Source organism: Mesoplodon densirostris, unplaced genomic scaffold (assembly GCF_025265405.1).
Source record: "Mesoplodon densirostris isolate mMesDen1 unplaced genomic scaffold, mMesDen1 primary haplotype scaffold_41, whole genome shotgun sequence".
Classification (NCBI taxonomy): Eukaryota; Metazoa; Chordata; class Mammalia; order Artiodactyla; family Ziphiidae; genus Mesoplodon; species Mesoplodon densirostris.
Genome location: NW_026778197.1, coordinates 4,762,022 through 4,906,200, shown reverse-complemented (window position 1 = coordinate 4,906,200; position 144,179 = coordinate 4,762,022).

The window sequence follows — 144,179 nt, the reverse complement described above, 5'->3', positions numbered from 1 at the left end:
GTCATCACAATGCTTCAAGACCCCCGTAATCACAATGCTCCATGCCCCTTTTCATAAGAATGCTCCATTAGACTTGTCATCACAAGTCTCCATGGTCATCTCATCACAATGCTCCAAGACCTTGTCATCAACATGCTCCATTCCCTTGTCATCACAATGCTCCATGACCCCTGTCATCACAATACTCCATGCACATTTTCAGCCCAATGCTCCATGACCCTTGGCATCACAATGCTCCATGTCTTTGTCATCACAATGCTCCATGAACCCTCTCATCACATTGCTCCATGTCCTTGTCATCACAAAGCTCCATGACACTTGTCATCACAATGCTAGATGCCATTCTCATCACAATGCTCCATGACCTTGTCATTATAATCCTCCATGACCCATGTATCACAGTGTACCGTGCCCTAGTCATGACAAACCGCCATGCCCACTCTCATCACAGTAATCCATGAAACATTTCAGATCAATGCTCAATGCCCTTCTCATCACAATGCTCCATTACCTCTGTCGTAACAATGCTCCATGACACCTGCCATCATAATATTCCACGGCCTTGTCATCACAAGGCTCCATGAACCTTGTCATCACAATGCTCCAAGATCCATGTAATCACAATGCTCCATGCCCTTGTCATCACAAAGCTCCATGACGCATGTCATCAGAATGTTCCTTGGTCTTCTCAAAATGCTCCATGCCCTTGTCATCACAATGCTCGAAGACTCCAGTAATCACAATGTTCCATTCCCTTTTTCATCAGAATGCTCCATTAGATTTGTCATCACAAGTCTCCATGGTCATCTCCTCACAATGCTCCAAGACCTTGTCATCACCATGCTCCATTCCCTTGTCATCACAATGCTCCATGACCCCTGTCATCACAATACTCCATGAACATTTTCAGCCCAATTCTCTATGACCTTCTCATCACAATGCTCCATGACCAATATCATCACAATGCTCCATGACCACTGTCATCACAACACTCCATGACACCTGACAACATAATGATCCGGGACTCTTGTCATCACAATGCTCCAAGACCCCTGTAATCACAGTGCTCCATGACCCCTGTCATCACAATACTCCATGAACATTTTCAGCCCAATGCTCCATGACCATTGTCATCACAATGATCCATGCCCTTGTCATCCCAATGTTCCATGACACTTGTTTTCACAAGGCTCTGTGACGCTTGTCACCACAGTGCTCCATGACAACTGTCATCACAATGCTCCATTCCTTTGTCAGCAAAATGCTAAATGGCCTTGTCATTACAATGCGCTAGGCGCTTGTCATCACAATACTCCATTACTGTTGTCATCACAATTTCCCATGAACCTTGGGATCACATTGCTTCATGCCCTTGTCATCACAATGCTCCATGCTCCTTGAAATCAAAATGATCCATGACCTCTCTCATCACAATGCTCAAAACCCTTGTGATCACAATGTTCCATAACACTTGTCCTCACAACGCTCCATGATGCCTGTCATCACAATACTCCATGCCCTTTTCATCACAATGTTCCATGACCATTGTCATCACAATTCTCAATACACTTGTCATCACAATGCTCCCTGACACTTGTCGTCAGCATGCTCCTTGAAACCTGTCACCAAAAGGCTACACGCCTTTTTCATCACAAAGCCCCATGCCGTTTTCATCCCAATGCTCCATGTCATTGTCATCAAAATATTCCACAAGCTTGACATCAGAAAGCTCCATGACCCTTGTCATCACAATGCTCCATGCACTTGTCAGAACAATGCTCCCTGACCCTTGTCATCACAATGCTCCAAGCCATTGTCATTCACAATGCTCCATTACCTTTGTCATCAGAATCCTCCATGACACTTGGCATCACAATGCTCCATGACATTGCCATCACAATGGGCCATTACATATGTCATCACAATGCTCCCTGAAACCTATCTTCACAATACTGCATGACCTTTGTCATCACAAAGCTCCATGACCCTTGGCATCACAATGCTCCATGTCATTGTCATCACAATGCTCCATGAACCCTCTCATCACATTGCTCCATGCCCTTGTCATCACAAAGCTCCATGGCACTTGTCATCACAATGCTCGATGCCCTTCTCATCACAATGCTCCATGCCCTTGTCATTACAATCCTCCATGACCCATGTATCACAGTGTACCGTGCCCTTGTCATCACAATGCGCCATGCCCACTCTCATCACAATAATCCATGAAATATTTCAGACCAATGCTCAATGCACTTCTCATCACAATGCTCCATTACCTCTGTCATAACAAGCTCCATGACCCCTGCCATCACAAGGTTCCACGGCCTTGTCATCACAAGGCTCCAGGCCCCTTGTCAGCACAATGCTCCAAGACCCATGTAATCACAATGCTCCATGCCCTTGTCATCACAAAGCTCCATGACGCATGTCATCACAATGTTCCATGGCCTTCGCCTCACAATGCTCCATGCCCTTGTCATCACAATGCTTCAAGACCCCCGTAATCACAATGCTCCATGCCCCTTTTCATAAGAATGCTCCATTAGACTTGTCATCACAAGTCTCCATGGTCATCTCATCACAATGCTCCAAGACCTTGTCATCAACATGCTCCATTCCCTTGTCATCACAATGCTCCATGACCCCTGTCATCACAATCCTCCATGCACATTTTTAGCCCAATGCTCCATGACCCTTGTCATCACAATGATCCATGCCCTTGTCATCACAAAGCTCCATGCACATGTCAGCACAATGCTCCCTGATCATTGTCATCACAATGCTCCAAACCATTGTCACCACAATGCTCCATTACCTTTGTCATCAGAATCCTCCATGACACTTGGCATCACAATGCTCCATGCCATTGTCATCACAATGCTCCATGACCCCTGTCATCACAATGCTCCGTGACTACAGTCATCACAATGCTTCATAACGTTTGTCATCGCAACAATCCATGCCCGCGTCATCACAAGGCTCTGTGACCTTTGTAACCACAATGCTCCGTGACCCTTGTCATCACAATGCTCCATGCCTTTGTCAGAACAATGCTCCATGACCCTTGTCATCAAATTGTGCCATGCGCTTTTCACCACAATGATCCACAACCTTGTCATCGCTATGCTCCATAAACCTTGTAATCACAATGCTCCATGCACTTCTCATCCAAATACTCTCTCACATGAGATATCACAATGTTCCATCACTAGTCATCACAATCCTCCCTCACCCCTGTTATCACAATGTTCCATGACCCCTGTCATCACAATGCTACATCCCCTTATCAGCACAATGTTCCATGACCCCTGACATCACAATGTTCCATAACCCCTGTCATCAAAATGCTCCATGACCCTTTTCATCCCAAAGCTCCATGACCCCTGGCATCACAATGTTCTATAACCCCTGGCATCAAAATGTTCCATTACACTTTTCATCAAATTGCTGCATGACCCTGTCATCAAAATGCTCCCTGCCCTTCTCATCACAATGCACCACACACTTGTCATCAAAATGCTCCATGACCTTTGTCATCACAAAGCTCCATGACCCTTGGCATCACAATGCTCCATGTCATTGTCATCACAATGCTCCATGAACCCTCTCATCACACTGCTCCATGTCCTTGTCATCACAAAGCTCCATGACACTTGTCATCACAATGCTCGATGCCATTCTCATCACAATGCTCCATGACCTTGTCATTGCAATCCTCAATGACCCATGTATCACAGTGTACCGTGCCCTTGTCATGACAAACCGCCATGCCCACTCTCATCACAGTAATCCATGAAACATTTCAGATCAATGCTCAATGCCCTTCTCATCACAATGCTCCGTTACCTCTGTCGTAACAATGCTCCATGACACCTGCCATCATAATATTCCACGGACTTGTCATCACAAGGCTCCATGACCCTTGTCAGCACAATGCTCCAAGATCCATGTAATCACAATGCTCCATGCCCTTGTCATCACAAAGCTCCATGACGCATGTCATCAGAATGTTCCATGGTTTTCTCCTCACTATGCTCCATGCCCTTGTCATCACAATGCTCGAAGACTCCAGTAATCACAATGTTCCATTCCCTTTTTCATCAGAATGCTCCATTAGATTTGTCATCACAAGTCTCCATGGTCATCTCCTCACAATGCTCCAAGACCTTGTCATCACCATGCTCCATTCCCTTGTCATCACAATGCTCCATGACCCCTGTCATCACAATACTCCATGAACATTTTCAGCCCAATTCTCTATGACCTTCTCATCACAATGCTCCATGACCAATATCATCACAATGCTCCATGACCACTGTCATCACAACACTCCATGACACCTGACAACACAATGATCCGGGACTCTTGTCATCACAATGCTCCAAGACCCCTGTAATCACAATGCACCATGACCCCTGTCATCACAATACTCCATGAACATTTTCAGCCCAATGCTCCATGACCCTTGTCATCACAATGATCCATGCCCATGTTATCCCAATGTTCCATGACCCATGTATTCACAATGCTCCATGACGCTTGTCATCACAGTGCTCCATGACACCTGTCATCACAATGCTCCATGACCACTGTCATCACAACACTCCATGACACCTGACAACATAATGATCCGGGACTCTTGTCACCACAGTGCTCCATGACACCTGTCATCACAATGCTCCATTCCTTTGTCAGCAAAATGCTAAATGGCCTTGTCATTACAATGCGCTAGGCGCTTGTCATCACAATACTCCATTACTGTTTTCATCACAATTTCCCATGAACCTTGGGATCACATTGCTGCATGCCCTTGTCATCAAAATGCTCCATGCTCCTTGAAATCAAAATGATCCATGACCTCTGTCATCACAATGCTCAAAACCCTTGTGATCACAATGTTCCATAACACTTGTCCTCACAACGCTCCATGATGCCTGTCATCACAATACTCCATGCCCTTTTCATCACAATGTTCCATGACCATTGTCATCACAATTCTCAATACACTTGTCATCACAATGCTCCCTGACACTTGTCTTCAGCATGCTCCTTGAAACCTGTCACCAAAAGGCTACAAGCCTTTTTCATCACAAAGCCCCATGCCGTTTTCATCCCAATGCTCCATGCCATTGTCATCAAAATATTCCACAAGCTTGTCATCAGAAAGCTCCATGACCCTTGTCATCACAATGCTCCATGCACTTGTCAGAACAATGCTCCCTGACCCTTGTCATCACAATGCTCCAAGCCATTGTCATTCACAATGCTCCATTACCTTTGTCATCAGAATCCTCCATGACACTTGGCATCACAATGCTCCATGACATTGCCATCACAATGGGCCATTACATATGTCATCACAATGCTCCCTGACACCTATCTTCACAATACTGCATGACCTTTGTCATCACAAAGCTCCATGACCCTTGGCATCACAATGCTCCATGTCATTGTCATCACAATGCTCCATGAACCCTCTCATCACATTGCTCCATGCCCTTGTCATCACAAAGCTCCATGGCACTTGTCATCACAATGCTCGATGCCCTTCTCATCACAATGCTCCATGCCCTTGTCATTACAATCCTCCATGACCCATGTATCACAGTGTACCGTGCCCTTGTCATCACAATGCGCCATGCCCACTCTCATCACAATAATCCATGAAATATTTCAGACCAATGCTCAATGCACTTCTCATCACAATGCTCCATTACCTCTGTCATAACAAGCTCCATGACCCCTGCCATCACAATGTTCCACGGCCTTGTCATCACAAGGCTCCAGGACCCTTGTCAGCACAATGCTCCAAGACCCATGTAATCACAATGCTCCATGCCCTTGTCATCACAAAGCTCCATGACGCATGTCATCACAATGTTCCATGGCCTTTGCCTCACAATGCTCCATGCCCTTGTCATCACAATGCTTCAAGACCCCCGTAATCACAATGCTCCATGCCCCTTTTCATAAGAATGCTCCATTAGACTTGTCATCACAAGTCTCCATGGTCATCTCATCACAATGCTCCAAGACCTTGTCATCAACATGCTCCATTCCCTTGTCATCACAATGCTCCATAACCCCTGTCATCACAATACTCCATGCACATTTTTAGCCCAATGCTCCATGACCCTTGTCATCACAATGATCCATGCCCTTGTCATCACAAAGCTCCATGCACTTGTCAGCACAATGCTCCCTGATCCTTGTCATCACAATGCTCCAAACCATTGTCACCACAATGCTCCATTACCTTTGTCATCAGAATCCTCCATGACACTTGGCATCACAAGTCTCCATGGTCATCTCATCACAATGCTCCAAGACCTTGTCATCAACATGCTCCATTCCCTTGTCATCACAATGCTCCATGACCCCTGTCATCACAATACTCCATGCACATTTTCAGCCCAATGCTCCATGACCCTTTGCATCACAATGCTCCATGTCTTTGTCATCACAATGCTCCATGAACCCTCTCATCACATTGCTCCATGTCCTTGTCATCACAAAGCTCCATGACACTTGTCATCACAATGCTCGATGCCATTCTCATCACAATGCTCCATGACCTTGTCATTATAATCCTCCATGACCCATGTATCACAGTGTACCGTGCCCTTGTCATGACAAACCGCCATGCCCACTCTCATCACAGTAATCCATGAAACATTTCAGATCAATGCTCAATGCCCTTCTCATCACAATGCTCCGTTACCTCTGTCGTAACAATGCTCCATGACACCTGCCATCATAATATTCCACGGCCTTGTCATCACAAGGCTCCATGACCCTTGTCATCACAATGCTCCAAGATCCATGTAATCACAATGCTCCATGCCCTTGTCATCACAAAGCTCCATGACACATGTCATCAGAATGTTCCTTGGTCTTCTCAAAATGCTCCATGCCCTTGTCATCACAATGCTCGAAGACTCCAGTAATCACAATGTTCCATTCCCTTTTTCATCAGAATGCTCCATTAGATTTGTCATCACAAGTCTCCATGGTCATCTCCTCACAATGCTCCAAGACCTTGTCATCACCATGCTCCATTCCCTTGTCATCACAATGCTCCATGACCCCTGTCATCACAATACTCCATGAATATTTTCAGCCCAATTCTCTATGACCTTCTCATCACAATGCTCCATGACCAATATCATCACAATGCTCCATGACCACTGTCATCACAACACTCCATGACACCTGACAACATAATGATCCGGGACTCTTGTCATCACAATGCTCCAAGACCCCTGTAATCACAATGCTCCATGACCCCTGTCATCACAATACTCCATGAACATTTTCAGCCCAATGCTCCATGACCATTGTCATCACAATGATCCATGCCCTTGTCATCCCAATGTTCCATGACACTTGTTTTCACAAGGCTCTGTGACGCTTGTCACCACAGTGCTCCATGACAACTGTCATCACAATGCTCCATTCCTTTGTCAGCAAAATGCTAAATGGCCTTGTCATTACAATGTGCTAGGCGCTTGTCATCACAATACTCCATTACTGTTGTCATCACAATTTCCCATGAACCTTGGGATCACATTGCTGCATGCCCTTGTCATCAAAATGCTCCATGCTCCTTGAAATCAAAATGATCCATGACCTCTGTCATCACAATGCTCAAAACCCTTGTGATCACAATGTTCCATAACACTTGTCCTCACAACGCTCCATGATGCCTGTCATCACAATACTCCATGCCCTTTTCATCACAATGTTCCATGACCATTGTCATCACAATTCTCAATACACTTGTCATCACAATGCTCCCTGACACTTGTCTTCAGCATGCTCCTTGAAACCTGTCACCAAAAGGCTACACGCCTTTTTCATCACAAAGCCCCATGCCGTTTTCATCCCAATGCTCCATGCCATTGTCATCAAAATATTCCACAAGCTTGTCATCAGAAAGCTCCATGACCCTTGTCATCACAATGCTCCATGCACTTGTCAGAACAATGCTCCCTGACCCTTGTCATCACAATGCTCCAAGCCATTGTCATTCACAATGCTCCATTACCTTTGTCATCAGAATCCTCCATGACACTTGGCATCACAATGCTCCATGACATTGCCATCACAATGGGCCATTACATATGTCATCACAATGCTCCCTGACACCTATCTTCACAATACTGCATGACCTTTGTCATCACAAAGCTCCATGACCCTTGGCATCACAATGCTCCATGTCATTGTCATCACAATGCTCCATGAACCCTCTCATCACATTGCTCCATGCCCTTGTCATCACAAAGCTCCATGGCACTTGTCATCACAATGCTCGATGCCCTTCTCATCACAATGCTCCATGCCCTTGTCATTACAATCCTCCATGACCCATGTATCACAGTGTACCGTGCCCTTGTCATCACAATGCGCCATGCCCACTCTCATCACAATAATCCATGAAATATTTCAGACCAATGCTCAATGCACTTCTCATCACAATGCTCCATTACCTCTGTCATAACAAGCTCCATGACCCCTGCCATCACAATGTTCCACGGCCTTGTCATCACAAGGCTCCAGGACCCTTGTCAGCACAATGCTCCAAGACCCATGTAATCACAATGCTCCATGCCCTTGTCATCACAAAGCTCCATGACGCATGTCATCACAATGTTCCATGGCCTTCGCCTCACAATGCTCCATGCCCTTGTCATCACAATGCTTCAAGACCCCCGTAATCACAATGTTCCATGCCCCTTTTCATAAGAATGCTCCATTAGACTTGTCATCACAAGTCTCCATGGTCATCTCATCACAATGCTCCAAGACCTTGTCATCAACATGCTCCATTCCCTTGTCATCACAATGCTCCATGACCCCTGTCATCACAATACTCCATGCACATTTTTAGCCCAATGCTCCATGACCCTTGTCATCACAATGATCCATGCCCTTGTCATCACAAAGCTCCATGCACTTGTCAGCACAATGCTCCCTGATCCTTGTCATCACAATGCTCCAAACCATTGTCACCACAATGCTCCATTACCTTTGTCATCAGAATCCTCCATGACACTTGGCATCACAATGCTCCATGCCATTGTCATCACAATGCTCCATGACCCCTGTCATCACAATGCTCCGTGACTACAGTCATCACAATGCTTCATAACGTTTGTCATCACAACAATCCATGCCCGCGTCATCACAAGGCTCTGTGACCTTTGTAACCACAATGCTCCGTGACCCTTGTCATCACAATGCTCCATGCCTTTGTCAGAACAATGCTCCATGACCCTTGTCATCAAATTGTGCCATGCGCTTTTCACCACAATGATCCACAACCTTGTCATCGCTATGCTCCATAAACCTTGTAATCACAATGCTCCATGCACTTCTCATCCAAATACTCTCTCACATGAGATATCACAATGTTCCATCACTAGTCATCACAATCCTCCCTCACCCCTGTTATCACAATGTTCCATGACCCCTGTCATCACAATGCTACATCCCCTTATCAGCACAATGTTCCATGACCCCTGACATCACAATGTTCCATAACCCCTGTCATCAAAATGCTCCATGACCCTTTTCATCCCAAAGCTCCATGACCCCTGGCATCACAATGTTCTATAACCCCTGGCATCAAAATGTTCCATTACACTTTTCATCAAATTGCTGCATGACCCTGTCATCAAAATGCTCCCTGCCCTTCTCATCACAATGCACCACACACTTGTCATCAAAATGCTCCATGACCTTTGTCATCACAAAGCTCCATGACCCTTGGCATCACAATGCTCCATGTCATTGTCATCACAATGCTCCATGAACCCTCTCATCACACTGCTCCATGTCCTTGTCATCACAAAGCTCCATGACACTTGTCATCACAATGCTCGATGCCATTCTCATCACAATGCTCCATGACATTGTCATTACAATCCTCCATGACCCATGTATCACAGTGTACCGTGCCCTTGTCATGACAAACCGCCATGCCCACTCTCATCACAGTAATCCATGAAACATTTCAGATCAATGCTCAATGCCCTTCTCATCACAATGCTCCGTTACCTCTGTCGTAACAATGCTCCATGACACCTGCCATCATAATATTCCACGGACTTGTCATCACAAGGCTCCATGACCCTTGTCATCACAATGCTCCAAGTTCCATGTAATCACAATGCTCCATGCCCTTGTCATCACAAAGCTCCATGACGCATGTCATCAGAATGTTCCATGGTCTTCTCCTCACAATGCTCCATGCCCTTGTCATCACAATGCTCGAAGACTCCAGTAATCACAATGTTCCATTCCCTTTTTCATCAGAATGCTCCATTAGATTTGTCATCACAAGTCTCCATGGTCATCTCCTCACAATGCTCCAAGACCTTGTCATCACCATGCTCCATTCCCTTGTCATCACAATGCTCCATGACCCCTGTCATCACAATACTCCATGAACATTTTCAGCCCAATTCTCTATGACCTTCTCATCACAATGCTCCATGACCAATATCATCACAATGCTCCATGACCACTGTCATCACAACACTCCATGACACCTGACAACATAATGATCCGGGACTCTTGTCATCACAATGCTCCAAGACCCCTGTAATCACAATGCTCCATGACCCCTGTCATCACAATACTCCATGAACATTTTCAGCCCAATGCTCCATGACCATTGTCATCACAATGATCCATGCCCTTGTCATCCCAATGTTCCATGACACTTGTTTTCACAAGGCTCTGTGACGCTTGTCACCACAGTGCTCCATGACAACTGTCATCACAATGCTCCATTCCTTTGTCAGCAAAATGCTAAATGGCCTTGTCATTACAATGCGCTAGGTGATTGTCATCACAATACTCCATTACTGTTGTCATCACAATTTCCCATGAACCTTGGGATCACATTGCTTCATGCCCTTGTCATCACAATGCTCCATGCTCCTTGAAATCAAAATGATCCATGACCTCTGTCATCACAATGCTCAAAACCCTTGTGATCACAATGTTCCATAACACTTGTCCTCACAACGCTCCATGATGCCTGTCATCACAATACTCCATGCCCTTTTCATCACAATGTTCCATGACCATTGTCATCACAATTCTCAATACACTTGTCATCACAATGCTCCCTGACACTTGTCGTCAGCATGCTCCTTGAAACCTGTCACCAAAAGGCTACACGCCTTTTTCATCACAAAGCCCCATGCCGTTTTCATCCCAATGCTCCATGCCATTGTCATCAAAATATTCCACAAGCTTGTCATCAGAAAGCTCCATGACCCTTGTCATCACAATGCTCCATGCACTTGTCAGAACAATGCTCCCTGACCCTTGTCATCACAATGCTCCAAGCCATTGTCATTCACAATGCTCCATTACCTTTGTCATCAGAATCCTCCATGACACTTGGCATCACAATGCTCCATGACATTGCCATCACAATGGGCCATTACATATGTCATCACAATGCTCCCTGACACCTATCTTCACAATACTGCATGACCTTTGTCATCACAAAGCTCCATGACCCTTGGCATCACAATGCTCCATGTCATTGTCATCACAATGCTCCATGAACCCTCGCATCACATTGCTCCATGCCCTTGTCATCACAAAGCTCCATGGCACTTGTCATCACAATGCTCGATGCCCTTCTCATCACAATGCTCCATGCCCTTGTCATTACAATCCTCCATGACCCATGTATCACAGTGTACCGTGCCCTTGTCATCACAATGCGCCATGCCCACTCTCATCACAATAATCCATGAAATATTTCAGACCAATGCTCAATGCACTTCTCATCACAATGCTCCATTACCTCTGTCATAACAAGCTCCATGACCCCTGCCATCACAATGTTCCACGGCCTTGTCATCACAAGGCTCCAGGACCCTTGTCAGCACAATGCTCCAAGACCCATGTAATCACAATGCTCCATGCCCTTGTCATCACAAAGCTCCATGACGCATGTCATCACAATGTTCCATGGCCTTCGCCTCACAATGCTCCATGCCCTTGTCATCACAATGCTTCAAGACCCCCGTAATCACAATGCTCCATGCCCCTTTTCATAAGAATGCTCCATTAGACTTGTCATCACAAGTCTCCATGGTCATCTCATCACAATGCTCCAAGACCTTGTCATCAACATGCTCCATTCCCTTGTCATCACAATGCTCCATGACCCCTGTCATCACAATACTCCATGCACATTTTTAGCCCAATGCTCCATGACCCTTGTCATCACAATGATCCATGCCCTTGTCATCACAATGCTCCATGCACTTGTCAGCACAATGCTCCCTGATCCTTGTCATCACAATGCTCCAAACCATTGTCACCACAATGCTCCATTACCTTTGTCATCAGAATCCTCCATGACACTTGGCATCACAATGCTCCATGCCATTGTCATCACAATGCTCCATGACCCCTGTCATCACAATGCTCCGTGACTACAGTCATCACAATGCTTCATAACGTTTGTCATCACAACAATCCATGCCCGCGTCATCACAAGGCTCTGTGACCTTTGTAACCACAATGCTCCGTGACCCTTGTCATCACAATGCTCCATGCCTTTGTCAGAACAATGCTCCATGACCCTTGTCATCAAATTGTGCCATGCGCTTTTCACCACAATGATCCACAACCTTGTCATCGCTATGCTCCATAAACCTTGTAATCACAATGCTCCATGCACTTCTCATCCAAATACTCTCTCACATGAGATATCACAATGTTCCATCACTAGTCATCACAATCCTCCCTCACCCCTGTTATCACAATGTTCCATGACCCCTGTCATCACAATGCTACATCCCCTTATCAGCACAATGTTCCATGACCCCTGACATCACAATGTTCCATAACCCCTGTCATCAAAATGCTCCATGACCCTTTTCATCCCAAAGCTCCATGACCCCTGGCATCACAATGTTCTATAACCCCTGGCATCAAAATGTTCCATTACACTTTTCATCAAATTGCTGCATGACCCTGTCATCAAAATGCTCCCTGCCCTTCTCATCACAATGCACCACACACTTGTCATCAAAATGCTCCATGACCTTTGTCATCACAAAGCTCCATGACCCTTGGCATCACAATGCTCCATGTCATTGTCATCACAATGCTCCATGAACCCTCTCATCACACTGCTCCATGTCCTTGTCATCACAAAGCTCCATGACACTTGTCATCACAATGCTCGATGCCATTCTCATCACAATGCTCCATGACATTGTCATTACAATCCTCCATGACCCATGTATCACAGTGTACCGTGCCCTTGTCATGACAAACCGCCATGCCCACTCTCATCACAGTAATCCATGAAACATTTCAGATCAATGCTCAATGCCCTTCTCATCACAATGCTCCGTTACCTCTGTCGTAACAATGCTCCATGACACCTGCCATCATAATATTCCACGGCCTTGTCATCACAAGGCTCCATGACCCTTGTCATCACAATGCTCCAAGTTCCATGTAATCACAATGCTCCATGCCCTTGTCATCACAAAGCTCCATGACGTATGTCATCAGAATGTTCCATGGTCTTCTCAAAATGCTCCATGCCCTTGTCATCACAATGCTCGAAGACTCCAGTAATCACAATGTTCCATTCCCTTTTTCATCAGAATGCTCCATTAGATTTGTCATCACAAGTCTCCATGGTCATCTCCTCACAATGCTCCAAGACCTTGTCATCACCATGCTCCATTCCCTTGTCATCACAATGCTCCATGACCCCTGTCATCACAATACTCCATGAACATTTTCAGCCCAATTCTCTATGACCTTCTCATCACAATGCTCCATGACCAATATCATCACAATGCTCCATGACCACTGTCATCACAACACTCCATGACACCTGACAACATAATGATCCGGGACTCTTGTCACCACAGTGCTCCATGACACCTGTCATCACAATGCTCCATTCCTTTGTCAGCAAAATGCTAAATGGCCTTGTCATTACAATGCGCTAGGCGCTTGTCATCACAATACTCCATTACTGTTGTCATCACAATTTCCCATGAACCTTGGGATCACATTGCTGCATGCCCTTGTCATCAAAATGCTCCATGCTCCTTGAAATCAAAATGATCCATGACCTCTGTCATCACAATGCTCAAAACCCTTGTGATCACAATGTTCCATAACACTTGTCCTCACAACGCTCCATGATGCCTGTCATCACAATACTCCATGCCCTTTTCATCACAATGTTCCATGACCATTGTCATCACAATTCTCAATACACTTGTCATCACAATGCTCCCTGACACTTGTCGTCAGCATGCTCCTTGAAACCTGTCACCAAAAGGCTACACGCCTTTTTCATCACAAAGCCCCATGCCGTTTTCATCCCAATGCTCCATGCATTGTCATCAAAATATTCCACAAGCTTGTCATCAGAAAGCTCCATGACCCTTGTCATCACAATGCTCCATGCACTTGTCAGAACAATGCTCCCTGACCCTTGTCATCACAATGCTCCAAGCCATTGCCATTCACAATGCTCCATTACCTTTGTCATCAGAATCCTCCATGACACTTGGCATCACAATGCTCCATGACATTGCCATCACAATGGGCCATTACATATGTCATCACAATGCTCCCTGACACCTATCTTCACAATACTGCATGACCTTTGTCATCACAAAGCTCCATGACCCTTGGCATCACAATGCTCCATGTCATTGTCATCACAATGCTCCATGAACCCTCGCATCACATTGCTCCATGCCCTTGTCATCACAAAGCTCCATGGCACTTGTCATCACAATGCTCGATGCCCTTCTCATCACAATGCTCCATGCCCTTGTCATTACAATCCTCCATGACCCATGTATCACAGTGTACCGTGCCCTTGTCATCACAATGTGCCATGCCCACTCTCATCACAATAATCCATGAAATATTTCAGACCAATGCTCAATGCACTTCTCATCACAATGCTCCATTACCTCTGTTATAACAAGCTCCATGACCCCTGCCATCACAATGTTCCACGGCCTTGTCATCACAAGGCTCCAGGACCCTTGTCAGCACAATGCTCCAAGACCCATGTAATCACAATGCTCCATGCCCTTGTCATCACAAAGCTCCATGACGCATGTCATCACAATGTTCCATGGCCTTCGCCTCACAATGCTCCATGCCCTTGTCATCACAATGCTTCAAGACCCCCGTAATCACAATGCTCCATGCCCCTTTTCATAAGAATGCTCCATTAGACTTGTCATCACAAGTCTCCATGGTCATCTCATCACAATGCTCCAAGACCTTGTCATCAACATGCTCCATTCCCTTGTCATCACAATGCTCCATGACCCCTGTCATCACAATCCTCCATGCACATTTTCAGCCCAATGCTCCATGACCCTTGGCATCACAATGCTCCAAGTCTTTGTCATCACAATGCTCCATGAACCCTCTCATCACATTGCTCCATGTCCTTGTCATCACAAAGCTCCATGACACTTGTCATCACAATGCTCGATGCCATTCTCATCACAATGCTCCATGACCTTTTCATTATAATCCTCCATGACCCATGTATCACAGTGTACCGTGCCCTTGTCATGACAAACCGCCATGCCCACTCTCATCACAGTAATCCATGAAACATTTCAGATCAATGCTCAATGCCCTTCTCATCACAATGCTCCGTTACCTCTGTCGTAACAATGCTCCATGACACCTGCCATCATAATATTCCACGGCCTTGTCATCACAAGGCTCCATGACCCTTGTCATCACAATGCTCCAAGATCCATGTAATCACAATGCTCCATGCCCTTGTCATCACAAAGCTCCATGACGCATGTCATCAGAATGTTCCTTGGTCTTCTCAAAATGCTCCATGCCCTTGTCATCACAATGCTCGAAGACTCCAGTAATCACAATGTTCCATTCCCTTTTTCATCAGAATGCTCCATTAGATTTGTCATCACAAGTCTCCATGGTCATCTCCTCACAATGCTCCAAGACCTTGTCATCACCATGCTCCATTCCCTTGTCATCACAATGCTCCATGACCCCTGTCATCACAATACTCCATGAACATTTTCAGCCCAATTCTCTATGACCTTCTCATCACAATGCTCCATGACCAATATCATCACAATGCTCCATGACCACTGTCATCACAACACTCCATGACACCTGACAACATAATGATCCGGGACTCTTGTCATCACAATGCTCCAAGACCCCTGTAATCACAATGCTCCATGACCCCTGTCATCACAATACTCCATGAACATTTTCAGCCCAATGCTCCATGACCATTGTCATCACAATGATCCATGCCCTTGTCATCCCAATGTTCCATGACACTTGTTTTCACAAGGCTCTGTGACGCTTGTCACCACAGTGCTCCATGACAACTGTCATCACAATGCTCCATTCCTTTGTCAGCAAAATGCTAAATGGCCTTGTCATTACAATGCGCTAGGCGCTTGTCATCACAATACTCCATTACTGTTGTCATCAAAATTTCCCATGAACCTTGGGATCACATTGCTTCATGCCCTTGTCATCACAATGCTCCATGCTCCTTGAAATCAAAATGATCCATGACCTCTCTCATCACAATGCTCAAAACCCTTGTGATCACAATGTTCCATAAAACTTGTCCTCACAACGCTCCATGATGCCTGTCATCACAATACTCCATGCCCTTTTCATCACAATGTTCCATGACCATTGTCATCACAATTCTCAATACACTGGTCATCACAATGCTCCCTGACACTTGTCGTCAGCATGCTCCTTGAAACCTGTCACCAAAAGGCTACACGCCTTTTTCATCACAAAGCCCCATGCCGTTTTCTTCCCAATGCTCCATGTCATTGTCATCAAAATATTCCACAAGCTTGTCATCAGAAAGCTCCATGACCCTTGTCATCACAATGCTCCATGCACTTGTCAGAACAATGCTCCCTGACCCTTGTCATCACAATGCTCCAAGCCATTGTCATTCACAATGCTCCATTACCTTTGTCATCAGAATCCTCCATGACACTTGGCATCACAATGCTCCATGACATTGCCATCACAATGGGCCATTACATATGTCATCACAATGCTCCCTGACACCTATCTTCACAATACTGCATGACCTTTGTCATCACAAAGCTCCATGACCCTTGGCATCACAATGCTCCATGTCATTGTCATCACAATGCTCCATGAACCCTCTCATCACATTGCTCCATGCCCTTGTCATCACAAAGCTCCATGGCACTTGTCATCACAATGCTCGATGCCCTTCTCATCACAATGCTCCATGCCCTTGTCATTACAATCCTCCATGACCCATGTATCACAGTGTACCGTGCCCTTGTCATCACAATGCGCCATGCCCACTCTCATCACAATAATCCATGAAATATTTCAGACCAATGCTCAATGCACTTCTCATCACAATGCTCCATTACCTCTGTCATAACAAGCTCCATGACCCCTGCCATCACAATGTTCCACGGCCTTGTCATCACAAGGCTCCAGGACCCTTGTCAGCACAATGCTCCAAGACCCATGTAATCACAATGCTCCATGCCCTTGTCATCACAAAGCTCCATGACGCATGTCATCACAATGTTCCATGGCCTTCGCCTCACAATGCTCCATGCCCTTGTCATCACAATGCTTCAAGACCCCCGTAATCACAATGCTCCATGCCCCTTTTCATAAGAATGCTCCATTAGACTTGTCATCACAAGTCTCCATGGTCATCTCATCACAATGCTCCAAGACCTTGTCATCAACATGCTCCATTCCCTTGTCATCACAATGCTCCATGACCCCTGTCATCACAATACTCCATGCAAATTTTTAGCCCAATGCTCCATGACCCTTGTCATCACAATGATCCATGCCCTTGTCATCACAAAGCTCCATGCACTTGTCAGCACAATGCTCCCTGATCCTTGTCATCACAATGCTCCAAACCATTGTCACCACAATGCTCCATTACCTTTGTCATCAGAATCCTCCATGACACTTGGCATCACAATGCTCCATGCCATTGTCATCACAATGCTCCATGACCCCTGTCATCACAATGCTCCGTGACTACAGTCATCACAATGCTTCATAACGTTTGTCATCGCAACAATCCATGCCCGCGTCATCACAAGGCTCTGTGACCTTTGTAACCACAATGCTCCGTGACCCTTGTCATCACAATGCTCCATGCCTTTGTCAGAACAATGCTCCATGACCCTTGTCATCAAATTGTGCCATGCGCTTTTCACCACAATGATCCACAACCTTGTCATCGCTATGCTCCATAAACCTTGTAATCACAATGCTCCATGCACTTCTCATCCAAATACTCTCTCACATGAGATATCACAATGTTCCATCACTAGTCATCACAATCCTCCCTCACCCCTGTTATCACAATGTTCCATGACCCCTGTCATCACAATGCTACATCCCCTTATCAGCACAATGTTCCATGACCCCTGACATCACAATGTTCCATAACCCCTGTCATCAAAATGCTCCATGACCCTTTTCATCCCAAAGCTCCATGACCCCTGGCATCACAATGTTCTATAACCCCTGGCATCAAAATGTTCCATTACACTTTTCATCAAATTGCTGCATGACCCTGTCATCAAAATGCTCCCTGCCCTTCTCATCACAATGCACCACACACTTGTCATCAAAATGCTCCATGACCTTTGTCATCACAAAGCTCCATGACCCTTGGCATCACAATGCTCCATGTCATTGTCATCACAATGCTCCATGAACCCTCTCATCACACTGCTCCATGTCCTTGTCATCACAAAGCTCCATGACACTTGTCATCACAATGCTCGATGCCATTCTGATCACAATGCTCCATGACCTTGTCATTGCAATCCTCAATGACCCATGTATCACAGTGTACCGTGCCCTTGTCATGACAAACCGCCATGCCCACTCTCATCACAGTAATCCATGAAACATTTCAGATCAATGCTCAATGCCCTTCTCATCACAATGCTCCGTTACCTCTGTCGTAACAATGCTCCATGACACCTGCCATCATAATATTCCACGGCCTTGTCATCACAAGGCTCCATGACCCTTGTCATCACAATGCTCCAAGATCCATGTAATCACAATGCCCCATGCCCTTGTCATCACAAAGCTCCATGACGCATGTCATCAGAATGTTCCATGGTTTTCTCCTCACTATGCTCCATGCCCTTGTCATCACAATGCTCGAAGACTCCAGTAATCACAATGTTCCATTCCCTTTTTCATCAGAATGCTCCATTAGATTTGTCATCACAAGTCTCCATGGTCATCTCCTCACAATGCTCCAAGACCTTGTCATCACCATGCTCCATTCCCTTGTCATCACAATGCTCCATGACCCCTGTAATCACAATACTCCATGAACATTTTCAGCCCAATTCTCTATGACCTTCTCATCACAATGCTCCATGACCAATATCATCACAATGCTCCATGACCACTGTCATCACAACACTCCATGACACCTGACAACACAATGATCCGGGACTCTTGTCATCACAATGCTCCAAGACCCCTGTAATCACAATGCACCATGACCCCTGTCATCACAATACTCCATGAACATTTTCAGCCCAATGCTCCATGACCCTTGTCATCACAATGATCCATGCCCATGTTATCCCAATGTTCTATGACCCATGTATTCACAATGCTCCATGACGCTTGTCATCACAGTGCTCCATGACACCTGTCATCACAATGCTCCATGACCACTGTCATCACAACACTCCATGACACCTGACAACATAATGATCCGGGACTCTTGTCACCACAGTGCTCCATGACACCTGTCATCACAATGCTCCATTCCTTTGTCAGCAAAATGCTAAATGGCCTTGTCATTACAATGCGCTAGGCCCTTGTCATCACAATACTCCATTACTGTTGTCATCACAATTTCCCATGAACCTTGGGATCACATTGCTGCATGCCCTTGTCATCAAAATGCTCCATGCTCCTTGAAATCAAAATGATCCATGACCTCTGTCATCACAATGCTCAAAACCCTTGTGATCACAATGTTCCATAACACTTGTCCTCACAACGCTCCATGATGCCTGTCATCACAATACTCCATGCCCTTTTCATCACAATGTTCCATGACCATTGTCATCACAATTCTCAATACACTTGTCATCACAATGCTCCCTGACACTTGTCTTCAGCATGCTCCTTGAAACCTGTCACCAAAAGGCTACACGCCTTTTTCATCACAAAGCCCCATGCCGTTTTCATCCCAATGCTCCATGCCATTGTCATCAAAATATTCCACAAGCTTGTCATCAGAAAGCTCCATGACCCTTGTCATCACAATGCTCCATGCACTTGTCAGAACAATGCTCCCTGACCCTTGTCATCACAATGCTCCAAGCCATTGTCATTCACAATGCTCCATTACCTTTGTCATCAGAATCCTCCATGACACTTGGCATCACAATGCTCCATGACATTGCCATCACAATGGGCCATTACATATGTCATCACAATGCTCCCTGACACCTATCTTCACAATACTGCATGACCTTTGTCATCACAAAGCTCCATGACCCTTGGCATCACAATGCACCATGTCATTGTCATCACAATGCTCCATGAACCCTCTCATCACATTGCTCCATGCCCTTGTCATCACAAAGCTCCATGGCACTTGTCATCACAATGCTCGATGCCCTTCTCATCACAATGCTCCATGCCCTTGTCATTACAATCCTCCATGACCCATGTATCACAGTGTACCGTGCCCTTGTCATCACAATGCGCCATGCCCACTCTCATCACAATAATCCATGAAATATTTCAGACCAATGCTCAATGCACTTCTCATCACAATGCTCCATTACCTCTGTCATAACAAGCTCCATGACCCCTGCCATCACAATGTTCCACGGCCTTGTCATCACAAGGCTCCAGGACCCTTGTCAGCACAATGCTCCAAGACCCATGTAATCACAATGCTCCATGCCCTTGTCATCACAAAGCTCCATGACGCATGTCATCACAATGTTCCATGGCCTTCGCCTCACAATGCTCCATGCCCTTGTCATCACAATGCTTCAAGACCCCCGTAATCACAATGCTCCATGCCCCTTTTCATAAGAATGCTCCATTAGACTTGTCATCACAAGTCTCCATGGTCATCTCATCACAATGCTCCAAGACCTTGTCATCAACATGCTCCATTCCCTTGTCATCACAATGCTCCATGACCCCTGTCATCACAATACTCCATGCACATTTTTAGCCCAATGCTCCATGACCCTTGTCATCACAATGATCCATGCCCTTGTCATCACAAAGCTCCATGCACTTGTCAGCACAATGCTCCCTGATCCTTGTCATCACAATGCTCCAAACCATTGTCACCACAATGCTCCATTACCTTTGTCATCAGAATCCTCCATGACACTTGGCATCACAATGCTCCATGCCATTGTCATCACAATGCTCCATGACCCCTGTCATCACAATGCTCCGTGACTACAGTCATCACAATGCTTCATAACGTTTGTCATCACAACAATCCATGCCCGCATCATCACAAGGCTCTGTGACCTTTGTAACCACAATGCTCCGTGACCCTTGTCATCACAATGCTCCATGCCTTTGTCAGAACAATGCTCCATGACCCTTGTCATCAAATTGTGCCATGCGCTTTTCACCACAATGATCCACAACCTTGTCATCGCTATGCTCCATAAACCTTGTAATCACAATGCTCCATGCACTTCTCATCCAAATACTCTCTCACATGAGATATCACAATGTTCCATCACTAGTCATCACAATCCTCCCTCACCCCTGTTATCACAATGTTCCATGACCCCTGTCATCACAGTGCTACATCCCCTTATCAGCACAATGTTCCATGACCCCTGACATCACAATGTTCCATAACCCCTGTCATCAAAATGCTCCATGACCCTTTTCATCCCAAAGCTCCATGACCCCTGGCATCACAATGTTCTATAACCCCTGGCATCAAAATGTTCCATTACACTTTTCATCAAATTGCTGCATGACCCTGTCATCAAAATGCTCCCTGCCCTTCTCATCACAATGCACCACACACTTGTCATCAAAATGCTCCATGACCTTTGTCATCACAAAGCTCCATGACCCTTGGCATCACAATGCTCCATGTCATTGTCATCACAATGCTCCATGAACCCTCTCATCACACTGCTCCATGTCCTTGTCATCACAAAGCTCCATGACACTTGTCATCACAATGCTCGATGCCATTCTCATCACAATGCTCCATGACATTGTCATTACAATCCTCCATGACCCATGTATCACAGTGTACCGTGCCCTTGTCATGACAAACCGCCATGCCCACTCTCATCACAGTAATCCATGAAACATTTCAGATCAATGCTCAATGCCCTTCTCATCACAATGCTCCGTTACCTCTGTCGTAACAATGCTCCATGACACCTGCCATCATAATATTCCACGGCCTTGTCATCACAAGGCTCCATGACCCTTGTCATCACAATGCTCCAAGTTCCATGTAATCACAATGCTCCATGCCCTTGTCATCACAAAGCTCCATGACGCATGTCATCAGAATGTTCCATGGTCTTCTCAAAATGCTCCATGCCCTTGTCATCACAATGCTCGAAGACTCCAGTAATCACAATGTTCCATTCCCTTTTTCATCAGAATGCTCCATTAGATTTGTCATCACAAGTCTCCATGGTCATCTCCTCACAATGCTCCAAGACCTTGTCATCACCATGCTCCATTCCCTTGTCATCACAATGCTCCATGACCCCTGTCATCACAATACTCCATGAACATTTTCAGCCCAATTCTCTATGACCTTCTCATCACAATGCTCCATGACCAATATCATCACAATGCTCCATGACCACTGTCATCACAACACTCCATGACACCTGACAACATAATGATCCGGGACTCTTGTCACCACAGTGCTCCATGACACCTGTCATCACAATGCTCCATTCCTTTGTCAGCAAAATGCTAAATGGCCTTGTCATTACAATGCGCTAGGCGCTTGTCATCACAATACTCCATTACTGTTGTCATCACAATTTCCCATGAACCTTGGGATCACATTGCTGCATGCCCTTGTCATCAAAATGCTCCATGCTCCTTGAAATCAAAATGATCCATGACCTCTGTCATCACAATGCTCAAAACCCTTGTGATCACAATGTTCCATAACACTTGTCCTCACAACGCTCCATGATGCCTGTCATCACAATACTCCATGCCCTTTTCATCACAATGTTCCATGACCATTGTCATCACAATTCTCAATACACTTGTCATCACAATGCTCCCTGACACTTGTCGTCAGCATGCTCCTTGAAACCTGTCACCAAAAGGCTACACGCCTTTTTCATCACAAAGCCCCATGCCGTTTTCATCCCAATGCTCCATGCCATTGTCATCAAAATATTCCACAAGCTTGTCATCAGAAAGCTCCATGACCCTTGTCATCACAATGCTCCATGCACTTGTCAGAACAATGCTCCCTGACCCTTGTCATCACAATGCTCCAAGCCATTGTCATTCACAATGCTCCATTACCTTTGTCATCAGAATCCTCCATGACACTTGGCATCACAATGCTCCATGACATTGCCATCACAATGGGCCATTACATATGTCATCACAATGCTCCCTGACACCTATCTTCACAATACTGCATGACCTTTGTCATCACAAAGCTCCATGACCCTTGGCATCACAGTGCTCCATGTCATTGTCATCACAATGCTCCATGAACCCTCTCATCACATTGCTCCATGCCCTTGTCATCACAAAGCTCCATGGCACTTGTCATCACAATGCTCGATGCCCTTCTCATCACAATGCTCCATGCCCTTGTCATTACAATCCTCCATGACCCATGTATCACAGTGTACCGTGCCCTTGTCATCACAATGCGCCATGCCCACTCTCATCACAATAATCCATGAAATATTTCAGACCAATGCTCAATGCACTTCTCATCACAATGCTCCATTACCTCTGTCATAACAAGCTCCATGACCCCTGCCATCACAATGTTCCACGGCCTTGTCATCACAAGGCTCCAGGACCCTTGTCAGCACAATGCTCCAAGACCCATGTAATCACAATGCTCCATGCCCTTGTCATCACAAAGCTCCATGACGCATGTCATCACAATGTTCCATGGCCTTCGCCTCACAATGCTCCATGCCCTTGTCATCACAATGCTTCAAGACCCCCGTAATCACAATGCTCCATGCCCCTTTTCATAAGAATGCTCCTTTAGACTTGTCATCACAAGTCTCCATGGTCATCTCATCACAATGCTCCAAGACCTTGTCATCAACATGCTCCATTCCCTTGTCATCACAATGCTCCATGACCCCTGTCATCACAATGCTCCGTGACTACAGTCATCACAATGCTTCATAACGTTTGTCATCACAACAATCCATGCCCGCGTCATCACAAGGCTCTGTGACCTTTGTAACCACAATGCTCCGTGACCCTTGTCATCACAATGCTCCATGCCTTTGTCAGAACAATGCTCCATGACCCTTGTCATCAAATTGTGCCATGCGCTTTTCACCACAATGATCCACAACCTTGTCATCGCTATGCTCCATAAACCTTGTAATCACAATGCTCCATGCACTTCTCATCCAAATACTCTCTCACATGAGATATCACAATGTTCCATCACTAGTCATCACAATCCTCCCTCACCCCTGTTATCACAATGTTCCATGACCCCTGTCATCACAATGCTACATCCCCTTATCAGCACAATGTTCCATGACCCCTGACCTCACAATGTTCCATAACCCCTGTCATCAAAATGCTCCATGACCCTTTTCATCCCAAAGCTCCATGACCCCTGGCATCACAATGTTCTATAATCCCTGGCATCAAAATGTTCCATTACACTTTTCATCAAATTGCTGCATGACCCTGTCATCAAAATGCTCCCTGCCCTTCTCATCACAATGCACCACACACTTGTCATCAAAATGCTCCATGACATTTGTCATCACAAAGCTCCATGACCCTTGGCATCACAATGCTCCATGTCATTGTCATCACAATGCTCCATGAACCCTCTCATCACACTGCTCCATGTCCTTGTCATCACAAAGCTCCATGACACTTGTCATCACAATGCTCGATGCCATTCTCATCACAATGCTCCATGCTCTTGTCATTACAATCCTCCATGACCCATGTATCACAGTGTACCGTTCCCTCGTCATGACAAACCGCCATGCCCACTCTCATCAGAGTAATCCATGAAACATTTCAGATCAGTGCTCAATGCCCTTCTCATCACAATGCTCCGTTACCTCTGTCGTAACAATGCTCCATGACACCTGCCATCATAATATTCCACGGCCTTGTCATCACAAGGCTCCATGACCCTTGTCATCACAATGCTCCAAGTTCCATGTAATCACAATGCTCCATGCCCTTGTCATCACAAAGCTCCATGACGCATGTCATCAGAATGTTCCATGGTCTTCTCAAAATGCTGCATGCCCTTGTCATCACAATGCTCGAAGACTCCAGTAATCACAATGTTCCATTCCCTTTTTCATCAGAATGCTCCATTAGATTTGTCATCACAAGTCTCCATGGTCATCTCCTCACAATGCTCCAAGACCTTGTCATCACCATGCTCCATTCCCTTGTCATCACAATGCTCCATGACCCCTGTCATCACAATACTCCATGAACATTTTCAGCCCAATTCTCTATGACCTTCTCATCACAATGCTCCATGACCAATATCATCACAATGCTCCATGACCACTGTCATCACAACACTCCATGACACCTGACAACATAATGATCCGGGACTCTTGTCACCACAGTGCTCCATGACACCTGTCATCACAATGCTCCATTCCTTTGTCAGCAAAATGCTAAATGGCCTTGTCATTACAATGCGCTAGGCGCTTGTCATCACAATACTCCATTACTGTTGTCATCACAATTTCCCATGAACCTTGGGATCACATTGCTGCATGCCCTTGTCATCAAAATGCTCCATGCTCCTTGAAATCAAAATGATCCATGACCTCTGTCATCACAATGCTCAAAACCCTTGTGATCACCATGTTCCATAACACTTGTCCTCACAACGCTCCATGATGCCTGTCATCACAATACTCCATGCCCTTTTCATCACAATGTTCCATGACCATTGTCATCACAATTCTCAATACACTTGTCATCACAATGCTCCCTGACACTTGTCGTCAGCATGCTCCTTGAAACCTGTCACCAAAAGGCTACACGCCTTTTTCATCACAAAGCCCCATGCCGTTTTCATCCCAATGCTCCATGCCATTGTCATCAAAATATTCCACAAGCTTGTCATCAGAAAGCTCCATGACCCTTGTCATCACAATGCTCCATGCACTTGTCAGAACAATGCTCCCTGACCCTTGTCATCACAATGCTCCAAGCCATTGTCATTCACAATGCTCCATTACCTTTGTCATCAGAATCCTCCATGACACTTGGCATCACAATGCTCCATGACATTGCCATCACAATGGGCCATTACATATGTCATCACAATGCTCCCTGACACCTATCTTCACAATACTGCATGACCTTTGTCATCACAAAGCTCCATGACCCTTGGCATCACAATGCTCCATGTCATTGTCATCACAATGCTCCATGAACCCTCGCATCACATTGCTCCATGCCCTTGTCATCACAAAGCTCCATGGCACTTGTCATCACAATGCTCGATGCCCTTCTCATCACAATGCTCCATGCCCTTGTCATTACAATCCTCCATGACCCATGTATCACAGTGTACCGTGCCCTTGTCATCACAATGCGCCATGCCCACTCTCATCACAATAATCCATGAAATATTTCAGACCAATGCTCAATGCACTTCTCATCACAATGCTCCATTACCTCTGTCATAACAAGCTCCATGACCCCTGCCATCACAATGTTCCACGGCCTTGTCATCACAAGGCTCCAGGACCCTTGTCAGCACAATGCTCCAAGACCCATGTAATCACAATGCTCCATGCCCTTGTCATCACAAAGCTCCATGACGCATGTCATCACAATATTCCATGGCCTTCGCCTCACAATGCTCCATGCCCTTGTCATCATAATGCTTCAAGACCCCCGTAATCACAATGCTCCATGCCCCTTTTCATAAGAATGCTCCATTAGACTTGTCATCACAAGTCTCCATGGTCATCTCATCACAATGCTCCAAGACCTTGTCATCAACATGCTCCATTCCCTTGTCATCACAATGCTCCATGACCCCTGTCATCACAATACTCCATGCACATTTTTAGCCCAATGCTCCATGACCCTTGTCATCACAATGATCCATGCCCTTGTCATCACAATGCTCCATGCACTTGTCAGCACAATGCTCCCTGATCCTTGTCATCACAATGCTCCAAACCATTGTCACCACAATGCTCCATTACCTTTGTCATCAGAATCCTCCATGACACTTGGCATCACAATGCTCCATGCCATTGTCATCACAATGCTCCATGACCCCTGTCATCACAATGCTCCGTGACTACAGTCATCACAATGCTTCATAACGTTTGTCATCACAACAATCCATGCCCGCGTCATCACAAGGCTCTGTGACCTTTGTAACCGCAATGCTCCGTGACCCTTGTCATCACAGTGCTCCATGCCTTTGTCAGAACAATGCTCCATGACCCTTGTCATCAAATTGTGCCATGTGCTTTTCACCACAATGATCCACAACCTTGTCATCGCTATGCTCCATAAACCTTGTAATCACAATGCTCCATGCACTTCTCATCCAAATACTCTCTCACATGAGATATCACAATGTTCCATCACTAGTCATCACAATCCTCCCTCACCCCTGTTATCACAATGTTCCATGACCCCTGTCATCACAATGCTACATCCCCTTATCAGCACAATGTTCCATGACCCCTGACATCACAATGTTCCATAACCCCTGTCATCAAAATGCTCCATGACCCTTTTCATCCCAAAGCTCCATGACCCCTGGCATCACAATGTTCTATAACCCCTGGCATCAAAATGTTCCATTACACTTTTCATCAAATTGCTGCATGACCCTGTCATCAAAATGCTCCCTGCCCTTCTCATCACAATGCACCACACACTTGTCATCAAAATGCTCCATGACCTTTGTCATCACAAAGCTCCATGACCCTTGGCATCACAATGCTCCATGTCATTGTCATCACAATGCTCCATGAACCCTCTCATCACACTGCTCCATGTCCTTGTCATCACAAAGCTCCATGACACTTGTCGTCACAATGCTCGATGCCATTCTCATCACAATGCTCCATGACATTGTCATTACAATCCTCCATGACCCATGTATCACAGTGTACCGTGCCCTTGTCATGACAAACCGCCATGCCCACTCTCATCACAGTAATCCATGAAACATTTCAGATCAATGCTCAATGCCCTTCTCATCACAATGCTCCGTTACCTCTGTCGTAACAATGCTCCATGACACCTGCCATCATAATATTCCACGGCCTTGTCATCACAAGGCTCCATGACCCTTGTCATCACAATGCTCCAAGTTCCATGTAATCACAATGCTCCATGCCCTTGTCATCACAAAGCTCCATGACGCATGTCATCAGAATGTTCCATGGTCTTCTCCTCACAATGCTCCATGCCCTTGTCATCACAATGCTCGAAGACTCCAGTAATCACAATGTTCCATTCCCTTTTTCATCAGAATGCTCCATTAGATTTGTCATCACAAGTCTCCATGGTCATCTCCTCACAATGCTCCAAGACCTTGTCATCACCATGCTCCATTCCCTTGTCATCACAATGCTCCATGACCCCTGTCATCACAATACTCCATGAACATTTTCAGCCCAATTCTCTATGACCTCCTCATCACAATGCTCCATGACCAATATCATCACAATGCTCCATGACCACTGTCATCACAACACTCCATGACACCTGACAACATAATGATCCGGGACTCTTGTCATCACAATGCTCCAAGACCCCTGTAATCACAATGCTCCATGACCCCTGTCATCACAATACTCCATGAACATTTTCAGCCCAATGCTCCATGACCATTGTCATCACAATGATCCATGCCCTTGTCATCCCAATGATCCATGACACTTGTTTTCACAAGGCTCTGTGACGCTTGTCACCACAGTGCTCCATGACACCTGTCATCACAATGCTCCATTCCTTTGTCAGCAAAATGCTAAATGGCCTTGTCATTACAATGCGCTAGGCGCTTGTCATCACAATACTCCATTACTGTTGTCATCACAATCCTCCATGAACTTTGGGATCACATTGCTTCATGCCCTTGTCATCACAATGCTCCATGCTCCTTGAAATCTAAATGATCCATGACCTCTGTCATCACAATGCTCAAAACCCTTGTGATCACAATGTTCCATAACACTTGTCCTCACAACGCTCCGTGATGACTGTCATCACAATAATCCATGCCCTTTTCATCACAATGCTCCACGACCTTTGTCATCACAATTCTCAATACACTTGTCATCACAATGCTCCCTGACACTTGTCATCAGAATGCTCCTTGAACCCTGTCACGAAAAGGCTCCATGCCTTTTTCATCACAAAGCCCCATGCCCTTTTCATCCCAATGCTCCATGCCATTGTCATCAATATACTACACAAGCTTGTCATCAGAATGCTCCATGACCCTTGTCATCACAATTCTCCATGCACTTGTCAGCACAATGCTCCCTGACACTTGTCATCACAATGCTCCAAGCCATTGTCATCACAAAGCTCCATTACCTTTGTGATCAGAATCCTCAATGGAAGTTTGCATCACAATGCTCCATGCCATTGTCATCACAATGGGCCATTACATATGTCATCACAATGCTCCCTGACACCTCTCTTTACAATACTGCATTACCTGGTCATCACAATGCTCCCTGCCGTTCTCATCACAATGCACCACACCCTTGTCATCAAAATGCTCCATGACCTTTGTCATCACAAAGCTCCATGACCCTTGGCATCACAATGCTCCATGTCATTGTCATCACAATGCTCCATGAACCTCGCATCACATTGCTCCATGCCCTTGTCATCACAAAGCTCCATGGCACTTGTCATCACAATGCTCGATGCCCTTCTCATCACAATGCTCCATGCCCTTGTCATTACAATCCTCCATGACCCATGTATCACAGTGTACCGTGCCCTTGTCATCACAATGCGCCATGCCCACTCTCATCACAATAATCCATGAAATATTTCAGACCAATGCTCAATGCACTTCTCATCACAATGCTCCATTACCTCTGTCATAACAAGCTCCATGACCCCTGCCATCACAATGTTCCACGGCCTTGTCATCACAAGGCTCCAGGACCCTTGTCAGCACAATGCTCCAAGACCCATGTAATCACAATGCTCCATGCCCTTGTCATCACAAAGCTCCATGACGCATGTCATCACAATGTTCCATGGCCTTCGCCTCACAATGCTCCATGCCCTTGTCATCACAATGCTTCAAGACCCCCGTAATCACAATGCTCCATGCCCCTTTTCATAAGAATGCTCCATTAGACTTGTCATCACAAGTCTCCATGGTCATCTCATCACAATGCTCCAAGACCTTGTCATCAACATGCTCCATTCCCTTGTCATCACAATGCTCCATGACCCCTGTCATCACAATACTCCATGCACATTTTCAGCCCAATGCTCCATGACCCTTGTCATCACAATGATCCATGCCCTTGTCATCACAATGCTCCATGCACTTGTCAGCACAATGCTCCCTGATCCTTGTCATCACAATGCTCCAAACCATTGTCACCACAATGCTCCATTACCTTTGTCATCAGAATCCTCCATGACACTTGGCATCACAATGCTCCATGCCATTGTCATCACAATGCTCCATGACCCCTGTCATCACAATGCTCCGTGACTACAGTCATCACAATGCTTCATAACGTTTGTCATCACAACAATCCATGCCCGCGTCATCACAAGGCTCTGTGACCTTTGTAACCACAATGCTCCGTGACCCTTGTCATCACAATGCTCCATGCCTTTGTCAGAACAATGCTCCATGACCCTTGTCATCAAATTGTGCCATGCGCTTTTCACCACAATGATCCACAACCTTGTCATCGCTATGCTCCATAAACCTTGTAATCACAATGCTCCATGCACTTCTCATCCAAATACTCTCTCACATGAGATATCACAATGTTCCATCACTAGTCATCACAATCCTCCCTCACCCCTGTTATCACAATGTTCCATGACCCCTGTCATCACAATGCTACATCCCCTTATCAGCACAATGTTCCATGACCCCTGACATCACAATGTTCCATAACCCCTGTCATCAAAATGCTCCATGACCCTTTTCATCCCAAAGCTCCATGACCCCTGGCATCACAATGTTCTATAACCCCTGGCATCAAAATGTTCCATTACACTTTTCATCAAATTGCTGCATGACACTGTCATCAAAATGCTCCCTGCCCTTCTCATCACAATGCACCACACACTTGTCATCAAAATGCTCCATGACCTTTGTCATCACAAAGCTCCATGACCCTTGGCATCACAATGCTCCATGTCATTGTCATCACAATGCTCCATGAACCCTCTCATCACAATGTTCCACGGCCTTGTCATCACAAAGCTCCATGACACTTGTCATCACAATGCTCGATGCCATTCTCATCACAATGCTCCATGCTCTTGTCATTACAATCCTCCATGACCCATGTATCACAGTGTACCGTTCCCTTGTCATGACAAACCGCCATGCCCACTCTCATCAGAGTAATCCATGAAACATTTCAGATCAATGCTCAATGCCCTTCTCATCACAATGCTCCGTTACCTCTGTCGTAACAATGCTCCATGACACCTGCCATCATAATATTCCACGGCCTTGTCATCACAAGGCTCCATGACCCTTGTCATCACAATGCTCCAAGATCCATGTAATCACAATGCTCCATGCCCTTGTCATCACAAAGCTCCATTACGCACGTCATCAGAATGTTCCATGGTCTTCTCAAAATGCTGCATGCCCTTGTCATCACAATGCTCGAAGACTCCAGTAATCACAATGTTCCATTCCCTTTTTCATCAGAATGCTCCATTAGATTTGTCATCACAAGTCTCCATGGTCATCTCCTCACAATGCTCCAAGACCTTGTCATCACCATGCTCCATTCCCTTGTCATCACAATGCTCCATGACCCCTGTCATCACAATACTCCATGAACATTTTCAGCCCAATTCTCTATGACCTTCTCATCACAATGCTCCATGACCAATATCATCACAATGCTCCATGACCACTGTCATCACAACACTCCATGACACCTGACAACATAATGATCAGGGACTCTTGTCACCACAGTGCTCCATGACACCTGTCATCACAATGCTCCATTCCTTTGTCAGCAAAATGCTAAATGGCCTTGTCATTACAATGCGCTAGGCGCTTGTCATCACAATACTCCATTACTGTTGTCATCACAATTTCCCATGAACCTTGGGATCACATTGCTGCATGCCCTTGTCATCAAAATGCTCCATGCTCCTTGAAATCAAAATGATCCATGACCTCTGTCATCACAATGCTCAAAACCCTTGTGATCACAATGTTCCATAACACTTGTCCTCACAACGCTCCATGATGCCTGTCATCACAATACTCCATGCCCTTTTCATCACAATGTTCCATGACCATTGTCATCACAATTCTCAATACACTTGTCATCACAATGCTCCCTGACACTTGTCTTCAGCATGCTCCTTGAAACCTGTCACCAAAAGGCTACACGCCTTTTTCATCACAAAGCCCCATGCCGTTTTCATCCCAATGCTCCATGCCATTGTCATCAAAATATTCCACAAGCTTGTCATCAGAAAGCTCCATGACCCTTGTCATCACAATGCTCCATGCACTTGTCAGAACAATGCTCCCTGACCCTTGTCATCACAATGCTCCAAGCCATTGTCATTCACAATGCTCCATTACCTTTGTCATCAGAATCCTCCATGACACTTGGCATCACAATGCTCCATGACATTGCCATCACAATGGGCCATTACATATGTCATCACAATGCTCCCTGACACCTATCTTCACAATACTGCATGACCTTTGTCATCACAAAGCTCCATGACCCTTGGCATCACAATGCTCCATGTCATTGTCATCACAATGCTCCATGAACCCTCTCATCACATTGCTCCATGCCCTTGTCATCACAAAGCTCCATGGCACTTGTCATCACAATGCTCGATGCCCTTCTCATCACAATGCTCCATGCCCTTGTCATTACAATCCTCCATGACCCATGTATCACAGTGTACCGTGCCCTTGTCATCACAATGCGCCATGCCCACTCTCATCACAATAATCCATGAAATATTTCAGACCAATGCTCAATGCACTTCTCATCACAATGCTCCATTACCTATGTCATAACAAGCTCCATGACCCCTGCCATCACAATGTTCCACGGCCTTGTCATCACAAGGCTCCAGGACCCTTGTCAGCACAATGCTCCAAGACCCATGTAATCACAATGCTCCATGCCCTTGTCATCACAAAGCTCCATGACGCATGTCATCACAATGTTCCATGGCCTTCGCCTCACAATGCTCCATGCCCTTGTCATCACAATGCTTCAAGACCCCCGTAATCACAATGCTCCATGCCCCTTTTCATAAGAATGCTCCATTAGACTTGTCATCACAAGTCTCCATGGTCATCTCATCACAATGCTCCAAGACCTTGTCATCAACATGCTCCATTCCCTTGTCATCACAATGCTCCATGACCCCTGTCATCACAATACTCCATGCACATTTTCAGCCCAATGCTCCATGACCCTTGTCATCACAATGATCCATGCCCTTGTCATCACAATGCTCCATGCACTTGTCAGCACAATGCTCCCTGATCCTTGTCATCACAATGCTCCAAACCATTGTCACCACAATGCTCCATTACCTTTGTCATCAGAATCCTCCATGACACTTGGCATCACAATGCTCCATGCCATTGTCATCACAATGCTCCATGACCCCTGTCATCACAATGCTCCGTGACTACAGTCATCACAATGCTTCATAACGTTTGTCATCACAACAATCCATGCCCGCGTCATCACAAGGCTCTGTGACCTTTGTAACCACAATGCTCCGTGACCCTTGTCATCACAATGCTCCATGCCTTTGTCAGAACAATGCTCCATGACCCTTGTCATCAAATTGTGCCATGCGCTTTTCACCACAATGATCCACAACCTTGTCATCGCTATGCTCCATAAACCTTGTAATCACAATGCTCCATGCACTTCTCATCCAAATACTCTCTCACATGAGATATCACAATGTTCCATCACTAGTCATCACAATCCTCCCTCACCCCTGTTATCACAATGTTCCATGACCCCTGTCATCACAATGCTACATCCCCTTATCAGCACAATGTTCCATGACCCCTGACATCACAATGTTCCATAACCCCTGTCATCAAAATGCTCCATGACCCTTTTCATCCCAAAGCTCCATGACCCCTGGCATCACAATGTTCTATAACCCCTGGCATCAAAATGTTCCATTACACTTTTCATCAAATTGCTGCATGACCCTGTCATCAAAATGCTCCCTGCCCTTCTCATCACAATGCACCACACACTTGTCATCAAAATGCTCCATGACCTTTGTCATCACAAAGCTCCATGACCCTTGGCATCACAATGCTCCATGTCATTGTCATCACAATGCTCCATGAACCCTCTCATCACACTGCTCCATGTCCTTGTCATCACAAAGCTCCATGACACTTGTCATCACAATGCTCGATGCCATTCTCATCACAATGCTCCATGACATTGTCATTACAATCCTCCATGACCCATGTATCACAGTGTACCGTGCCCTTGTCATGACAAACCGCCATGCCCACTCTCATCACAGTAATCCATGAAACATTTCAGATCAATGCTCAATGCCCTTCTCATCACAATGCTCCGTTACCTCTGTCGTAACAATGCTCCATGACACCTGCCATCATAATATTCCACGGCCTTGTCATCACAAGGCTCCATGACCCTTGTCATCACAATGCTCCAAGTTCCATGTAATCACAATGCTCCATGCCCTTGTCATCACAAAGCTCCATGACGCATGTCATCAGAATGTTCCATGGTCTTCTCAAAATGCTCCATGCCCTTGTCATCACAATGCTCGAAGACTCCAGTAATCACAATGTTCCATTCCCTTTTTCATCAGAATGCTCCATTAGATTTGTCATCACAAGTCTCCATGGTCATCTCCTCACAATGCTCCAAGACCTTGTCATCACCATGCTCCATTCCCTTGTCATCACAATGCTCCATGACCCCTGTCATCACAATACTCCATGAACATTTTCAGCCCAATTCTCTATGACCTTCTCATCACAATGCTCCATGACCAATATCATCACAATGCTCCATGACCACTGTCATCACAACACTCCATGACACCTGACAACATAATGATCAGGGACTCTTGTCACCACAGTGCTCCATGACACCTGTCATCACAATGCTCCATTCCTTTGTCAGCAAAATGCTAAATGGCCTTGTCATTACAATGCGCTAGGCGCTTGTCATCACAATACTCCATTACTGTTGTCATCACAATTTCCCATGAACCTTGGGATCACATTGCTGCATGCCCTTGTCATCAAAATGCTCCATGCTCCTTGAAATCAAAATGATCCATGACCTCTGTCATCACAATGCTCAAAACCCTTGTGATCACAATGTTCCATAACACTTGTCCTCACAACGCTCCATGATGCCTGTCATCACAATACTCCATGCCCTTTTCATCACAATGTTCCATGACCATTGTCATCACAATTCTCAATACACTTGTCATCACAATGCTCCCTGACACTTGTCGTCAGCATGCTCCTTGAAACCTGTCACCAAAAGGCTACACGCCTTTTTCATCACAAAGCCCCATGCCGTTTTCATCCCAATGCTCCATGCCATTGTCATCAAAATATTCCACAAGCTTGTCATCAGAAAGCTCCATGACCCTTGTCATCACAATGCTCCATGCACTTGTCAGAACAATGCTCCCTGACCCTTGTCATCACAATGCTCCAAGCCATTGTCATTCACAATGCTCCATTACCTTTGTCATCAGAATCCTCCATGACACTTGGCATCACAATGCTCCATGACATTGCCATCACAATGGGCCATTACATATGTCATCACAATGCTCCCTGACACCTATCTTCACAATACTGCATGACCTTTGTCATCACAAAGCTCCATGACCCTTGGCATCACAATGCTCCATGTCATTGTCATCACAATGCTCCATGAACCCTCTCATCACATTGCTCCATGCCCTTGTCATCACAAAGCTCCATGGCACTTGTCATCACAATGCTCGATGCCCTTCTCATCACAATGCTCCATGCCCTTGTCATTACAATCCTCCATGAGCCATGTATCACAGTGTACCGTGCCCTTGTCATCACAATGCGCCATGCCCACTCTCATCACAATAATCCATGAAATATTTCAGACCAATGCTCAATGCACTTCTCATCACAATGCTCCATTACCTCTGTCATAACAAGCTCCATGACCCCTGCCATCACAATGTTCCACGGCCTTGTCATCACAAGGCTCCAGGACCCTTGTCAGCACAATGCTCCAAGACCCATGTAATCACAATGCTCCATGCCCTTGTCATCACAAAGCTCCATGACGCATGTCATCACAATGTTCCATGGCCTTCGCCTCACAATGCTCCATGCCCTTGTCATCACAATGCTTCAAGACCCCCGTAATCACAATGCTCCATGCCCCTTTTCATAAGAATGCTCCATTAGACTTGTCATCACAAGTCTCCATGGTCATCTCATCACAATGCTCCAAGACCTTGTCATCAACATGCTCCATTCCCTTGTCATCACAATGCTCCATGACCCCTGTCATCACAATACTCCATGCACATTTTTAGCCCAATGCTCCATGACCCTTGTCATCACAATGATCCATGCCCTTGTCATCACAAAGCTCCATGCACTTGTCAGCACAATGCTCCCTGATCCTTGTCATCACAATGCTCCAAACCATTGTCACCACAATGCTCCATTACCTTTGTCATCAGAATCCTCCATGACACTTGGCATCACAATGCTCCATGCCATTGTCATCACAATGCTCCATGACCCCTGTCATCACAATGCTCCGTGACTACAGTCATCACAATGCTTCATAACGTTTGTCATCGCAACAATCCATGCCCGCATCATCACAAGGCTCTGTGACCTTTGTAACCACAATGTTCCGTGACCCTTGTCATCACAATGCTCCATGCCTTTGTCAGAACAATGCTCCATGACCCTTGTCATCAAATTGTGCCATGCGCTTTTCACCACAATGATCCACAACCTTGTCATCGCTATGCTCCATAAACCTTGTAATCACAATGCTCCATGCACTTCTCATCCAAATACTCTCTCACATGAGATATCACAATGTTCCATCACTAGTCATCACAATCCTCCCTCACCCCTGTTATCACAATGTTCCATGACCCCTGTCATCACAATGCTACATCCCCTTATCAGCACAATGTTCCATGACCCCTGACATCACAATGTTCCATAACCCCTGTCATCAAAATGCTCCATGACCCTTTTCATCCCAAAGCTCCATGACCCCTGGCATCACAATGTTCTATAACCCCTGGCATCAAAATGTTCCATTACACTTTTCATCAAATTGCTGCATGACCCTGTCATCAAAATGCTCCCTGCCCTTCTCATCACAATGCACCACACACTTGTCATCAAAATGCTCCATGACCTTTGTCATCACAAAGCTCCATGACCCTTGGCATCACAATGCTCCATGTCATTGTCATCACAATGCTCCATGAACCCTCTCATCACATTGCTCCATGTCCTTGTCATCACAAAGCTCCATGACACTTGTCATCACAATGCTCGATGCCATTCTCATCACAATGCTCCATGACCTTGTCATTGCAATCCTCAATGACCCATGTATCACAGTGTACCGTGCACTTGTCATGACAAACCGCCATGCCCACTCTCATCACAGTAATCCATGAAACATTTCAGATCAATGCTCAATGCCCTTCTCATCACAATGCTCCTTTACCTCTGTCGTAACAATGCTCCATGACACCTGCCATCATAATATTCCACGGCCTTGTCATCACAAGGCTCCATGACCCTTGTCATCACAATGCTCCAAGTTCCATGTAATCACAATGCTCCATGCCCTTGTCATCACAAAGCTCCATGACGCATGTCATCAGAATGTTCCATGGTCTTCTCAAAATGCTCCATGCCCTTGTCATCACAATGCTCGAAGACTCCAGTAATCACAATGTTCCATTCCCTTTTTCATCAGAATGCTCCATTAGATTTGTCATCACAAGTCTCCATGGTCATCTCCTCACAATGCTCCAAGACCTTGTCATCACCATGCTCCATTCCCTTGTCATCACAATGCTCCATGACCCCTGTCATCACAATACTCCATGAACATTTTCAGCCCAATTCTCTATGACCTTCTCATCACAATGCTCCATGACTAATATCATCACAATGCTCCATGACCACTGTCATCACAACACTCCATGACACCTGACAACATAATGATCAGGGACTCTTGTCACCACAGTGCTCCATGACACCTGTCATCACAATGCTCCATTCCTTTGTCAGCAAAATGCTAAATGGCCTTGTCATTACAATGCGCTAGGCGCTTGTCATCACAATACTCCATTACTGTTGTCATCACAATTTCCCATGAACCTTGGGATCACATTGCTGCATGCCCTTGTCATCAAAATGCTCCATGCTCCTTGAAATCAAAATGATCCATGACCTCTGTCATCACAATGCTCAAAACCCTTGTGATCACAATGTTCCATAACACTTGTCCTCACAACGCTCCATGATGCCTGTCATCACAATACTCCATGCCCTTTTCATCACAATGTTCCATGACCATTGTCATCACAATTCTCAATACACTTGTCATCACAATGCTCCCTGACACTTGTCGTCAGCATGCTCCTTGAAACCTGTCACCAAAAGGCTACACGCCTTTTTCATCACAAAGCCCCATGCCGTTTTCATCCCAATGCTCCATGCCATTGTCATCAAAATATTCCACAAGCTTGTCATCAGAAAGCTCCATGACCCTTGTCATCACAATGCTCCATGCACTTGTCAGAACAATGCTCCCTGACCCTTGTCATCACAATGCTCCAAGCCATTGTCATTCACAATGCTCCATTACCTTTGTCATCAGAATCCTCCATGACACTTGGCATCACAATGCTCCATGACATTGCCATCACAATGGGCCATTACATATGTCATCACAATGCTCCCTGACACCTATCTTCACAATACTGCATGACCTTTGTCATCACAAAGCTCCATGACCCTTGGCATCACAATGCTCCATGTCATTGTCATCACAATGCTCCATGAACCCTCTCATCACATTGCTCCATGCCCTTGTCATCACAAAGCTCCATGGCACTTGTCATCACAATGCTCGATGCCCTTCTCATCACAATGCTCCATGCCCTTGTCATTACAATCCTCCATGACCCATGTATCACAGTGTACCGTGCCCTTGTCATCACAATGCGCCATGCCCACTCTCATCACAATAATCCATGAAATATTTCAGACCAGTGCTCAATGCACTTCTCATCACAATGCTCCATTACCTCTGTCATAACAAGCTCCATGACCCCTGCCATCACAATGTTCCACGGCCTTGTCATCACAAGGCTCCAGGACCCTTGTCAGCACAATGCTCCAAGACCCATGTAATCACAATGCTCCATGCCCTTGTCATCACAAAGCTCCATGACGCATGTCATCACAATGTTCCATGGCCTTCGCCTCACAATGCTCCATGCCCTTGTCATCACAATGCTTCAAGACCCCCGTAATCACAATGCTCCATGCCCCTTTTCATAAGAATGCTCCATTAGACTTGTCATCACAAGTCTCCATGGTCATCTCATCACAATGCTCCAAGACCTTGTCATCAACATGCTCCATTCCCTTGTCATCACAATGCTGTCTGACCCCTGTCATCACAATACTCCATGCACATTTTCAGCCCAATGCTCCATGACCCTTGGCATCACAATGCTCCATGTCTTTGTCATCACAATGCTCCATGAACCCTCTCATCACATTGCTCCATGTCCTTGTCATCACAAAGCTCCATGACACTTGTCATCACAATGCTCGATGCCATTCTCATCACAATGCTCCATGACCTTGTCATTATAATCCTCCATGACCCATGTATCACAGTGTACCGTGCCCTTGTCATGACAAACCGCCATGCCCACTCTCATCACAGTAATCCATGAAACATTTCAGATCAATGCTCAATGCCCTTCTCATCACAATGCTCCGTTACCTCTGTCGTAACAATGCTCCATGACACCTGCCATCATAATATTCCACGGCCTTGTCATCACAAGGCTCCATGACCCTTGTCATCACAATGCTCCAAGATCCATGTAATCACAATGCTCCATGCCCTTGTCATCACAAAGCTCCATGACGCATGTCATCAGAATGTTCCTTGGTCTTCTCAAAATGCTCCATGCCCTTGTCATCACAATGCTCGAAGACTCCAGTAATCACAATGTTCCATTCCCTTTTTCATCAGAATGCTCCATTAGATTTGTCATCACAAGTCTCCATGGTCATCTCATCACAATGCTCCAAGACCTTGTCATCAACATGCTCCATTCCCTTGTCATCACAATGCTCTATGACCCCTGTCATCACAATACTCCATGCACATTTTCAGCCCAATGCTCCATGACCCTTGGCATCACAATGCTCCATGTCTTTGTCATCACAATGCTCCATGAACCCTCTCATCACATTGCTCCATGTCCTTGTCATCACAAAGCTCCATGACACTTGTCATCACAATGCTCGATGCCATTCTCATCACAATGCTCCATGACCTTGTCATTATAATCCTCCATGACCCATGTATCACAGTGTACCGTGCCCTTGTCATGACAAACCGCCATGCCCACTCTCATCACAGTAATCCATGAAACATTTCAGATCAATGCTCAATGCCCTTCTCATCACAATGCTCCGTTACCTCTGTCGTAACAATGCTCCATGACACCTGCCATCATAATATTCCACGGCCTTGTCATCACAAGGCTCCATGACCCTTGTCATCACAATGCTCCAAGATCCATGTAATCACAATGCTCCATGCCCTTGTCATCACAAAGCTCCATGACGCATGTCATCAGAATGTTCCTTGGTCTTCTCAAAATGCTCCATGCCCTTGTCATCACAATGCTCGAAGACTCCAGTAATCACAATGTTCCATTCCCTTTTTCTTCAGAATGCTCCATTAGATTTGTCATCACAAGTCTCCATGGTCATCTCCTCACAATGCTCCAAGACCTTGTCATCACCATGCTCCATTCCCTTGTCATCACAATGCTCCATGACCCCTGTCATCACAATACTCCATGAACATTTTCAGCCCAATTCTCTATGACCTTCTCATCACAATGCTCCATGACCAATATCATCACAATGCTCCATGACCACTGTCATCACAACACTCCATGACACCTGACAACATAATGATCCGGGACTCTTGTCATCACAATGCTCCAAGACCCCTGTAATCACAATGCTCCATGACCCCTGTCATCACAATACTCCATGAACATTTTCAGCCCAATGCTCCATGACCATTGTCATCACAATGATCCATGCCCTTGTCATCCCAATGTTCCATGACACTTGTTTTCACAAGGCTCTGTGACGCTTGTCACCACAGTGCTCCATGACAACTGTCATCACAATGCTCCATTCCTTTGTCAGCAAAATGCTAAATGGCCTTGTCATTACAATGCGCTAGGCGCTTGTCATCACAATACTCCATTACTGTTGTCATCACAATTTCCCATGAACCTTGGGATCACATTGCTTCATGCCCTTGTCATCACAATGCTCCATGCTCCTTGAAATCAAAATGATCCATGACCTCTCTCATCACAATGCTCAAAACCCTTGTGATCACAATGTTCCATAACACTTGTCCTCACAACGCTCCATGATGCCTGTCATCACAATACTCCATGCCCTTTTCATCACAATGTTCCATGACCATTGTCATCACAATTCTCAATACACTTGTCATCACAATGCTCCCTGACACTTGTCGTCAGCATGCTCCTTGAAACCTGTCACCAAAAGGCTACACGCCTTTTTCATCAAAAAGCCCCATGCCGTTTTCATCCCAATGCTCCATGTCATTGTCATCAAAATATTCCACAAGCTTGTCATCAGAAAGCTCCATGACCCTTGTCATCACAATGCTCCATGCACTTGTCAGAACAATGCTCCCTGACCCTTGTCATCACAATGCTCCAAGCCATTGTCATTCACAATGCTCCATTACCTTTGTCATCAGAATCCTCCATGACACTTGGCATCACAATGCTCCATGACATTGCCATCACAATGGGCCATTACATATGTCATCACAATGCTCCCTGACACCTATCTTCACAATACTGCATGACCTTTGTCATCACAAAGCTCCATGACCCTTGGCATCACAATGCTCCATGTCATTGTCATCACAATGCTCCATGAACCCTCTCATCACATTGCTCCATGCCCTTGTCATCACAAAGCTCCATGGCACTTGTCATCACAATGCTCGATGCCCTTCTCATCACAATGCTCCATGCCCTTGTCATTACAATCCTCCATGACCCATGTATCACAGTGTACCGTGCCCTTGTCATCACAATGCGCCATGCCCACTCTCATCACAATAATCCATGAAATATTTCAGACCAATGCTCAATGCACTTCTCATCACAATGCTCCATTACCTCTGTCATAACAAGCTCCATGACCCCTGCCATCACAATGTTCCACGGCCTTGTCATCACAAGGCTCCAGGACCCTTGTCAGCACAATGCTCCAAGACCCATGTAATCACAATGCTCCATGCCCTTGTCATCACAAAGCTCCATGACGCATGTCATCACAATGTTCCATGGCCTTCGCCTCACAATGCTCCATGCCCTTGTCATCACAATGCTTCAAGACCCCCGTAATCACAATGCTCCATGCCCCTTTTCATAAGAATGCTCCATTAGACTTGTCATCACAAGTCTCCATGGTCATCTCATCACAATGCTCCAAGACCTTGTCATCAACATGCTCCATTCCCTTGTCATCACAATGCTCCATGACCCCTGTCATCACAATACTCCATGCACATTTTTAGCCCAATGCTCCATGACCCTTGTCATCACAATGATCCATGCCCTTGTCATCACAAAGCTCCATGCACTTGTCAGCACAATGCTCCCTGATCCTTGTCATCACAATGCTCCAAACCATTGTCACCACAATGCTCCATTACCTTTGTCATCAGAATCCTCCATGACACTTGGCATCACAATGCTCCATGCCATTGTCATCACAATGCTCCATGACCCCTGTCATCACAATGCTCCGTGACTACAGTCATCACAATGCTTCATAACGTTTGTCATCGCAACAATCCATGCCCGCGTCATCACAAGGCTCTGTGACCTTTGTAACCACAATGCTCCGTGACCCTTGTCATCACAATGCTCCATGCCTTTGTCAGAACAATGCTCCATGACCCTTGTCATCAAATTGTGCCATGCGCTTTTCACCACAATGATCCACAACCTTGTCATCGCTATGCTCCATAAACCTTGTAATCACAATGCTCCATGCACTTCTCATCCAAATACTCTCTCACATGAGATATCACAATGTTCCATCACTAGTCATCACAATCCTCCCTCACCCCTGTTATCACAATGTTCCATGACCCCTGTCATCACAATGCTACATCCCCTTATCAGCACAATGTTCCATGACCCCTGACATCACAATGTTCCATAACCCCTGTCATCAAAATGCTCCATGACCCTTTTCATCCCAAAGCTCCATGACCCCTGGCATCACAATGTTCTATAACCCCTGGCATCAAAATGTTCCATTACACTTTTCATCAAATTGCTGCATGACCCTGTCATCAAAATGCTCCCTGCCCTTCTCATCACAATGCACCACACACTTGTCATCAAAATGCTCCATGACCTTTGTCATCACAAAGCTCCATGACCCTTGGCATCACAATGCTCCATGTCATTGTCATCACAATGCTCCATGAACCCTCTCATCACATTGCTCCATGTCCTTGTCATCACAAAGCTCCATGACACTTGTCATCACAATGCTCGATGCCATTCTCATCACAATGCTCCATGACCTTGTCATTGCAATCCTCAATGACCCATGTATCACAGTGTACCGTGCACTTGTCATGACAAACCGCCATGCCCACTCTCATCACAGTAATCCATGAAACATTTCAGATCAATGCTCAATGCCCTTCTCATCACAATGCTCCGTTACCTCTGTCGTAACAATGCTCCATGACACCTGCCATCATAATATTCCACGGACTTGTCATCACAAGGCTCCATGACCCTTGTCAGCACAATGCTCCAAGTTCCATGTAATCACAATGCTCCATGCCCTTGTCATCACAAAGCTCCATGACGCATGTCATCAGAATGTTCCATGGTTTTCTCCTCACTATGCTCCATGCCCTTGTCATCACAATGCTCGAAGACTCCAGTAATCACAATGTTCCATTCCCTTTTTCATCAGAATGCTCCATTAGATTTGTCATCACAAGTCTCCATGGTCATCTCCTCACAATGCTCCAAGACCTTGTCATCACCATGCTCCATTCCCTTGTCATCACAATGCTCCATGACCCCTGTCATCACAATACTCCATGAACATTTTCAGCCCAATTCTCTATGACCTTCTCATCACAATGCTCCATGACCAATATCATCACAATGCTCCATGACCACTGTCATCACAACACTCCATGACACCTGACAACACAATGATCCGGGACTCTTGTCATCACAATGCTCCAAGACCCCTGTAATCACAATGCACCATGACCCCTGTCATCACAATACTCCATGAACATTTTCAGCCCAATGCTCCATGACCCTTGTCATCACAATGATCCATGCCCATGTTATCCCAATGTTCCATGACCCATGTATTCACAATGCTCCATGACGCTTGTCATCACAGTGCTCCATGACACCTGTCATCACAATGCTCCATGACCACTGTCATCACAACACTCCATGACACCTGACAACATAATGATCCGGGACTCTTGTCACCACAGTGCTCCATGACACCTGTCATCACAATGCTCCATTCCTTTGTCAGCAAAATGCTAAATGGCCTTGTCATTACAATGCGCTAGGCGCTTGTCATCACAATACTCCATTACTGTTGTCATCACAATTTCCCATGAACCTTGGGATCACATTGCTGCATGCCCTTGTCATCAAAATGCTCCATGCTCCTTGAAATCAAAATGATCCATGACCTCTGTCATCACAATGCTCAAAACCCTTGTGATCACAATGTTCCATAACACTTGTCCTCACAACGCTCCATGATGCCTGTCATCACAATACTCCATGCCCTTTTCATCACAATGTTCCATGACCATTGTCATCACAATTCTCAATACACTTGTCATCACAATGCTCCCTGACACTTGTCTTCAGCATGCTCCTTGAAACCTGTCACCAAAAGGCTACACGCCTTTTTCATCACAAAGCCCCATGCCGTTTTCATCCCAATGCTCCATGCCATTGTCATCAAAATATTCCACAAGCTTGTCATCAGAAAGCTCCATGACCCTTGTCATCACAATGCTCCATGCACTTGTCAGAACAATGCTCCCTGACCCTTGTCATCACAATGCTCCAAGCCATTGTCATTCACAATGCTCCATTACCTTTGTCATCAGAATCCTCCATGACACTTGGCATCACAATGCTCCATGACATTGCCATCACAATGGGCCATTACATATGTCATCACAATGCTCCCTGACACCTATCTTCACAATACTGCATGACCTTTGTCATCACAAAGCTCCATGACCCTTGGCATCACAATGCTCCATGTCATTGTCATCACAATGCTCCATGAACCCTCTCATCACATTGCTCCATGCCCTTGTCATCACAAAGCTCCATGGCACTTGTCATCACAATGCTCGATGCCCTTCTCATCACAATGCTCCATGCCCTTGTCATTACAATCCTCCATGACCCATGTATCACAGTGTACCGTGCCCTTGTCATCACAATGCGCCATGCCCACTCTCATCACAATAATCCATGAAATATTTCAGACCAATGCTCAATGCACTTCTCATCAAAATGCTCCATTACCTCTGTCATAACAAGCTCCATGACCCCTGCCATCACAATGTTCCACGGCCTTGTCATCACAAGGCTCCAGGACCCTTGTCAGCACAATGCTCCAAGACCCATGTAATCACAATGCTCCATGCCCTTGTCATCACAAAGCTCCATGACGCATGTCATCACAATGTTCCATGGCCTTCGCCTCACAATGCTCCATGCCCTTGTCATCACAATGCTTCAAGACCCCCGTAATCACAATGCTCCATGCCCCTTTTCATAAGAATGCTCCTTTAGACTTCTCATCACAAGTCTCCATGGTCATCTCATCACAATGCTCCAAGACCTTGTCATCAACATGCTCCATTCACTTGTCATCACAATGCTCCATGACCCCTGTCATCACAATACTCCATGCACATTTTCAGCCCAATGCTCCATGACCCTTGTCATCACAATGATCCATGCCCTTGTCATCACAATGCTCCATGCACTTGTCAGCACAATGCTCCCTGATCCTTGTCATCACAATGCTCCAAACCATTGTCACCACAATGCTCCATTACCTTTGTCATCAGAATCCTCCATGACACTTGGCATCACAATGCTCCATGCCATTGTCATCACAATGCTCCATGACCCCTGTCATCACAATGCTCCGTGACTACAGTCATCACAATGCTTCATAACGTTTGTCATCACAACAATCCATGCCCGCGTCATCACAAGGCTCTGTGACCTTTGTAACCACAATGCTCCGTGACCCTTGTCATCACAATGCTCCATGCCTTTGTCAGAACAATGCTCCATGACCCTTGTCATCAAATTGTGCCATGCGCTTTTCACCACAATGATCCACAACCTTGTCATCGCTATGCTCCATAAACCTTGTAATCACAATGCTCCATGCACTTCTCATCCAAATACTCTCTCACATGAGATATCACAATGTTCCATCACTAGTCATCACAATCCTCCCTCACCCCTGTTATCACAATGTTCCATGACCCCTGTCATCACAATGCTACATCCCCTTATCAGCACAATGTTCCATGACCCCTGACATCACAATGTTCCATAACCCCTGTCATCAAAATGCTCCATGACCCTTTTCATCCCAAAGCTCCATGACCCCTGGCATCACAATGTTCTATAACCCCTGGCATCAAAATGTTCCATTACACTTTTCATCAAATTGCTGCATGACCCTGTCATCAAAATGCTCCCTGCCCTTCTCATCACAATGCACCACACACTTGTCATCAAAATGCTCCATGACCTTTGTCATCAGAATCCTCCATGACACTTGGCATCACAATGCTCCATGCCATTGTCATCACAATGCTCCATGACCCCTGTCATCACAATGCTCCGTGACTACAGTCATCACAATGCTTCATAACGTTTGTCATCACAACAATCCATGCCCGCGTCATCACAAGGCTCTGTGACCTTTGTAACCACAATGCTCCGTGACCCTTGTCATCACAATGCTCCATGCCTTTGTCAGAACAATGCTCCATGACCCTTGTCATCAAATTGTGCCATGCGCTTTTCACCACAATGATCCACAACCTTGTCATCGCTATGCTCCATAAACCTTGTAATCACAATGCTCCATGCACTTCTCATCCAAATACTCTCTCACATGAGATATCACAATGTTCCATCACTAGTCATCACAATCCTCCCTCACCCCTGTTATCACAATGTTCCATGACCCCTGTCATCACAATGCTACATCCCCTTATCAGCACAATGTTCCATGACCCCTGACATCACAATGTTCCATAACCCCTGTCATCAAAATGCTCCATGACCCTTTTCATCCCAAAGCTCCATGACCCCTGGCATCACAATGTTCTATAACCCCTGGCATCAAAATGTTCCATTACACTTTTCATCAAATTGCTGCATGACCCTGTCATCAAAATGCTCCCTGCCCTTCTCATCACAATGCACCACACACTTGTCATCAAAATGCTCCATGACCTTTGTCATCACAAAGCTCCATGACCCTTGGCATCACAATGCTCCATGTCATTGTCATCACAATGCTCCATGAACCCTCTCATCACACTGCTCCATGTCCTTGTCATCACAAAGCTCCATGACACTTGTCATCACAATGCTCGATGCCATTCTCATCACAATGCTCCATGACATTGTCATTACAATCCTCCATGACCCATGTATCACAGTGTACCGTGCCCTTGTCATGACAAACCGCCATGCCCACTCTCATCACAGTAATCCATGAAACATTTCAGATCAATGCTCAATGCCCTTCTCATCACAATGCTCCGTTACCTCTGTCGTAACAATGCTCCATGACACCTGCCATCATAATATTCCACGGCCTTGTCATCACAAGGCTCCATGACCCTTGTCATCACAATGCTCCAAGTTCCATGTAATCACAATGCTCCATGCCCTTGTCATCACAAAGCTCCATGACGCATGTCATCAGAATGTTCCATGGTCTTCTCAAAATGCTCCATGCCCTTGTCATCACAATGCTCGAAGACTCCAGTAATCACAATGTTCCATTCCCTTTTTCATCAGAATGCTCCATTAGATTTGTCATCACAAGTCTCCATGGTCATCTCCTCACAATGCTCCAAGACCTTGTCATCACCATGCTCCATTCCCTTGTCATCACAATGCTCCATGACACCTGTCATCACAATGCTCCATTCCTTTGTCAGCAAAATGCTAAATGGCCTTGTCATTACAATGCGCTAGGCACTTGTCATCACAATACTCCATTACTGTTGTCATCACAATTTCCCATGAACCTTGGGATCACATTGCTGCATGCCCTTGTCATCAAAATGCTCCATGCTCCTTGAAATCAAAATGATCCATGACCTCTGTCATCACAATGCTCAAAACCCTTGTGATCACAATGTTCCATAACACTTGTCCTCACAACGCTCCATGATGCCTGTCATCACAATACTCCATGCCCTTTTCATCACAATGTTCCATGACCATTGTCATCACAATTCTCAATACACTTGTCATCACAATGCTCCCTGACACTTGTCGTCAGCATGCTCCTTGAAACCTGTCACCAAAAGGCTACACGCCTTTTTCATCACAAAGCCCCATGCCGTTTTCATCCCAATGCTCCATGCCATTGTCATCAAAATATTCCACAAGCTTGTCATCAGAAAGCTCCATGACCCTTGTCATCACAATGCTCCATGCACTTGTCAGAACAATGCTCCCTGACCCTTGTCATCACAATGCTCCAAGCCATTGTCATTCACAATGCTCCATTACCTTTGTCATCAGAATCCTCCATGACACTTGGCATCACAATGCTCCATGACATTGCCATCACAATGGGCCATTACATATGTCATCACAATGCTCCCTGACACCTATCTTCACAATACTGCATGACCTTTGTCATCACAAAGCTCCATGACCCTTGGCATCACAATGCTCCATGTCATTGTCATCACAATGCTCCATGAACCCTCGCATCACATTGCTCCATGCCCTTGTCATCACAAAGCTCCATGGCACTTGTCATCACAATGCTCGATGCCCTTCTCATCACAATGCTCCATGCCCTTGTCATTACAATCCTCCATGACCCATGTATCACAGTGTACCGTGCCCTTGTCATCACAATGCGCCATGCCCACTCTCATCACAATAATCCATGAAATATTTCAGACCAATGCTCAATGCACTTCTCATCACAATGCTCCATTACCTCTGTCATAACAAGCTCCATGACCCCTGCCATCACAATGTTCCACGGCCTTGTCATCACAAGGCTCCAGGACCCTTGTCAGCACAATGTTCCAAGACCCATGTAATCACAATGCTCCATGCCTTTGTCATCACAAAGCTCCATGACGCATGTCATCACAATGTTCCATGGCCTTCGCCTCACAATGCTCCATGCCCTTGTCATCACAATGCTTCAAGACCCCCGTAATCACAATGCTCCATGCCCCTTTTCATAAGAATGCTCCTTTAGACTTGTCATCACAAGTCTCCATGGTCATCTCATCGCAATGCTCCCTGACACTTGTCATCAGAATGCTCCTTGAACCCTGTCACGAAAAGGCTCCATGCCTTTTTCATCACAAAGCCCCATGCCCTTTTCATCCCACTGCTCCATGCCATTGTCATCAATATACTACACAAGCTTGTCATCAGAATGCTCCATGACCCTTGTCATCACAATTATCCATGCACTTGTCAGCACAATGCTCCCTGACACTTGTCATCACAATGCTCCAAGCCATTGTCATCACAATGCTCCATTACCTTTGTGATCAGAATCCTCAATGGAAGTTTGCATCACAATGCTCCATGCCATTGTCATCACAATGGGCCATTACATATGTCATCACAATGCTCCCTGACACCTCTCTTTACAATACTGCATTACCTGGTCATCACAATGCTCCCTGCCGTTCTCATCACAATGCACCACACCCTTGTCATCAAAATGCTCCATGACCTTTGTCATCACAAAGCTCCATGACCCTTGGCATCACAATGCTCCATGTCATTGTCATCACAATGCTCCATGAACCCTCGCATCACATTGCTCCATGCCCTTGTCATCACAAAGCTCCATGGCACTTGTCATCACAATGCTCGATGCCCTTCTCATCACAATGCTCCATGCCCTTGTCATTACAATCCTCCATGACCCATGTATCACAGTGTACCGTGCCCTTGTCATCACAATGCGCCATGCCCACTCTCATCACAATAATCCATGAAATATTTCAGACCAATGCTCAATGCACTTCCCATCACAATGCTCCATTACCTCTGTCATAACAAGCTCCATGACCCCTGCCATCACAATGTTCCACGGCCTTGTCATCACAAGGCTCCAGGACCCTTGTCAGCACAATGCTCCAAGACCCATGTAATCACAATGCTCCATGCCCTTGTCATCACAAAGCTCCATGACGCATGTCATCACAATGTTCCATGGCCTTCGCCTCACAATGCTCCATGCCCTTGTCATCACAATGCTTCAAGACCCCCGTAATCACAGTGCTCCATGCCCCTTTTCATAAGAATGCTCCATTCCCTTGTCATCACAATGCTCCATGACCCCTGTCATCACAATACTCCATGCACATTTTCAGCCCAATGCTCCATGACCCTTGTCATCACAATGATCCATGCCCTTGTCATCACAATGCTCCATGCACTTGTCAGCACAATGCTCCCTGATCCTTGTCATCACAATGCTCCAAACCATTGTCACCACAATGCTCCATTACCTTTGTCATCAGAATCCTCCATGACACTTGGCATCACAATGCTCCATGCCATTGTCATCACAATGCTCCATGACCCCTGTCATCACAATGCTCCGTGACTACAGTCATCACAATGCTTCATAACGTTTGTCATCAAAACAATCCATGCCCGCGTCATCACAAGGCTCTGTGACCTTTGTAACCACAATGCTCCGTGACCCTTGTCATCACAATGCTCCATGCCTTTGTCAGAACAATGCTCCATGACCCTTGTCATCAAATTGTGCCATGCGCTTTTCACCACAATGATCCACAACCTTGTCATCGCTATGCTCCATAAACCTTGTAATCACAAGCCCCATGCACTTCTCATCCAAATACTCTCTCACATGAGATATCACAATGTTCCATCACTAGTCATCACAATCCTCCCTCACCCCTGTTATCACAATGTTCCATGACCCCTGTCATCACAATGCTACATCCCCTTATCAGCACAATGTTCCATGACCCCTGACATCACAATGTTCCATAACCCCTGTCATCAAAATGCTCCATGACCCTTTTCATCCCAAAGCTCCATGACCCCTGGCATCACAATGTTCTATAACCCCTGGCATCAAAATGTTCCATTACACTTTTCATCAAATTGCTGCATGACCCTGTCATCAAAATGCTCCCTGCCCTTCTCATCACAATGCACCACACACTTGTCATCAAAATGCTCCATGACCTTTGTCATCACAAAGCTCCATGACCCTTGGCATCACAATGCTCCATGTCATTGTCATCACAATGCTCCATGAACCCTCTCATCACACTGCTCCATGTCCTTGTCATCACAAAGCTCCATGACACTTGTCATCACAATGCTCGATGCCATTCTCATCACAATGCTCCATGACATTGTCATTACAATCCTCCATGACCCATGTATCACAGTGTACTGTGCCCTTTTCATGACAAACCGCCATGCCCACTCTCATCACAGTAATCCATGAAACATTTCAGATCAATGCTCAATGCCCTTCTCATCACAATGCTCCGTTACCTCTGTCGTAACAATGCTTCATGACACCTGCCATCATAATATTCCACGGCCTTGTCATCAGAAGGCTCCATGACCCTTGTCATCACAATGCTCCAAGTTCCATGTAATCACAATGCTCCATGCCCTTGTCATCACAAAGCTCCATGACGCATGTCATCAGAATGTTCCATGGTCTTCTCAAAATGCTCCATGCCCTTGTCATCACAATGCTCGAAGACTCCAGTAATCACAATGTTCCATTCCCTTTTTCATCAGAATGCTCCATTAGATTTGTCATCACAAGTCTCCATGGTCATCTCCTCACAATGCTCCAAGACCTTGTCATCACCATGCTCCATTCCCTTGTCATCACAATGCTCCATGACCCCTGTCATCACAATACTCCATGAACATTTTCAGCCCAATTCTCTATGACCTTATCATCACAATGCTCCATGACCAATATCATCACAATGCTCCATGACCACTGTCATCACAACACTCCATGACACCTGACAACATAATGATCCGGGACTCTTGTCACCACAGTGCTCCATGACACCTGTCATCAGAATGCTCCATTCCTTTGTCAGCAAAATGCTAAATGGCCTTGTCATTACAATGCGCTAGGCGCTTGTCATCACAATACTCCATTACTGTTGTCATCACAATTTCCCATGAACCTTGGGATCACATTGCTGCATGCCCTTGTCATCAAAATGCTCCATGCTCCTTGAAATCAAAATGATCCATGACCTCTGTCATCACAATGCTCCAAACCCTTGTGATCACAATGTTCCATAACACTTGTCCTCACAACGCTCCATGATGCCTGTCATCACAATACTCCATGCCCTTTTCATCACAATGTTCCATGACCATTGTCATCACAATTCTCAATACACTTGTCATCACAATGCTCCCTGACACTTGTCTTCAGCATGCTCCTTGAAACCTGTCACCAAAAGGCTACACGCCTTTTTCATCACAAAGCCCCATGCCGTTTTCATCCCAATGCTCCATGCCATTGTCATCAAAATATTCCACAAGCTTGTCATCAGAAAGCTCCATGACCCTTGTCATCACAATGCTCCATGCACTTGTCAGAACAATGCTCCCTGACCCTTGTCATCACAATGCTCCAAGCCATTGTCATTCACAATGCTCCATTACCTTTGTCATCAGAATCCTCCATGACACTTGGCATCACAATGCTCCATGACATTGCCATCACAATGGGCCATTACATATGTCATCACAATGCTCCCTGACACCTATCTTCACAATACTGCATGACCTTTGTCATCACAAAGCTCCATGACCCTTGGCATCACAATGCTCCATGTCATTGTCATCACAATGCTCCATGAACCCTCTCATCACATTGCTCCATGCCCTTGTCATCACAAAGCTCCATGGCACTTGTCATCACAATGCTCGATGCCCTTCTCATCACAATGCTCCATGCCCTTGTCATTACAATCCTCCATGACCCATGTATCACAGTGTACCGTGCCCTTGTCATCACAATGCGCCATGCCCACTCTCATCACAATAATCCATGAAATATTTCAGACCAATGCTCAATGCACTTCTCATCACAATGCTCCATTACCTCTGTCATAACAAGCTCCATGACCCCTGCCATCACAATGTTCCACGGCCTTGTCATCACAAGGCTCCAGGACCCTTGTCAGCACAATGCTCCAAGACCCATGTAATCACAATGCTCCATGCCCTTGTCATCACAAAGCTCCATGACGCATGTCATCACAATGTTCCATGGCCTTCGCCTCACAATGCTCCATGCCCTTGTCATCACAATGCTTCAAGACCCCCGTAATCACAATGCTCCATGCCCCTTTTCATAAGAATGCTCCTTTAGACTTCTCATCACAAGTCTCCATGGTCATCTCATCACAATGCTCCAAGACCTTGTCATCAACATGCTCCATTCACTTGTCATCACAATGCTCCATGACCCCTGTCATCACAATACTCCATGCACATTTTCAGCCCAATGCTCCATGACCCTTGTCATCACAATGATCCATGCCCTTGTCATCACAATGCTCCATGCACTTGTCAGCACAATGCTCCCTGATCCTTGTCATCACAATGCTCCAAACCATTGTCACCACAATGCTCCATTACCTTTGTCATCAGAATCCTCCATGACACTTGGCATCACAATGCTCCATGCCATTGTCATCACAATGCTCCATGACCCCTGTCATCACAATGCTCCGTGACTACAGTCATCACAATGCTTCATAACGTTTGTCATCACAACAATCCATGCCCGCGTCATCACAAGGCTCTGTGACCTTTGTAACCACAATGCTCCGTGACCCTTGTCATCACAATGCTCCATGCCTTTGTCAGAACAATGCTCCATGACCCTTGTCATCAAATTGTGCCATGCGCTTTTCACCACAATGATCCACAACCTTGTCATCGCTATGCTCCATAAACCTTGTAATCACAATGCTCCATGCACTTCTCATCCAAATACTCTCTCACATGAGATATCACAATGTTCCATCACTAGTCATCACAATCCTCCCTCACCCCTGTTATCACAATGTTCCATGACCCCTGTCATCACAATGCTACATCCCCTTATCAGCACAATGTTCCATGACCCCTGACATCACAATGTTCCATAACCCCTGTCATCAAAATGCTCCATGACCCTTTTCATCCCAAAGCTCCATGACCCCTGGCATCACAATGTTCTATAACCCCTGGCATCAAAATGTTCCATTACACTTTTCATCAAATTGCTGCATGACCCTGTCATCAAAATGCTCCCTGCCCTTCTCATCACAATGCACCACACACTTGTCATCAAAATGCTCCATGACCTTTGTCATCACAAAGCTCCATGACCCTTGGCATCACAATGCTCCATGTCATTGTCATCACAATGCTCCATGAACCCTCTCATCACACTGCTCCATGTCCTTGTCATCACAAAGCTCCATGACACTTGTCATCACAATGCTCGATGCCATTCTCATCACAATGCTCCATGACATTGTCATTACAATCCTCCATGACCCATGTATCACAGTGTACCGTGCCCTTGTCATGACAAACCGCCATGCCCACTCTCATCACAGTAATCCATGAAACATTTCAGATCAATGCTCAATGCCCTTCTCATCACAATGCTCCGTTACCTCTGTCGTAACAATGCTCCATGACACCTGCCATCATAATATTCCACGGCCTTGTCATCACAAGGCTCCATGACCCTTGTCATCACAATGCTCCAAGTTCCATGTAATCACAATGCTCCATGCCCTTGTCATCACAAAGCTCCATGACGCATGTCATCAGAATGTTCCATGGTCTTCTCAAAATGCTCCATGCCCTTGTCATCACAATGCTCGAAGACTCCAGTAATCACAATGTTCCATTCCCTTTTTCATCAGAATGCTCCATTAGATTTGTCATCACAAGTCTCCATGGTCATCTCCTCACAATGCTCCAAGACCTTGTCATCACCATGCTCCATTCCCTTGTCATCACAATGCTCCATGACACCTGTCATCACAATGCTCCATTCCTTTGTCAGCAAAATGCTAAATGGCCTTGTCATTACAATGCGCTAGGCACTTGTCATCACAATACTCCATTACTGTTGTCATCACAATTTCCCATGAACCTTGGGATCACATTGCTGCATGCCCTTGTCATCAAAATGCTCCATGCTCCTTGAAATCAAAATGATCCATGACCTCTGTCATCACAATGCTCAAAACCCTTGTGATCACAATGTTCCATAACACTTGTCCTCACAACGCTCCATGATGCCTGTCATCACAATACTCCATGCCCTTTTCATCACAATGTTCCATGACCATTGTCATCACAATTCTCAATACACTTGTCATCACAATGCTCCCTGACACTTGTCGTCAGCATGCTCCTTGAAACCTGTCACCAAAAGGCTACACGCCTTTTTCATCACAAAGCCCCATGCCGTTTTCATCCCAATGCTCCATGCCATTGTCATCAAAATATTCCACAAGCTTGTCATCAGAAAGCTCCATGACCCTTGTCATCACAATGCTCCATGCACTTGTCAGAACAATGCTCCCTGACCCTTGTCATCACAATGCTCCAAGCCATTGTCATTCACAATGCTCCATTACCTTTGTCATCAGAATCCTCCATGACACTTGGCATCACAATGCTCCATGACATTGCCATCACAATGGGCCATTACATATGTCATCACAATGCTCCCTGACACCTATCTTCACAATACTGCATGACCTTTGTCATCACAAACCTCCATGACCCTTGGCATCACAATGCTCCATGTCATTGTCATCACAATGCTCCATGAACCCTCGCATCACATTGCTCCATGCCCTTGTCATCACAAAGCTCCATGGCACTTGTCATCACAATGCTCGATGCCCTTCTCATCACAATGCTCCATGCCCTTGTCATTACAATCCTCCATGACCCATGTATCACAGTGTACCGTGCCCTTGTCATCACAATGCGCCATGCCCACTCTCATCACAATAATCCATGAAATATTTCAGACCAATGCTCAATGCACTTCTCATCACAATGCTCCATTACCTCTGTCATAACAAGCTCCATGACCCCTGCCATCACAATGTTCCACGGCCTTGTCATCACAAGGCTCCAGGACCCTTGTCAGCACAATGTTCCAAGACCCATGTAATCACAATGCTCCATGCCTTTGTCATCACAAAGCTCCATGACGCATGTCATCACAATGTTCCATGGCCTTCGCCTCACAATGCTCCATGCCCTTGTCATCACAATGCTTCAAGACCCCCGTAATCACAATGCTCCATGCCCCTTTTCATAAGAATGCTCCTTTAGACTTGTCATCACAAGTCTCCATGGTCATCTCATCACAATGCTCCAAGACCTTGTCATCAACATGCTCCATTCCCTTGTCATCACAATGCTCCATGACCCCTGTCATCACAATACTCCATGCACATTTTTAGCCCAATGCTCCATGACCCTTGTCATCACAATGATCCATGCCCTTGTCATCACAATGCTCCATGCACTTGTCAGCACAATGCTCCCTGATCCTTGTCATCACAATGCTCCAAACCATTGTCACCACAATGCTCCATTACCTTTGTCATCAGAATCCTCCATGACACTTGGCATCACAATGCTCCATGCCATTGTCATCACAATGCTCCATGACCCCTGTCATCACAATGCTCCGTGACTACAGTCATCACAATGCTTCATAACGTTTGTCATCACAACAATCCATGCCCGCGTCATCACAAGGCTCTGTGACCTTTGTAACCACAATGCTCCGTGACCCTTGTCATCACAATGCTCCATGCCTTTGTCAGAACAATGCTCCATGACCCTTGTCATCAAATTGTGCCATGCGCTTTTCACCACAATGATCCACAACCTTGTCATCGCTATGCTCCATAAACCTTGTAATCACAATGCTCCATGCACTTCTCATCCAAATACTCTCTCACATGAGATATCACAATGTTCCATCACTAGTCATCACAATCCTCCCTCACCCCTGTTATCACAATGTTCCATGACCCCTGTCATCACAATGCTACATCCCCTTATCAGCACAATGTTCCATGACCCCTGACATCACAATGTTCCATAACCCCTGTCATCAAAATGCTCCATGACCCTTTTCATCCCAAAGCTCCATGACCCCTGGCATCACAATGTTCTATAATCCCTGGCATCAAAATGTTCCATTACACTTTTCATCAAATTGCTGCATGACCCTGTCATCAAAATGCTCCCTGCCCTTCTCATCACAATGCACCACACACTTGTCATCAAAATGCTCCATGACCTTTGTCATCACAAAGCTCCATGACCCTTGGCATCACAATGCTCCATGTCATTGTCATCACAATGCTCCATGAACCCTCTCATCACACTGCTCCATGTCCTTGTCATCACAAAGCTCCATGACACTTGTCATCACAATGCTCGATGCCATTCTCATCACAATGCTCCATGCTCTTGTCATTACAATCCTCCATGACCAATGTATCACAGTGTACCGTTCCCTTGTCATGACAAACCGCCATGCCCACTCTCATCACAGTAATCCATGAAACATTTCAGATCAATGCTCAATGCCCTTCTCATCACAATGCTCCGTTACCTCTGTCGTAACAATGCTCCATGACACCTGCCATCATAATATTCCACGGCCTTGTCATCACAAGGCTCCATGACCCTTGTCATCACAATGCTCCAAGTTCCATGTAATCACAATGCTCCATGCCCTTGTCATCACAAAGCTCCATGACGCATGTCATCAGAATGTTCCATGGTCTTCTCAAAATGCTGCATGCCCTTGTCATCACAATGCTCGAAGACTCCAGTAATCACAATGTTCCATTCCCTTTTTCATCAGAATGCTCCATTAGATTTGTCATCACAAGTCTCCATGGTCATCTCCTCACAATGCTCCAAGACCTTGTCATCACCATGCTCCATTCCCTTGTCATCACAATGCTCCATGACCCCTGTCATCACAATACTCCATGAACATTTTCAGCCCAATTCTCTATGACCTTCTCATCACAATGCTCCATGACCAATATCATCACAATGCTCCATGACCACTGTCATCACAACACTCCATGACACCTGACAACATAATGATCCGGGACTCTTGTCACCACAGTGTTCCATGACACCTGTCATCACAATGCTCCATTCCTTTGTCAGCAAAATGCTAAATGGCCTTGTCATTAAAATGCGCTAGGCGCTTGTCATCACAATACTCCATTACTGTTGTCATCACAATTTCCCATGAACCTTGGGATCACATTGCTGCATGCCCTTGTCATCAAAATGCTCCATGCTCCTTGAAATCAAAATGATCCATGACCTCTGTCATCACAATGCTCAAAACCCTTGTGATCACAATGTTCCATAACACTTGTCCTCACAACGCTCCATGATGCCTGTCATCACAATACTCCATGCCCTTTTCATCACAATGTTCCATGACCATTGTCATCACAATTCTCAATACACTTGTCATCACAATGCTCCCTGACACTTGTCGTCAGCATGCTCCTTGAAACCTGTCACCAAAAGGCTACACGCCTTTTTCATCACAAAGCCCCATGCCGTTTTCATCCCAATGCTCCATGCCATTGTCATCAAAATATTCCACAAGCTTGTCATCAGAAAGCTCCATGACCCTTGTCATCACAATGCTCCATGCACTTGTCAGAACAATGCTCCCTGACCCTTGTCATCACAATGCTCCAAGCCATTGTCATTCACAATGCTCCATTACCTTTGTCATCAGAATCCTCCATGACACTTGGCATCACAATGCTCCATGACATTGCCATCACAATGGGCCATTACATATGTCATCACAATGCTCCCTGACACCTATCTTCACAATACTGCATGACCTTTGTCATCACAAACCTCCATGACCCTTGGCATCACAATGCTCCATGTCATTGTCATCACAATGCTCCATGAACCCTCGCATCACATTGCTCCATGCCCTTGTCATCACAAAGCTCCATGGCACTTGTCATCACAATGCTCGATGCCCTTCTCATCACAATGCTCCATGCCCTTGTCATTACAATCCTCCATGACCCATGTATCACAGTGTACCGTGCCCTTGTCATCACAATGCGCCATGCCCACTCTCATCACAATAATCCATGAAATATTTCAGACCAATGCTCAATGCACTTCTCATCACAATGCTCCATTACCTCTGTCATAACAAGCTCCATGACCCCTGCCATCACAATGTTCCACGGCCTTGTCATCACAAGGCTCCAGGACCCTTGTCAGCACAATGCTCCAAGACCCATGTAATCACAATGCTCCATGCCCTTGTCATCACAAAGCTCCATGACGCATGTCATCACAATGTTCCATGGCCTTCGCCTCACAATGCTCCATGCCCTTGTCATCACAATGCTTCAAGACACCCGTAATCACAATGCTCCATGCCCCTTTTCATAAGAATGCTCCATTAGACTTGTCATCACAAGTCTCCATGGTCATCTCATCACAATGCTCCAAGACCTTGTCATCAACATGCTCCATTCCCTTGTCATCACAATGCTCCATGACCCCTGTCATCACAATACTCCATGCACATTTTCAGCCCAATGCTCCATGACCCTTGTCATCACAATGATCCATGCCCTTGTCATCACAATGCTCCATGCACTTGTCAGCACAATGCTCCCTGATCCTTGTCATCACAATGCTCCAAACCATTGTCACCACAATGCTCCATTACCTTTGTCATCAGAATCCTCCATGACACTTGGCATCACAATGCTCCATGCCATTGTCATCACAATGCTCCATGACCCCTGTCATCACAATGCTCCGTGACTACAGTCATCACAATGCTTCATAACGTTTGTCATCACAACAATCCATGCCCGCGTCATCACAAGGCTCTGTGACCTTTGTAACCACAATGCTCCGTGACCCTTGTCATCACAATGCTCCATGCCTTTGTCAGAACAATGCTCCATGACCCTTGTCATCAAATTGTGCCATGTGCTTTTCACCACAATGATCCACAACCTTGTCATCGCTATGCTCCATAAACCTTGTAATCACAATGCTCCATGCACTTCTCATCCAAATACTCTCTCACATGAGATATCACAATGTTCCATCACTAGTCATCACAATCCTCCCTCACCCCTGTTATCACAATGTTCCATGACCCCTGTCATCACAATGCTACATCCCCTTATCAGCACAATGTTCCATGACCCCTGACATCACAATGTTCCATAACCCCTGTCATCAAAATGCTCCATGACCCTTTTCATCCCAAAGCTCCATGACCCCTGGCATCACAATGTTCTATAACCCCTGGCATCAAAATGTTCCATTACACTTTTCATCAAATTGCTGCATGACCCTGTCATCAAAATGCTCCCTGCCCTTCTCATCACAATGCACCACACACTTGTCATCAAAATGCTCCATGACCTTTGTCATCACAAAGCTCCATGACCCTTGGCATCACAATGCTCCATGTCATTGTCATCACAATGCTCCATGAACCCTCTCATCACACTGCTCCATGTCCTTGTCATCACAAAGCTCCATGACACTTGTCATCACAATGCTCGATGCCATTCTCATCACAATGCTCCATGACATTGTCATTACAATCCTCCATGACCCATGTATCACAGTGTACCGTGCCCTTGTCATGACAAACCGCCATGCCCACTCTCATCACAGTAATCCATGAAACATTTCAGATCAATGCTCAATGCCCTTCTCATCACAATGCTCCGTTACCTCTGTCGTAACAATGCTCCATGACACCTGCCATCATAATATTCCACGGCCTTGTCATCACAAGGCTCCATGACCCTTGTCATCACAATGCTCCAAGTTCCATGTAATCACAATGCTCCATGCCCTTGTCATCACAAAGCTCCATGACGCATGTCATCAGAATGTTCCATGGTCTTCTCCTCACAATGCTCCATGCCCTTGTCATCACAATGCTCGAAGACTCCAGTAATCACAATGTTCCATTCCCTTTTTCATCAGAATGCTCCATTAGATTTGTCATCACAAGTCTCCATGGTCATCTCCTCACAATGCTCCAAGACCTTGTCATCACCATGCTCCATTCCCTTGTCATCACAATGCTCCATGACCCCTGTCATCACAATACTCCATGAACATTTTCAGCCCAATTCTCTATGACCTTCTCATCACAATGCTCCATGACCAATATCATCACAATGCTCCATGACCACTGTCATCACAACACTCCATGACACCTGACAACATAATGATCCGGGACTCTTGTCATCACAATGCTCCAAGACCCCTGTAATCACAATGCTCCATGACCCCTGTCATCACAATACTCCATGAACATTTTCAGCCCAATGCTCCATGACCATTGTCATCACAATGATCCATGCCCTTGTCATCCCAATGTTCCATGACACTTGTTTTCACAAGGCTCTGTGACGCTTGTCACCACAGTGCTCCATGACACCTGTCATCACAATGCTCCATTCCTTTGTCAGCAAAATGCTAAATGGCCTTGTCATTACAATGCGCTAGGCACTTGTCATCACAATACTCCATTACTGTTGTCATCACAATCCTCCATGAACTTTGGGATCACATTGCTTCATGCCCTTGTCATCACAATGCTCCATGCTCCTTGAAATCTAAATGATCCATGACCTCTGTCATCACAATGCTCCAAACCCTTGTGATCACAATGTTCCATAACACTTGTCCTCACAACGCTCCGTGATGACTGTCATCACAATAATCCATGCACTTTTCATCACAATGCTCCATGACCTTTGTCATCACAATTCTCAATACACTTGTCATCACAATGCTCCCTGACACTTGTCATTAGAATGCTCCTTGAACCCTGTCACGAAAAGGCTCCATGCCTTTTTCATCACAAAGCCCCATGCCCTTTTCATCCCAATGCTCCATGCCATTGTCATCAATATACTACACAAGCTTTTCATCAGAATGCTCCATGACCCTTGTCATCACAATTCTCCATGCACTTGTCAGCACAATGCTCCCTGACACTTGTCATCACAATGCTCCAAGCCATTGTCATCACAATGCTCCATTACCTTTGTGATCAGAATCCTCAATGGAAGTTTGCATCACAATGCTCCATGCCATTGTCATCACAATGGGCCATTACATATGTCATCACAATGCTCCCTGACACCTCTCTTTACAATACTGCATTACCTGGTCATCACAATGCTCCCTGCCGTTCTCATCACAATGCACCACACCCTTGCCATCAAAATGCTCCATGACCTTTGTCAACACAAAGCTCCATGACCCTTGGCATCACAATGCTCCATGTCATTGTCATCACAATGGTCCATGAACCCTCGCATCACATTGCTCCATGCCCTTGTCATCACAAAGCTCCATGACCCTTGGCATCACAATGCTCCATGTCATTGTCATCACAATGCTCCATGAACCCTCTCATCACATTGCTCCATGCCCTTGTCATCACAAAGCTCCATGGCACTTGTCATCACAATGCTCGATGCCCTTCTCATCACAATGCTCCATGCCCTTGTCATTACAATCCTCCATGACCCATGTATCACAGTGTACCGTGCCCTTGTCATCACAATGCGCCATGCCCACTCTCATCACAATAATCCATGAAATATTTCAGACCAATGCTCAATGCACTTCTCATCACAATGCTCCATTACCTCTGTCATAACAAGCTCCATGACCCCTGCCATCACAATGTTCCACGGCCTTGTCATCACAAGGCTCCAGGACCCTTGTCAGCACAATGCTCCAAGACCCATGTAATCACAATGCTCCATGCCCTTGTCATCACAAAGCTCCATGACGCATGTCATCACAATGTTCCATGGCCTTCGCCTCACAATGCTCCATGCCCTTGTCATCACAATGCTTCAAGACCCCCGTAATCACAATGCTCCATGCCCCTTTTCATAAGAATGCTCCATTAGACTTGTCATCACAAGTCTCCATGGTCATCTCATCACAATGCTCCAAGACCTTGTCATCAACATGCTCCATTCCCTTGTCATCACAATGCTCCATGACCCCTGTCATCACAATACTCCATGCACATTTTCAGCCCAATGCTCCATGACCCTTGTCATCACAATGATCCATGCCCTTGTCATCACAATGCTCCATGCACTTGTCAGCACAATGCTCCCTGATCCTTGTCATCACAATGCTCCAAACCATTGTCACCACAATGCTCCATTACCTTTGTCATCAGAATCCTCCATGACACTTGGCATCACAATGCTCCATGCCATTGTCATCACAATGCTCCATGACCCCTGTCATCACAATGCTCCGTGACTACAGTCATCACAATGCTTCATAACGTTTGTCATCGCAACAATCCATGCCCGCGTCATCACAAGGCTCTGTGACCTTTGTAACCACAATGCTCCGTGACCCTTGTCATCACAATGCTCCATGCCTTTGTCAGAACAATGCTCCATGACCCTTGTCATCAAATTGTGCCATGTGCTTTTCACCACAATGATCCACAACCTTGTCATCGCTATGCTCCATAAACCTTGTAATCACAATGCTCCATGCACTTCTCATCCAAATACTCTCTCACATGAGATATCACAATGTTCCATCACTAGTCATCACAATCCTCCCTCACCCCTGTTATCACAATGATCCATGACCCCTGTCATCACAATGCTACATCCCCTTATCAGCACAATGTTCCATGACCCCTGACATCACAATGTTCCATAACCCCTGTCATCAAAATGCTCCATGACCCTTTTCATCCCAAAGCTCCATGACCCCTGGCATCACAATGTTCTATAACCCCTGGCATCAAAATGTTCCATTACACTTTTCATCAAATTGCTGCATGACCCTGTCATCAAAATGCTCCCTGCCCTTCTCATCACAATGCACCACACACTTGTCATCAAAATGCTCCATGACCTTTGTCATCACAAAGCTCCATGACCCTTGGCATCACAATGCTCCATGTCATTGTCATCACAATGCTCCATGAACCCTCTCATCACACTGCTCCATGTCCTTGTCATCACAAAGCTCCATGACACTTGTCATCACAATGCTCGATGCCATTCTCATCACAATGCTCCATGACATTGTCATTACAATCCTCCATGACCCATGTATCACAGTGTACCGTGCCCTTGTCATGACAAACCGCCATGCCCACTCTCATCACAGTAATCCATGAAACATTTCAGATCAATGCTCAATGCCCTTCTCATCACAATGCTCCGTTACCTCTGTCGTAACAATGCTCCATGACACCTGCCATCATAATATTCCACGGCCTTGTCATCACAAGGCTCCATGACCCTTGTCATCACAATGCTCCAAGTTCCATGTAATCACAATGCTCCATGCCCTTGTCATCACAAAGCTCCATGACGCATGTCATCAGAATGTTCCATGGTCTTCTCCTCACAATGCTCCATGCCCTTGTCATCACAATGCTCGAAGACTCCAGTAATCACAATGTTCCATTCCCTTTTTCATCAGAATGCTCCATTAGATTTGTCATCACAAGTCTCCATGGTCATCTCCTCACAATGCTCCAAGACCTTGTCATCACCATGCTCCATTCCCTTGTCATCACAATGCTCCATGACCCCTGTCATCACAATACTCCATGAACATTTTCAGCCCAATTCTCTATGACCTTCTCATCACAATGCTCCATGACCAATATCATCACAATGCTCCATGACCACTGTCATCACAACACTCCATGACACCTGACAACATAATGATCCGGGACTCTTGTCATCACAATGCTCCAAGACCCCTGTAATCACAATGCTCCATGACCCCTGTCATCACAATACTCCATGAACATTTTCAGCCCAATGCTCCATGACCATTGTCATCACAATGATCCATGCCCTTGTCATCCCAATGTTCCATGACACTTGTTTTCACAAGGCTCTGTGACGCTTGTCACCACAGTGCTCCATGACACCTGTCATCACAATGCTCCATTCCTTTGTCAGCAAAATGCTAAATGGCCTTGTCATTACAATGCGCTAGGCGCTTGTCATCACAATACTCCATTACTGTTGTCATCACAATCCTCCATGAACTTTGGGATCACATTGCTTCATGCCCTTGTCATCACAATGCTCCATGCTCCTTGAAATCTAAATGATCCATGACCTCTGTCATCACAATGCTCCAAACCCTTGTGATCACAATGTTCCATAACACTTGTCCTCACAACGCTCCGTGATGACTGTCATCACAATAATCCATGCCCTTTTCATCACAATGCTCCATGACCTTTGTCATCACAATTCACAATACACTTGTCATCACAATACTCCCTGACACTTGTCATCAGAATGCTCCTTGAACCCTGTCACGAAAAGGCTCCATGCCTTTTTCATCACAAAGCCCCATGCCCTTTTCATCCCAATGCTCCATGCCATTGTCATCAATATACTACACAAGCTTGTCATCAGAATGCTCCATGACCCTTGTCATCACAATTCTCCATGCACTTGTCAGCACAATGCTCCCTGACACTTGTCATCACAATGCTCCAAGCCATTGTCATCACAATGCTCCATTACCTTTGTGATCAGAATCCTCAATGGAAGTTTGCATCACAATGCTCCATGCCATTGTCATCACAATGGGCCATTACATATGTCATCACAATGCTCCCTGACACCTCTCTTTACAATACTGCATTACCTGGTCATCACAATGCTCCCTGCCGTTCTCATCACAATGCACCACACCCTTGTCATCAAAATGCTCCATGACCTTTGTCATCACAAAGCTCCATGACCCTTGGCATCACAATGCTCCATGTCATTGTCATCACAATGGTCCATGAACCCTCGCAACACATTGCTCCATGCCCTTGTCATCACAAAGCTCCATGACCCTTGGCATCACAATGCTCCATGTCATTGTCATCACAATGCTCCATGAACCCTCGCATCACATTGCTCCATGCCCTTGTCATCACAAAGCTCCATGGCACTTGTCATCACAATGCTCGATGCCCTTCTCATCACAATGCTCCATGCCCTTGTCATTACAATCCTCCATGACCCATGTATCACAGTGTACCGTGCCCTTGTCATCACAATGCGCCATGCCCACTCTCATCACAATAATCCATGAAATATTTCAGACCAATGCTCAATGCACTTCTCATCACAATGCTCCATTACCTCTGTCATAACAAGCTCCATGACCCCTGCCATCACAATGTTCCACGGCCTTGTCATCACAAGGCTCCAGGACCCTTGTCAGCACAATGCTCCAAGACCCATGTAATCACAATGCTCCATGCCCTTGTCATCACAAAGCTCCATGACGCATGTCATCACAATGTTCCATGGCCTTCGCCTCACAATGCTCCATGCCCTTGTCATCACAATGCTTCAAGACCCCCGTAATCACAATGCTCCATGCCCCTTTTCATAAGAATGCTCCATTAGACTTGTCCTCACAAGTCTCCATGGTCATCTCATCACAATGCTCCAAGACCTTGTCATCAACATGCTCCATTCCCTTGTCATCACAATGCTCCATGACCCCTGTCATCACAATCCTCCATGCACATTTTCAGCCCAATGCTCCATGACCCTTGTCATCACAATGATCCATGCCCTTGTCATCACAATGCTCCATGCACTTGTCAGCACAATGCTCCCTGATCCTTGTCATCACAATGCTCCAAACCATTGTCACCACAATGCTCCATTACCTTTGTCATCAGAATCCTCCATGACACTTGGCATCACAATGCTCCATGCCATTGTCATCACAATGCTCCATGACCCCTGTCATCACAATGCTCCGTGACTACAGTCATCACAATGCTTCATAACGTTTGTCATCACAACAATCCATGCCCGCGTCATCACAAGGCTCTGTGACCTTTGTAACCACAATGCTCCGTGACCCTTGTCATCACAATGCTCCATGCCTTTGTCAGAACAATGCTCCATGACCCTTGTCATCAAATTGTGCCATGCGCTTTTCACCACAATGATCCACAACCTTGTCATCGCTATGCTCCATAAACCTTGTAATCACAATGCTCCATGCACTTCTCATCCAAATACTCTCTCACATGAGATATCACAATGTTCCATCACTAGTCATCACAATCCTCCCTCACCCCTGTTATCACAATGTTCCATGACCCCTGTCATCACAATGCTACATCCCCTTATCAGCACAATGTTCCATGACCCCTGACATCACAATGTTCCATAACCCCTGTCATCAAAATGCTCCATGACCCTTTTCATCCCAAAGCTCCATGACCCCTGGCATCACAATGTTCTATAACCCCTGGCATCAAAATGTTCCATTACACTTTTCATCAAATTGCTGCATGACCCTGTCATCAAAATGCTCCCTGCCCTTCTCATCACAATGCACCACACACTTGTCATCAAAATGCTCCATGACCTTTGTCATCACAAAGCTCCATGACCCTTGGCATCACAATGCTCCATGTCATTGTCATCACAATGCTCCATGAACCCTCTCATCACACTGCTCCATGTCCTTGTCATCACAAAGCTCCATGACACTTGTCATCACAATGCTCGATGCCATTCTCATCACAATGCTCCATGACATTGTCATTATAATCCTCCATGACCCATGTATCACAGTGTACCGTGCCCTTGTCATGACAAACCGCCATGCCCACTCTCATCACAGTAATCCATGAAACATTTCAGATCAATGCTCAATGCCCTTCTCATCACAATGCTCCGTTACCTCTGTCGTAACAATGCTCCATGACACCTGCCATCATAATATTCCACGGCCTTGTCATCACAAGGCTCCATGACCCTTGTCATCACAATGCTCCAAGTTCCATGTAATCACAATGCTCCATGCCCTTGTCATCACAAAGCTCCATGACGCATGTCATCAGAATGTTCCATGGTCTTCTCCTCACAATGCTCCATGCCCTTGTCATCACAATGCTCGAAGACTCCAGTAATCACAATGTTCCATTCCCTTTTTCATCAGAATGCTCCATTAGATTTGTCATCACAAGTCTCCATGGTCATCTCCTCACAATGCTCCAAGACCTTGTCATCACCATGCTCCATTCCCTTGTCATCACAATGCTCCATGACCCCTGTCATCACAATACTCCATGAACATTTTCAGCCCAATTCTCTATGACCTTCTCATCACAATGCTCCATGACCAATATCATCACAATGCTCCATGACCACTGTCATCACAACACTCCATGACACCTGACAACATAATGATCCGGGACTCTTGTCATCACAATGCTCCAAGACCCCTGTAATCACAATGCTCCATGACCCCTGTCATCACAATACTCCATGAACATTTTCAGCCCAATGCTCCATGACCATTGTCATCACAATGATCCATGCCCTTGTCATCCCAATGTTCCATGACACTTGTTTTCACAAGGCTCTGTGACGCTTGTCACCACAGTGCTCCATGACACCTGTCATCACAATGCTCCATTCCTTTGTCAGCAAAATGCTAAATGGCCTTGTCATTACAATGCGCTAGGCGCTTGTCATCACAATACTCCATTACTGTTGTCATCACAATCCTCCATGAACTTTGGGATCACATTGCTTCATGCCCTTGTCATCACAATGCTCCATGCTCCTTGAAATCTAAATGATCCATGACCTCTGTCATCACAATGCTCCAAACCCTTGTGATCACAATGTTCCATAACACTTGTCCTCACAACGCTCTGTGATGACTGTCATCACAATAATCCATGCCCTTTTCATCACAATGCTCCATGACCTTTGTCATCACAATTCTCAATACACTTGTCATCACAATGCTCCCTGACACTTGTCATCAGAATGCTCCTTGAACCCTGTCACGAAAAGGCTCCATGCCTTTTTCATCACAAAGCCCCATGCCCTTTTCATCCCAATGCTCCATGCCATTGTCATCAATATACTACACAAGCTTGTCATCAGAATGCTCCATGACCCTTGTCATCACAATTCTCCATGCACTTGTCAGCACAATGCTCCCTGACACTTGTCATCACAATGCTCCAAGCCATTGTCATCACAATGCTCCATTACCTTTGTGATCAGAATCCTCAATGGAAGTTTGCATCACAATGCTCCATGCCATTGTCATCACAATGGGCCATTACATATGTCATCACAATGCTCCCTGACACCTCTCTTTACAATACTGCATTACCTGGTCATCACAATGCTCCCTGCCGTTCTCATCACAATGCACCACACCCTTGTCATCAAAATGCTCCATGACCTTTGTCATCACAAAGCTCCATGACCCTTGGCATCACAATGCTCCATGTCATTGTCATCACAATGGTCCATGAACCCTCGCATCACATTGCTCCATGCCCTTGTCATCACAAAGCTCCATGACCCTTGGCATCACAATGCTCCATGTCATTGTCATCACAATGCTCCATGAACCCTCGCATCACATTGCTCCATGCCCTTGTCATCACAAAGCTCCATGGCACTTGTCATCACAATGCTCGATGCCCTTCTCATCACAATGCTCCATGCCCTTGTCATTACAATCCTCCATGACCCATGTATCACAGTGTACCGTGCCCTTGTCATCACAATGCGCCATGCCCACTCTCATCACAATAATCCATGAAATATTTCAGACCAATGCTCAATGCACTTCTCATCACAATGCTCCATTACCTCTGTCATAACAAGCTCCATGACCCCTGCCATCACAATGTTCCACGGCCTTGTCATCACAAGGCTCCAGGACCCTTGTCAGCACAATGCTCCAAGACCCATGTAATCACAATGCTCCATGCCCTTGTCATCACAAAGCTCCATGACGCATGTCATCACAATGTTCCATGGCCTTCGCCTCACAATGCTCCATGCCCTTGTCATCACAATGCTTCAAGACCCCCGTAATCACAATGCTCCATGCCCCTTTTCATAAGAATGCTCCATTAGACTTGTCCTCACAAGTCTCCATGGTCATCTCATCACAATGCTCCAAGACCTTGTCATCAACATGCTCCATTCCCTTGTCATCACAATGCTCCATGACCCCTGTCATCACAATACTCCATGCACATTTTCAGCCCAATGCTCCATGACCCTTGTCATCACAATGATCCATGCCCTTGTCATCACAATGCTCCATGCACTTGTCAGCACAATGCTCCCTGATCCTTGTCATCACAATGCTCCAAACCATTGTCACCACAATGCTCCATTACCTTTGTCATCAGAATCCTCCATGACACTTGGCATCACAATGCTCCATGCCATTGTCATCACAATGCTCCATGACCCCTGTCATCACAATGCTCCGTGACTACAGTCATCACAATGCTTCATAACGTTTGTCATCACAACAATCCATGCCCGCGTCATCACAAGGCTCTGTGACCTTTGTAACCGCAATGCTCCGTGACCCTTGTCATCACAATGCTCCATGCCTTTGTCAGAACAATGCTCCATGACCCTTGTCATCAAATTGTGCCATGTGCTTTTCACCACAATGATCCACAACCTTGTCATCGCTATGCTCCATAAACCTTGTAATCACAATGCTCCATGCACTTCTCATCCAAATACTCTCTCACATGAGATATCACAATGTTCCATCACTAGTCATCACAATCCTCCCTCACCCCTGTTATCTCAATGTTCCATGACCCCTGTCATCACAATGCTACATCCCCTTATCAGCACAATGTTCCATGACCCCTGACATCACAATGTTCCATAACCCCTGTCATCAAAATGCTCCATGACCCTTTTCATCCCAAAGCTCCATGACCCCTGGCATCACAATGTTCTATAACCCCTGGCATCAAAATGTTCCATTACACTTTTCATCAAATTGCTGCATGACCCTGTCATCAAAATGCTCCCTGCCCTTCTCATCACAATGCACCACACACTTGTCATCAAAATGCTCCATGACCTTTGTCATCACAAAGCTCCATGACCCTTGGCATCACAATGCTCCATGTCATTGTCATCACAATGCTCCATGAACCCTCTCATCACACTGCTCCATGTCCTTGTCATCACAAAGCTCCATGACACTTGTCATCACAATGCTCGATGCCATTCTCATCACAATGCTCCATGACATTGTCATTACAATCCTCCATGACCCATGTATCACAGTGTACCGTGCCCTTGTCATGACAAACCGCCATGCCCACTCTCATCACAGTAATCCATGAAACATTTCAGATCAATGCTCAATGCCCTTCTCATCACAATGCTCCGTTACCTCTGTCGTAACAATGCTCCATGACACCTGCCATCATAATATTCCACGGCCTTGTCATCACAAGGCTCCATGACCCTTGTCATCACAATGCTCCAAGTTCCATGTAATCACAATGCTCCATGCCCTTGTCATCACAAAGCTCCATGACGCATGTCATCAGAATGTTCCATGGTCTTCTCCTCACAATGCTCCATGCCCTTGTCATCACAATGCTCGAAGACTCCAGTAATCACAATGTTCCATTCCCTTTTTCATCAGAATGCTCCATTAGATTTGTCATCACAAGTCTCCATGGTCATCTCCTCACAATGCTCCAAGACTTTGTCATCACCATGCTCCATTCCCTTGTCATCACAATGCTCCATGACCCCTGTCATCACAATACTCCATGAACATTTTCAGCCCAATTCTCTATGACCTTCTCATCACAATGCTCCATGACCAATATCATCACAATGCTCCATGACCACTGTCATCACAACACTCCATGACACCTGACAACATAATGATCCGGGACTCTTGTCATCACAATGCTCCAAGACACCTGTAATCACAATGCTCCATGACCCCTGTCATCACAATACTCCATGAACATTTTCAGCCCAATGCTCCATGACCATTGTCATCACAATGATCCATGCCCTTGTCATCCCAATGTTCCATGACACTTGTTTTCACAAGGCTCTGTGACGCTTGTCACCACAGTGCTCCATGACACCTGTCATCACAATGCTCCATTCCTTTGTCAGCAAAATGCTAAATGGCCTTGTCATTACAATGCGCTAGGCGCTTGTCATCACAATACTCCATTACTGTTGTCATCACAATCCTCCATGAACTTTGGGATCACATTGCTTCATGCCCTTGTCATCACAATGCTCCGTGCTCCTTGAAATCTAAATGATCCATGACCTCTGTCATCACAATGCTCCAAACCCTTGTGATCACAATGTTCCATAACACTTGTCCTCACAACGCTCCGTGATGACTGTCATCACAATAATCCATGCCCTTTTCATCACAATGCTCCATGACCTTTGTCATCACAATTCTCAATACACTTGTCATCACAATGCTCCCTGACACTTGTCATCAGAATGCTCCTTGAACCCTGTCACGAAAAGGCTCCATGCCTTTTTCATCACAAAGCCCCATGCCCTTTTCATCCCAATGCTCCATGCCATTGTCATCAATATACTACACAAGCTTGTCATCAGAATGCTCCATGACCCTTGTCATCACAATTCTCCATGCACTTGTCAGCACAATGCTCCCTGACACTTGTCATCACAATGCTCCAAGCCATTGTCATCACAATGCTCCATTACCTTTGTGATCAGAATCCTCAATGGAAGTTTGCATCACAATGCTCCATGCCATTGTCATCACAATGGGCCATTACATATGTCATCACAATGCTCCCTGACACCTCTCTTTACAATACTGCATTACCTGGTCATCACAATGCTCCCTGCCGTTCTCATCACAATGCACCACACCCTTGTCATCAAAATGCTCCATGACTTTGTCATCACAAAGCTCCATGACCCTTGGCATCACAATGCTCCATGTCATTGTCATCACAATGGTCCATGAACCCTCGCATCACATTGCTCCATGCCCTTGTCATCACAAAGCTCCATGACCCTTGGCATCACAATGCTCCATGTCATTGTCATCACAATGCTCCATGAACCCTCTCATCACATTGCTCCATGCCCTTGTCATCACAAAGCTCCATGGCACTTGTCATCACAATGCTCGATGCCCTTCTCATCACAAAGCTCCATGCCCTTGTCATTACAATCCTCCATGACCCATGTATCACAGTGTACCGTGCCCTTGTCATCACAATGCGCCATGCCCACTCTCATCACAATAATCCATGAAATATTTCAGACCAATGCTCAATGCACTTCTCATCACAATGCTCCATTACCTCTGTCATAACAAGCTCCATGACCCCTGCCATCACAATGTTCCACGGCCTTGTCATCACAAGGCTCCAGGACCCTTGTCAGCACAATGCTCCAAGACCCATGTAATCACAATGCTCCATGCCCTTGTCATCACAAAGCTCCATGACGCATGTCATCACAATGTTCCATGGCCTTCGCCTCACAATGCTCCATGCCCTTGTCATCACAATGCTTCAAGACCCCCGTAATCACAATGCTCCATGCCCCTTTTCATAAGAATGCTCCATTAGACTTGTCATCACAAGTCTCCATGGTCATCTCATCACAATGCTCCAAGACCTTGTCATCAACATGCTCCATTCCCTTGTCATCACAATGCTCCATGACCCGTGTCATCACAATACTCCATGCACATTTTCAGCCCAATGCTCCATGACCCTTGTCATCACAATGATCCATGCCCTTGTCATCACAATGCTCCATGCACATGTCAGCACAATGCTCCCTGATCCTTGTCATCACAATGCTCCAAACCATTGTCACCACAATGCTCCATTACCTTTGTCATCAGAATCCTCCATGACACTTGGCATCACAATGCTCCATGCCATTGTCATCACAATGCTCCATGACCCCTGTCATCACAATGCTCCATGACTACAGTCATCACAATGCTTCATAACGTTTGTCATCACAACAATCCATGCCCGCGTCATCACAAGGCTCTGTGACCTTTGTAACCACAATGCTCCATGACCCTTGTCATCACAATGCTCCATGCCTTTGTCAGAACAATGCTCCATGACCCTTGTCATCAAATTGTGCCATGTGCTTTTCACCACAATGATGCACAACCTTGTCATCGCTATGCTCCATAAACCTTGTAATCACAATGCTCCATGCACTTCTCATCCAAATACTCTCTCACATGAGATATCACAATGTTCCATCACTAGTCATCACAATCCTCCCTCACCCCTGTTATCACAATGTTCCATGACCCCTGTCATCACAATGCTACATCCCCTTATCAGCACAATGTTCCATGACCCCTGACATCACAATGTTCCATAACCCCTGTCATCAAAATGCTCCATGACCCTTTTCATCCCAAAGCTCCATGACCCCTGGCATCACAATGTTCTATAACCCCTGGCATCAAAATGTTCCATTACACTTTTCATCAAATTGCTGCATGACCCTGTCATCAAAATGCTCCCTGCCCTTCTCATCACAATGCACCACACACTTGTCATCAAAATGCTCCATGACCTTTGTCATCACAAAGCTCCATGACCCTTGGCATCACAATGCTCCATGTCATTGTCATCACAATGCTCCATGAACCCTCTCATCACACTGCTCCATGTCCTTGTCATCACAAAGCTCCATGACACTTGTCATCACAATGCTCGATGCCATTCTCATCACAATGCTCCATGACATTGTCATTACAATCCTCCATGACCCATGTATCACAGTGTACCGTGCCCTTGTCATGACAAACCGCCATGCCCACTCTCATCACAGTAATCCATGAAACATTTCAGATCAATGCTCAATGCCCTTCTCATCACAATGCTCCGTTACCTCTGTCGTAACAATGCTCCATGACACCTGCCATCATAATATTCCACGGCCTTGTCATCACAAGGCTCCATGACCCTTGTCATCACAATGCTCCAAGTTCCATGTAATCACAATGCTCCATGCCCTTGTCATCACAAAGCTCCATGACGCATGTCATCAGAATGTTCCATGGTCTTCTCCTCACAATGCTCCATGCCCTTGTCATCACAATGCTCGAAGACTCCAGTAATCACAATGTTCCATTCCCTTTTTCATCAGAATGCTCCATTAGATTTGTCATCACAAGTCTCCATGGTCATCTCCTCACAATGCTCCAAGACCTTGTCATCACCATGCTCCATTCCCTTGTCATCACAATGCTCCATGACCCCTGTCATCACAATACTCCATGAACATTTTCAGCCCAATTCTCTATGACCTTCTCATCACAATGCTCCATGACCAATATCATCACAATGCTCCATGACCACTGTCATCACAACACTCCATGACACCTGACAACATAATGATCCGGGACTCTTGTCATCACAATGCTCCAAGACCCCTGTAATCACAATGCTCCATGACCCCTGTCATCACAATACTCCATGAACATTTTCAGCCCAATGCTCCATGACCATTGTCATCACAATGATCCATGCCCTTGTCATCCCAATGTTCCATGACACTTGTTTTCACAAGGCTCTGTGACGCTTGTCACCACAGTGCTCCATGACACCTGTCATCACAATGCTCCATTCCTTTGTCAGCAAAATGCTAAATGGCCTTGTCATTACAATGCGATAGGCGCTTGTCATCACAATACTCCATTACTGTTGTCATCACAATCCTCCATGAACTTTGGGATCACATTGCTTCATGCCCTTGTCATCACAATGCTCCGTGCTCCTTGAAATCTAAATGATCCATGACCTCTGTCATCACAATGCTCCAAACCCTTGTGATCACAATGTTCCATAACACTTGTCCTCACAACGCTCCGTGATGACTGTCATCACAATAATCCATGCCCTTTTCATCACAATGCTCCATGACTTTTGTCATCACAATTCTCAATACACTTGTCATCACAATGCTCCCTGACACTTGTCATCAGAATGCTCCTTGAACCCTGTCACGAAAAGGCTCCATGCCTTTTTCATCACAAAGCCCCATGCCCTTTTCATCCCAATGCTCCATGCCATTGTCATCAATATACTACACAAGCTTGTCATCAGAATGCTCCATGACCCTTGTCATCACAATTCTCCATGCACTTGTCAGCACAATGCTCCCTGACACTTGTCATCACAATGCTCCAAGCCATTGTCATCACAATGCTCCATTACCTTTGTGATCAGAATCCTCAATGGAAGTTTGCATCACAATGCTCCATGCCATTGTCATCACAATGGGCCATTACATATGTCATCACAATGCTCCCTGACACCTCTCTTTACAATACTGCATTACCTGGTCATCACAATGCTCCCTGCCGTTCTCATCACAATGCACCACACCCTTGTCATCAAAATGCTCCATGACCTTTGTCATCACAAAGCTCCATGACCCTTGGCATCACAATGCTCCATGTCATTGTCATCACAATGGTCCATGAACCCTCGCATCACATTGCTCCATGCCCTTGTCATCACAAAGCTCCATGACCCTTGGCATCACAATGCTCCATGTCATTGTCATCACAATGCTCCATGAACCCTCGCATCACATTGCTCCATGCCCTTGTCATCACAAAGCTCCATCGCACTTGTCATCACAATGCTCGATGCCCTTCTCATCACAAAGCTCCATGCCCTTGTCATTACAATCCTCCATGACCCATGTATCACAGTGTACCGTGCCCTTGTCATCACAATGCGCCATGCCCACTCTCATCACAATAATCCATGAAATATTTCAGACCAATGCTCAATGCACTTCTCATCACAATGCTCCATTACCTCTGTCATAACAAGCTCCATGACCCCTGCCATCACAATGTTCCACGGCCTTGTCATCACAAGGCTCCAGGACCCTTGTCAGCACAATGCTCCAAGACCCATGTAATCACAATGCTCCATGCCCTTGTCATCACAAAGCTCCATGACGCATGTCATCACAATGTTCCATGGCCTTCGCCTCACAATGCTCCATGCCCTTGTCATCACAATGCTTCAAGACCCCCGTAATCACAATGCTCCATGCCCCTTTTCATAAGAATGCTCCATTAGACTTGTCATCACAAGTCTCCATGGTCATCTCATCACAATGCTCCAAGACCTTGTCATCAACATGCTCCATTCCCTTGTCATCACAATGCTCCATGACCCCTGTCATCACAATACTCCATGCACACTTTCAGCCCAATGCTCCATGACCCTTGTCATCACAATGATCCATGCCCTTGTCATCACAATGCTCCATGCACTTGTCAGCACAATGCTCCCTGATCCTTGTCATCACAATGCTCCAAACCATTGTCACCACAATGCTCCATTACCTTTGTCATCAGAATCCTCCATGACACTTGGCATCACAATGCTCCATGCCATTGTCATCACAATGCTCCATGACCCCTGTCATCACAATGCTCCGTGACTACAGTCATCACAATGCTTCATAACGTTTGTCATCACAACAATCCATGCCCGCGTCATCACAAGGCTCTGTGACCTTTGTAACCACAATGCTCCATGACCCTTGTCATCACAATGCTCCATGCCTTTGTCAGAACAATGCTCCATGACCCTTGTCATCAAATTGTGCCATGTGCTTTTCACCACAATGATCCACAACCTTGTCATCGCTATGCTCCATAAACCTTGTAATCACAATGCTCCATGCACTTCTCATCCAAATACTCTCTCACATGAGATATCACAATGTTCCATCACTAGTCATCACAATCCTCCCTCACCCCTGTTATCACAATGTTCCATGACCCCTGTCATCACAATGCTACATCCCCTTATCAGCACAATGTTCCATGACCCCTGACATCACAATGTTCCATAACCCCTGTCATCAAAATGCTCCATGACCCTTTTCATCCCAAAGCTCCATGACCCCTGGCATCACAATGTTCTATAACCCCTGGCATCAAAATGTTCCATTACACTTTTCATCAAATTGCTGCATGACCCTGTCATCAAAATGCTCCCTGCCCTTCTTATCACAATGCACCACACACTTGTCATCAAAATGCTCCATGACCTTTGTCATCACAAAGCTCCATGACCCTTGGCATCACAATGCTCCATGTCATTGTCATCACAATGCTCCATGAACCCTCTCATCACACTGCTCCATGTCCTTGTCATCACAAAGCTCCATGACACTTGTCATCACAATGCTCGATGCCATTCTCATCACAATGCTCCATGACATTGTCATTACAATCCTCCATGACCCATGTATCACAGTGTACCGTGCCCTTGTCATGACAAACCGCCATGCCCACTCTCATCACAGTAATCCATGAAACATTTCAGATCAATGCTCAATGCCCTTCTCATCACAATGCTCCGTTACCTCTGTCGTAACAATGCTCCATGACACCTGCCATCATAATATTCCACGGCCTTGTCATCACAAGGCTCCATGACCCTTGTCATCACAATGCTCCAAGTTCCATGTAATCACAATGCTCCATGCCCTTGTCATCACAAAGCTCCATGACGCATGTCATCAGAATGTTCCATGGTCTTCTCCTCACAATGCTCCATGCCCTTGTCATCACAATGCTCGAAGACTCCAGTAATCACAATGTTCCATTCCCTTTTTCATCAGAATGCTCCATTAGATTTGTCATCACAAGTCTCCATGGTCATCTCCTCACAATGCTCCAAGACCTTGTCATCACCATGCTCCATTCCCTTGTCATCACAATGCTCCATGACCCCTGTCATCACAATACTCCATGAACATTTTCAGCCCAATTCTCTATGACCTTCTCATCACAATGCTCCATGACCAATATCATCACAATGCTCCATGACCACTGTCATCACAGCACTCCATGACACCTGACAACATAATGATCCGGGACTCTTGTCATCACAATGCTCCAAGACCCCTGTAATCACAATGCTCCATGACCCCTGTCATCACAATACTCCATGAACATTTTCAGCCCAATGCTCCATGACCATTGTCATCACAATGATCCATGCCCTTGTCATCCCAATGTTCCATGACACTTGTTTTCACAAGGCTCTGTGACGCTTGTCACCACAGTGCTCCATGACACCTGTCATCACAATGCTCCATTCCTTTGTCAGCAAAATGCTAAATGGCCTTGTCATTACAATGCGCTAGGCACTTGTCATCACAATACTCCATTACTGTTGTCATCACAATCCTCCATGAACTTTGGGATCACATTGCTTCATGCCCTTGTCATCACAATGCTCCATGCTCCTTGAAATCTAAATGATCCATGACCTCTGTCATCACAATGCTCCAAACCCTTGTGATCACAATGTTCCATAACACTTGTCTTCACAACGCTCCGTGATGACTGTCATCACAATAATCCATGCCCTTTTCATCACAATGCTCCATGACCTTTGTCATAACAATTCTCAATACACTTGTCATCACAATGCTCCCTGACACTTGTCATCAGAATGCTCCTTGAACCCTGTCACGAAAAGGCTCCATGCCTTTTTCATCACAAAGCCCCATGCCCTTTTCATCCCAATGCTCCATGCCATTGTCATCAATATACTACACAAGCTTGTCATCAGAATGCTCCATGACCCTTGTCATCACAATTCTCCATGCACTTGTCAGCACAATGCTCCCTGACACTTGTCATCACAATGCTCCAAGCCATTGTCATCACAATGCTCCATTACCTTTGTGATCAGAATCCTCAATGGAAGTTTGCATCACAATGCTCCATGCCATTGTCATCACAATGGGCCATTACATATGTCATCACAATGCTCCCTGACACCTCTCTTTACAATACTGCATTACCTGGTCATCACAATGCTCCCTGCCGTTCTCATCACAATGCACCACACCCTTGTCATCAAAATGCTCCATGACCTTTGTCATCACAAAGCTCCATGACCCTTGGCATCACAATGCTCCATGTCATTGTCATCACAATGGTCCATGAACCCTCGCATCACATTGCTCCATGCCCTTGTCATCACAAAGCTCCATGACCCTTGGCATCACAATGCTCCATGTCATTGTCATCACAATGCTCCATGAACCCTCGCATCACATTGCTCCATGCCCTTGTCATCACAAAGCTCCATGGCACTTGTCATCACAATGCTCGATGCCCTTCTCATCACAATGCTCCATGCCCTTGTCATTACAATCCTCCATGACCCATGTATCACAGTGTACCGTGCCCTTGTCATCACAATGCGCCATGCCCACTCTCATCACAATAATCCATGAAATATTTCAGACCAATGCTCAATGCACTTCTCATCACAATGCTCCATTACCTCTGTCATAACAAGCTCCATGACCCCTGCCATCACAATGTTCCACGGCCTTGTCATCACAAGGCTCCAGGACCCTTGTCAGCACAATGCTCCAAGACCCATGTAATCACAATGCTCCATGCCCTTGTCATCACAAAGCTCCATGACGCATGTCATCACAATGTTCCATGGCCTTCGCCTCACAATGCTCCATGCCCTTGTCATCACAATGCTTCAAGACCCCCGTAATCACAATGCTCCATGCCCCTTTTCATAAGAATGCTCCATTAGACTTGTCATCACAAGTCTCCATGGTCATCTCATCACAATGCTCCAAGACCTTGTCATCAACATGCTCCATTCCCTTGTCATCACAATGCTCCATGACCCCTGTCATCACAATACTCCATGCACATTTTCAGCCCAATGCTCCATGACCCTTGTCATCACAATGATCCATGCCCTTGTCATCACAATGCTCCATGCACTTGTCAGCACAATGCTCCCTGATCCTTGTCATCACAATGCTCCAAACCATTGTCACCACAATGCTCCATTACCTTTGTCATCAGAATCCTCCATGACACTTGGCATCACAATGCTCCATGCCATTGTCATCACAATGCTCCATGACCCCTGTCATCACAATGCTCCGTGACTACAGTCATCACAATGCTTCATAACGTTTGTCATCACAACAATCCATGCCCGCGTCATCACAAGGCTCTGTGACCTTTGTAACCACAATGCTCCGTGACCCTTGTCATCACAATGCTCCATGCCTTTGTCAGAACAATGCTCCATGACCCTTGTCATCAAATTGTGCCATGCGCTTTTCACCACAATGATCCACAACCTTGTCATCGCTATGCTCCATAAACCTTGTAATCACAATGCTCCATGCACTTCTCATCCAAATACTCTCTCACATGAGATATCACAATGTTCCATCAGTAGTCATCACAATCCTCCCTCACCCCTGTTATCACAATGTTCCATGACCCCTGTCATCACAATGCTACATCCCCTTATCAGCACAATGTTCCATGACCCCTGACATCACAATGTTCCATAACCCCTGTCATCAAAATGCTCCATGACCCTTTTCATCCCAAAGCTCCATGACCCCTGGCATCACAATGTTCTATAACCCCTGGCATCAAAATGTTCCATTACACTTTTCATCAAATTGCTGCATGACCCTGTCATCAAAATGCTCCCTGCCCTTCTCATCACAATGCACCACACACTTGTCATCAAAATGCTCCATGAACTTTGTCATCACAAAGCTCCATGACCCTTGGCATCACAATGCTCCATGTCATTGTCATCACAATGCTCCATGAACCCTCTCATCACACTGCTCCATGTCCTTGTCATCACAAAGCTCCATGACACTTGTCATCACAATGCTCGATGCCATTCTCATCACAATGCTCCATGACATTGTCATTACAATCCTCCATGACCCATGTATCACAGTGTACCGTGCCCTTGTCATGACAAACCGCCATGCCCACTCTCATCACAGTAATCCATGAAACATTTCAGATCAATGCTCAATGCCCTTCTCATCACAATGCTCCGTTACCTCTGTCGTAACAATGCTCCATGACACCTGCCATCATAATATTCCACGGCCTTGTCATCACAAGGCTCCATGACCCTTGTCATCACAATGCTCCAAGTTCCATGTAATCACAATGCTCCATGCCCTTGTCATCACAAAGCTCCATGACGCATGTCATTAGAATGTTCCATGGTCTTCTCCTCACAATGCTCCATGCCCTTGTCATCACAATGCTCGAAGACTCCAGTAATCACAATGTTCCATTCCCTTTTTCATCAGAATGCTCCATTAGATTTGTCATCACAAGTCTCCATGGTCATCTCCTCACAATGCTCCAAGACCTTGTCATCACCATGCTCCATTCCCTTGTCATCACAATGCTCCATGACCCCTGTCATCACAATACTCCATGAACATTTTCAGCCCAATTCTCTATGACCTTCTCATCACAATGCTCCATGACCAATATCATCACAATGCTCCATGACCCCTGTCATCACAATACTCCATGAACATTTTCAGCCCAATGCTCCATGACCATTGTCATCACAATGATCCATGCCCTTGTCATCCCAATGTTCCATGACACTTGTTTTCACAAGGCTCTGTGACGCTTGTCATCACAGTGCTCCATGACACCTGTCATCACAATGCTCCATTCCTTTGTCAGCAAAATGCTAAATGGCCTTGTCATTACAATGCGCTAGGCGCTTGTCATCACAATACTCCATTACTGTTGTCATCACAATCCTCCATGAACTTTGGGATCACATTGCTTCATGCCCTTGTCATCACAATGCTCCATGCTCCTTGAAATCTAAATGATCCATGACCTCTGTCATCACAATGCTCCAAACCCTTGTGATCACAATGTTCCATAACACTTGTCCTCACAACGCTCCGTGATGACTGTCATCACAATAATCCATGCCCTTTTCATCACAATGCTCCATGACCTTTGTCATCACAATTCTCAATACACTTGTCATCACAATGCTCCCTGACACTTGTCATCAGAATGCTCCTTGAACCCTGTCACGAAAAGGCTCCATGCCTTTTTCATCACAAAGCCCCATGCCCTTTTCATCCCAATGCTCCATGCCATTGTCATCAATATACTACACAAGCTTGTCATCAGAATGCTCCATGACCCTTGTCATCACAATTCTCCATGCACTTGTCAGCACAATGCTCCCTGACACTTGTCATCACAATGCTCCAAGCCATTGTCATCACAATGCTCCATTACCTTTGTGATCAGAATCCTCAATGGAAGTTTGCATCACAATGCTCCATGCCATTGTCATCACAATGGGCCATTACATATGTCATCACAATGCTCCCTGACACCTCTCTTTACAATACTGCATTACCTGGTCATCACAATGCTCCCTGCCGTTCTCATCACAATGCACCACACCCTTGTCATCAAAATGCTCCATGACCTTTGTCATCACAAAGCTCCATGACCCTTGGCATCACAATGCTCCATGTCATTGTCATCACAATGCTCCATGAACCCTCGCATCACATTGCTCCATGCCCTTGTCATCACAAAGCTCCATGGCACTTGTCATCACAATGCTCGATGCCCTTCTCATCACAATGCTCCATGCCCTTGTCATTACAATCCTCCATGACCCATGTATCACAGTGTACCGTGCCCTTGTCATCACAATGCGCCATGCCCACTCTCATCACAATAATCCATGAAATATTTCAGACCAATGCTCAATGCACTTCTCATCACAATGCTCCATTACCTCTGTCATAACAAGCTCCATGACCCCTGCCATCACAATGTTCCACGGCCTTGTCATCACAAGGCTCCAGGACCCTTGTCAGCACAATGCTCCAAGATCCATGTAATCACAATGCTCCATGCCCTTGTCATCACAAAGCTCCATGACGCATGTCATCACAATGTTCCATGGCCTTCGCCTCACAATGCTCCATGCCCTTGTCATCACAATGCTTCAAGACCCCCGTAATCACAATGCTCCATGCCCCTTTTCATAAGAATGCTCCTTTAGACTTGTCATCTCAAGTCTCCATGGTCATCTCATCACAATGCTCCAAGACCTTGTCATCAACATACTCCATTCCCTTGTCATCACAATGCTCCATGACGACTGTCATCACAATACTCCATGCACATTTTTAGCCCAATGCTCCATGACCCTTGTCATCACAATGATCCATGCCCTTGTCATCACAATGCTCCATGCACTTGTCAGCACAATGCTCCCTGATCCTTGTCATCACAATGCTCCAAACCATTGTCACCACAATGCTCCATTACCTTTGTCATCAGAATCCTCCATGACACTTGGCATCACAATGCTCCATGCCATGGTCATCACAATGCTCCATGACCCCTGTCATCACAGTGCTCCGTGACTACAGTCTTCACAATGCTTCATAACGTTTGTCATCACAACAATCCATGCCCGCGTCATCACAAGGCTCTGTGACCTTTGTAACCGGAATGCTCCGTGACCCTTGTCATCACAATGCTCCATGCCTTTGTCAGAACAATGCTCCATGACCCTTGTCATCAAATTGTGCCATGTGCTTTTCACCACAATGATCCACAACTTTGTCATCGCTATGCTCCATAAAACTTGTAATCACAATGCTCCATGCACTTCTCATCCAAATACTCTCTCACATGAGATATCACAATGTTCCATCACTAGTCATCACAATCCTCCCTCACCCCTGTTATCACAATGTTCCATGACCCCTGTCATCACAATGCTACATCCCCTTATCAGCACAATGTTCCATGACCCCTGACATCACAATGTTCCATAACCCCTGTCATCAAAATGCTCCATGACCCTTTTCATCCCAAAGCTCCATGACCCCTGGCATCACAATGTTCTATAACCCCTGGCATCAAAATGTTCCATTACACTTTTCATCAAATTGCTGCATGACCCTGTCATCAAAATGCTCCCTGCCCTTCTCATCACAATGCACCACACACTTGTCATCAAAATGCTCCATGACCTTTGTCATCACAAAGCTCCATGACCCTTGGCATCACAATGCTCCATGTCATTGTCATCACAATGCTCCATGAACCCTCTCATCACACTACTCCATGTCCTTGTCATCACAAAGCTCCATGACACTTGTCATCACAATGCTCGATGCCATTCTCATCACAATGCTCCATGACATTGTCATTACAATCCTCCATGACCCATGTATCACAGTGTACCGTGCCCTTGTCATGACAAACCGCCATGCCCACTCTCATCACAGTAATCCATGAAACATTTCAGATCAATGCTCAATGCCCTTCTCATCACAATGCTCCGTTACCTCTGTCGTAACAATGCTCCATGACACCTGCCATCATAATATTCCACGGCCTTGTCATCACAAGGCTCCATGACCCTTGTCATCACAATGCTCCAAGTTCCATGTAATCACAATGCTCCATGCCCTTGTCATCACAAAGCTCCATGACGCATGTCATCAGAATGTTCCATGGTCTTCTCCTCACAATGCTCCATGCCCTTGTCATCACAATGCTCGAAGACTCCAGTAATCACAATGTTCCATTCCCTTTTTCATCAGAATGCTCCATTAGATTTGTCATCACAAGTCTCCATGGTCATCTCCTCACAATGCTCCAAGACCTTGTCATCACCATGCTCCATTCCCTTGTCATCACAATGCTCCATGACCCCTGTCATCACAATACTCCATGAACATTTTCAGCCCAATTCTCTATGACCTTCTCATCACAATGCTCCATGACCAATATCATCACAATGCTCCATGACCACTGTCATCACAACACTCCATGACACCTGACAACATAATGATCCGGGACTCTTGTCATCACAATGCTCCAAGACCCCTGTAATCACAATGCTCCATGACCCCTGTCATCACAATACTCCATGAACATTTTCAGCCCAATGCTCCATGACCATTGTCATCACAATGATCCATGCCCTTGTCATCCCAATGTTCCATGACACTTGTTTTCACAAGGCTCTGTGACGCTTGTCACCACAGTGCTCCATGACACCTGTCATCACAATGCTCCATTCCTTTGTCAGCAAAATGCTAAATGGCCTTGTCATTACAATGCGCTAGGCGCTTGTCATCACAATACTCCATTACTGTTGTCATCACAATCCTCCATGAACTTTGGGATCACATTGCTTCATGCCCTTGTCATCACAATGCTCCATGCTCCTTGAAATCTAAATGATCCATGACCTCTGTCATCACAATGCTCCAAACCCTTGTGATCACAATGTTCCATAACACTTGTCCTCACAACGCTCCGTGATGACTGTCATCACAATAATCCATGCCCTTTTCATCACAATGCTCCACGACCTTTGTCATCACAATTCTCAATACACTTGTCATCACAATGCTCCCTGACACTTGTCATCAGAATGCTCCTTGAACCCTGTCACGAAAAGGCTCCATGCCTTTTTCATCACAAAGCCCCATGCCCTTTTCATCCCAATGCTCCATGCCATTGTCATCAATATACTACACAAGCTTGTCATCAGAATGCTCCATGACCCTTGTCATCACAATTCTCCATGCACTTGTCAGCACAATGCTCCCTGACACTTGTCATCACAATGCTCCAAGCCATTGTCATCACAATGCTCCATTACCTTTGTGATCAGAATCCTCAATGGAAGTTTGCATCACAATGCTCCATGCCATTGTCATCACAATGGGCCATTACATATGTCATCACAATGCTCCCTGACACCTCTCTTTACAATACTGCATTACCTGGTCATCACAATGCTCCCTGCCGTTCTCATCACAATGCACCACACCCTTGTCATCAAAACGCTCCATGACCTTTGTCATCACAAAGCTCCATGACCCTTGGCATCACAATGCTCCATGTCATTGTCATCACAATGGTCCATGAACCCTCGCATCACATTGCTCCATGCCCTTGTCATCACAAAGCTCCATGGCACTTGTCATCACAATGCTCGATGCCCTTCTCATCACAATGCTCCATGCCCTTGTCATTACAATCCTCCATGACCCATGTATCACAGTGTACCGTGCCCTTGTCATCACAATGCGCCATGCCCACTCTCATCACAATAATCCATGAAATATTTCAGACCAATGCTCAATGCACTTCTCATCACAATGCTCCATTACCTCTGTCATAACAAGCTCCATGACCCCTGCCATCACAATGTTCCACGGCCTTGTCATCACAAGGCTCCAGGACCCTTGTCAGCACAATGCTCCAAGACCCATGTAATCACAATGCTCCATGCCCTTGTCATCACAAAGCTCCATGACGCATGTCATCACAATGTTCCATGGCCTTCGCCTCACAATGCTCCATGCCCTTGTCATCACAATGCTTCAAGACCCCCGTAATCACAATGCTCCATGCCCCTTTTCATAAGAATGCTCCATTCCCTTGTCATCACAATGCTCCATGACCCCTGTCATCACAATACTCCATGCACATTTTCAGCCCAATGCTCCATGACCCTTGTCATCACAATGATCCATGCCCTTGTCATCACAATGCTCCATGCACTTGTCAGCACAATGCTCCCTGATCCTTGTCATCACAATGCTCCAAACCATTGTCACCACAATGCTCCATTACCTTTGTCATCAGAATCCTCCATGACACTTGGCATCACAATGCTCCATGCCATTGTCATCACAATGCTCCATGACCCCTGTCATCACAATGCTCCGTGACTACAGTCATCACAATGCTTCATAACGTTTGTCATCACAACAATCCATGCCCGCGTCATCACAAGGCTCTGTGACCTTTGTAACCACAATGCTCCGTGACCCTTGTCATCACAATGCTCCATGCCTTTGTCAGAACAATGCTCCATGACCCTTGTCATCAAATTGTGCCATGCACTTTTCACCACAATGATCCACAACCTTGTCATCGCTATGCTCCATAAACCTTGTAATCACAATGCTCCATGCACTTCTCATCCAAATACTCTCTCACATGAGATATCACAATGTTCCATCACTAGTCATCACAATCCTCCCTCACCCCTGTTATCACAATGTTCCATGACCCCTGTCATCACAATGCTACATCCCCTTATCAGCACAATGTTCCATGACCCCTGACATCACAATGTTCCATAACCCCTGTCATCAAAATGCTCCATGACCCTTTTCATCCCAAAGCTCCATGACCCCTGGCATCACAATGTTCTATAACCCCTGGCATCAAAATGTTCCATTACACTTTTCATCAAATTGCTGCATGACCCTGTCATCAAAATGCTCCCTGCCCTTCTCATCACAATGCACCACACACTTGTCATCAAAATGCTCCATGACCTTTGTCATCACAAAGCTCCATGACCCTTGGCATCACAATGCTCCATGTCATTGTCATCACAATGCTCCATGAACCCTCTCATCACACTGCTCCATGTCCTTGTCATCACAAAGCTCCATGACACTTGTCATCACAATGCTCGATGCCATTCTCATCACAATGCTCCATGACATTGTCATTACAATCCTCCATGACCCATGTATCACAGTGTACCGTGCCCTTGTCATGACAAACCGCCATGCCCACTCTCATCACAGTAATCCATGAAACATTTCAGATCAATGCTCAATGCCCTTCTCATCACAATGCTCCGTTACCTCTGTCGTAACAATGCTCCATGACACCTGCCATCATAATATTCCACGGCCTTGTCATCACAAGGCTCCATGACCCTTGTCATCACAATGCTCCAAGTTCCATGTAATCACAATGCTCCATGCCCTTGTCATCACAAAGCTCCATGACGCATGTCATCAGAATGTTCCATGGTCTTCTCAAAATGCTCCATGCCCTTGTCATCACAATGCTCGAAGACTCCAGTAATCACAATGTTCCATTCCCTTTTTCATCAGAATGCTCCATTAGATTTGTCATCACAAGTCTCCATGGTCATCTCCTCACAATGCTCCAAGACCTTGTCATCACCATGCTCCATTCCCTTGTCATCACAATGCTCCATGACCCCTGTCATCACAATACTCCATGAACATTTTCAGCCCAATTCTCTATGACCTTCTCATCACAATGCTCCATGACCAATATCATCACAATGCTCCATGACCACTGTCATCACAACACTCCATGACACCTGACAACATAATGATCCGGGACTCTTGTCACCACAGTGCTCCATGACACCTGTCATCACAATGCTCCATTCCTTTGTCAGCAAAATGCTAAATGGCCTTGTCATTACAATGCGCTAGGCGCTTGTCATCACAATACTCCATTACTGTTGTCATCACAATTTCCCATGAACCTTGGGATCACATTGCTGCATGCCCTTGTCATCAAAATGCTCCATGCTCCTTGAAATCAAAATGATCCATGACCTCTGTCATCACAATGCTCAAAACCCTTGTGATCACAATGTTCCATAACACTTGTCCTCACAACGCTCCATGATGCCTGTCATCACAATACTCCATGCCCTTTTCATCACAATGTTCCATGACCATTGTCATCACAATTCTCAATACACTTGTCATCACAATGCTCCCTGACACTTGTCGTCAGCATGCTCCTTGAAACCTGTCACCAAAAGGCTACACGCCTTTTTCATCACAAAGCCCCATGCCGTTTTCATCCCAATGCTCCATGCCATTGTCATCAAAATATTCCACAAGCTTGTCATCAGAAAGCTCCATGACCCTTGTCATCACAATGCTCCATGCACTTGTCAGAACAATGCTCCCTGACCCTTGTCATCACAATGCTCCAAGCCATTGTCATTCACAATGCTCCATTACCTTTGTCATCAGAATCCTCCATGACACTTGGCATCACAATGCTCCATGACATTGCCATCACAATGGGCCATTACATATGTCATCACAATGCTCCCTGACACCTATCTTCACAATACTGCATGACCTTTGTCATCACAAAGCTCCATGACCCTTGGCATCACAATGCTCCATGTCATTGTCATCACAATGCTCCATGAACCCTCGCATCACATTGCTCCATGCCCTTGTCATCACAAAGCTCCATGGCACTTGTCATCACAATGCTCGATGCCCTTCTCATCACAATGCTCCATGCCCTTGTCATTACAATCCTCCATGACCCATGTATCACAGTGTACCGTGCCCTTGTCATCACAATGCGCCATGCCCACTCTCATCACAATAATCCATGAAATATTTCAGACCAATGCTCAATGCACTTCTCATCACAATGCTCCATTACCTCTGTCATAACAAGCTCCATGACCCCTGCCATCACAATGTTCCACGGCCTTGTCATCACAAGGCTCCAGGACCCTTGTCAGCACAATGCTCCAAGACCCATGTAATCACAATGCTCCATGCCCTTGTCATCACAAAGCTCCATGACGCATGTCATCACAATGTTCCATGGCCTTCGCCTCACAATGCTCCATGCCCTTGTCATCACAATGCTTCAAGACCCCCGTAATCACAATGCTCCATGCCCCTTTTCATAAGAATGCTCCTTTAGACTTGTCATCTCAAGTCTCCATGGTCATCTCATCACAATGCTCCAAGACCTTGTCATCAACATGCTCAATTCCCTTGTCATCACAATGCTCCATGACCCCTGTCATCACAATACTCCATGCACATTTTTAGCCCAATGCTCCATGACCCTTGTCATCACAATGATCCATGCCCTTGTCATCACAATGCTCCATGCACTTGTCAGCACAATGCTCCCTGATCCTTGTCATCACAATGCTCCAAACCATTGTCACCACAATGCTCCATTACCTTTGTCATCAGAATCCTCCATGACACTTGGCATCACAATGCTCCATGCCATGGTCATCACAATGCTCCATGACCCCTGTCATCACAATGCTCCGTGACTACAGTCTTCACAATGCTTCATAACGTTTGTCATCACAACAATCCATGCCCGCGTCATCACAAGGCTCTGTGACCTTTGTAACCGGAATGCTCCGTGACCCTTGTCATCACAATGCTCCATGCCTTTGTCAGAACAATGCTCCATGACCCTTGTCATCAAATTGTGCCATGTGCTTTTCACCACAATGATCCACAACTTTGTCATCGCTATGCTCCATAAAACTTGTAATCACAATGCTCCATGCACTTCTCATCCAAATACTCTCTCACATGAGATATCACAATGTTCCATCACTAGTCATCACAATCCTCCCTCACCCCTGTTATCACAATGTTCCATGACCCCTGTCATCACAATGCTACATCCCCTTATCAGCACAATGTTCCATGACCCCTGACATCACAATGTTCCATAACCCCTGTCATCAAAATGCTCCATGACCCTTTTCATCCCAAAGCTCCATGACCCCTGGCATCACAATGTTCTATAACCCCTGGCATCAAAATGTTCCATTACACTTTTCATCAAATTGCTGCATGACCCTGTCATCAAAATGCTCCCTGCCCTTCTCATCACAATGCACCACACACTTGTCATCAAAATGCTCCATGACCTTTGTCATCACAAAGCTCCATGACCCTTGGCATCACAATGCTCCATGTCATTGTCATCACAATGCTCCATGAACCCTCTCATCACACTACTCCATGTCCTTGTCATCACAAAGCTCCATGACACTTGTCATCACAATGCTCGATGCCATTCTCATCACAATGCTCCATGACATTGTCATTACAATCCTCCATGACCCATGTATCACAGTGTACCGTGCCCTTGTCATGACAAACCGCCATGCCCACTCTCATCACAGTAATCCATGAAACATTTCAGATCAATGCTCAATGCCCTTCTCATCACAATGCTCCGTTACCTCTGTCGTAACAATGCTCCATGACACCTGCCATCATAATATTCCACGGCCTTGTCATCACAAGGCTCCATGACCCTTGTCATCACAATGCTCCAAGTTCCATGTAATCACAATGCTCCATGCCCTTGTCATCACAAAGCTCCATGACGCATGTCATCAGAATGTTCCATGGTCTTCTCCTCACAATGCTCCATGCCCTTGTCATCACAATGCTCGAAGACTCCAGTAATCACAATGTTCCATTCCCTTTTTCATCAGAATGCTCCATTAGATTTGTCATCACAAGTCTCCATGGTCATCTCCTCACAATGCTCCAAGACCTTGTCATCACCATGCTCCATTCCCTTGTCATCACAATGCTCCATGACCCCTGTCATCACAATACTCCATGAACATTTTCAGCCCAATTCTCTATGACCTTCTCATCACAATGCTCCATGACCAATATCATCACAATGCTCCATGACCACTGTCATCACAACACTCCATGACACCTGACAACATAATGATCCGGGACTCTTGTCATCACAATGCTCCAAGACCCCTGTAATCACAATGCTCCATGACCCCTGTCATCACAATACTCCATGAACATTTTCAGCCCAATGCTCCATGACCATTGTCATCACAATGATCCATGCCCTTGTCATCCCAATGTTCCATGACACTTGTTTTCACAAGGCTCTGTGACGCTTGTCACCACAGTGCTCCATGACACCTGTCATCACAATGCTCCATTCCTTTGTCAGCAAAATGCTAAATGGCCTTGTCATTACAATGCGCTAGGCGCTTGTCATCACAATACTCCATTACTGTTGTCATCACAATCCTCCATGAACTTTGGGATCACATTGCTTCATGCCCTTGTCATCACAATGCTCCATGCTCCTTGAAATCTAAATGATCCATGACCTCTGTCATCACAATGCTCCAAACCCTTGTGATCACAATGTTCCATAACACTTGTCCTCACAACGCTCCGTGATGACTGTCATCACAATAATCCATGCCCTTTTCATCACAATGCTCCACGACCTTTGTCATCACAATTCTCAATACACTTGTCATCACAATGCTCCCTGACACTTGTCATCAGAATGCTCCTTGAACCCTGTCACGAAAAGGCTCCATGCCTTTTTCATCACAAAGCCCCATGCCCTTTTCATCCCAATGCTCCATGCCATTGTCATCAATATACTACACAAGCTTGTCATCAGAATGCTCCATGACCCTTGTCATCACAATTCTCCATGCACTTGTCAGCACAATGCTCCCTGACACTTGTCATCACAATGCTCCAAGCCATTGTCATCACAATGCTCCATTACCTTTGTGATCAGAATCCTCAATGGAAGTTTGCATCACAATGCTCCATGCCATTGTCATCACAATGGGCCATTACATATGTCATCACAATGCTCCCTGACACCTCTCTTTACAATACTGCATTACCTGGTCATCACAATGCTCCCTGCCGTTCTCATCACAATGCACCACACCCTTGTCATCAAAACGCTCCATGACCTTTGTCATCACAAAGCTCCATGACCCTTGGCATCACAATGCTCCATGTCATTGTCATCACAATGGTCCATGAACCCTCGCATCACATTGCTCCATGCCCTTGTCATCACAAAGCTCCATGGCACTTGTCATCACAATGCTCGATGCCCTTCTCATCACAATGCTCCATGCCCTTGTCATTACAATCCTCCATGACCCATGTATCACAGTGTACCGTGCCCTTGTCATCACAATGCGCCATGCCCACTCTCATCACAATAATCCATGAAATATTTCAGACCAATGCTCAATGCACTTCTCATCACAATGCTCCATTACCTCTGTCATAACAAGCTCCATGACCCCTGCCATCACAATGTTCCACGGCCTTGTCATCACAAGGCTCCAGGACCCTTGTCAGCACAATGCTCCAAGACCCATGTAATCACAATGCTCCATGCCCTTGTCATCACAAAGCTCCATGACGCATGTCATCACAATGTTCCATGGCCTTCGCCTCACAATGCTCCATGCCCTTGTCATCACAATGCTTCAAGACCCCCGTAATCACAATGCTCCATGCCCCTTTTCATAAGAATGCTCCATTAGACTTGTCATCACAAGTCTCCATGGTCATCTCATCACAATGCTCCAAGACCTTGTCATCAACATGCTCCATTCCCTTGTCATCACAATGCTCCATGACCCCTGTCATCACAATACTCCATGCACATTTTCAGCCCAATGCTCCATGACCCTTGTCATCACAATGATCCATGCCCTTGTCATCACAATGCTCCATGCACTTGTCAGCACAATGCTCCCTGATCCTTGTCATCACAATGCTCCAAACCATTGTCACCACAATGCTCCATTACCTTTGTCATCAGAATCCTCCATGACACTTGGCATCACAATGCTCCATGCCATTGTCATCACAATGCTCCATGACCCCTGTCATCACAATGCTCCGTGACTACAGTCATCACAATGCTTCATAACGTTTGTCATCACAACAATCCATGCCCGCGTCATCACAAGGCTCTGTGACCTTTGTAACCACAATGCTCCGTGACCCTTGTCATCACAATGCTCCATGCCTTTGTCAGAACAATGCTCCATGACCCTTGTCATCAAATTGTGCCATGCGCTTTTCACCACAATGATCCACAACCTTGTCATCGCTATGCTCCATAAACCTTGTAATCACAATGCTCCATGCACTTCTCATCCAAATACTCTCTCACATGAGATATCACAATGTTCCATCACTAGTCATCACAATCCTCCCTCACCCCTGTTATCACAATGTTCCATGACCCCTGTCATCACAATGCTACATCCCCTTATCAGCACAATGTTCCATGACCCCTGACATCACAATGTTCCATAACCCCTGTCATCAAAATGCTCCATGACCCTTTTCATCCCAAAGCTCCATGACCCCTGGCATCACAATGTTCTATAACCCCTGGCATCAAAATGTTCCATTACACTTTTCATCAAATTGCTGCATGACCCTGTCATCAAAATGCTCCCTGCCCTTCTCATCACAATGCACCACACACTTGTCATCAAAATGCTCCATGACCTTTGTCATCACAAAGCTCCATGACCCTTGGCATCACAATGCTCCATGTCATTGTCATCACAATGCTCCATGAACCCTCTCATCACACTGCTCCATGTCCTTGTCATCACAAAGCTCCATGACACTTGTCATCACAATGCTCGATGCCATTCTCATCACAATGCTCCATGACATTGTCATTACAATCCTCCATGACCCATGTATCACAGTGTACCGTGCCCTTGTCATGACAAACCGCCATGCCCACTCTCATCACAGTAATCCATGAAACATTTCAGATCAATGCTCAATGCCCTTCTCATCACAATGCTCCGTTACCTCTGTCGTAACAATGCTCCATGACACCTGCCATCATAATATTCCACGGCCTTGTCATCACAAGGCTCCATGACCCTTGTCATCACAATGCTCCAAGTTCAATGTAATCACAATGCTCCATGCCCTTGTCATCACAAAGCTCCATGACGCATGTCATCAGAATGTTCCATGGTCTTCTCAAAATGCTCCATGCCCTTGTCATCACAATGCTCGAAGACTCCAGTAATCACAATGTTCCATTCCCTTTTTCATCAGAATGCTCCATTAGATTTGTCATCACAAGTCTCCATGGTCATCTCCTCACAATGCTCCAAGACCTTGTCATCACCATGCTCCATTCCCTTGTCATCACAATGCTCCATGACCCCTGTCATCACAATACTCCATGAACATTTTCAGCCCAATTCTCTATGACCTTCTCATCACAATGCTCCATGACCAATATCATCACAATGCTCCATGACCACTGTCATCACAACACTCCATGACACCTGACAACATAATGATCCGGGACTCTTGTCACCACAGTGCTCCATGACACCTGTCATCACAATGCTCCATTCCTTTGTCAGCAAAATGCTAAATGGCCTTGTCATTACAATGCGCTAGGCGCTTGTCATCACAATACTCCATTACTGTTGTCATCACAATTTCCCATGAACCTTGGGATCACATTGCTGCATGCCCTTGTCATCAAAATGCTCCATGCTCCTTGAAATCAAAATGATCCATGACCTCTGTCATCACAATGCTCAAAACCCTTGTGATCACAATGTTCCATAACACTTGTCCTCACAACGCTCCATGATGCCTGTCATCACAATACTCCATGCCCTTTTCATCACAATGTTCCATGACCATTGTCATCACAATTCTCAATACACTTGTCATCACAATGCTCCCTGACACTTGTCGTCAGCATGCTCCTTGAAACCTGTCACCAAAAGGCTACACGCCTTTTTCATCACAAAGCCCCATGCCGTTTTCATCCCAATGCTCCATGCCATTGTCATCAAAATATTCCACAAGCTTGTCATCAGAAAGCTCCATGACCCTTGTCATCACAATGCTCCATGCACTTGTCAGAACAATGCTCCCTGACCCTTGTCATCACAATGCTCCAAGCCATTGTCATTCACAATGCTCCATTACCTTTGTCATCAGAATCCTCCATGACACTTGGCATCACAATGCTCCATGACATTGCCATCACAATGGGCCATTACATATGTCATCACAATGCTCCCTGACACCTATCTTCACAATACTGCATGACCTTTGTCATCACAAAGCTCCATGACCCTTGGCATCACAATGCTCCATGTCATTGTCATCACAATGCTCCATGAACCCTCGCATCACATTGCTCCATGCCCTTGTCATCACAAAGCTCCATGGCACTTGTCATCACAATGCTCGATGCCCTTCTCATCACAATGCTCCATGCCCTTGTCATTACAATCCTCCATGACCCATGTATCACAGTGTACCGTGCCCTTGTCATCACAATGCGCCATGCCCACTCTCATCACAATAATCCATGAAATATTTCAGACCAATGCTCAATGCACTTCTCATCACAATGCTCCATTACCTCTGTCATAACAAGCTCCATGACCCCTGCCATCACAATGTTCCACGGCCTTGTCATCACAAGGCTCCAGGACCCTTGTCAGCACAATGCTCCAAGACCCATGTAATCACAATGCTCCATGCCCTTGTCATCACAAAGCTCCATGACGCATGACATCACAATGTTCCATGGCCTTCGCCTCACAATGCTCCATGCCCTTGTCATCACAATGCTTCAAGACCCCCGTAATCACAATGCTCCATGCCCCTTTTCATAAGAATGCTCCTTTAGACTTGTCATCTCAAGTCTCCATGGTCATCTCATCACAATGCTCCAAGACCTTGTCATCAACATGCTCAATTCCCTTGTCATCACAATGCTCCATGACCCCTGTCATCACAATACTCCATGCACATTTTTAGCCCAATGCTCCATGACCCTTGTCATCACAATGATCCATGCCCTTGTCATCACAATGCTCCATGCACTTGTCAGCACAATGCTCCCTGATCCTTGTCATCACAATGCTCCAAACCATTGTCACCACAATGCTCCATTACCTTTGTCATCAGAATCCTCCATGACACTTGGCATCACAATGCTCCATGCCATGGTCATCACAATGCTCCATGACCCCTGTCATCACAATGCTCCGTGACTACAGTCTTCACAATGCTTCATAACGTTTGTCATCACAACAATCCATGCCCGCGTCATCACAAGGCTCTGTGACCTTTGTAACCGGAATGCTCCGTGACCCTTGTCATCACAATGCTCCATGCCTTTGTCAGAACAATGCTCCATGACCCTTGTCATCAAATTGTGCCATGTGCTTTTCACCACAATGATCCACAACCTTGTCATCGCTATGCTCCATAAATCTTGTAATCACAATGCTCCATGCACTTCTCATCCAAATACTCTCTCACATGAGATATCACAATGTTCCATCACTAGTCATCACAATCCTCCCTCACCCCTGTTATCACAATGTTCCATGACCCCTGTCATCACAATGCTACATCCCCTTATCAGCACAATGTTCCATGACCCCTGACATCACAATGTTCCATAACCCCTGTCATCAAAATGCTCCATGACCCTTTTCATCCCAAAGCTCCATGACCCCTGGCATCACAATGTTCTATAACCCCTGGCATCAAAATGTTCCATTACACTTTTCATCAAATTGCTGCATGACCCTGTCATCAAAATGCTCCCTGCCCTTCTCATCACAATGCACCACACACTTGTCATCAAAATGCTCCATGACCTTTGTCATCACAAAGCTCCATGACCCTTGGCATCACAATGCTCCATGTCATTGTCATCACAATGCTCCATGAACCCTCTCATCACACTGCTCCATGTCCTTGTCATCACAAAGCTCCATGACACTTGTCATCACAATGCTCGATGCCATTCTCATCACAATGCTCCATGACATTGTCATTACAATCCTCCATGACCCATGTATCACAGTGTACCGTGCCCTTGTCATGACAAACCGCCATGCCCACTCTCATCACAGTAATCCATGAAACATTTCAGATCAATGCTCAATGCCCTTCTCATCACAATGCTCCGTTACCTCTGTCGTAACAATGCTCCATGACACCTGCCATCATAATATTCCACGGCCTTGTCATCACAAGGCTCCATGACCCTTGTCATCACAATGCTCCAAGTTCCATGTAATCACAATGCTCCATGCCCTTGTCATCACAAAGCTCCATGACGCATGTCATCAGAATGTTCCATGGTCTTCTCCTCACAATGCTCCATGCCCTTGTCATCACAATGCTCGCAGACTCCAGTAATCACAATGTTCCATTCCCTTTTTCATCAGAATGCTCCATTAGATTTGTCATCACAAGTCTCCATGGTCATCTCCTCACAATGCTCCAAGACCTTGTCATCACCATGCTCCATTCCCTTGTCATCACAATGCTCCATGACCCCTGTCATCACAATACTCCATGAACATTTTCAGCCCAATTCTCTATGACCTTCTCATCACAATGCTCCATGACCAATATCATCACAATGCTCCATGACCACTGTCATCACAACACTCCATGACACCTGACAACATAATGATCCGCGACTCTTGTCATCACAATGCTCCAAGACCCCTGTAATCACAATGCTCCATGACCCCTGTCATCACAATACTCCATGAACATTTTCAGCCCAATGCTCCATGACCATTGTCATCACAATGATCCATGCCCTTGTCATCCCAATGTTCCATGACACTTGTTTTCACAAGGCTCTGTGACGCTTGTCACCACAGTGCTCCATGACACCTGTCATCACAATGCTCCATTCCTTTGTCAGCAAAATGCTAAATGGCCTTGTCATTACAATGCGCTAGGCGCTTGTCATCACAATACTCCATTACTGTTGTCATCACAATCCTCCATGAACTTTGGGATCACATTGCTTCATGCCCTTGTCATCACAATGCTCCATGCTCCTTGAAATCTAAATGATCCATGACCTCTGTCATCACAATGCTCCAAACCCTTGTGATCACAATGTTCCATAACACTTGTCCTCACAACGCTCCGTGATGACTGTCATCACAATAATCCATGCCCTTTTCATCACAATGCTCCATGACCTTTGTCATCACAATTCTCAATACACTTGTCATCACAATGCTCCCTGACACTTGTCATCAGAATGTTCCTTGAACCCTGTCACGAAAAGGCTCCATGCCTTTTTCATCACAAAGCCCCATGCCCTTTTCATCCCAATGCTCCATGCCATTGTCATCAATATACTACACAAGCTTGTCATCAGAATGCTCCATGACCCTTGTCATCACAATTCTCCATGCACTTGTCAGCACAATGCTCCCTGACACTTGTCATCACAATGCTCCAAGCCATTGTCATCACAATGCTCCATTACCTTTGTGATCAGAATCCTCAATGGAAGTTTGCATCACAATGCTCCATGCCATTGTCATCACAATGGGCCATTACATATGTCATCACAATGCTCCCTGACACCTCTCTTTACAATACTGCATTACCTGGTCATCACAATGCTCCCTGCCGTTCTCATCACAATGCACCACACCCTTGTCATCAAAATGCTCCATGACCTTTGTCATCACAAAGCTCCATGACCCTTGGCATCACAATGCTCCATGTCATTGTCATCACAATGCTCCATGAACCCTCGCATCACATTGCTCCATGCCCTTGTCATCACAAAGCTCCATGGCACTTGTCATCACAATGCTCGATGCCCTTCTCATCACAATGCTCCATGCCCTTGTCATTACAATCCTCCATGACCCATGTATCACAGTGTACCGTGCCCTTGTCATCACAATGCGCCATGCCCACTCTCATCACAATAATCCATGAAATATTTCAGACCAATGCTCAATGCACTTCTCATCACAATGCTCCATTACCTCTGTCATAACAAGCTCCATGACCCCTGCCATCACAATGTTCCACGGCCTTGTCATCACAAGGCTCCAGGACCCTTGTCAGCACAATGCTCCAAGACCCATGTAATCACAATGCTCCATGCCCTTGTCATCACAAAGCTCCATGACGCATGTCATCACAATGTTCCATGGCCTTCGCCTCACAATGCTCCATGCCCTTGTCATCACAATGCTTCAAGACCCCCGTAATCACAATGCTCCATGCCCCTTTTCATAAGAATGCTCCATTCCCTTGTCATCACAATGCTCCATGACCCCTGTCATCACAATACTCCATGCACATTTTCAGCCCAATGCTCCATGACCCTTGTCATCACAATGATCCATGCCCTTGTCATCACAATGCTCCATGCACTTGTCAGCACAATGCTCCCTGATCCTTGTCATCACAATGCTCCAAACCATTGTCACCACAATGCTCCATTACCTTTGTCATCAGAATCCTCCATGACACTTGGCATCACAATGCTCCATGCCATTGTCATCACAATGCTCCATGACCCCTGTCATCACAATGCTCCGTGACTACAGTCATCACAATGCTTCATAACGTTTGTCATCACAACAATCCATGCCCGCGTCATCACAAGGCTCTGTGACCTTTGTAACCACAATGCTCCGTGACCCTTGTCATCACAATGCTCCATGCCTTTGTCAGAACAATGCTCCATGACCCTTGTCATCAAATTGTGCCATGCGCTTTTCACCACAATGATCCACAACCTTGTCATCGCTATGCTCCATAAACCTTGTAATCACAATGCTCCATGCACTTCTCATCCAAATACTCTCTCACATGAGATATCACAATGTTCCATCACTAGTCATCACAATCCTCCCTCACCCCTGTTATCACAATGTTCCATGAACCCTGTCATCACAATGCTACATCCCCTTATCAGCACAATGTTCCATGACCCCTGACATCACAATGTTCCATAACCCCTGTCATCAAAATGCTCCATGACCCTTTTCATCCCAAAGCTCCATGACCCCTGGCATCACAATGTTCTATAACCCCTGGCATCAAAATGTTCCATTACACTTTTCATCAAATTGCTGCATGACCCTGTCATCAAAATGCTCCCTGCCCTTCTCATCACAATGCACCACACACTTGTCATCAAAATGCTCCATGACCTTTGTCATCACAAAGCTCCATGACCCTTGGCATCACAATGCTCCATGTCATTGTCATCACAATGCTCCATGAACCCTCTCATCACACTGCTCCATGTCCTTGTCATCACAAAGCTCCATGACACTTGTCATCACAATGCTCGATGCCATTCTCATCACAATGCTCCATGACATTGTCATTACAATCCTCCATGACCCATGTATCACAGTGTACCGTGCCCTTGTCATGACAAACCGCCATGCCCACTCTCATCACAGTAATCCATGAAACATTTCAGATCAATGCTCAATGCCCTTCTCATCACAATGCTCCGTTACCTCTGTCGTAACAATGCTCCATGACACCTGCCATCATAATATTCCACGGCCTTGTCATCACAAGGCTCCATGACCCTTGTCATCACAATGCTCCAAGTTCCATGTAATCACAATGCTCCATGCCCTTGTCATCACAAAGCTCCATGACGCATGTCATCAGAATGTTCCATGGTCTTCTCAAAATGCTCCATGCCCTTGTCATCACAATGCTCGAAGACTCCAGTAATCACAATGTTCCATTCCCTTTTTCATCAGAATGCTCCATTAGATTTGTCATCACAAGTCTCCATGGTCATCTCCTCACAATGCTCCAAGACCTTGTCATCACCATGCTCCATTCCCTTGTCATCACAATGCTCCATGACCCCTGTCATCACAATACTCCATGAACATTTTCAGCCCAATTCTCTATGACCTTCTCATCACAATGCTCCATGACCAATATCATCACAATGCTCCATGACCACTGTCATCACAACACTCCATGACACCTGACAACATAATGATCCGGGACTCTTGTCACCACAGTGCTCCATGACACCTGTCATCACAATGCTCCATTCCTTTGTCAGCAAAATGCTAAATGGCCTTGTCATTACAATGCGCTAGGCGCTTGTCATCACAATACTCCATTACTGTTGTCATCACAATTTCCCATGAACCTTGGGATCACATTGCTGCATGCCCTTGTCATCAAAATGCTCCATGCTCCTTGAAATCAAAATGATCCATGACCTCTGTCATCACAATGCTCAAAACCCTTGTGATCACAATGTTCCATAACACTTGTCCTCACAACGCTCCATGATGCCTGTCATCACAATACTCCATGCCCTTTTCATCACAATGTTCCATGACCATTGTCATCACAATTCTCAATACACTTGTCATCACAATGCTCCCTGACACTTGTCGTCAGCATGCTCCTTGAAACCTGTCACCAAAAGGCTACACGCCTTTTTCATCACAAAGCCCCATGCCGTTTTCATCCCAATGCTCCATGCCATTGTCATCAAAATATTCCACAAGCTTGTCATCAGAAAGCTCCATGACCCTTGTCATCACAATGCTCCATGCACTTGTCAGAACAATGCTCCCTGACCCTTGTCATCACAATGCTCCAAGCCATTGTCATTCACAATGCTCCATTACTTTTGTCATCAGAATCCTCCATGACACTTGGCATCACAATGCTCCATGACATTGCCATCACAATGGGCCATTACATATGTCATCACAATGCTCCCTGACACCTATCTTCACAATACTGCATGACCTTTGTCATCACAAAGCTCCATGACCCTTGGCATCACAATGCTCCATGTCATTGTCATCACAATGCTCCATGAACCCTCGCATCACATTGCTCCATGCCCTTGTCATCACAAAGCTCCATGGCACTTGTCATCACAATGCTCGATGCCCTTCTCATCACAATGCTCCATGCCCTTGTCATTACAATCCTCCATGACCCATGTATCACAGTGTACCGTGCCCTTGTCATCACAATGCTCCATGCCCACTCTCATCACAATAATCCATGAAATATTTCAGACCAATGCTCAATGCACTTCTCATCACAATGCTCCATTACCTCTGTTATAACAAGCTCCATGACCCCTGCCATCACAATGTTCCACGGCCTTGTCATCACAAGGCTCCAGGACCCTTGTCAGCACAATGCTCCAAGACCCATGTAATCACAATGCTCCATGCCCTTGTCATCACAAAGCTCCATGACGCATGTCATCACAATGTTCCATGGCCTTCGCCTCACAATGCTCCATGCCCTTGTCATCACAATGCTTCAAGACCCCCGTAATCACAATGCTCCATGCCCCTTTTCATAAGAATGCTCCTTTAGACTTGTCATCTCAAGTCTCCATGGTCATCTCATCACAATGCTCCAAGACCTTGTCATCAACATGCTCCATTCCCTTGTCATCACAATGCTCCATGACCCCTGTCATCACAATACTCCATGCACATTTTTAGCCCAATGCTCCATGACCCTTGTCATCACAATGATCCATGCCCTTGTCATCACAATGCTCCATGCACTTGTCAGCACAATGCTCCCTGATCCTTGTCATCACAATGCTCCAAACCATTGTCACCACAATGCTCCATTACCTTTGTCATCAGAATCCTCCATGACACTTGGCATCACAATGCTCCATGCCATGGTCATCACAATGCTCCATGACCCCTGTCATCACAATGCTCCGTGACTACAGTCATCACAATGCTTCATAACGTTTGTCATCACAACAATCCATGCCCGCGTCATCACAAGGCTCTGTGACCTTTGTAACCGCAATGCTCCGTGACCCTTGTCATCACAATGCTCCATGCTTTTGTCAGAACAATGCTCCATGACCCTTGTCATCAAATTGTGCCATGTGCTTTTCACCACAATGATCCACAACCTTGTCATCGCTATGCTCCATAAACCTTGTAATCACAATGCTCCATGCACTTCTCATCCAAATACTCTCTCACATGAGATATCACAATGTTCCATCACTAGTCATCACAATCCTCCCTCACCTCTGTTATCACAATGTTCCATGACCCCTGTCATCACAATGCTACATCCCCTTATCAGCACAATGTTCCATGACCCCTGACATCACAATGTTCCATAACCCCTGTCATCAAAATGCTCCATGACCCTTTTCATCCCAAAGCTCCATGACCCCTGGCATCACAATGTTCTATAACCCCTGGCATCAAAATGTTCCATTACACTTTTCATCAAATTGCTGCATGACCCTGTCATCAAAATGCTCCCTGCCCTTCTCATCACAATGCACCACACACTTGTCATCAAAATGCTCCATGACCTTTGTCATCACAAAGCTCCATGACCCTTGGCATCACAATGCTCCATGTCATTGTCATCACAATGCTCCATGAACCCTCTCATCACACTGCTCCATGTCCTTGTCATCACAAAGCTCCATGACACTTGTCATCACAATGCTCGATGCCATTCTCATCACAATGCTCCATGACATTGTCATTACAATCCTCCATGACCCATGTATCACAGTGTACCGTGCCCTTGTCATGACAAACCGCCATGCCCACTCTCATCACAGTAATCCATGAAACATTTCAGATCAATGCTCAATGCCCTTCTCATCACAATGCTCCGTTACCTCTGTCGTAACAATGCTCCATGACACCTGCCATCATAATATTCCACGGCCTTGTCATCACAAGGCTCCATGACCCTTGTCATCACAATGCTCCAAGTTCCATGTAATCACAATGCTCCATGCCCTTGTCATCACAAAGCTCCATGACGCATGTCATCAGAATGTTCCATGGTCTTCTCCTCACAATGCTCCATGCCCTTGTCATCACAATGCTCGCAGACTCCAGTAATCACAATGTTCCATTCCCTTTTTCATCAGAATGCTCCATTAGATTTGTCATCACAAGTCTCCATGGTCATCTCCTCACAATGCTCCAAGACCTTGTCATCACCATGCTCCATTCCCTTGTCATCACAATGCTCCATGACCCCTGTCATCACAATACTCCATGAACATTTTCAGCCCAATTCTCTATGACCTTCTCATCACAATGCTCCATGACCAATATCATCACAATGCTCCATGACCACTGTCATCACAACACTCCATGACACCTGACAACATAATGATCCGGGACTCTTGTCATCACAATGCTCCAAGACCCCTGTAATCACAATGCTCCATGACCCCTGTCATCACAATACTCCATGAACATTTTCAGCCCAATGCTCCATGACCATTGTCATCACAATGATCCATGCCCTTGTCATCCCAATGTTCCATGACACTTGTTTTCACAAGGCTCTGTGACGCTTGTCACCACAGTGCTCCATGACACCTGTCATCACAATGCTCCATTCCTTTGTCAGCAAAATGCTAAATGGCCTTGTCATTACAATGCGCTAGGCGCTTGTCATCACAATACTCCATTACTGTTGTCATCACAATCCTCCATGAACTTTGGGATCACATTGCTTCATGCCCTTGTCATCACAATGCTCCGTGCTCCTTGAAATCTAAATGATCCATGACCTCTGTCATCACAATGCTCCAAACCCTTGTGATCACAATGTTCCATAACACTTGTCCTCACAACGCTCCGTGATGACTGTCATCACAATAATCCATGCCCTTTTCATCACAATGCTCCATGACCTTTGTCATCACAATTCTCAATACACTTGTCATCACAATGCTCCCTGACACTTGTCATCAGAATGTTCCTTGAACCCTGTCACGAAAAGGCTCCATGCCTTTTTCATCACAAAGCCCCATGCCCTTTTCATCCCAATGCTCCATGCCATTGTCATCAATATACTACACAAGCTTGTCATCAGAATGCTCCATGACCCTTGTCATCACAATTCTCCATGCACTTGTCAGCACAATGTTCCTGACACTTGTCATCACAATGCTCCAAGCCATTGTCATCACAATGCTCCATTACCTTTGTGATCAGAATCCTCAATGGAAGTTTGCATCACAATGCTCCATGCCATTGTCATCACAATGGGCCATTACATATGTCATCACAATGCTCCCTGACACCTCTCTTTACAATACTGCATTACCTGGTCATCACAATGCTCCCTGCCGTTCTCATCACAATGCACCACACCCTTGTCATCAAAATGCTCCATGACCTTTGTCATCACAAAGCTCCATGACCCTTGGCATCACAATGCTCCATGTCATTGTCATCACAGTGCTCCATGAACCCTCGCATCACATTGCTCCATGCCCTTGTCATCACAAAGCTCCATGGCACTTGTCATCACAATGCTCGATGCCCTTCTCATCACAATGCTCCATGCCCTTGTCATTACAATCCTCCATGACCCATGTATCACAGTGTACCGTGCCCTTGTCATCACAATGCGCCATGCCCACTCTCATCACAAGAATCCATGAAATATTTCAGACCAATGCTCAATGCACTTCTCATCACAATGCTCCATTACCTCTGTCATAACAAGCTCCATGACCCCTGCCATCACAATGTTCCACGGCCTTGTCATCACAAGGCTCCAGGACCCTTGTCAGCACAATGCTCCAAGACCCATGTAATCACAATGCTCCATGCCCTTGTCATCACAAAGCTCCATGACGCATGTCATCACAATGTTCCATGGCCTTCGCCTCACAATGCTCCATGCCCTTGTCATCACAATGCTTCAAGACCCCCGTAATCACAATGCTCCATGCCCCTTTTCATAAGAATGCTCCATTCCCTTGTCATCACAATGCTCCATGACCCCTGTCATCACAATACTCCATGCACATTTTCAGCCCAATGCTCCATGACCCTTGTCATCACAATGATCCATGCCCTTGTCATCACAATGCTCCATGCACTTGTCAGCACAATGCTCCCTGATCCTTGTCATCACAATGCTCCAAACCATTGTCACCACAATGCTCCATTACCTTTGTCATCAGAATTCTCCATGACACTTGGCATCACAATGCTCCATGCCATTGTCATCACAATGCTCCATGACCCCTGTCATCACAATGCTCCGTGACTACAGTCATCACAATGCTTCATAACGTTTGTCATCACAACAATCCATGCCCGCGTCATCACAAGGCTCTGTGACCTTTGTAACCACAATGCTCCGTGACCCTTGTCATCACAATGCTCCATGCCTTTGTCAGAACAATGCTCCATGACCCTTGTCATCAAATTGTGCCATGCGCTTTTCACCACAATGATCCACAACCTTGTCATCGCTATGCTCCATAAACCTTGTAATCACAATGCTCCATGCACTTCTCATCCAAATACTCTCTCACATGAGATATCACAATGTTCCATCACTAGTCATCACAATCCTCCCTCACCCCTGTTATCACAATGTTCCATGACCCCTGTCATCACAATGCTACATCCCCTTATCAGCACAATGTTCCATGACCCCTGACATCACAATGTTCCATAACCCCTGTCATCAAAATGCTCCATGACCCTTTTCATCCCAAAGCTCCATGACCCCTGGCATCACAATGTTCTATAACCCCTGGCATCAAAATGTTCCATTACACTTTTCATCAAATTGCTGCATGACCCTGTCATCAAAATGCTCCCTGCCCTTCTCATCACAATGCACCACACACTTGTCATCAAAATGCTCCATGACCTTTGTCATCACAAAGCTCCATGACCCTTGGCATCACAATGCTCCATGTCATTGTCATCACAATGCTCCATGAACCCTCTCATCACACTGCTCCATGTCCTTGTCATCACAAAGCTCCATGACACTTGTCATCACAATGCTCGATGCCATTCTCATCACAATGCTCCATGACATTGTCATTACAATCCTCCATGACCCATGTATCACAGTGTACCGTGCCCTTGTCATGACAAACCGCCATGCCCACTCTCATCACAGTAATCCATGAAACATTTCAGATCAATGCTCAATGCCCTTCTCATCACAATGCTCCGTTACCTCTGTCGTAACAATGCTCCATGACACCTGCCATCATAATATTCCACGGCCTTGTCATCACAAGGCTCCATGACCCTTGTCATCACAATGCTCCAAGTTCCATGTAATCACAATGCTCCATGCCCTTGTCATCACAAAGCTCCATGACGCATGTCATCAGAATGTTCCATGGTCTTCTCAAAATGCTCCATGCCCTTGTCATCACAATGCTCGAAGACTCCAGTAATCACAATGTTCCATTCCCTTTTTCATCAGAATGCTCCATTAGATTTGTCATCACAAGTCTCCATGGTCATCTCCTCACAATGCTCCAAGACCTTGTCATCACCATGCTCCATTCCCTTGTCATCACAATGCTCCATGACCCCTGTCATCACAATACTCCATGAACATTTTCAGCCCAATTCTCTATGACCTTCTCATCACAATGCTCCATGACCAATATCATCACAATGCTCCATGACCACTGTCATCACAACACTCCATGACACCTGACAACATAATGATCCGGGACTCTTGTCACCACAGTGCTCCATGACACCTGTCATCACAATGCTCCATTCCTTTGTCAGCAAAATGCTAAATGGCCTTGTCATTACAATGCGCTAGGCGCTTGTCATCACAATACTCCATTACTGTTGTCATCACAATTTCCCATGAACCTTGGGATCACATTGCTGCATGCCCTTGTCATCAAAATGCTCCATGCTCCTTGAAATCAAAATGATCCATGACCTCTGTCATCACAATGCTCAAAACCCTTGTGATCACAATGTTCCATAACACTTGTCCTCACAACGCTCCATGATGCCTGTCATCACAATACTCCATGCCCTTTTCATCACAATGTTCCATGACCATTGTCATCACAATTCTCAATACACTTGTCATCACAATGCTCCCTGACACTTGTCGTCAGCATGCTCCTTGAAACCTGTCACCAAAAGGCTACACGCCTTTTTCATCACAAAGCCCCATGCCGTTTTCATCCCAATGCTCCATGCCATTGTCATCAAAATATTCCACAAGCTTGTCATCAGAAAGCTCCATGACCCTTGTCATCACAATGCTCCATGCACTTGTCAGAACAATGCTCCCTGACACTTGTCATCACAATGCTCCAAGCCATTGTCATTCACAATGCTCCATTACTTTTGTCATCAGAATCCTCCATGACACTTGGCATCACAATGCTCCATGACATTGCCATCACAATGGGCCATTACATATGTCATCACAATGCTCCCTGACACCTATCTTCACAATACTGCATGACCTTTGTCATCACAAAGCTCCATGACCCTTGGCATCACAATGCTCCATGTCATTGTCATCACAATGCTCCATGAACCCTCGCATCACATTGCTCCATGCCCTTGTCATCACAAAGCTCCATGGCACTTGTCATCACAATGCTCGATGCCCTTCTCATCACAATGCTCCATGCCCTTGTCATTACAATCCTCCATGACCCATGTATCACAGTGTACCGTGCCCTTGTCATCACAATGCTCCATGCCCACTCTCATCCCAATAATCCATGAAATATTTCAGACCAATGCTCAATGCACTTCTCATCACAATGCTCCATTACCTCTGTTATAACAAGCTCCATGACCCCTGCCATCACAATGTTCCACGGCCTTGTCATCACAAGGCTCCAGGACCCTTGTCAGCACAATGCTCCAAGACCCATGTAATCACAATGCTCCATGCCCTTGTCATCACAAAGCTCCATGACGCATGTCATCACAATGTTCCATGGCCTTCGCCTCACAATGCTCCATGCCCTTGTCATCACAATGCTTCAAGACCCCCGTAATCACAATGCTCCATGCCCCTTTTCATAAGAATGCTCCTTTAGACTTGTCATCTCAAGTCTCCATGGTCATCTCATCACAATGCTCCAAGACCTTGTCATCAACATGCTCCATTCCCTTGTCATCACAATGCTCCATGACCCCTGTCATCACAATACTCCATGCACATTTTTAGCCCAATGCTCCATGACCCTTGTCATCACAATGATCCATGCCCTTGTCATCACAATGCTCCATGCACTTGTCAGCACAATGCTCCCTGATCCTTGTCATCACAATGCTCCAAACCATTGTCACCACAATGCTCCATTACCTTTGTCATCAGAATCCTCCATGACACTTGGCATCACAATGCTCCATGCCATGGTCATCACAATGCTCCATGACCCCTGTCATCACAATGCTCCGTGACTACAGTCATCACAATGCTTCATAACGTTTGTCATCACAACAATCCATGCCCGCGTCATCACAAGGCTCTGTGACCTTTGTAACCGCAATGCTCCGTGACCCTTGTCATCACAATGCTCCATGCTTTTGTCAGAACAATGCTCCATGACCCTTGTCATCAAATTGTGCCATGTGCTTTTCACCACAATGATCCACAACCTTGTCATCGCTATGCTCCATAAACCTTGTAATCACAATGCTCCATGCACTTCTCATCCAAATACTCTCTCACATGAGATATCACAATGTTCCATCACTAGTCATCACAATCCTCCCTCACCTCTGTTATCACAATGTTCCATGACCCCTGTCATCACAATGCTACATCCCCTTATCAGCACAATGTTCCATGACCCCTGACATCACAATGTTCCATAACCCCTGTCATCAAAATGCTCCATGACCCTTTTCATCCCAAAGCTCCATGACCCCTGGCATCACAATGTTCTATAACCCCTGGCATCAAAATGTTCCATTACACTTTTCATCAAATTGCTGCATGACCCTGTCATCAAAATGCTCCCTGCCCTTCTCATCACAATGCACCACACACTTGTCATCAAAATGCTCCATGACCTTTGTCATCACAAAGCTCCATGACCCTTGGCATCACAATGCTCCATGTCATTGTCATCACAATGCTCCATGAACCCTCTCATCACACTGCTCCATGTCCTTGTCATCACAAAGCTCCATGACACTTGTCATCACAATGCTCGATGCCATTCTCATCACAATGCTCCATGACATTGTCATTACAATCCTCCATGACCCATGTATCACAGTGTACCGTGCCCTTGTCATGACAAACCGCCATGCCCACTCTCATCACAGTAATCCATGAAACATTTCAGATCAATGCTCAATGCCCTTCTCATCACAATGCTCCGTTACCTCTGTCGTAACAATGCTCCATGACACCTGCCATCATAATATTCCACGGCCTTGTCATCACAAGGCTCCATGACCCTTGTCATCACAATGCTCCAAGTTCCATGTAATCACAATGCTCCATGCCCTTGTCATCACAAAGCTCCATGACGCATGTCATCAGAATGTTCCATGGTCTTCTCCTCACAATGCTCCATGCCCTTGTCATCACAATGCTCGCAGACTCCAGTAATCACAATGTTCCATACCCTTTTTCATCAGAATGCTCCATTAGATTTGTCATCACAAGTCTCCATGGTCATCTCCTCACAATGCTCCAAGACCTTGTCATCACCATGCTCCATTCCCTTGTCATCACAATGCTCCATGACCCCTGTCATCACAATACTCCATGAACATTTTCAGCCCAATTCTCTATGACCTTCTCATCACAATGCTCCATGACCAATATCATCACAATGCTCCATGACCACTGTCATCACAACACTCCATGACACCTGACAACATAATGATCCGGGATTCTTGTCATCACAATGCTCCAAGACCCCTGTAATCACAATGCTCCATGACCCCTGTCATCACAATACTCCATGAACATTTTCAGCCCAATGCTCCATGACCATTGTCATCACAATGATCCATGCCCTTGTCATCCCAATGTTCCATGACACTTGTTTTCACAAGGCTCTGTGACGCTTGTCACCACAGTGCTCCATGACACCTGTCATCACAATGCTCCATTCCTTTGTCAGCAAAATGCTAAATGGCCTTGTCATTACAATGCGCTAGGCGCTTGTCATCACAATACTCCATTACTGTTGTCATCACAATCCTCCATGAACTTTGGGATCACATTGCTTCATGCCCTTGTCATCACAATGCTCCGTGCTCCTTGAAATCTAAATGATCCATGACCTCTGTCATCACAATGCTCCAAACCCTTGTGATCACAATGTTCCATAACACTTGTCCTCACAACGCTCCGTGATGACTGTCATCACAATAATCCATGCCCTTTTCATCACAATGCTCCATGACCTTTGTCATCACAATTCTCAATACACTTGTCATCACAATGCTCCCTGACACTTGTCATCAGAATGTTCCTTGAACCCTGTCACGAAAAGGCTCCATGCCTTTTTCATCACAAAGCCCCATGCCCTTTTCATCCCAATGCTCCATGCCATTGTCATCAATATACTACACAAGCTTGTCATCAGAATGCTCCATGACCCTTGTCATCACAATTCTCCATGCACTTGTCAGCACAATGTTCCTGACACTTGTCATCACAATGCTCCAAGCCATTGTCATCACAATGCTCCATTACCTTTGTGATCAGAATCCTCAATGGAAGTTTGCATCACAATGCTCCATGCCATTGTCATCACAATGGGCCATTACATATGTCATCACAATGCTCCCTGACACCTCTCTTTACAATACTGCATTACCTGGTCATCACAATGCTCCCTGCCGTTCTCATCACAATGCACCACACCCTTGTCATCAAAATGCTCCATGACCTTTGTCATCACAAAGCTCCATGACCCTTGGCATCACAATGCTCCATGTCATTGTCATCACAGTGCTCCATGAACCCTCGCATCACATTGCTCCATGCCCTTGTCATCACAAAGCTCCATGGCACTTGTCATCACAATGCTCGATGCCCTTCTCATCACAATGCTCCATGCCCTTGTCATTACAATCCTCCATGACCCATGTATCACAGTGTACCGTGCCCTTGTCATCACAATGCGCCATGCCCACTCTCATCACAATAATCCATGAAATATTTCAGACCAATGCTCAATGCACTTCTCATCACAATGCTCCATTACCTCTGTCATAACAAGCTCCATGACCCCTGCCATCACAATGTTCCACGGCCTTGTCATCACAAGGCTCCAGGACCCTTGTCAGCACAATGCTCCAAGACCCATGTAATCACAATGCTCCATGCCCTTGTCATCACAAAGCTCCATGACGCATGTCATCACAATGTTCCATGGCCTTCGCCTCACAATGCTCCATGCCCTTGTCATCACAATGCTTCAAGACCCCCGTAATCACAATGCTCCATGCCCGTTTTCATAAGAATGCTCCATTCCCTTGTCATCACAATGCTCCATGACCCCTGTCATCACAATACTCCATGCACATTTTCAGCCCAATGCTCCATGACCCTTGTCATCACAATGATCCATGCCCTTGTCATCACAATGCTCCATGCACTTGTCAGCACAATGCTCCCTGATCCTTGTCATCACAATGCTCCAAACCATTGTCACCACAATGCTCCATTACCTTTGTCATCAGAATTCTCCATGACACTTGGCATCACAATGCTCCATGCCATTGTCATCACAATGCTCCATGACCCCTGTCATCACAATGCTCCGTGACTACAGTCATCACAATGCTTCATAACGTTTGTCATCACAACAATCCATGCCCGCGTCATCACAAGGCTCTGTGACCTTTGTAACCACAATGCTCCGTGACCCTTGTCATCACAATGCTCCATGCCTTTGTCAGAAGAATGCTCCATGACCCTTGTCATCAAATTGTGCCATGCGCTTTTCACCACAATGATCCACAACCTTGTCATCGCTATGCTCCATAAACCTTGTAATCACAATGCTCCATGCACTTCTCATCCAAATACTCTCTCACATGAGATATCACAATGTTCCATCACTAGTCATCACAATCCTCCCTCACCCCTGTTATCACAATGTTCCATGACCCCTGTCATCACAATGCTACATCCCCTTATCAGCACAATGTTCCATGACCCCTGACATCACAATGTTCCATAACCCCTGTCATCAAAATGCTCCATGACCCTTTTCATCCCAAAGCTCCATGACCCCTGGCATCACAATGTTCTATAACCCCTGGCATCAAAATGTTCCATTACACTTTTCATCAAATTGCTGCATGACCCTGTCATCAAAATGCTCCCTGCCCTTCTCATCACAATGCACCACACACTTGTCATCAAAATGCTCCATGACCTTTGTCATCACAAAGCTCCATGACCCTTGGCATCACAATGCTCCATGTCATTGTCATCACAATGCTCCATGAACCCTCTCATCACACTGCTCCATGTCCTTGTCATCACAAAGCTCCATGACACTTGTCATCACAATGCTCGATGCCATTCTCATCACAATGCTCCATGACATTGTCATTACAATCCTCCATGACCCATGTATCACAGTGTACCGTGCCCTTGTCATGACAAACCGCCATGCCCACTCTCATCACAGTAATCCATGAAACATTTCAGATCAATGCTCAATGCCCTTCTCATCACAATGCTCCGTTACCTCTGTCGTAACAATGCTCCATGACACCTGCCATCATAATATTCCACGGCCTTGTCATCACAAGGCTCCATGACCCTTGTCATCACAATGCTCCAAGTTCCATGTAATCACAATGCTCCATGCCCTTGTCATCACAAAGCTCCATGACGCATGTCATCAGAATGTTCCATGGTCTTCTCAAAATGCTCCATGCCCTTGTCATCACAATGCTCGAAGACTCCAGTAATCACAATGTTCCATTCCCTTTTTCATCAGAATGCTCCATTAGATTTGTCATCACAAGTCTCCATGGTCATCTCCTCACAATGCTCCAAGACCTTGTCATCACCATGCTCCATTCCCTTGTCATCACAATGCTCCATGACCCCTGTCATCACAATACTCCATGAACATTTTCAGCCCAATTCTCTATGACCTTCTCATCACAATGCTCCATGACCAATATCATCACAATGCTCCATGACCACTGTCATCACAACACTCCATGACACCTGACAACATAATGATCCGGGACTCTTGTCACCACAGTGCTCCATGACACCTGTCATCACAATGCTCCATTCCTTTGTCAGCAAAATGCTAAATGGCCTTGTCATTACAATGCGCTAGGCGCTTGTCATCACAATACTCCATTACTGTTGTCATCACAATTTCCCATGAACCTTGGGATCACATTGCTGCATGCCCTTGTCATCAAAATGCTCCATGCTCCTTGAAATCAAAATGATCCATGACCTCTGTCATCACAATGCTCAAAACCCTTGTGATCACAATGTTCCATAACACTTGTCCTCACAACGCTCCATGATGCCTGTCATCACAATACTCCATGCCCTTTTCATCACAATGTTCCATGACCATTGTCATCACAATTCTCAATACACTTGTCATCACAATGCTCCCTGACACTTGTCGTCAGCATGCTCCTTGAAACCTGTCACCAAAAGGCTACACGCCTTTTTCATCACAAAGCCCCATGCCGTTTTCATCCCAATGCTCCATGCCATTGTCATCAAAATATTCCACAAGCTTGTCATCAGAAAGCTCCATGACCCTTGTCATCACAATGCTCCATGCACTTGTCAGAACAATGCTCCCTGACACTTGTCATCACAATGCTCCAAGCCATTGTCATTCACAATGCTCCATTACTTTTGTCATCAGAATCCTCCATGACACTTGGCATCACAATGCTCCATGACATTGCCATCACAATGGGCCATTACATATGTCATCACAATGCTCCCTGACACCTATCTTCACAATACTGCATGACCTTTGTCATCACAAAGCTCCATGACCCTTGGCATCACAATGCTCCATGTCATTGTCATCACAATGCTCCATGAACCCTCGCATCACATTGCTCCATGCCCTTGTCATCACAAAGCTCCATGGCACTTGTCATCACAATGCTCGATGCCCTTCTCATCACAATGCTCCATGCCCTTGTCATTACAATCCTCCATGACCCATGTATCACAGTGTACCGTGCCCTTGTCATCACAATGCTCCATGCCCACTCTCATCCCAATAATCCATGAAATATTTCAGACCAATGCTCAATGCACTTCTCATCACAATGCTCCATTACCTCTGTTATAACAAGCTCCATGACCCCTGCCATCACAATGTTCCACGGCCTTGTCATCACAAGGCTCCAGGACCCTTGTCAGCACAATGCTCCAAGACCCATGTAATCACAATGCTCCATGCCCTTGTCATCACAAAGCTCCATGACGCATGTCATCACAATGTTCCATGGCCTTCGCCTCACAATGCTCCATGCCCTTGTCATCACAATGCTTCAAGACCCCCGTAATCACAATGCTCCATGCCCCTTTTCATAAGAATGCTCCTTTAGACTTGTCATCTCAAGTCTCCATGGTCATCTCATCCCAATGCTCCAAGACCTTGTCATCAACATGCTCCATTCCCTTGTCATCACAATGCTCCATGACCCCTGTCATCACAATACTCCATGCACATTTTTAGCCCAATGCTCCATGACCCTTGTCATCACAATGATCCATGCCCTTGTCATCACAATGCTCCATGCACTTGTCAGCACAATGCTCCCTGATCCTTGTCATCACAATGCTCCAAACCATTGTCACCACAATGCTCCATTACCTTTGTCATCAGAATCCTCCATGACACTTGGCATCACAATGCTCCATGCCATGGTCATCACAATGCTCCATGACCCCTGTCATCACAATGCTCCGTGACTACAGTCATCACAATGCTTCATAACGTTTGTCATCACAACAATCCATGCCCGCGTCATCACAAGGCTCTGTGACCTTTGTAACCGCAATGCTCCGTGACCCTTGTCATCACAATGCTCCATGCTTTTGTCAGAACAATGCTCCATGACCCTTGTCATCAAATTGTGCCATGTGCTTTTCACCACAATGATCCACAACCTTGTCATCGCTATGCTCCATAAACCTTGTAATCACAATGCTCCATGCACTTCTCATCCAAATACTCTCTCACATGAGATATCACAATGTTCCATCACTAGTCATCACAATCCTCCCTCACCCCTGTTATCACAATGTTCCATGACCCCTGTCATCACAATGCTACATCCCCTTATCAGCACAATGTTCCATGACCCCTGACATCACAATGTTCCATAACCCCTGTCATCAAAATGCTCCATGACCCTTTTCATCCCAAAGCTCCATGACCCCTGGCATCACAATGTTCTATAACCCCTGGCATCAAAATGTTCCATTACACTTTTCATCAAATTGCTGCATGACCCTGTCATCAAAATGCTCCCTGCCCTTCTCATCACAATGCACCACACACTTGTCATCAAAATGCTCCATGACCTTTGTCATCACAAAGCTCCATGACCCTTGGCATCACAATGCTCCATGTCATTGTCATCACAATGCTCCATGAACCCTCTCATCACACTGCTCCATGTCCTTGTCATCACAAAGCTCCATGACACTTGTCATCACAATGCTCGATGCCATTCTCATCACAATGCTCCATGACATTGTCATTACAATCCTCCATGACCCATGTATCACAGTGTACCGTGCCCTTGTCATGACAAACCGCCATGCCCACTCTCATCACAGTAATCCATGAAACATTTCAGATCAATGCTCAATGCCCTTCTCATCACAATGCTCCGTTACCTCTGTCGTAACAATGCTCCATGACACCTGCCATCATAATATTCCACGGCCTTGTCATCACAAGGCTCCATGACCCTTGTCATCACAATGCTCCAAGTTCCATGTAATCACAATGCTCCATGCCCTTGTCATCACAAAGCTCCATGACGCATGTCATCAGAATGTTCCATGGTCTTCTCCTCACAATGCTCCATGCCCTTGTCATCACAATGCTCGAAGACTCCAGTAATCACAATGTTCCATTCCCTTTTTCATCAGAATGCTCCATTAGATTTGTCATCACAAGTCTCCATGGTCATCTCCTCACAATGCTCCAAGACCTTGTCATCACCATGCTCCATTCCCTTGTCATCACAATGCTCCATGACCCCTGTCATCACAATACTCCATGAACATTTTCAGCCCAATTCTCTATGACCTTCTCATCACAATGCTCCATGACCAATATCATCACAATGCTCCATGACCACTGTCATCACAACACTCCATGACACCTGACAACATAATGATCCGGGACTCTTGTCATCACAATGCTCCAAGACCCCTGTAATCACAATGCTCCATGACCCCTGTCATCACAATACTCCATGAACATTTTCAGCCCAATGCTCCATGACCATTGTCATCACAATGATCCATGCCCTTGTCATCCCAATGTTCCATGACACTTGTTTTCACAAGGCTCTGTGATGCTTGTCACCACAGTGCTCCATGACACCTGTCATCACAATGCTCCATTCCTTTGTCAGCAAAATGCTAAATGGCCTTGTCATTACAATGCGCTAGGCGCTTGTCATCACAATACTCCATTACTGTTGTCATCACAATCCTCCATGAACTTTGGGATCACATTGCTTCATGCCCTTGTCATCACAATGCTCCGTGCTCCTTGAAATCTAAATGATCCATGACCTCTGTCATCACAATGCTCCAAACCCTTGTGATCACAATGTTCCATAACACTTGTCCTCACAACGCTCCGTGATGACTGTCATCACAATAATCCATGCCCTTTTCATCACAATGCTCCATGACCTTTGTCATCACAATTCTCAATACACTTGTCATCACAATGCTCCCTGACACTTGTCATCAGAATGCTCCTTGAACCCTGTCACGAAAAGGCTCCATGCCTTTTTCATCACAAAGCCCCATGCCCTTTTCATCCCAATGCTCCATGCCATTGTCATCAATATACTACACAAGCTTGTCATCAGAATGCTCCATGACCCTTGTCATCACAATTCTCCATGCACTTGTCAGCACAATGCTCCCTGACACTTGTCATCACAATGCTCCAAGCCATTGTCATCACAATGCTCCATTACCTTTGTGATCAGAATCCTCAATGGAAGTTTGCATCACAATGCTCCATGCCATTGTCATCACAATGGGCCATTACATATGTCATCACAATGCTCCCTGACACCTCTCTTTACAATACTGCATTACCTGGTCATCACAATGCTCCCTGCCGTTCTCATCACAATGCACCACACCCTTGTCATCAAAATGCTCCATGACCTTTGTCATCACAAAGCTCCATGACCCTTGGCATCACAATGCTCCATGTCATTGTCATCACAGTGCTCCATGAACCCTCGCATCACATTGCTCCATGCCCTTGTCATCACAAAGCTCCATGGCACTTGTCATCACAATGCTCGATGCCCTTCTCATCACAATGCTCCATGCCCTTGTCATTACAATCCTCCATGACCCATGTATCACAGTGTACCGTGCCCTTGTCATCACAATGCGCCATGCCCACTCTCATCACAATAATCCATGAAATATTTCAGACCAATGCTCAATGCACTTCTCATCACAATGCTCCATTACCTCTGTCATAACAAGCTCCATGACCCCTGCCATCACAATGTTCCACGGCCTTGTCATCACAAGGCTCCAGGACCCTTGTCAGCACAATGCTCCAAGACCCATGTAATCACAATGCTCCATGCCCTTGTCATCACAAAGCTCCATGACGCATGTCATCACAATGTTCCATGGCCTTCGCCTCACAATGCTCCATGCCCTTGTCATCACAATGCTTCAAGACCCCCGTAATCACAATGCTCCATGCCCGTTTTCATAAGAATGCTCCATTCCCTTGTCATCACAATGCTCCATGACCCCTGTCATCACAATACTCCATGCACATTTTCAGCCCAATGCTCCATGACCCTTGTCATCACAATGATCCATGCCCTTGTCATCACAATGCTCCATGCACTTGTCAGCACAATGCTCCCTGATCCTTGTCATCACAATGCTCCAAACCATTGTCACCACAATGCTCCATTACCTTTGTCATCAGAATCCTCCATGACACTTGGCATCACAATGCTCCATGCCATTGTCATCACAATGCTCCATGACCCCTGTCATCACAATGCTCCGTGACTACAGTCATCACAATGCTTCATAACGTTTGTCATCACAACAATCCATGCCCGCGTCATCACAAGGCTCTGTGACCTTTGTAACCACAATGCTCCGTGACCCTTGTCATCACAATGCTCCATGCCTTTGTCAGAACAATGCTCCATGACCCTTGTCATCAAATTGTGCCATGCGCTTTTCACCACAATGATCCACAACCTTGTCATCGCTATGCTCCATAAACCTTGTAATCACAATGCTCCATGCACTTCTCATCCAAATACTCTCTCACATGAGATATCACAATGTTCCATCACTAGTCATCACAATCCTCCCTCACCCCTGTTATCACAATGTTCCATGACCCCTGTCATTACAATGCTACATCACCTTATCAGCACAATGTTCCATGACCCCTGACATCACAATGTTCCATAACCCCTGTCATCAAAATGCTCCATGACCCTTTTCATCCCAAAGCTCCATGACCCCTGGCATCACAATGTTCTATAACCCCTGGCATCAAAATGTTCCATTACAATTTTCATCAAATTGCTGCATGACCCTGTCATCAAAATGCTCCTTGCCCTTCTCATCACAATGCACCACACACTTGTCATCACAATGCTCCATGACCACTGTCATCACAACACTCCATGACACCTGACAACATAATGATCCGGGACTCTTGTCATCACAATGCTCCAAGACCCCTGTAATCACAATGCTCCATGACCCCTGTCATCACAATACTCCATGAACATTTTCAGCCCAATGCTCCATGACCATTGTCATCACAATGATCCATGCCCTTGTCATCCCAATGTTCCATGACACTTGTTTTCACAAGGCTCTGTGACGCTTGTCACCACAGTGCTCCATGACAACTGTCATCACAATGCTCCATTCCTTTGTCAGCAAAATGCTAAATGGCCTTGTCATTACAATGCGCTAGGCGCTTGTCATCACAATACTCCATTACTGTTGTCATCACAATTTCCCATGAACCTTGGGATCACATTGCTGCATGCCCTTGTCATCACAATGCTCCATGCTCCTTGAAATCAAAATGATCCATGACCTCTGTCATCACAATGCTCAAAACCCTTGTGATCACAATGTTCCATAACACTTGTCCTCACAACGCTCCATGATGCCTGTCATCACAATACTCCATGCCCTTTTCATCACAATGTTCCATGACCATTGTCATCACAATTCTCAATACACTTGTCATCACAATGCTCCCTGACACTTGTCGTCAGCATGCTCCTTGAAACCTGTCACCAAAAGGCTACACGCCTTTTTCATCACAAAGCCCCATGCCGTTTTCATCCCAATGCTCCATGTCATTGTCATCAAAATATTCCACAAGCTTGTCATCAGAAAGCTCCATGACCCTTGTCATCACAATGCTCCATGCACTTGTCAGAACAATGCTCCCTGACACTTGTCATCACAATGCTCCAAGCCATTGTCATTCACAATGCTCCATTACCTTTGTCATCAGAATCCTCCATGACACTTGGCATCACAATGCTCCATGACATTGCCATCACAATGGGCCATTACATATGTCATCACAATGCTCCCTGACACCTATCTTCACAATACTGCATGACCTTTGTCATCACAAAGCTCCATGACCCTTGGCATCACAATGCTCCATGTCATTGTCATCACAATGCTCCATGAACCCTCTCATCACATTGCTCCATGCCCTTGTCATCACAAAACTCCATGGCACTTGTCATCACAATGCTCGATGCCCTTCTCATCACAATGCTCCATGCCCTTGTCATTACAATCCTCCATGACCCATGTATCACAATGTACCGTGCCCTTGTCATCACAATGCGCCATGCCCACTCTCATCACAATAATCCATGAAATATTTCAGACCAATGCTCAATGCACTTCTCATCACAATGCTTATATTACCTCTGTCACAACAAGCTCCATGACCCCTGCCATCACAATGTTCCACGGCCTTGTCATCACAAGGCTCCAGGACCATTGTCAGCACAATGCTCCAAGACACATGTAATCACAATGCTCCATGCCCTTGTCATCACAAAGCTCCATGACGCATGTCATCACAATGTTCCATGGACTTCGCCTCACAATGCTCCATGCCCTTGTCATCACAATGCTTCAAGACCCCCGTAATCACAATGCTCCATGCCCCTTTTCATAAGAATGCTCCATTAGACTTGTCATCACAAGTCTCCATGGTCATCTCATCACAATGCTCCAAGACCTTGTCATCAACATGCTCCATTCCCTTGTCATCACAATGCTCCATGACCCCTGTCATCACAATACTCCATGCACATTTTCAGCCCAATGCTCCATGACCCTTGTCATCACAATGATCCATGCCCTTGTCATCACAATGCTCCATGCACTTGTCAGCACAATGCTCCCTGATCCTTGTCATCACAATGCTCCAAACCATTGTCACCACAATGCTCCATTACCTTTGTCATCAGAATCCTCCATGACACTTGGCATCACAATGCTCCATGCCATTGTCATCACAATGCTCCATGACCCCTGTCATCACAATGCTCCGTGACTACAGTCATCACAATGCTTCATAACGTTTGTCATCACAACAATCCATGCCCGCGTCATCACAAGGCTCTGTGACCTTTGTAACCGCAATGCTCCGTGACCCTTGTCATCACAATGCTCCATGCCTTTGTCAGAACAATGCTCCATGACCCTTGTCATCAAATTGTGCCATGTGCTTTTCACCACAATGATCCACAACCTTGTCATCGCTATGCTCCATAAACCTTGTAATCACAATGCTCCATGCACTTCTCATCCAAATACTCTCTCACATGAGATATCACAATGTTCCATCACTAGTCATCACAATCCTCCCTCACCCCTGTTATCACAATGTTCCATGACCCCTGTCATCACAATGCTACATCGCCTTATCAGCACAATGTTCCATGACCCCTGACATCACAATGTTCCATAACCCCTGTCATCAAAATGCTCCATGACCCTTTTCATCCCAAAGCTCCATGACCCCTGGCATCACAATGTTCTATAACCCCTGGCATCAAAATGTTCCATTACACTTTTCATCAAATTGCTGCATGACCCTGTCATCAAAATGCTCCCTGCCCTTCTCATCACAATGCACCACACACTTGTCATCAAAATGCTCCATGACCTTTGTCATCACAAAGCTCCATGACCCTTGGCATCACAATGCTCCATGTCATTGTCATCACAATGCTCCATGAACCCTCTCATCACACTGCTCCATGTCCTTGTCATCACAAAGCTCCATGACACTTGTCATCACAATGCTCGATGCCATTCTCATCACAATGCTCCATGACATTGTCATTACAATCCTCCATGACCCATGTATCACAGTGTACCGTGCCCTTGTCATGACAAACCGCCATGCCCACTCTCATCACAGTAATCCATGAAACATTTCAGATCAATGCTCAATGCCCTTCTCATCACAATGCTCCGTTACCTCTGTCGTAACAATGCTCCATGACACCTGCCATCATAATATTCCACGGCCTTGTCATCACAAGGCTCCATGACCCTTGTCATCACAATGCTCCAAGTTCCATGTAATCACAATGCTCCATGCCCTTGTCATCACAAAGCTCCATGACGCATGTCATCAGAATGTTCCATGGTCTTCTCAAAATGCTCCATGCCCTTGTCATCACAATGCTCGAAGACTCCAGTAATCACAATGTTCCATTCCCTTTTTCATCAGAATGCTCCATTAGATTTGTCATCACAAGTCTCCATGGTCATCTCCTCACAATGCTCCAAGACCTTGTCATCACCATGCTCCATTCCCTTGTCATCACAATGCTCCATGACCCCTGTCATCACAATACTCCATGAACATTTTCAGCCCAATTCTCTATGACCTTCTCATCACAATGCTCCATGACCAATATCATCACAATGCTCCATGACCACTGTCATCACAACACTCCATGACACCTGACAACATAATGATCCGGGACTCTTGTCACCACAGTGCTCCATGACACCTGTCATCACAATGCTCCATTCCTTTGTCAGCAAAATGCTAAATGGCCTTGTCATTACAATGCGCTAGGCGCTTGTCATCACAATACTCCATTACTGTTGTCATCACAATTTCCCATGAACCTTGGGATCACATTGCTGCATGCCCTTGTCATCAAAATGCTCCATGCTCCTTGAAATCAAAATGATCCATGACCTCTGTCATCACAATGCTCAAAACCCTTGTGATCACAATGTTCCATAACACTTGTCCTCACAACGCTCCATGATGCCTGTCATCACAATACTCCATGCCCTTTTCATCACAATGTTCCATGACCATTGTCATCACAATTCTCAATACACTTTTCATCACAATGCTCCCTGACACTTGTCGTCAGCATGCTCCTTGAAACCTGTCACCAAAAGGCTACACGCCTTTTTCATCACAAAGCCCCATGCCGTTTTCATCCCAATGCTCCATGCCATTGTCATCAAAATATTCCACAAGCTTGTCATCAGAAAGCTCCATGACCCTTGTCATCACAATGCTCCATGCACTTGTCAGAACAATGCTCCCTGACACTTGTCATCACAATGCTCCAAGCCATTGTCATTCACAATGCTCCATTACCTTTGTCATCAGAATCCTCCATGACACTTGGCATCACAATGCTCCATGACATTGCCATCACAATGGGCCATTACATATGTCATCACAATGCTCCCTGACACCTATCTTCACAATACTGCATGACCTTTGTCATCACAAAGCTCCATGACCCTTGGCATCACAATGCTCCATGTCATTGTCATCACAATGCTCCATGAACCCTCGCATCACATTGCTCCATGCCCTTGTCATCACAAAGCTCCATGGCACTTGTCATCACAATGCTCGATGCCCTTCTCATCACAATGCTCCATGCCCTTGTCATTACAATCCTCCATGACCCATGTATCACAGTGTACCGTGCCCTTGTCATCACAATGCGCCATGCCCACTCTCATCACAATAATCCATGAAATATTTCAGACCAATGCTCAATGCACTTCTCATCACAATGCTCCATTACCTCTGTCATAACAAGCTCCATGACCCCTGCCATCACAATGTTCCACGGCCTTGTCATCACAAGGCTCCAGGACCCTTGTCAGCACAATGCTCCAAGACCCATGTAATCACAATGCTCCATGCCCTTGTCATCACAAAGCTCCATGACGCATGTCATCACAATGTTCCATGGACTTCGCCTCACAATGCTCCATGCCCTTGTCATCACAATGCTTCAAGACCCCCGTAATCACAATGCTCCATGCCCCTTTTCATAAGAATGCTCCTTTAGACTTGTCATCTCAAGTCTCCATGGTCATCTCATCACAATGCTCCAAGACCTTGTCATCAACATGCTCCATTCCCTTGTCATCACAATGCTCCATGACCCCTGTCATCACAATACTCCATGCACATTTTTAGCCCAATGCTCCATGACCCTTGTCATCACAATGATCCATGCCCTTGTCATCACAATGCTACATGCACTTGTCAGCACAATGCTCCCTGATCCTTGTCATCACAATGCTCCAAACCATTGTCACCACAATGCTCCATTACCTTTGTCATCAGAATCCTCCATGACACTTGGCATCACAATGCTCCATGCCATGGTCATCACAATGCTCCATGACCCCTGTCATCACAATGCTCCGTGACTACAGTCATCACAATGCTTCATAACGTTTGTCATCACAACAATCCATGCCCGCGTCATCACAAGGCTCTGTGACCTTTGTAACCGCAATGCTCCGTGACCCTTGTCATCACAATGCTCCATGCTTTTGTCAGAACAATGCTCCATGACCCTTGTCATCAAATTGTGCCATGTGCTTTTCACCACAATGATCCACAACCTTGTCATCGCTATGCTCCATAAACCTTGTAATCACAATGCTCCATGCACTTCTCATCCAAATACTCTCTCACATGAGATATCACAATGTTCCATCACTAGTCATCACAATCCTCCCTCACCCCTGTTATCACAATGTTCCATGACCCCTGTCATCACAATGCTACATCCCCTTATCAGCACAATGTTCCATGACCCCTGACATCACAATGTTCCATAACCCCTGTCATCAAAATGCTCCATGACCCTTTTCATCCCAAAGCTCCATGACCCCTGGCATCACAATGTTCTATAACCCCTGGCATCAAAATGTTCCATTACACTTTTCATCAAATTGCTGCATGACCCTGTCATCAAAATGCTCCCTGCCCTTCTCATCACAATGCACCACACACTTGTCATCAAAATGCTCCATGACCTTTGTCATCACAAAGCTCCATGACCCTTGGCATCACAATGCTCCATGTCATTGTCATCACAATGCTCCATGAACCCTCTCATCACACTGCTCCATGTCCTTGTCATCACAAAGCTCCATGACACTTGTCATCACAATGCTCGATGCCATTCTCATCACAATGCTCCATGACATTGTCATTACAATCCTCCATGACCCATGTATCACAGTGTACCGTGCCCTTGTCATGACAAACCGCCATGCCCACTCTCATCACAGTAATCCATGAAACATTTCAGATCAATGCTCAATGCCCTTCTCATCACAATGCTCCGTTACCTCTGTCGTAACAATGCTACATGACACCTGCCATCATAATATTCCACGGCCTTGTCATCACAAGGCTCCATGACCCTTGTCATCACAATGCTCCAAGTTCCATGTAATCACAATGCTCCATGCCCTTGTCATCACAAAGCTCCATGACGCATGTCATCAGAATGTTCCATGGTCTTCTCCTCACAATGCTCCATGCCCTTGTCATCACAATGCTCGAAGACTCCAGTAATCACAATGTTCCATTCCCTTTTTCATCAGAATGCTCCATTAGATTTGTCATCACAAGTCTCCATGGTCATCTCCTCACAATGCTCCAAGACCTTGTCATCACCATGCTCCATTCCCTTGTCATCACAATGCTCCATGACCCCTGTCATCACAATACTCCATGAACATTTTCAGCCCAATTCTCTATGACCTTCTCATCACAATGCTCCATGACCAATATCATCACAATGCTCCATGACCACTGTCATCACAACACTCCATGACACCTGACAACATAATGATCCGGGACTCTTGTCATCACAATGCTCCAAGACCCCTGTAATCACAATGCTCCATGACCCCTGTCATCACAATACTCCATGAACATTTTCAGCCCAATGCTCCATGACCATTGTCATCACAATGATCCATGCCCTTGTCATCCCAATGTTCCATGACACTTGTTTTCACAAGGCTCTGTGACGCTTGTCACCACAGTGCTCCATGACACCTGTCATCACAATGCTCCATTCCTTTGTCAGCAAAATGCTAAATGGCCTTGTCATTACAATGCGCTAGGCGCTTGTCATCACAATACTCCATTACTGTTGTCATCACAATCCTCCATGAACTTTGGGATCACATTGCTTCATGCCCTTGTCATCACAATGCTCCATGCTCCTTGAAATCTAAATGATCCATGACCTCTGTCATCACAATGCTCCAAACCCTTGTGATCACAATGTTCCATAACACTTGTCCTCACAACGCTCCGTGATGACTGTCATCACAATAATCCATGCCCTTTTCATCACAATGCTCCATGACCTTTGTCATCACAATTCTCAATACACTTGTCATCACAATGCTCCCTGACACTTGTCATCAGAATGCTCCTTGAAACCTGTCACGAAAAGGCTCCATGCCTTTTTCATCACAAAGCCCCATGCCCTTTTCATCCCAATGCTCCATGCCATTGTCATCAATATACTACACAAGCTTGTCATCAGAATGCTCCATGACCCTTGTCATCACAATTCTCCATGCACTTGTCAGCACAATGCTCCCTGACACTTGTCATCACAATGCTCCAAGCCATTGTCATCACAATGCTCCATTACCTTTGTGATCAGAATCCTCAATGGAAGTTTGCATCACAATGCTCCATGCCATTGTCATCACAATGGGCCATTACATATGTCATCACAATGCTCCCTGACACCTCTCTTTACAATACTGCATTACCTGGTCATCACAATGCTCCCTGCCGTTCTCATCACAATGCACCACACCCTTGTCATCAAAATGCTCCATGACCTTTGTCATCACAAAGCTCCATGACCCTTGGCATCACAATGCTCCATGTCATTGTCATCACAATGGTCCATGAACCCTCGCAACACATTGCTCCATGCCCTTGTCATCACAAAGCTCCATGACCCTTGGCATCACAATGCTCCATGTCATTGTCATCACAATGCTCCATGAACCCTCGCATCACATTGCTCCATGCCCTTGTCATCACAAAGCTCCATGGCACTTGTCATCACAATGCTCGATGCCCTTCTCATCACAATGCTCCATGCCCTTGTCATTACAATCCTCCATGACCCATGTATCACAGTGTACCGTGCCCTTGTCATCACAATGCGCCATGCCCACTCTCATCACAATAATCCATGAAATATTTCAGACCAATGCTCAATGCACTTCTCATCACAATGCTCCATTACCTCTGTCATAACAAGCTCCATGACCCCTGCCATCACAATGTTCCACGGCCTTGTCATCACAAGGCTCCAGGACCCTTGTCAGCACAATGCTCCAAGACCCATGTAATCACAATGCTCCATGCCCTTGTCATCACAAAGCTCCATGACGCATGTCATCACAATGTTCCATGGCCTTCGCCTCACAATGCTCCATGCCCTTGTCATCACAATGCTTCAAGACCCCCGTAATCACAATGCTCCATGCCCCTTTTCATAAGAATGCTCCATTCCCTTGTCATCACAATGCTCCATGACCCCTGTCATCACAATACTCCATGCACATTTTCAGCCCAATGCTCCATGACCCTTGTCATCACAATGATCCATGCCCTTGTCATCACAATGCTCCATGCACTTGTCAGCACAATGCTCCCTGATCCTTGTCATCACAATGCTCCAAACCATTGTCACCACAATGCTCCATTACCTTTGTCATCAGAATCCTCCATGACACTTGGCATCACAATGCTCCATGCCATTGTCATCACAATGCTCCATGACCCCTGTCATCACAATGCTCCGTGACTACAGTCATCACAATGCTTCATAACGTTTGTCATCACAACAATCCATGCCCGCGTCATCACAAGGCTCTGTGACCTTTGTAACCACAATGCTCCGTGACCCTTGTCATCACAATGCTCCATGCCTTTGTCAGAACAATGCTCCATGACCCTTGTCATCAAATTGTGCCATGCGCTTTTCACCACAATGATCCACAACCTTGTCATCGCTATGCTCCATAAACCTTGTAATCACAATGCTCCATGCACTTCTCATCCAAATACTCTCTCACATGAGATATCACAATGTTCCATCACTAGTCATCACAATCCTCCCTCACCCCTGTTATCACAATGTTCCATGACCCCTGTCATTACAATGCTACATCCCCTTATCAGCACAATGTTCCATGACCCCTGACATCACAATGTTCCATAACCCCTGTCATCAAAATGCTCCATGACCCTTTTCATCCCAAAGCTCCATGACCCCTGGCATCACAATGTTCTATAACCCCTGGCATCAAAATGTTCCATTACAATTTTCATCAAATTGCTGCATGACCCTGTCATCAAAATGCTCCCTGCCCTTCTCATCACAATGCACCACACACTTGTCATCAAAATGCTCCATGATCTTTGTCATCACAAAGCTCCATGACCCTTGGCATCACAATGCTCCATGTCATTGTCATCACAATGCTCCATGAACCCTCTCATCACACTGCTCCATGTCCTTGTCATCACAAAGCTCCATGACACTTGTCATCACAATGCTCGATGCCATTCTCATCACAATGCTCCATGACATTGTCATTACAATCCTCCATGACCCATGTATCACAGTGTACCGTGCTCTTGTCATGACAAACCGCCATGCCCACTCTCATCACAGTAATCCATGAAACATTTCAGATCAATGCTCAATGCCCTTCTCATCACAATGCTCCGTTACCTCTGTCGTAACAATGCTCCATGACACCTGCCATCATAATATTCCACGGCCTTGTCATCACAAGGCTCCATGACCCTTGTCATCACAATGCTCCAAGTTCCATGTAATCACAATGCTCCATGCCCTTGTCATCACAAAGCTCCATGACGCATGTCATCAGAACGTTCCATGGTCTTCTCCTCACAATGCTCCATGCCCTTGTCATCACAATGCTCGAAGACTCCAGTAATCACAATGTTCCATTCCCTTTTTCATCAGAATGCTCCATTAGATTTGTCATCACAAGTCTCCATGGTCATCTCCTCACAATGCTCCAAGACCTTGTCATCACCATGCTCCATTCCCTTGTCATCACAATGCTCCATGACCCCTGTCATCACAATACTCCATGAACATTTTCAGCCCAATTCTCTATGACGTTCTCATCACAATGCTCCATGACCAATATCATCACAATGCTCCATGACCACTGTCATCACAACACTCCATGACACCTGACAACATAATGATCCGGGACTCTTGTCACCACAGTGCTCCATGACACCTGTCATCACAATGCTCCATTCCTTTGTCAGCAAAATGCTAAATGGCCTTGTCATTACAATGCGCTAGGCGCTTGTCATCACAATACTCCATTACTGTTGTCATCACAATTTCCCATGAACCTTGGGATCACATTGCTGCATGCCCTTGTCATCAAAATGCTCCATGCTCCTTGAAATCAAAATGATCCATGACCTCTGTCATCACAATGCTCAAAACCATTGTGATCACAATGTTCCATAACACTTGTCCTCACAACGCTCCATGATGCCTGTCATCACAATACTCCATGCCCTTTTCATCACAATGTTCCATGACCATTGTCATCACAATTCTCAATACACTTGTCATCACAATGCTCCCTGACACTTGTCGTCAGCATGCTCCTTGAAACCTGTCACCAAAAGGCTACACGCCTTTTTCATCACAAAGCCCCATGCCGTTTTCATCCCAATGCTCCATGCCATTGTCATCAAAATATTCCACAAGCTTGTCATCAGAAAGCTACATGACCCTTGTCATCACAATGCTCCATGCACTTGTCAGAACAATGCTCCCTGACCCTTGTCATCACAATGCTCCAAGCCATTGTCATTCACAATGCTCCATTACCTTTGTCATCAGAATCCTCCATGACACTTGGCATCACAATGCTCCATGACATTGCCATCACAATGGGCCATTACATATGTCATCACAATGCTCCCTGACACCTATCTTCACAATACTGCATGACCTTTGTCATCACAAAGCTCCATGACCCTTGGCATCACAATGCTCCATGTCATTGTCATCACAATGCTCCATGAACCCTCTCATCACATTGCTCCATGTCCTTGTCATCACAAAGCTCCATGACACTTGTCATCACAATGCTCGATGCCATTCTCATCACAATGCTCCATGACATTGTCATTACAATCCTCCATGACTCATGTATCACAGTGTACCGTGCCCTTGTCATGACAAACCGCCATGCCCACTCTCATCACAGTAATCCATGAAACATTTCAGATCAATGCTCAATGCCCTTCTCATCACAATGCTCCGTTACCTCTGTCGTAACAATGCTCCATGACACCTGCCATCATAATATTCCACGGCCTTGTCATCACAAGGCTCCATGACCCTTGTCATCACAATGCTCCAAGATCCATGTAATCACAATGCTCCATGCCCTTGTCATCACAAAGCTCCATGACGCATGTCATCAGAATGTTCCTTGGTCTTCTCAAAATGCTCCATGCCCTTGTCATCACAATGCTCGAAGTCTCCAGTAATCACAATGTTCCATTCCCTTTTTCATCAGAATGCTCCATTAGATTTGTCATCACAAGTCTCCATGGTCATCTCCTCACAATGCTCCAAGACCTTGTCATCACCATGCTCCATTCCCTTGTCATCACAATGCTCCATGACCCCTGTCATCACAATACTCCATGAACATTTTCAGCCCAATTCTCTATGACCTTCTCATCACAATGCTCCATGACCAATATCATCACAATGCTCCATGACCACTGTCATCACAATACTCCATGACACCTGACAACATAATGATCCGGGACTCTTTTCATCAAAATGCTCCAAGACCCCTGTAATCACAATGCTCCATGACCCCTGTCATCACAATACTCCATGAACATTTTCAGCCCAATGCTCCATGACAATTGTCATCACAATGATCCATGCCCTTGTCATCCCAATGTTCCATGACACTTGTTTTCACAAGGCTCTGTGACGCTTGTCACCACAGTGCTCCATGACAACTGTCATCACAATGCTCCATTCCTTTGTCAGCAAAATGCTAAATGGCCTTGTCATTACAATGCGCTAGGCGCTTGTCATCACAATACTCCATTACTGTTGTCATCACAATTTCCCATGAAACTTGGGATCACATTGATTCATGCCCTTGTCATCACAATGCTCCATGCTCCTTGAAATCAAAATGATCCATGACCTCTGTCATCACAATGCTCAAAACCCTTGTGATCACAATGTTCCATAACACTTGTCCTCACAACGCTCCATGATGCCTGTCATCACAATACTCCATGCCCTTTTCATCACAATGTTCCATGACCATTGTCATCACAATTCTCAATACACTTGTCATCACAATGCTCCCTGACACTTGTCGTCAGCATGCTCCTTGAAACCTGTCACCAAAAGGCTACACGACTTTTTCATCACAAAGCCCCATGCCGTTTTCATCCCAATGCTCCATGTCATTGTCATCAAAATATTCCACAAGCTTGTCATCAGAAAGCTCCATGACCCTTGTCATCACAATGCTCCATGCACTTGTCAGAACAATGCTCCCTGACACTTGTCATCACAATGCTCCAAGCCATTGTCATTCACAATGCTCCATTACCTTTGTCATCAGAATCCTCCATGACACTTGGCATCACAATGCTCCATGACATTGCCATCACAATGGGCCATTACATATGTCATCACAATGCTCCCTGACACCTATCTTCACAATACTGCATGACCTTTGTCATCACAAATCTCCATGACACTTGGCATCACAATGCTCCATGTCATTGTCATCACAATGCTCCATGAACCCTCTCATCACATTGCTCCATGCCCTTGTCATCACAAAGCTCCATGGCACTTGTCATCACAATGCTCGATGCCTTTCTCATCACAATGCTCCATGCCCTTGTCATTACAATCCTCCATGACCCATGTATCACAGTGTACCGTGCCCTTGTCATCACCATGCGCCATGCCCACTCTCATCACAATAATCCATGAAATATTTCAGACCAATGCTCAATGCACTTCTCATCACAATGCTCCATTACCTCTGTCATAACAAGCTCCATGACCCCTGCCATCACAATGTTCCACGGCCTTGTCATCACAAGGCTCCAGGACCCTTGTCAGCACAATGCTCCAAGACCCATGTAATCACAATGCTCCATGCCCTTGTCATCACAAAGCTCCATGACGCATGTCATCACAATGTTCCATGGCCTTCGCCTCACAGTGCTCCATGCCCTTGTCATCACAATGCTTCAAGACCCCCGTAATCACAATGCTCCATGCCCCTTTTCATAAGAATGCTCCATTAGACTTGTCATCACAAGTCTCCATGGTCATCTCATCACAATGCTCCAAGACCTTGTCATCAACATGCTCCATTCCCTTGTCATCACAATGCTCCATGACCCCTGTCATCACAATACTCCATGCACATTTTTAGCCCAATGCTCCATGACCCTTGTCATCACAATGATCCATGCCCTTGTCATCACAAAGCTCCATGCTCTTGTCAGCACAATGCTCCCTGATCCTTGTCATCACAATGCTCCAAACCATTGTCACCACAATGCTCCATTACCTTTGTCATCAGAATCCTCCATGACACTTGGCATCACAATGCTCCATGCCATTGTCATCACAATGCTCCATGACCCCTGTCATCACAATGCTCCGTGACTACAGTCATCACAATGCTTCATAACGTTTGTCATCGCAACAATCCATGCCCGCGTCATCACAAGGCTCTGTGACCTTTGTAACCACAATGCTCCGTGACCCTTGTCATCACAATGCTCCATGCCTTTGTCAGAACAATGCTCCATGACCCTTGTCATCAAATTGTGCCATGTGCTTTTCACCACAATGATCCACAACCTTGTCATCGCTATGCTCCATAAACCTTGTAATCACAATGCTCCATGCACTTCTCATCCAAATACTCTCTCACATGAGATATCACAATGTTCCATCACTAGTCATCACAATCCTCCCTCACCCCTGTTATCACAATGTTCCATGACCCCTGTCATCACAATGCTACATCCCCTTATCAGCACAATGTTCCATGACCCCTGACATCACAATGTTCCATAACCCCTGTCATCAAAATGCTCCATGACCCTTTTCATCCCAAAGCTCCATGACCCCTGGCATCACAATGTTCTATAACCCCTGGCATCAAAATGTTCCATTACACTTTTCATCAAATTGCTGCATGACCCTGTCATCAAAATGCTCCCTGCCCTTCTCATCACAATGCACCACACACTTGTCATCAAAATGCTCCATGACCTTTGTCATCACAAAGCTCCATGACCCTTGGCATCACAATGCTCCATGTCATTGTCATCACAATGCTCCATGAACCCTCTCATCACACTGCTCCATGTCCTTGTCATCACAAAGCTCCATGACACTTGTCATCACAATGCTCGATGTCATTCTCATCACAATGCTCCATGACCTTGTCATTGCAATCCTCAATGACCCATGTATCACAGTGTACCGTGCCCTTGTCATGACAAACCGCCATGCCCACTCTCATCACAGTAATCCATGAAACATTTCAGATCAATGCTCAATGCCCTTCTCATCACAATGCTCCGTTACCTCTGTCGTAACAATGCTCCATGACACCTGCCATCATAATAATCCACGGACTTGTCATCACAAGGCTCCATGACCCTTTTCATCACAATGCTCCAAGATCCATGTAATCACAATGCTCCATGCCCTTGTCATCACAAAGCTCCATGACGCATGTCATCAGAATGTTCCATGGTTTTCTCCTCACAATGCTCCATGCCCTTGTCATCACAATGCTCGAAGACTCCAGTAATCACAATGTTCCATTCCCTTTTTCATCAGAATGCTCCATTAGATTTGTCATCACAAGTCTCCATGGTCTTCTCCTCACAATGCTCCAAGACCTTGTCATCACCATGCTCCATTCCCTTGTCATCACAATGCTCCATGACCCCTGTCATCACAATACTCCATGAACATTTTCAGCCCAATTCTCTATGACCTTCTCATCACAATGCTCCATGACCAATATCATCACAATGCTCCATGACCACTGTCATCACAACACTCCATGACACCTGACAACACAATGATCCGGGACTCTTGTCATCACAATGCTCCAAGACCCCTGTAATCACAATGCACCATGACCCCTGTCATCACAATACTCCATGAACATTTTCAGCCCAATGCTCCATGACCCTTGTCATCACAATGATCCATGCCCATGTTATCCCAATGTTCCATGACCCATGTATTCACAATGCTCCATGACGCTTGTCATCACAGTGCTCCATGACACCTGTCATCACAATGCTCCATGCCTTTGTCAGCAAAATACTACATGACCTTGTCATTACAATGCTCTATGCACTTGTCATCACAATACTCCATTTCCATTGTCATCACAATCCTCCATGAACTTTGGGATCACATTGCTTCATGCCCTTGTCATCACAATGCTCCATGCTCCTTGAAATCAAATGATCCATGACCTCTGTCATCACAATGCTCCAAACCCTTGTGATCACAATGTTCCATAACACTTGTCCTCACAACGCTCCGTGATGCCTGTCATGACAATAATCCATGCCGTTTTCATCACAATGCTCCATGACCTTTGTCATCACAATTCTCAATACACTTGTCATCACAATGCTCCCTGACACTTGTCATCAGAATGCTCCTTGAACCCTGTCACGAAAAGGCTCCATGTCTTTTTCATCACAAAGCCCCATGCCCTTTTCATCCCAATGCTCCATGCCATTGTCATCAATATACTACACAAGCTTGTCATCAGAATGCTCCATGACCCTTGTCATCACAATTCTCCATGCACTTGTCAGCACAATGCTCCCTGACACTTGTCATCACAATGCTCCAAGCCATTGTCATCACAATGCTCCATTACCTTTGTGATCAGAATCCTCAATGGAAGTTTGCATCACAATGCTCCATGCCATTGTCATCACAATGGGCCATTACATATGTCATCGCAATGCTCCCTGACACCTCTCTTTACAATACTGCATTACCTGGTCATCACAATGCTCCCTGCCGTTCTCATCACAATGCACCACACCCTTGTGATCAAAATGCTCCATGACCTTTGTCATCACAAAGCTCCATGACCCTTGGCATCACAATGCTCCATGTCATTGTCATCACAATGCTCCATGAACCCTCTCATCACATTGCTCCATGCCCTTGTCATCACAAAGCTCCATGGCACTTGTCATCACAATGCTCGATGCCCTTCTCATCACAACGCTCCATGCCCTTGTCATTACAATCCTCCATGACCCATGTATCACAGTGTACCGTGCCCTTGTCATCACAATGCGCCATGCCCACTCTCATCACAATAATCCATGAAATATTTCAGACCAATGCTCAATGCACTTCTCATCACAATGCTCCATTACCTCTGTCATAACAAGCTCCATGACCCCTGCCATCACAATGTTCCACGGCCTTGTCATCACAAGGCTCCAGGACCCTTGTCAGCACAATGCTCCAAGACCCATGTAATCACAATGCTCCATGCCCTTGTCATCACAAAGCTCCATGACGCATGTCATCACAATGTTCCATGGCCTTCGCCTCACAATGTTCCATGCCCTTGTCATCACAATGCTTCAAGACCCCCGTAATCACAATGCTCCATGCCCCTTTTCATAAGAATGCTCCATTAGACTTGTCATCACAAGTCTCCATGGTCATCTCATCACAATGCTCCAAGACCTTGTCATAAACATGCTCCATTCCCTTGTCATCACAATGCTCCATGACCCCTGTCATCACAATACTCCATGCACATTTTTAGCCCAATGCTCCATGACCCTTGTCATCACAATGATCCATGCCCTTGTCATCACAATGCTCCATGCACTTGTCAGCACAATGCTCCCTGATCCTTGTCATCACAATGCTCCAAACCATTGTCACCACAATGCTCCATTACCTTTGTCATCAGAATCCTCCATGACACTTGGCATCACAATGCTCCATGCCATTGTCATCACAATGCTCCATGACCCCTGTCATCACAATGCTCCGTGACTACAGTCATCACAATGCTTCATAACGTTTGTCATCACAACAATCCATGCCCGCGTCATCACAAGGCTCTGTGACCTTTGTAACCACAATGCTCCGTGACCCTTGTCATCACAATGCTCCATGCCTTTGTCAGAACAATGCTCCATGACCCTTGTCATCAAATTGTGCCATGCGCTTTTCACCACAATGATCCACAACCTTGTCATCGCTATGCTCCATAAACCTTGTAATCACAATGCTCCATGCACTTCTCATCCAAATACTCTCTCACATGAGATATCACAATGTTCCATCACTAGTCATCACAATCCTCCCTCACCCCTGTTATCACAATGTTCCATGACCCCTGTCATCACAATGCTACATCCCCTTATCAGCACAATGTTCCATGACCCCTGACATCACAATGTTCCATAACCCCTGTCATCAAAATGCTCCATGACCCTTTTCATCCCAAAGCTCCATGACCCCTGGCAGCACAATGTTCTATAACCCCTGGCATCAAAATGTTCCATTACACTTTTCATCAAATTGCTGCATGACCCTGTCATCAAAATGCTCCCTGCCCTTCTCATCACAATGCACCACACACTTGTCATCAAAATGCTCCATGACCTTTGTCATCACAAAGCTCCATGACCCTTGGCATCACAATGCTCCATGTCATTGTCATCACAATGCTCCATGAACCCTCTCATCACACTGCTCCATGTCCTTGTCATCACAAAGCTCCATGACACTTGTCATCACAATGCTCGATGCCATTCTCATCACAATGCTCCATGACATTGTCATTACAATCCTCCATGACCCATGTATCACAGTGTACCGTGCCCTTGTCATGACAAACCGCCATGCCCACTCTCATCACAGTAATCCATGAAACATTTCAGATCAATGCTCAATGCCCTTCTCATCACAATGCTCCGTTACCTCTGTCGTAACAATGCTTCATGACACCTGCCATCATAATATTCCACGGCCTTGTCATCACAAGGCTCCATGACCCTTGTCATCACAATGCTCCAAGTTCCATGTAATCACAATGCTCCATGCCCTTGTCATCACAAAGCTCCATGACGCATGTCATCAGAATGTTCCATGGTCTTCTCAAAATGCTCCATGCCCTTGTCATCACAATGCTCGAAGACTCCAGTAATCACAATGTTCCATTCCCTTTTTCATCAGAATGCTCCATTAGATTTGTCATCACAAGTCTCCATGGTCTTCTCCTCACAATGCTCCAAGACCTTGTCATCACCATGCTCCATTCCCTTGTCATCACAATGCTCCATGACCCCTGTCATCACAATACTCCATGAACATTTTCAGCCCAATTCTCTATGACCTTCTCATCACAATGCTCCATGACCAATATCATCACAATGCTCCATGACCACTGTCATCACAACACTCCATGACACCTGACAACATAATGATCCGGGACTCTTGTCACCACAGTGCTCCATGACACCTGTCATCACAATGCTCCATTCCTTTGTCAGCAAAATGCTAAATGGCCTTGTCATTACAATGCGCTAGGCGCTTGTCATCACAATACTCCATTACTGTTGTCATCACAATTTCCCATGAACCTTGGGATCACATTGCTGCATGCCCTTGTCATCAAAATGCTCCATGCTCCTTGAAATCAAAATGATCCATGACCTCTGTCATCACAATGCTCAAAACCATTGTGATCACAATGTTCCATAACACTTGTCCTCACAACGCTCCATGATGCCTGTCATCACAATACTCCATGCCCTTTTCATCACAATGTTCCATGACCATTGTCATCACAATTCTCAATACACTTGTCATCACAATGCTCCCTGACACTTGTCGTCAGCATGCTCCTTGAAACCTGTCACCAAAAGGCTACACGCCTTTTTCATCACAAAGCCCCATGCCGTTTTCATCCCAATGCTCCATGCCATTGTCATCAAAATATTCCACAAGCTTGTCATCAGAAAGCTCCATGACCCTTGTCATCACAATGCTCCATGCACTTGTCAGAACAATGCTCCCTGACCCTTGTCATCACAATGCTCCATGCCTTTGTCAGAACAATGCTCCATGACCCTTGTCATCAAATTGTGCCATGCGCTTTTCACCACAATGATCCACAACCTTGTCATCGCTATGCTCCATAAACCTTGTAATCACAATGCTCCATGCACTTCTCATCCAAATACTCTCTCACATGAGATATCACAATGTTCCATCACTAGTCATCACAATCCTCCCTCACCCCTGTTATCACAATGTTCCATGACCCCTGTCATCACAATGCTACATCCCCTTATCAGCACAATGTTCCATGACCCCTGACATCACAATGTTCCATAACCCCTGTCATCAAAATGCTCCATGACCCTTTTCATCCCAAAGCTCCATGACCCCTGGCAGCACAATGTTCTATAACCCCTGGCATCAAAATGTTCCATTACACTTTTCATCAAATTGCTGCATGACCCTGTCATCAAAATGCTCCCTGCCCTTCTCATCACAATGCACCACACACTTGTCATCAAAATGCTCCATGACCTTTGTCATCACAAAGCTCCATGACCCTTGGCATCACAATGCTCCATGTCATTGTCATCACAATGCTCCATGAACCCTCTCATCACACTGCTCCATGTCCTTGTCATCACAAAGCTCCATGACACTTGTCATCACAATGCTCGATGCCATTCTCATCACAATGCTCCATGACATTGTCATTACAATCCTCCATGACCCATGTATCACAGTGTACCGTGCCCTTTTCATGACAAACCGCCATGCCCACTCTCATCACAGTAATCCATGAAACATTTCAGATCAATGCTCAATGCCCTTCTCATCACAATGCTCCGTTACCTCTGTCGTAACAATGCTTCATGACACCTGCCATCATAATATTCCACGGCCTTGTCATCACAAGGCTCCATGACCCTTGTCATCACAATGCTCCAAGTTCCATGTAATCACAATGCTCCATGCCCTTGTCATCACAAAGCTCCATGACGCATGTCATCAGAATGTTCCATGGTCTTCTCAAAATGCTCCATGCCCTTGTCATCACAATGCTCGAAGACTCCAGTAATCACAATGTTCCATTCCCTTTTTCATCAGAATGCTCCATTAGATTTGTCATCACAAGTCTCCATGGTCTTCTCCTCACAATGCTCCAAGACCTTGTCATCACCATGCTCCATTCCCTTGTCATCACAATGCTCCATGACCCCTGTCATCACAATACTCCATGAACATTTTCAGCCCAATTCTCTATGACCTTCTCATCACAATGCTCCATGACCAATATCATCACAATGCTCCATGACCACTGTCATCACAACACTCCATGACACCTGACAACATAATGATCCGGGACTCTTGTCACCACAGTGCTCCATGACACCTGTCATCACAATGCTCCATTCCTTTGTCAGCAAAATGCTAAATGGCCTTGTCATTACAATGCGCTAGGCGCTTGTCATCACAATACTCCATTACTGTTGTCATCACAATTTCCCATGAACCTTGGGATCACATTGCTGCATGCCCTTGTCATCAAAATGCTCCATGCTCCTTGAAATCAAAATGATCCATGACCTCTGTCATCACAATGCTCAAAACCATTGTGATCACAATGTTCCATAACACTTGTCCTCACAACGCTCCATGATGCCTGTCATCACAATACTCCATGCCCTTTTCATCACAATGTTCCATGACCATTGTCATCACAATTCTCAATACACTTGTCATCACAATGCTCCCTGACACTTGTCGTCAGCATGCTCCTTGAAACCTGTCACCAAAAGGCTACACGCCTTTTTCATCACAAAGCCCCATGCCGTTTTCATCCCAATGCTCCATGCCATTGTCATCAAAATATTCCACAAGCTTGTCATCAGAAAGCTCCATGACCCTTGTCATCACAATGCTCCATGCACTTGTCAGAACAATGCTCCCTGACCCTTGTCATCACAATGCTCCATGCCTTTGTCAGAACAATGCTCCATGACCCTTGTCATCAAATTGTGCCATGTGCTTTTCACCACAATGATCCACAAACTTGTCATCGCTATGCTCCATAAACCTTGTAATCACAATGCTCCATGCACTTCTCATCCAAATACTCTCTCACATGAGATATCACAATGTTCCATCACTAGTCATCACAATCCTCCCTCACCCCTGTTATCACAATGTTCCATGACCCCTGTCATCACAATGCTACATCCCCTTATCAGCACAATGTTCCATGACCCCTGACATCACAATGTTCCATAACCCCTGTCATCAAAATGCTCCATGACCCTTTTCATCCCAAAGCTCCATGACCCCTGGCATCACAATGTTCTATAACCCCTGGCATCAAAATGTTCCATTACACTTTTCATCAAATTGCTGCATGACCCTGTCATCAAAATGCTCCCTGCCCTTCTCATCACAATGCACCACACACTTGTCATCAAAATGCTCCATGACCTTTGTCATCACAAAGCTCCATGACCCTTGGCATCACAATGCTCCATGTCATTGTCATCACAATGCTCCATGAACCCTCTCATCACACTGCTCCATGTCCTTGTCATCACAAAGCTCCATGACACTTGTCATCACAATGCTCGATGCCATTCTCATCACAATGCTCCATGACATTGTCATTACAATCCTCCATGACCCATGTATCACAGTGTACCGTGCCCTTGTCATGACAAACCGCCATGCCCACTCTCATCACAGTAATCCATGAAACATTTCAGATCAATGCTCAATGCCCTTCTCATCACAATGCTCCGTTACCTCTGTCGTAACAATGCTCCATGACACCTGCCATCATAATATTCCACGGCCTTGTCATCACAAGGCTCCATGACCCTTGTCATCACAATGCTCCAAGTTCCATGTAATCACAATGCTCCATGCCCTTGTCATCACAAAGCTCCATGACGCATGTCATCAGAATGTTCCATGGTCTTCTCCTCACAATGCTCCATGCCCTTGTCATCACAATGCTCGAAGACTCCAGTAATCACAATGTTCCATTCCCTTTTTCATCAGAATGCTCCATTAGATTTGTCATCACAAGTCTCCATGGTCATCTCCTCACAATGCTCCAAGACCTTGTCATCACCATGCTCCATTCCCTTGTCATCACAATGCTCCATGACCCCTGTCATCACAATACTCC